The sequence below is a fragment of the Polypterus senegalus genome, chromosome 15, assembly GCF_016835505.1.
Source record: "Polypterus senegalus isolate Bchr_013 chromosome 15, ASM1683550v1, whole genome shotgun sequence".
NCBI classification, from domain to species: Eukaryota; Metazoa; Chordata; class Cladistia; order Polypteriformes; family Polypteridae; genus Polypterus; species Polypterus senegalus.
In genome coordinates, this window is record NC_053168.1 from 70,997,515 (window position 1) to 71,141,693 (window position 144,179).

Here is a 144,179-nt window from a genome sequence, read left to right on the forward strand (position 1 = left end):
GAGGGAGTTTCTGAAGTGCATCCCTGTCTCTTTGCCATAGGTTTACTGTTTAACAGAGAGACAGCTCGAAGTTAAGAGTTTATGAGTGTGCACCTTCTGGCGCAATGTGGTAGGACAATGGAGGAGGGGAGGTACTGAACTGCCCATGACCGATTGTCACTGCCATGATGGGTAGCTAGCTGCAGATGACACCAGTTACAATATATATACATATATTTTAATCCTATTCTGTGTCTTACCTGTTTTGTCACATTACAATTTTTCGGGGGGAGCACCATTCGATTTACACAATACACCTACCACTTTGAAGGTGCAAAATATTTTCATTGTGACATAAACAATAATTAAGACAAAAAAACAGAAATTATGATTGTGCATAAGTCAATTCTTTGTAGATCCACCGTTTGCTGCAATTACAAGTCTCATGGGGAATGTCTCTATTAGCTTACCACTAGTATTTTCACCCATTCCACAAAGCAAAACTGCTCCGTCCCCTTTAAGTTTAGATAGGTTGTATTGGTGTACAGAAATTTTCAAGTCATGCCATTTCTCAATTGGATTGAGATCTGGGCTATGACTAGGTCAAGACATTTAAATGCCCACCATTAAACCATTTCAGCGTAGTTTTAGCAGTATGTTTAGAGACATTTTCCTGCTGAAAGGTGAAAATTCCTCCCAGTCTCAAATTTCTAGCAGACTGAAAAGAGGTTTTCCTCAGAACTATTGTACTTAGTGCCATCCATCTTTCCTTCAATCTTGACTAGTTTTCCTAAACATAAAAATATCTATTTGGACCCGGGACTTCTGTGAGTAAAGTTTTGTGCCCTGCTACGCCCTCTAAAGGTCACTATATACTGGGGTGGTTGATGTTACACTTCCTTAATAGAAAGTTAATATAATCAATGAACCTTGGAGGGCTGCCTGATGGGGAAATATTTTACTCCTTATTGCTCTTGGTTGGACTCCTCCAGGACAGCACTGGAAATGTAGTTGGAGCAGACAGACCTGTCAGAAACATCTAGGGCCAACAAAGCGAGGTAGCTTCCATGCCCTCAACAATATGACTAGGAAGTGCTTTTGAGATGCATTTGTGTTAAACCAAAAATATTCCTAGATCAGACTTTAAAAGAAGCATCTCCGCCTTATTCAGGTGAGTCAGAGTTAGGAGTGTTGTAGCTAACTACTGCATTGGAGGATGAGGAGGAGCAGAAGGAATAATCATTGAGTTATTATGAAGAAATATGTGAAGTTAATCATGAAAAGAAATCTTTTTTGAAGCATAGAATTTGCATGGAATTGTTGTGCACTGGGTTTAGGGCATGAGACATCATTATTAATCACAACGTATTTACAGATTACATATTACTTTGTACATGTCAACTAATGTGTTATGCTACAGAAGTGAACAGAATGTGAGATGAACGAGAAAAGTGAACAGAAAGGCAGATCCCTTTTTTATTGTTTCAGATCAGTGCTCATAATGTAGATAACTGAGCTGATGATGGGACACCACATGTTATGGAAGAATAATTACCATTAAAATGCTGAAGCTCTCCAGCAGCTAAGAGTCCTCTGTGGCTTTATTACACAGGTTGCTGCATTATTTTTACACCATTACTGCTAAATAAAAGAATTACTTCTGGACTGTTGGAAAATTGTACCTTTTTGTTTTGCAGATTTGAATGAATCAGCATCAATGTGTATTCAAAGTCAATTGAATTACATAACTGGTTAAGGTCAAATCAATTTTGCATTTGACTCTTCTATATAGAAAAATGACTGCCAAAATTAATTCAAAGCATCAAAGTTTTAAATAACTCAAACTAAAGGAAAAACCCCATTGTTTCCAATGTACCACTATTTGTAGACTAACCATGGCAAATAATGTTTGGTAGGATATTGAACTTAATGATTATTAGTGGGAAAATGAATATGCACACTTTTAATTCTTAGAAAATATTGTAACTAATTAAAAATATAAACGTAATATGGCTAATAAAAATATAAATGTAATATGGCTAAGTAGATTACACAATAATGGAGTATTATTAGAAAAGCATGCAGTTGCCATTTAGCTGCACAATATAAAGCGTATTTCCTTGTATAGAACTGTACAACAATAAAACTCATTTAGAAGAAATCAGAAATTATTGAATAACATATTCCTGTTTAAAAATTATATTATTATTCTGAAAATATCAATTAGATATAGCAGACAGGTTGGTCTTAGATAAACTGAGTAATATGTAAATGATGGGAGTATAATAATAATAATAATAATACATTTAGTTTACAAGTACCTTTCAAGACAGTCAAGGACTATGTACATAAACAAGTTTAAAATAGAAATATATAATAATAAAACAACTAGATAGGTACAATCAGTACATAAAAGCCTGTTCTAAAAAGAAACATCACTAAATTAGATTTAAAAGATTCACTTATGGAAAACTGCTGAATGTACAGGTGGGGAATTTCAGGACCAGGGAGCTGAAAAACTAAATGCTCAATCACCCTGAGTCTTCTCTTTAGTGTTACTCTCCATTGGAAGACTGTAAATTGCAATGTGGTGTGTATATTGTGAATTTCCACTTGGGATTAATAAAGTATCTATCTATCTATCTATCTATCTATCTATCTATCTATCTATCTATCTATCTATCTATCTATCTATCTATCTATCTATCTATATATGTAACATGTTAAAAAACAGATATAGACTATCCAAGTGAAAGCTTAAAAGGCAAGTGTGCTGGAAAATTGCTCTTTTGGATTCTGAAAAAAAAAAAACAACCAATGGGAAATGTACTGATTAAGAGAATAAATACACAATCAAAGTTTCATTGGATCTAAATTCTTATATTATATTCCATATTCTTATGTTATATTCCTTTACATTCATATTAAATCTTTTCTGCCCAATGAGACATCCTTACATTGTAAATTAGATATTGTATATGTCACAGAGCATTTAGTGCTGCTTCCTCACAGCTCCAGAGTCCTTAGTTTAAATCCCAGCCCAAACAATGACCAATAATCTGAATCCAAAGGAACTACCTATATGGAGTTTTTACATACTTCCTCTATCTGTGTATCTTGTGTGGAAACCAGCTGCCCCAACCCTGACACCAGACAGACACTGACACAAGTCCAGCACTCAGTACACGTTTATTTATAGTGGGGATGCACTTTTCCTTCGCTCCCCACAACAGTACAGTGCAAGCACCAAATACTCAAGTAAACACAGCCCCTTCTTTCTTCTTGTCTCTCTCACTTTCTCTTCTTTGCCCCCCTCCTTCCCACAAACCTTGTCCACTTTTTCCCAACTCGGAATCCTCGAGTAGTGTTGATAGGCTTCTTCTATAGGGCACCCAGAAGTGTTCCAGGTTTTCCATTATTTTCTTGTGGCAGCACTTCTGGGTGTGGCAGAAGCAGTGCCACAAAGGGCTCAGCCATACCTGCAGCTCCCCCTTCTCGTGGACTACCCTCTAGTGTCCCAGGGAAGATAATGCCCCAAACATTCTCTCTCCCTCTGTCCTTCCACCCAGCTTGCATCCTGACCAGGTAATGGCTCTGGCTATCCATCACACTTGGTACTCCCATTTGTGGTCTGCATTACAAAAAAGTAGAAATGTGTTTCTGAGTTTGCCATGGCATGGTTTGTTGGTCTGTCCACAGGTGGTTGTCATACGTTGCCTTGGCTCTCTGTGACCCTGTCTTACTAAGTGAGTTAGAAAGTTAATGGATGAACAAAACTTTTAAGAAGTGTCCACAGTTTAACTTAAGACTATTGTTCGTAGTAACAAGGATGGGCATGTTTTTATGTGTTTAGTAAATATGGTGGGTAGTTATAAGCTTGCAAAGATTAATCCCACCTCAGATCACAGCATAACACCATAGAAATGATGATATAGCAAATAGAAACTTCTTATTTCTTTTTTCAGACATTACTGTAAATAATTTGGAATATAGGGGATGTAATGTACTTTTCATAACTTAAAGAATATTTGTGTGCTTTGTGCACAGTCATTGTTTTCTCTTAATAAAGAAATAGATAGATAGATAGATAGATAGATAGATAGATAGATAGATAGATAGATAGATAGATAGATAGATAGATAGATAGATAGATAGATAGATACAAATAATAACAGCTTCAAAGCACAGACACACTTCAAGAGCAGTCTCTAATATTTAGTAAGCTTAAAATTACAGTTTCAATGACGTTTGATAATGCAGGTGTACCAAACATTCTATCAAAAGTCATAAGCACTAATAAAATTGCAGAACTGAATTTTGCCTTATAGCCAAAAGTATGTGGACACCCCCCAAATTGAGTTTAGGTGTTTTAGGCACACCCATTGTTAACAGGTTCATTACCAAGCAATCTCCATTGACAGAATGGGTCATGCTAATGAGCTCAGTGACTTTAAACATGGTGCTGTCATAGAAAGCCACTAATCAGTACATGAAATTGTAATTCTACTAAATCTGCCTCTGTCCAGTACATAAACTGAAATTGTAGTTCAAATTGGAAAGCTAAATTATTTAGCCTTTTAACATGAACAACACCTGGAAGAAATACTAAAGTTTTAGCTACAATCTTAGAGGTTGCATAACACATGCCACTGGCTGCTTATAAAGCATCACACTTGCTATGTATGAAAAAATTAAATTACAATCCTAAAGAATTCCCTGATGTTCAAAACCAACAGCAAGCCATAATCTCAAAACAGAATAATTGCATTTAAAGCAGAAAAACTTGTATAATGTATTGCATACAATACATTAAGCGTCAACACAATCTATTGGCTCTTTATTCTCAGAAAAATGTCATTGAATGTTGAAGTTGCTGTACTGTATCAAGGCAAACATTATGTCCAAAATTCTACCTGTAACAAATAACATACATTTTTGTAAACAAAATGAGAATTTCAGCAGGTTTTATTCTTGGCTACACAAATGACTGTAGCTAAATGTACAGTCATGTGTGAGGGTATACTATATATTTCTCAGGAACAACAAAAATAATGAGGTAGCAGAAACCCAAGCCATTGGATTCATCCCCCTTGAAATAAACCTTTAAAAAACATGTGTGATTATCTCTGACAACCCTTATAATGAAGTCCTCAGTAACGCAGCTGAAATTTACTCCTATTGCCTTTACACAAACTGAACAAGAATATACCTTATTCTGTTCTTAAATTAGAATAAAGCTTAACTTAAGCAGATGAAACCACCATCTTTAAAAAAAATAATAATAATAATAATACATTTTATTTATTCGTAGGTGCCTTTCTAAACACTCAAGGACACCGAACAATAGATAAAAGGCACACTATAAACAAAACTGAAATACAAAAATTAAAATCAATCATTGTAATCAAAGAGAAAAAGCAGTCTTAAACAAATGAGTTTTAAGTTTAGATTTGAAAAGTGAAAAGGATTCAATATTTCTAAGCTCAGATGGTAGTGAGTTCCAGAGCTGGGGAGCAGAGTAACTGAATGTTCTGCTCCCCATGGTGGTAAGACAGACGAAGGGGACAGTCAAGTGGATGGAGGTACGAGAGGGAATGGCAACATGAAGGAGGTCGGACAGATATGGAGGGGCAAGGTTGTGGATAGCCTTAAAAGTTAACAGAAGATTTTTTAATTGAATGCGGAACTTAACTGGAAGCCAGTTAATTGTTCTTTTACAAAGGACATTGCTGAATTACTACTTCCCTTTGTGCAAATATAGCAGATTGCTATAACATGAAACTTAATGTCCTTTTTGCCTGTAAAAAGAAGGTAGTTGTCATCCCAGCAGAACCTTGGCTTGGATTGTTGAGAACAAATTGTTATTTAATGGAGCAAACTTTCATGTCAAAACACATAGCCCACTCTTGTATGTTGTCCCTTCATTGGGCTGTAGTAGCAATTCAGTCTTCTGTGCCTGCACAGTAATTTCTCCAGATTATTCTTGTACGACTGTAGAGGATGCCGTCAATCATAATGCTTCTTCAGTGCAAGTTCACCAGTAAATCTGTGCAAAACAGTAACACTAATCATTGGCAGCAGTACAGAAAATGAAAATGAAAACAACATATAGCATAAAAAAGCTAAATATTTTCCTATAACAAATTAACCTATATGTAGGGTCTATACATTTTTCAAAAAACATTAACAAATAATTTTTAGTAGAGGGCAGCTCACTGGATTATAACAAAAATAAGGCCTTAAAACATATTGTTGCATCCATGGCAGGCAACGAGTCGATCAGCTCATTCTGGTGTTCATTTTCATGATTTATATATACCAATACATATGCAGGGGAGTGGGAGGAAAGGGGGGAGATAGAGGGAGTTCATGGCAGTCCTGGTGCAATACTAGAGCAAAGTCCCGAAGATAAAAATTGCACTTTTTTTTTTATTTTACATTTCTGTAAGTAATCAATGTAATACCTTGTAAGTGCAAAATCAGTTATTTTTGAGCAACACTGTATTTAACTCGCCAGTCTGTCAGGTAGCTTGCATTGCTGACTGTCCTAAAATAATGTCCAAATTCTACAAGACAGAAATATAATGATTATCCCTACCCATTATTCCAGTTTGCAGTATCTTGGCTAATTTAGGCAAATAACACAACATAGCCACACAAGTAATGGATGGTGTCAGTTTTTTAGGCGAGATAGCTGCTACAGAGGACTCTTCAGAAGGAAAGGTGTACAACAGTGTTTTCCAACCTTTTTTCTGTGGTGGCACACTTTTTGTAGCCTAAAAAGTCCCAAGGCACACCACAATTCTACCAACAATAAAAATATTAAATGTCATACACATGCTAAACTGTCTGAAGGATTTTGACTACCAAAGATGCCATCAAAAAAATCAGTTTGAAGATTGGTGCTCACTGACACAGCACTTAGTGAACACACGTATGCCCACTGACTCTTGGCTCTGTGAGAATCACTGGCAAACACTCACCCTGGAAGCTGGACCCCCGACACATCTCCTGGCTGCTGCAGTGCACTCTAAGTTCTGTGTCTGCAAAACAGTGATCACAGAGCTGTTTTTATGATGGTTGTCCCATCCTTCTCAGACAGGTCTTGACCACCTGAGGAGAGTGTCTCTCTCTGGTCAGAATCCAGGGGCACTGCACTGTTATTTGTCCGGCGCACCAGTTGAAAAACACTTGCACATAAAAAATATAATTATCACGTTGTTGATGATGATAAACAATTGGGGATGGTATTTGCACAGTTTTAACACAATGTTAATGTATGCCCATTCAGGACATGCTTATACATTCAATTAAATTGAGTCTTTAGCAGTGCATTCAAAATCTACATTCCTTTCAATCATTTAGTTTTACTTTAACATGTCTGTGTTTTACACATCATTCCAATTTGAGAATTAACATAAGATATTTTTTGTTGTTATTTTTGTAGGTGCTTATAATACGTTGGCCTTGTTTTCTTATTGCCATCTTCTCAACTTACATTTTAAGAAGGCATTCAAATTCAGGTTCTAATTGCTCAAGTAGTATTTTGTTAAAAGTTCAGGTTTAAGGTCATTGTTAAGGTTTAAGCTACGCCATTATTTTTTTATTAATTCCTTTGTGTTGATTCTACATTATTTTATATTTATTTACTTCATTATTTAAGTACTTATTTTATGATTACATGTTTTAATGTTAGATGTGATTAACAGCAATTAATTACATACAATGAAGCGATTAATTCATTAATTTTTTTTATCTATTTCCAGCTCACATTTTTTTTTCTTAAGGATTCACTTCTGTCCTTTTCCAAATTATGCCAGAGTTTTTAATCATTTAAACAATTACTTTAATAAACATCCTGCTCTTGATAAGTTTCAGTCAGGTTTTAGAGAAATACTAATATCTGTTCTCATTCTATAAGACTTGAGCGCAGCTTTCAGCACCATAGAATTCTTATTAATCGTCTTATCCAGTGGGTGGATCTCTCTGGTAATGTCCTGACCTGATTTCAGTCCTATTTAACACGCAGGAAATTTTTTGTTAGATATAGTGATTGTAGCCCAAGGATCCATGATATTTTATATGGGATACCACAAGGATCTATTCAGGGCTGTCTATTATTTTCAATTTACATGGTCCCACTAAAGCTGGGATATCGCAAAACAAAAGGTGAACTACCACAGTTTTGCAGATGACACATAGATTTACTTATCTGTAGCACACAATGACCCTGTAACTCCTGATCCAATGTCTGTCATGTATTACTGAATGGATGAATAGTAATTTTCTTAAACCAAATAAGGAAGACACAGAAATTTTAGTATGGCACTAAAAGTCAAGGTAGAAGATAAGAGCTTAAGCTTGGTCATGGACTCTGGTCTAAACTTTAAATCACACATTAACTGTGTTACTAGGACTGCATTTTTTCATTTAAGGAGTACTGAAAAAGGTAGGCCACTTATAACATTGCAAGTCGCTGAAAAATTGATTCACGTTTTTGTTTTTAGTCGTCTAGAGTACTGTAATGCTCTCCTAACAGGACTACTTAGGAAAGACATCAAGTTTAAAATGCAGCAGCTAGAATCTTAGCCAGAAAAAGAAAATCTGAGCACACCTCACTGGTTTTAGCTTTGTTACATTGGTTACCTGTTTCCATTAGATTCGTTTAAATGCTAATGATATATAAAGCTCTGAATAATCTTGCTCCCTCATATATTTTGGAGAGCCTGTCCCCTTACATTCCCAGACCATCTAACACTTGTTTGCTTATTATACTGAGAGCTAATCATAAATGAAGTGGTAAGATGGCCTTTTCCTGTTATGTACCAAAACTTTGGATCAATTTAGAACCGTTAAAAATCAATTTTTTCAGTTTGGCCTTTTCTTAGTTGCATTTCTGTTCTAGCCCTGCAGTGAGCTGGTGTCCTGCCCGGGGTTTGTTTCCTGCCTTGCGCCCTGTGTTGGCTGGGATTGGATCCAGCAGACCCCCGTGAGCCTGTAGTTAGGATAATGGATGGATGGATGGATTTCTGTTCTACTTCCAATAGATTATGTATGCATTGCAATATCATATACTTTATGGATGTGCTATCATTATTAATCCCTACTTTTCTCTGTATTATCTGTGGTGGTCTTTTATGCCACCACCATGGGATCAAAGTATTGTGCAGCCGCTTGTGATGATGGAATGTATGTAGATACTCTAACTGTATACAAGACAGTCTGCATTGAATTGTCTAAAATGATGAATAAAAAATAATAACAATGACTTTAGCACCTTTATGTTAAGTGAATGCCCAGTGTGGGCTGAGTGGTCTTTTGGCCTGGAAACCCTGCAGATTTTGTTTTTTTCACCAGCACCTTGATCCTGCAGTTTTTTTTTATGTCTTTCCTGGCTATGTGACTATAAGATCAGACTTATCTTAATGGACTTAAAAAACGTATCTTCAGATTAGGATTCTACTACATGTATATCTGTGTTATGTAATCACGTATTGATTCTTTACATATTTTTTTATATATTTTTTCTTTAGTTAAATATAACTATCTATCCCTACCTTGTTGTTTTGTTTTTCTTTTATAACTCTTCTTTTGTACCATATAAAGTACTTTGAGCTACATTCCTCGTATGAAAATGTGCTACAGAAACAAATGTGGTTGTTAATGAAGAGGTCAAAACCGAAATCTGTGTTGTAGCATCCTCTTTGAATGGCACTTTAGAAAAATTTTGATGAAAAAATAATTACCTAACAGGTCACATCATGAGCATTATTTAAAATAATTTTCTGATTCTAGATTATTGTAATCATATTTAAAAAGCCAGGGTAGGTGAAACACTTAAGTGGATGAGGGAGTGGGGCTACGGCGCTGCAGCTGCATGAGAGCACAGACCCCAAACATGAGGAACCTGCAGGGAAAGAACATTTTATTAAAGTGCTGGCCTGGATCAATGCTGTAAATGTTGAAGAGAGCCCTGGGTATAAAGGTTTACCTCATCATTTACCCGACAGAGCAAAGCTGGGAGAAACTTATAGTTGAGTGGATGCACGGATGATTGAGAGCGCAAAGGTCTTTAGATAGAGTGCAATGTAGAGTTCCAGATGTCAGGGTTTGTAGCCTGTGTCGGTGTGTGCATCCCAATTGGTGGGGACTCAATGGTCAGAGAAAGAGGATTGGGTGTGAAATTCCTGCTAGGTTTAGAAGACGTGAATAACCTTGAGTTTGTCTTTTGGCCAACCAGCTGGCAAAAGAGCATGAGAAGCAGAAAGCCTTTGGAGAAAAGTAGGGAGCAGAGAAAGAATCACGATAAGAATCAAAACCCTAGTGTGATAATGTATGGTGAGCTCTGGGAACTGTATTTTTTTTCTTGGATTCTTTTTTCTTGTTTTTCTTGAATGGATAAAGAGTGACCTGTCTTTCTTTTTGTACATTTATTTTTGATAAGAACCATGAAAATAAACAACTCATAATTTTTTTCACTTTATGAATGTGTCTCAGTTTCTTCATCAGTGATTAGTCTCTGTTCATGAATTCCATGACTGTCTTAGTGTGAGCAGACCTGGGGTGTCACATAAGAAAATAAAGAAAAAGCAAGTTTAGTTTTTTCCATGATTGGTGTTCTGTTTTTTTACAAGTTCTGCTGTTCTTTATAAGCAGGTATAGGTTTTTTGGGCCACAGAATTCCATTTTGACATTGTTTAATTTTCTATCATTTTTTTTTTAAGTTATGGCTTTTTTGCTTTCTTTTCCAAAAGCATTTTGATTTTCATGTGTGCACCCATTTAGCAAGCCCCACTGCTAGGATGTGATCTTAGTTACCAGGAGTGTGGCTTCAGAGGTCACGGGTCCTGGCATCATTAATGCAAAAATGTAAAAGAGCGCCTGTGATGACTTATCCTTATTCAAGTCTGTAGATACTCAAATAAAGCATTAGTGTTGATGTTTAGCCTCCATTGTTCTTGATCTTTGATTTGATTTTTTGCTCTACAATTCTTGGTTAACTATTTGGTTAGAAAGACAGGACTGCTTTTCTGCTTTCTGCTCTCTGCTTGTCTTACTGTTATGGAGTATGAGGCCTCTAAAAGGCTGTAATTGTGAGGCCAGGTCTCCTTTTGCATGCCTGGAAAAGGCCACAACCTAATGGGTGAAGTCCAAACTCTAGTGGCTTGCCTCAGACTTTGCAGACCCAAATAGGATTTAAATTTCAAAAATACGAACTGACATGAACTGAATCTCAAGTGAAGGTGGGTCATGCAGCAAGACAACGACCCAAAGCACACAAGTCGTTCTACCAAAGAATGGTTAAAGAAGAATAAAGTTAATGTTTTGGCCAAGTCAAAGTCCTGACCTTAATCCAATCGAAATGTTTTGGAAGGACCTGAAGCAAGCGGTTAATGTGAGGAAACCCACCAACATCCCAGGGTTGAAGCTGTTCTATATGGAGGAATGGGCTAAAATTCCTCCAAGGCGGTGTGCAGGAATGATAAAAAGTTATTGGAAACGTTTAGTTGCAGTTATTGCTGCAAAGGGGGGTCACACCAGATACTGAAAGCAAAGATTCACATACTTTTGCCACTTACAAATATGTAATACTAGCAAAATACCTGCGCTTCGCAGCTGAGAAGTAGTGTGTTAAAGTTATGAAAAAGAAAAGGAAACATTTTAAAAATAACATAACATGATTGTCAATGTAATTGTTTTGTCACTGTTATGAGTGTTGCTGTCATATATATATACTGTATATATATACACACAGACACACACATATATAAACATATATACATATACATATCTACATATACACATATTTACACATACACATATCTATATATATATATACATATACACATCTACATATATATACATATATATACACATATCAACATATATATACATATCTACATATATACACACATATATATACATATCTACATATATATATACACATACATACATACATACATATATATATATATATATATATATATATATATAAACTGCTCAAAAAAATTAAAGGAACACTTTGAAAACACATCAGATCTCAATGGGAAAAAGAAATTCTCCTGGATATCTATACTGATATAGACTGGGTAATGTGTTAGGAACAAAAGAATGCCACATCGTTTGTTGGAAATGAAAATGATCAACCTACAGAGCCCTGAATTCAAAGACGCCCCAAAAATCTGAGTGCTAAAATTATGTGGCAGGCTAGTCCATTTTGCCAAAATTTAATTGCAGCAACTCAAAATGTACGCAGTACTTTTATGGCCCTGTGTTCTTGTATACATGCCTGACAACATCGGTGCATGCTTCTAATGAGATGACAGATGGTGTTGTGGGGGATCTCCTCCCAGATCTGGACCAGGGCATCACTGAGTTCCTGGACAGTCTGAGGTGCAACCTGGTGGCATTGAATGGACAAAACATAATGTCCCAGAGGTGTTCTATTGGATTTAGGTCAGGAAAGTGTGGTGGCCAGTCAATGGTATCAATTCCTTCATCCTCCAGGAACTGCCTGCATACTCTCACCACATGAGGCCAGGAATTGTCGTGCACCAGGAGCCACTGTACCAGCATAGGGTCTGACAATGGGTCCAAGGATTTCATCCTGATACCTAATGGCAGCCAAGGTGCCTTTGTCAAGCCTGTAGCGGTCTGTGTGACCCTCCATGGATATGCCTCCCCAGACAATCATTAACCCACCACCAACCTGTTCATGCTGAATGATGTTACAGGCAGCATAATGTTCTCCATGGCTTCTCCAGACCCTTTCACTTCTGTCACGTGCTCAGGGTGAACCTGCTCTCATCTGTAAAAAGCACAGGGCACCAGTGGTGCATCTGCCAATTCTGGTATTCTATGGCGAATGCCAATCGAGCTGCATGCTGCTGGGCAGTGAGCTCAGGGCCCATTAGAGGACATGGGGCCCTTGGGTCACCCTCATGAAGTCTTTCTGGTTGTTTGGTCAGAGACATTCACACCAGTGGCCTGCTGGAGGTCATTTTGTAGGGCTCTGGCAGTGCTCATCCTGTTCCTCCTTGCCCAAAGGAGCAGATACTGGTCCTGCTGATGGGTTATGGACCTTCTATGGCCCTCTCCAGCTCTCCTAGAGTAACTGCTTGTCTCCCAGAATCTCCTCCTTGCCCTTGAGACTGTGCAGGGAGACACAGCAAACCTTCTGGCAATGACACGTATTGATGTGCCATCCTGGAGAAGTTGGACTACCTGTGCAACCTCTGTAGGGTCCAGGTATCGCCTCATGCTACCAGTAGTGACACTGACTGTAGCCAAATGCAAAACTAGTGAATAAACAGTCAGAAAAGATGAGGAGGGAAAGATGTCAGTGGCCTCCACCTGTTAAACCATTCCTGTTTTGGGGGTCATCTCATTGTTGCCCCTCTAGTGCATCTGTTGTTAATTTCATTAACACCACAGCAGCTGAAACTGATTAACAACCCCTCTGCTACTTAACTGACCAGATTAATATCCCATAAGTTTCATTGACTTTATGCTATACTCTGATTAAAAAGTGTTCCTTTAATTCTTTTGAGCAGTATATATATATATATATATATTTGCAGACGAAATACTGCTTTTAAATTTTATTAAGAACAAAAGAAAACCTTTTTAAACTGAGGGAAAATATACCAATAATTATCTGTTAAGGATCTCTTTAATAATAATAATAATACATTTTATTTATATAGAGCCTTTCCCATGCTCAAGGCACTTACAGAATATAAGAAAGAATGGCAGGGTATACAGTATATAGCATAGTTCAAAGCAAATAAATAAATAAAGAAGACTAAGACAGTAAATTCAGAGAAAGCCTAACAGACAACAGAATTGATGGTCTAGCACACACACACATACAGGTTACATGAGCATCTTGACAGAGAGGTAAACTGAGAGAAGGGGAATAAAGTCAAGTAGAGCTAAAAGCCTTCCTGAACAGATGAGTTTTAAGTTGTTTTTTAAAAGAATTCATGGAATCAGCTGACCTGATTAATTTCGGTAGGTCATTCCAGAGTCTGGGCGCTATACAGCTGAAGGCCCTGTCACCCATGGAGTGAAGATTAGTGTGGGGCACAACAAGATTGCCAGAATCAGAGGACCTTAGTGAGCGAGCAGGCACATAGTGATGGAGAAGGTCACTGATGTAGTTTGGCGCGAGGTTATTTAAGGCTTTGTAGGTTATTAGTAGGATTTTATATTCGATTCTGTAAGACACAGGGAGCCCATGAAGACAGAGCAGGATGGGTGTGATGTGCTGCTGCTGCTGGTTCGAGTAAGGACTCTTGCAGCTGAGTTTTGAATAAGCTGGAGCTGTGATATAAGATTAGAAGGGGCACCTGCCAACAGCGAGTTACAATAATCTATGCGGGATGTGATAAAAGCATGGACAAGTTTCTCAGCATTAGAAAAGGAGAGGAAGGAGCGAACATGGGATATGTTACGGAGGTGAAAGTAAGAAAGTTTCTTAATGTGATTTATGTGGGTGGAGTAAGAAAGGGAGGAATCAAAAATGACACTAAGATTCTTTGCAGTAGAGGCAGGTCTGATGAGATCACCATCAAGATGACTGGGAAGGAGCTCATTTTATTAAGTTGCATTTTAGTCCCAATTTGCAGGAGTTCAGTTTTGTTGCAGTTTAATTTTAAAGAGTTCTGCTCCATCCAGGTTTTAATTTCACTAAGGCAGGTTGTGAGCTGAGAAAGCTCTGATGAAGTTCCACTTTTAACATTGAAGTAGAGTTGAGTATCATCTGCATAAAATGATAGCCCAGTCCATAGCTACGAATAATATGGCCAAGGGGAAGCATATAAATACAGAAGAGAAGAGGGCCAAGGACAGAGCCCTGAGGAACTCCTTGTGTGACTGGCTGAGCTGGATCTGCTGTTGCCAAGACTAACAAACTCTTGCCTATCAGTCAGATAGGACTTGAACCACTGGAGGGCAGTGCCAGAGATACCCAGCATGTTCTCCATTCTAGACAGTAGAATGTCATGTCTGACAGTGTCAAATGCTGCACTGAGGTCTAACAGAATTAATATGCTGGTTTGTCCAGAGTCTGCTGCCATAAGCAAATCATTGGTTACCCGTAGCAGAGCAGTTTCACAGCTGTGCTGCACCCTGAAACCAGACTGAAAGGGTTCCATCAAATTATTAGACATTAAGTAATTGGTGAGCTGGGAAGCTACAACACGCTCAAAAACTTTTGACAGGAAAGGTAAGTGGGAAATAGGCCAGAAATTGTTAAGATTGTCAGCATCAAGACCAGACTTTTTTAACATTGGGGTTACAGAAGCGATTTTAAAAGTGAGCGGCACAGAGCCAGTGTCAAGGGATGAGTTTATTATTGTTGTAACAGTCGGGATTATGGCATGAAGGCAGGATTTAAGTAGTGTGCTGGGGATGGGGTCCAGTACACAAGTAGTCGGCCTCATCTTACAAAGCAGGTTATTAACAAATGCAGATGTGACTGGTGAGAACTTAGGGAAGGAGCTGGATGGAGTGGGAAAACAGGGAGAGATATAAACAGATGATGTATTTATGTTAGTTGAATTATTTAGATCTTTAATTTTGCTACGGAAAAAGTGGAAGAAATCCTCACAGACTTCAGTAGAAGAGGTAGTTGGGCCAGATGCAGGTTCGAGTAGTTTATTAACTACAGAAAACAAAACCCTTGGGTTATTGTGGCCACTTTCTATTATTCTGCCATAGTGGGTGTTCTTAGCAGCAGTTAGTGCTTCTCTGTAAGCTCTTTGGTGGTCAGAGAAAGCCTGGATGTGCATGGTGAGGCCAGTCTTACGTGACATTCTCTCAAGGCGTCGGCCAGCTGCTTTCATAGATCGCAATTCTGAGTTATACCAAGGAGCTGAACGTTTAAAGGAAACCTCCTTATGTTTTAAAGGAGCTGTTTTATCTAATGCTGAATGAACAGCTGAGTTATAGTGGTCAACAAGACTATCTAGTGTTGACGGAATAGGTGCAGACAGTAAAAGATCAGAAATGGATCCAGAAAGGATAGAGGGACAGATATTTTTAAGGTTTCTGTAAGAAATTTGTCGTTTACAGGTAAGAGGAGGTAAAGGCAGTGAGACAGTAAAAAATACTGCTTTATGGTCAGAGAGTCCCAAATCAGTGCTGTAAATATTGGCAACAGATAGTCCAGAAGTGCAGATCAGATCCAATATATGACCACCAGAGTGGGTGGAAAAATCAACATGTTGTGTCAAGTCAAAACAGTCCAGTAAGGATAGGAATTCATTTCTCAGTTTAGATGTAGTAATGTCAATATGGATGTTGAAATCACCAAGAAGGATAATTCTCTGAGAGTAAGAGCTTAGGTGGGTTAAAAGTTCAATCAGATCAGATAAGAAGGATGCATTGTATTTGGGCGGTCGATAAAGAACAATGAGTGAGACAGGACCTGTTTCCGTTATTAGTTTAAGAGCCAGGCACTCAAAAGACAGTGGACAGTCAATTGGGATTCGTTTGATATTTAAGTCTGCTCTGATAATTACCGCTAGCCCACCTCCTTGTCTAGAGCTGCGAGGTTCTGTATGGAAAGTGAAACCAGGTGGAGTCGCCTCCATGAGAGACGTCAATTCGTTTGGTTTTTGCCAAGTCCCCATTAAACACAGTATATCAAGTTTGGTGTCAGGGATGAGTTCTGACAGCACCAATGCTGACATTAAGAGATCATTTGTATATGTATACCACTTTGTATACCACGTTGTCAGTTCAGCACTCGGTTGTAATATGACCAAGCTGTGCACTGAGCTTACTTTTGAAGAATGCAATGTATAGTTGTCCAGGAGAAAAGTAATGTTGCCTCAAATCAATGGCAACCTTTTGTAGGGTCTGTCCCTGAGACTTATTAATTATCATCGAAGCAGGGCCTTACTGGAAATTTGAGGCATTTGAATTGAAAGGGGAGATCAGAGGGTATAACGGTGATCACGAGGAATACATTCAGAGTGTGGCACTCTGCTGTTTTTTGTAGCTGCCTTCACACAGCTTCTCTGCTGCTTTATAAGCGAGCATACATATAAGGCCGTCATTTCTCCTTGCTTTGCGGTTCTGTACTGTTTTATTGTTTGTTTATTACGATTGCTATAGTTATTGAGTAGCTATTCGAGACTTACTTTACTGTTCAGGAACCCATTTCCTTTATTTAATCCATGGCTTGTACGCTATTTTTTGTTTGTTTATTACGATTATAGATATTTATTGATTCCTTCTTTAGCTGACTGCCTGCTCATATAAAAGGCGCTCTGCTGGTTTTTGTAAGGCAGCCTTTACACAGCTTCTCCGCTGTTTTATAAGCGAGCGACATATAAGGCCATCCTTTTTCCTTGCTTCGCCAAGGAAGCTTCCTTTTTATTTAATCCACGGGTTCTCCGCTGTTTTATTGTTCGTTTATTACAGTTGTTATAGTTCTCTTTATATAGCACATTGTCAGTTCAGCACTCCGGTTGTAATATGACGAAGCTGTGTGAGCTCACTCTTGAGAATGCAACGTATAGTTGTCCAGGAGAAAAGCAATCTTGCCTGAAATCAATGGCAACCTTTTCTAGGGTCTGTCCCTGAGACTTATTACTTGTCATCGCGCAGCAGAGCCTTACTGAAAATTGGAGGCATCTGAATTGAAATGGGAGATCAGAGGGTATAGCGTGGATGTGATGAATACATTGAGTGTGGAGAAACTCTAGAGACAGCGTGTGTATTAACTTGTGGATTTTTCTGTGAGTATTTGGTGGCAGCGTGGACGTTGCTTCCGCAAGACCGCATTAGCTGTGGAGCTCAGCTCGGAGCATATTCTTTTCCTACCTTGTCAATTGTGTAATGCATTTTTTGAACAGGTTTGAGGGATGGTAGTCCATTTTGCCAAAATTTAATTGCAGCAACTCAAAATTATGCAGTACTTTTATGGCCCTGTGTTCTTGTATACATGCCTGACAACATCGGTGCATGCTTCTAATGAGATGACAGATGGTGTTGTGGGGGATCTCCTCCCAGATCTGGACCAGGGCATCACTGAGTTCCTGGACAGTCTGAGGTGCAACCTGGTGGCATTGAATGGACAAAACATAATGTCCCAGAGGTGTTCTATTGGATTTAGGTCAGGAAAGTGTGGTGGCCAGTCAATGGTATCAATTCCTTCATCCTCCAGGAACTGCCTGCATACTCTCACCACATGAGGCCAGGAATTGTCGTGCACCAGGAGCCACTGTACCAGCATAGGGTCTGACAATGGGTCCAAGGATTTCATCCTGATACCTAATGGCAGCCAAGGTGCCTTTGTCAAGCCTGTAGCGGTCTGTGTGACCCTCCATGGATATGCCTCCCCAGACAATCATTAACCCACCACCAACCTGTTCATGCTGAATGATGTTACAGGCAGCATAATGTTCTCCATGGCTTCTCCAGACCCTTTCACTTCTGTCACGTGCTCAGGGTGAACCTGCTCTCATCTGTAAAAAGCACAGGGCACCAGTGGTGCATCTGCCAATTCTGGTATTCTATGGCGAATGCCAATCGAGCTGCATGCTGCTGGGCAGTGAGCTCAGGGCCCATTAGAGGACATGGGGCCCTTGGGTCACCCTCATGAAGTCTTTCTGGTTGTTTGGTCAGAGACATTCACACCAGTGGCCTGCTGGAGGTCATTTTGTAGGGCTCTGGCAGTGCTCATCCTGTTCCTCCTTGCCCAAAGGAGCAGATACTGGTCCTGCTGATGGGTTATGGACCTTCTATGGCCCTCTCCAGCTCTCCTAGAGTAACTGCTTGTCTCCCAGAATCTCCTCCTTGCCCTTGAGACTGTGCAGGGAGACACAGCAAACCTTCTGGCAATGACACGTATTGATGTGCCATCCTGGAGAAGTTGGACTACCTGTGCAACCTCTGTAGGGTCCAGGTATCGCCTCATGCTACCAGTAGTGACACTGACTGTAGCCAAATGCAAAACTAGTGAAGAAACAGTCAGAAAAGATGAGGAGGGAAAGATGTCAGTGGCCTCCACCTGTTAAACCATTCCTGTTTTGGGGGTCATCTCATTGTTGCCCCTCTAGTGCATCTGTTGTTAATTTCATTAACACCACAGCAGCTGAAACTGATTAACAACCCCTCTGCTACTTAACTGACCAGATTAATATCCCATAAGTTTCATTGACTTTATGCTATACTCTGATTAAAAAGTGTTCCTTTAATTCTTTTGAGCAGTATATATATATATATATATATATTTGCAGCGACGAAATACTGCTTTTAAATTTTTATTAAGAACAAAAGAAAACCTTTTTAAACTGAGGGAAAATATACCAATAATTATCTGTTAAGGATCTCTTTAATAATAATAATAATACATTTTATTTATATAGAGCCTTTCCCATGCTCAAGGCACTTACAGAATATAAGAAAGAATGGCAGGGTATACAGTATATAGCATAGTACAAAGCAAATAAATAAATAAAGAAGATTAAGACAGTAAATTCAGAGAAAGCCTAACAGACAACAGAATTGATGGTCTAGCACACACACACATACAGGTTACATGAGCATCTTGACAGAGAGGTAAACTGAGAGAAGGGGAATAAAGTCAAGTAGAGCTAAAAGCCTTCCTGAACAGATGAGTTTTAAGTTGTTTTTTAAAAGAATTCATGGAATCAGCTGACCTGATTAATTTCGGTAGGTCATTCCAGAGTCTGGGCGCTATACAGCTGAAGGCCCTGTCACCCATGGAGTGAAGATTAGTGTGGGGCACAACAAGATTGCCAGAATCAGAGGACCTTAGTGGCGGCAGGCACATAGTGATGGAGAAGGTCACTAATGTAGTTTGGCCGAGGTTATTTAAGGCTTTGTAGGTTATTAGTAGGATTTTATATTCGATTCTGTAAGACACAGGGAGCCAGTGAAGACAGAGCAGGATGGGTGTGATGTGCTCGCTGCTGCTGGTTCGAGTAAGGACTCTTGCAGCTGAGTTTTGAATAAGCTGGAGCTGTGATATAAGATTAGAAGGGGCACCTGCCAACAGCGAGTTAAAATAATCTATATGGGATGTGATAAAAGCATGGACAAGTTTCTCAGCATTAGAAAAGGAGAGGAAGGAGCGAACATGGGATATGTTACGGAGGTGAAAGTAAGAAAGTTTCTTAATGTGATTTATGTGGGTGGAGTAAGAAAGGGAGGAATCAAAAATGACACCAAGATTCTTTGCAGTAGAGGCAGGTCTGATGAGATCACCATCAAGATTGACTGGGAAGGAGCTCATTTTATTAAGTTGCATTTTAGTCCCAATTTGCAGGAGTTCAGTTTTGTTGCAGTTTAATTTTAAAGAGTTCTGCTCCATCCAGGTTTTAATTTCACTAAGGCAGGTTGTGAGCTGAGAAAGCTCTGATGAAGTTCCACTTTTAACATTGAAGTAGAGTTGAGTATCATCTGCATAAAAATGATAGCCCAGTCCATAGCTACGAATAATATGGCCAAGGGGAAGCATGTAAATACAGAAGAGAAGAGGGCCAAGGACAAAGCCCTGAGGAACTCTTTGTGTGACTAGTGCTGAGCTGGATCTGCTGTTGCCAAGACTAACAAACTCTTGCCTATCAGTCAGATAGGACTTGAACCACTGGAGGGCAGTGCCAGAGATACCCAGCATGTTCTCCATTCTAGACAGTAGAATGTCATGTCTGACAGTGTCAAATGCTGCACTGAGGTCTAACAGAATTAATATGCTGGTTTGTCCAGAGTCTGCTGCCATAAGCAAATCATTGGTTACCCGTAGCAGAGCAGTTTCACAGCTGTGCTGCACCCTGAAACCAGACTGAAAGGGTTCCATCAAATTATTAGACATTAAGTAATTGGTGAGCTGGGAAGCTACAACACACTCAAAACTTTTGACAGGAAAGGTAAGTGGGAAATAGGCCAGAAATTGTTAAGATTGTCAGCATCAAGACCAGACTTTTTAACATTGGGGTTACAGAAGCGATTTTAAAAGTGAGCGCACAGAGCCAGTGTCAAGGGATGAGTTTATTATTGTTGTAACAGTCGGGATTATGGCATGAAGGCAGGATTTAAGTAGTGTGCTGGGGATGGGGTCCAGTACACAAGTAGTCGGCCTCATCTTACAAAGCAGGTTATTAACAAATGCAGATGTGACTGGTGAGAACTTAGAGAAGGAGCTGGATGGAGTGGGAAAACAGGGAGAGATATAAACAGATGATGTATTTATGTTAGTTGAATTATTTAGATCTTTAATTTTGTTACGGAAAAAGTGGAGGAAATCCTCACAGACTTCAGTAGAAGAGGTAGTTGGGCCAGATGCAGGTTCGAGTAGTTTATTAACTACAGAAAACAAAACCCTTGGGTTATGTGGCCACTTTCTATTATTCTGCCATAGTGGGTGTTCTTAGCAGCAGTTAGTGCTTCTCTGTAAGCTCTTTGGTGGTCAGAGAAAGCCTGGATGTGCATGGTGAGGCCAGTCTTACGTGACATTCTCTCAAGGCGTCGGCCAGCTGCTTTCATAGATCGCAATTCTGAGTTATACCAAGGAGCTGAACGTTTAAAGGAAACCTCCTTATGTTTTAAAGGAGCTGTTTTATCTAATGCTGAATGAACAGCTGAGTTATAGTGGTCAACGAGACTATCTAGTGTTGACGGAATAGGTGCAGACAGTAAAAGATCAGAAATGGATCCAGAAAGGATAGAGGGACAAATATTTTTAAGGTTTCTGTAAAAAATTTGTCGTTTACAGGTAAGAGGAGGTAAAGGCAGTGAGACAGTGAAAAATACTGCTTTATGGTTCGAGAGTCCCCAATCAGTGCTGTAAATATTGGCAACAGATAGCTTAGAAGTGCAGATCAGATCCAATATATGACCACCAGAGTGGGTGGAAAAATCAAAATGTTGTGTCAAGTCAAAACAGTCCAGTAAGGATAGGAATTCATTTCTCAGTTTAGATGTAGTAATGTCAATATGGATGTTGAAATCACCAAGAAGGATTATTCTCTGAGAGTAAGAGCTTAGGTGGGTTAAAAGTTCAATCAGATCAGATAAGAAGGATGCATTGTATTTGGGCGGTCGATAAAGAACAATGAGTGAGACAGGACCTGTTTCCGTTATTAGTTTAAGAGCCAGGCACTCAAAAGACAGTGGATAGTCAATTGGGATTCATTTGATATTTAAGTCTGCTCTGATAATTACCGCTAGCCCACCTCCTTGTCTAGAGCTGCGAGGTTCTGTATGGAAAGTGAAACCAGGTGGAGTCGCCTCCATGAGAGACGTCAATTCGTTTGGTTTTTGCCAAGTCCCCATTAAACACAGTATATCAAGTTTGGTGTCAGGGATGAGTTCTGACAGCACCAATGCTTTGACATTAAGAGATCATTTGTATATGTATACCACTTTGTATACCACGTTGTCAGTTCAGCACTCCGGTTGTAATATGACCAAGCTGTGCACTGAGCTTACTTTTGAAGAATGCAATGTATAGTTGTCCAGGAGAAAAGTAATGTTGCCTCAAATCAATGGCAACCTTTTGTAGGGTCTGTCCCTGAGACTTATTAATTATCATCGCGAAGCAGGGCCTTACTGGAAATTTGAGGCATTTGAATTGAAAGGGGAGATCAGAGGGTATAACGGTGATGCGAGGAATACATTCAGAGTGTGGCACTCTGCTGTTTTTTTGTGTAGCTGCCTTCACACAGCTTCTCTGCTGCTTTATAAACGAACGCCATATAAGGCCGTCATTTCTCCTTGCTTTGCGGTTCTGTACTGTTTTATTGTTTGTTTATTACGATTGCTATAGTTATTGAGTAGCTATTCGAGACTTACTTTACTGTTCAGGAACCCATTTCCTTTATTTAATCCATGGCTTGTACGCTATTTTTTGTTTGTTTATTACGATTATAGATATTTATTGATTCCCTTCTTTAGCTGACTGCCTGCTCATATAAGGCGCTCTGCTGGTTTTTTGTAAGGCAGCCTTTACACAGCTTCTCCGCTGTTTTATAAACGAACGACATATAAGGCCATCCTTTTTCCTTGCTTCGCCAAGGAAGCTTCCTTTTTATTTAATCCACGGGTTCTCCGCTGTTTTATTGTTCGTTTATTACAGTTGTTATAGTTCTCTTTATATAGCACATTGTCAGTTCAGCACTCCGGTTGTAATATGACGAAGCTGTGTGAGCTCACTCTTGAGAATGCAACGTATAGTTGTCCAGGAGAAAAGCAATCTTGCCTGAAATCAATGGCAACCTTTTCTAGGGTCTGTCCCTGAGACTTATTACTTGTCATCGCGCAGCAGAGCCTTACTGAAAATTGGAGGCATCTGAATTGAAATGGGAGATCAGAGGGTATAACGTGGATGTGATGAATACATTGAGTGTGGAGAAACTCTAGAGACAGCGTGTGTATTAACTTGTGGATTTTTCTGTGAGTATTTGGTGGCAGCGTGACGAAGTTGCTTCCACAAGACCGCATTAGCTGTGGAGCTCAGCTCGGAGCATATTCTTTTCCTACCTTGTCAATTGTGTAATGCATTTTTTGAACAGGTTTGAGGGATGGAAGTGATCACTCGTACTGCGTTCAGTCAGTTCACGTGAGCTGCTCTCTTGTGTGATCTCGCGATGTCCACGGTTTTATTTAATGTTAGCTAAGACCCGGCACTTAAAAGTTTCTCGCTACAGCAATTTTAACTCCGTTACAAAGTGATCCAAAGTCTCGTTTATACCTTGTGTCTTCTCATTAAACTTGTATCTCACGAATAAAGTATTCGACGAAGGCATGACAAACGGCAGCGGGAGCGTGTCCATAAACTTAATTTAAACTTACGGTTTACTCCGTGCTTTGTTTCCACAGTAGCTGCACTTATGAATAAGCTTGTATGCATTTTTTTTTTTCTACGTACTGCATTCACAGTCAGTTCACGTGATTATGTGGGCGGCGTGATGATGTCACACACAGCTCCGCCCTGCACGGCCATCAAGCTAAAGTCCATTACAGCATATGGAGAAAAATAGGTTCCAGTTATGACCATCACGCGTAGAATTTCTAAACCTGCCCAACTTTTGTAAGTAAGCTGTAAGGAATGAGCCTGCCAAATTTCAGCCTTCTACCTACACGGGAAGTTGGAGAATTAGTGATGAGTGAGTGAGTGAGTGAGTGAGTCAGTTAGGGCATTGCCTTTTATTAGTATAGATTCGATCATTTTCCTTAATAAATAAATGGCCAACTTTAATATTTTTGTCTCATTTGTTTAACTGGTTTCTCATTATCTACTTTTAGGACTTGAGTGAAAATCTGATGATATCTTAGGTCATATTTATGCAGAAATACAGAAAATTCTAAAGGGTTCACAAACTTTCAAGCACAACTGTAAAAAAGGGAAACAAGGAATCTTTATACGTACATGACTTATTTAACCAAAACAGAAAAATTAAATGAAAAAACTCAACATGGAAAAAACTATCAAAAGGATTGGCCTAGAAAGGCAAGCCACAACAAGACATGGCCCAATAACTTAATCCAAAAACAAATCCAAGCACATTGCAGAAAAACAATCGGAAAAAAAATACATCACAAGGAATCTTTATACGTACATGATTTATTTAACCAAAACAGAAAAATTAAATGAAAAAACTCAACATGGAAAAAACTGTCAAAAGGATTGGCCTAGAAAGGCAAGCCACAACAAGACATTGCCCAATAACTTAATCCAAAAACAAATCCAAGCACATTGTAGAAAAACAATCGGAAAAAAATACATCAAATCCAAATAGAAAGCAATACTTCAAAACAATCCACAATAAATGAATAATCTATGAATCGTGAGTTATCCCAGCAGAAGTATATAGCCAGAGGGTGGACTCAGGAGTCAACGTGTCAGTGTGGGCTGCTGGGGAACAACCCACAAAGCACATACAACATTAAGAAATTTAAAGGGGCAGTACACAATTACAGAAAAATAAATTAGACCTACAGAAATAACACAAAACCTGAAATATAATAAGTCAAAATTAACAAAAACAACAATAAAACAACTAAAAGCAACTAAATTCCCACTGATACATAACAATTTGTATTTCTTCTTCTAGTCATCCCTTTAAACCCTGGTGATCTTCTCTGTGAGACTTAAAAAGTTTTAGTATCTTGCTTTTTGGCAAATGGTTCATTTTACTGATGTATTCCCAACCTTTGTGTGAATTTTTGTGTTTTATTCCCATGTTAAATACTCATTTGGTGGGCTTTGTATTTTCCCCCTTTGAATTAGCTTTGAAATGATAAGTATTTGAAAGCAAAAACATGGAATAACTAGCGGAGGCACATTGTCCTGCTAGCAGACATACCAGAGGTACAGTGTGGTTCATTTGACATGGAGTGCTCAGCAGAATTTTCAAAAATGTACAGAAATTTAAAGCTGTTAATTTGTGCTGCCTCATTTTGACATCAAACACTGAACTCCATGTAAGTGTCTACATATTTCTGATTCTTTCCTTGAAACATCTACCACATATCTTGTTTGGATTTTAACATATTTAATTGACACAACAGCTCACTACAGATGACAGTTGCAGTCATATGGTCATTAAGGAGTTTTAGGATATCAATGTATCTGCTTGAACCTCTGAGTCTATAAAGGATCTTACAAAGAGCTTTCCAGGAGGTGAAATCAAATGCAACCTGACATTTTAATGAAATCCATTAAAATGAACTAATGTGGAAGTCTAAAGTTTCCATCTCATGCTGATTTCTCCATTCTGCTTGCAGGGCATATGGGCAAAAGAGGAAAGGATCAGGATATTAAAACTTTTGCCAAAAGACTAGCAAGACACATAACTGGAAAGACAAATAATGTTTAAACAAAGCCTGAGATATTAATGTGCAATAGTGGTTAAAGAACGAAGCAAAGGGTCTGAGGTTTCAGAAGATTTCCTCCTGGTACTCCAGTTACCTCCCGCAGTCCAAAGACATGCAGGTTAGGTGCATTGGTGATTCTAAATTGTCCCTAGTGTGTGTGTGTGTGTGTGTGCACACCCTGTGGTGGGCTGACGCCCTGCCCGGAGTTTGTTTCCTGCCTTTTGCCCTGTGCTGGCTGGGATAGGCTCCTGCAGACCCCCGTGACCCTGTAGTTGGGATATAGACACTGTGGCTCTGTGCTCTCCAACTCAGAGTTTGGTTTTTCCACCCTACCTGAATAAATACACATATAGCCAGCAGGATATTTTATCTATCAGCTTACAGAGCGAGAGTTGTTCGACATCCGAGTTTCTCTGCGTCCACAACATTCTGGACGACATCTCACGAACACCGGGCTCTCCGTGGATTACAATCCCAGTTTCAAGGAGCCAGCAGCGGCACAAAGAACATAAACAAAAGAGGGGGTGCCGAGGCAGCGTGCTAGTGAAGCTAAGAAGCAGCCACACAAACCACCGCTTCCACGCATTTTCTCCTCAAATGTGAGGTCGCTGGCAAACAAACTGGATGAGTAGAAGCTGCGGATCGCAATGGAAAAGATCATCAAGGACTGCTGCATCCTGCTGATCACGGAGACGTTTCTTAATCCACTCATACCGGACACGGCAATCGAGATAGCAGGCTACACAGCACACCGGCAAGACAGGATAGAGAGCTCGAGTAAGAAAAGAGGAGGGGGGCTGTGTATATATGTGAACAATAGCTGGTTCAGAAATTCCACCATAGTCACCAGACACTGCTCTCCAGACGTAGAGTTTATGACAATTAAATGCAGACCCATATACCTCACCCGTGAATTCGACACCATACTGCTAACTGCTGTGTATATAGCACCAGATGCTAATGCTAACTTGGCTCTGGGGCTTTTGCATGACATCATCAGCAGTAAACAGAGCAGAGTATCCTGAGGCCATTCACATCATTTCTGGGGACTTCAGTCATGCAAATCTGAAAGCAGTTCTGCCCAAATTCCATCAACACATAATGTTTGCAACCAGGGGAGTAAAATCACTGGACAAGCTGTACTTAAACATCAGACAGGCCTATAGGGCTAAGCCCCTAGCACCCCTTGGCCAGTCTGATCACACGTCCTTGCTTCTGATCCCTGCATATACCCCCCTCAGGAAACAAGCTCCCACTATGACCAGGACTGTTGCCATATGACCCGGAGAGGCCTCCCAACATTTGCACGACTGCTTCCAGAGAACCGATTGGGAGGTTTTCGATGGGAGGGATGTCCAGAGTCTGCTGAAAGCCAGGAATACTGCTTTCAGGTCTGGGGATGGGACTATTTACAGTGTAGCCAGAGTGAACCTGAAGAGAGGATCCGAGAGGCCAAGGCAACGTACAGAAGGAGGACAGAGGACCATCTGAGGAGCAACAACACCAGACAGGTGTGGCAGGGTGTCCAGCACATCACCGGCTACAAATCCAGCAACTCCTCCGCCGCTGAGGGAGACGCTTCTCTGGCAAAGGAGCTGAACATCTTCTTTGAGGCAACACTAACAGCAGCTCCATCACAGCTGCCTGTTCACAACAGCAACATAATCATGGCGAAAGAGTGTGAGATGAGGTGGGTGATGAGGAAGGTGAACCCAAGGAAGGCTGAAGGACCTGACAGTGTGGCTGAATGGGTGCTGAAAGACTGTGCGGAACAACTGGCCGGAATCTTCACTAGGATTTTCAACCAGTCCCTGTTCCAGGCCACTGTCCCATCCTGCCTCAAGTCCTCAATCATTGTTCCACTGCCGAAAAAATCCACCACGAACAGTCTGAATGATTTCCGCCCAGTGGCACTCACATCTGTCATCATGAGGTGCTTTGAGAAACTGGTGCGGAGTCATAGCATCGCCTGCCTGCCAGCAGACCTGGACCTGTCAGAGTGGTGCAGAGTCAATAACCTGCTCCTCAACACCACAAAAACAAAGGAGCTTGTTATTGACTTTAGAAAAAAACAAAACTGACATCTAGACACTCATCATTGGCGGGGCCTGTGTGGAGAGGGTCCCGGTGTTCAGGTTTCTGGGCATTGAGCTGGAGGATGACCTGACCTGGAGCGCCAATGAGCTGCTGATGAAGGTGCAGCAGAGACTGTATTTTCTGAGAATCCTCAGAAAAAAAAATCTCCCCAAAAATCGAGAATCTTTGGGGAGATAGATAGATAGATAGTGTCAAGGATGCCAGGGGCGACGACCCGGCCGGGACACCTTCAGGGACCGGAAGTGGGCGTGCGCCCAACTGGGATCATGTGGGGGCCGCCATCCTGGTTGCTTTGGGGGACACGGGTAGAGGGCTTGGAAGCCCAACCCTGTAGGGGTCCGTGGTCACCGCCAGGGGGCCCCCAATGCCTTGGGGACCCTGGACCTCAGCACTTCCGCCACACCAGGAAGTGCTGGGGGAAGAAGAAGAGGGGCACCCGGAGAGCTTCCGGGAGAACAGGGGGGAATGCCAGGAAACACCTGGAGCTCATCCGGGACCATATAAAAGGGGCCGTCTCCCTTCATTCGAGGCTGGAGTCGGGTGGAAGCAGGACGAGGCAGGAGAAGAGATTGTGGAAGCAGCCCGAAGAGAAGGCATTGAGTGGCCAGGACTGTGTTGGGGTTTGTGGTGCACGTAAAAACATTGTAAATATTGTATATAATAAACGTGTGGTGGTGATTAACAACATGTCCGCCTGTCTGTGTCCGGGCCGGGTCCACATCTGGCGTAGTCGGCAGGATGCTCCGTCTGGTGCAAGACGGGGACCTGATTTAATTAATCTTGTTGTGGACGGCCCGGCGCAGCAGGGGATCCCACCCACGTGCCGCAGGAGCGGCGTGCACACAGCCCCGTGGGGTAAGAGTACCCCACGGACCGCCAGGGGTCTGCAGGAGAGCCGTTTTCCCTCAGGACGGATTGACGGTGTGTGGAGCCAGACTGCAGCAGGCTCCTGTGGGTGCACCGGTGCTAGAGGCGCCTGGGACAGCATCGCGTCTACGGAGGCCACGCTGAGGACGTTTCCTCGGTCGGACAGGACCCAGGAGGTGAGTTCCCTGCTGGTAGGCAGCCGGCCCTGGAATGTGCTTTATTTTGTTGGCAGGGACAACCCGGATCTGCGTCAGTGGCAGACGCATGCTGGTCGGCGGGGCTTCGACGGCACGGTGGTGCCTGCGGGAGCTGGTAAAAAGGAGCCGCTGGAGCTACAGCAACAGCAAGGCTGCCGGCAAGCACGTCGCCGTCGCAGGAGGGGAGTCAAAATGGCCGCGGACCAGCAGTCCCTCCCCCTGACAGGCACGCGATTGGATGGTGTGTCTTGCAAGCCCGCCAATGACTGTATAGAGGCGGGACCAAGGAATTTCCATCACGTGCAGGGGGGAGACCCGATTGGGCCAGAGGAAGAGGCACACAGGAAGTTGCCGGCATCCGGGGCTGACGGACAGGTAGGCTCCGCGTTGATTAACTTCCTGTTTTTGCCGGCTGCTATGTCGGAGCTGGAGGCGTGCCTTCAGCCCGAGGAGCAGCGTTTGTCGCAGGTGCTGCGTGCCCTCCGGGCGGATTTGCGGTTCCTGGAGATGAAGGCGGTCGTGTCTATTGAAGAGCAATTGATGGCGATTAAACGGCGCGACGCTGGATTCTTCAGTCGGAGGTGTACGGCGGGGAAGGTGAGTACAGCCGTCCCCGTACAGCATGAAGGAGGGTCTGCTGAAAACGGCTGTGAAGCTAATGAGCAGTTTCAAGTAAGCAGCCCTCCGACAGTGGATGCGGCGCAGGGGGCTGTGAGCGCGGTGAGGGCAGAGACAGCGAGGCGGCCGGCAGGACAGGGGCTGTTGAGTGCCCCAGGTCCTAGCGCCCTCCACCCCGAGTTGGCTGCAGTCTCGCGCCGCTCTGCAGGGATGCAGCGGGAAGGAGGCTCTTTCTTTTCAATAAGGAGACTCAGACAGTCAGGGCGTCCCAGAGCAACAGGAGGAATTGGAGGCTGAGTGCCGGTTCCTCCGATATGATGCAACGTGGTGCTGGGTGCACACGTCCGGGTGCTGGCCGCCCTCTGCAGGGGCAGAGGGAACCCTTGAGGTCAGCGGAGAGGAAAGGGGTGGAGGCGGTTCTGTCTATTCCAGCGACAGGAGGGACACGGAACCCGCGGAGAGGGTGCCGAACAGGCAAGTTCCGGGGTGCTGGATGGAGGGGGGGACGCTGCCAGTGGGTGGCACAAAGAGACACCAGGGAAGGGTGTCCAGGCAGTGGTTCTGCCCCTTTCTTTATGTCTGCTTCAGGACCGGACCCCAGACTGGCAGTAGGACCCACTTCGTTGGGAACCTGCCCTCAGGAGACGGGCCGTCTGCGGGAAGGACTCTCCGCTGGCAAGGGGTGCCGCCACGGCTGCCGGAGGCCACAGAGGAGCGAGTGGCTTCTACCAAAGTGGTGCGGAAACCTCGGAGGGGGTGCCGAACGAGTGGGCACCGGGGTGCCAGTAAGAGGGGGGAGCGCAACCTGTGCAAAGCACAGGAGGACACCAACTGGTGGTGTCCAGGTGGCGTCTCCACTCCTATCCCTGTTGGGAGAACAGGGCCGGACCTCGGTGGCCCAGGAGTAGGACCCGCTTCGGGGGTATGCTGCCCTCGCGGGACGTGCCGCTCCTCCCGAGTGGTCTTCGCTGGCTGTGGGGCAGTGTCAAGGATGCCAGGGGTGACGACCCGGCCGGGACACCTTCAGGGACCGGAAGTGGGCGTGCGCCCAACTGGGATCATGTGGGGGCCGCCATCCTGGTTGCTTTGGGGGACACGGGTAGCCTTGGAAGCCCAACCCTGAAGGGACCCATGGTCACCACCAGGGGGTGCCCCAATGCCTTGGGGACCCTGGACCTCAGCACTTCCGCCACACCAGGAAGTGCTGGGGGAAGAAGAAGAGGGGCACCCGGAGAGCTTCCGGGAGAACAGCCGGCATTTCCGACACACTGGGGCGTGTCCAGGGGGGAATGCCAAGAAACATCTGGAGCTCATCCGGGACCATATAAAAGGGGCCGTCTCCCTTCATTCGAGGCTGGAGTCGGGTGGAAGCAGGACGAGGCAGGAGAACAGATTGTGGAAGATGGCCGAAGAGAAGGCATTGAGTGGCCAGGACTGTGTTGGGGTTTGTGGTGCACGTAAAAACATTGTAAATATTGTATATAATAAACCTGTGGTGGTGATTAACAACATGTCCGCCTGTCTGTGTCCGGGCCGGGTCCACAATAGATAGATAGACTTTGTCTTGATAACTGCTGGTTATTGCTGGCACTGGCTTATAGATTGTCACTCCTGTGACTTCTGGGGCCAGATGGTTACATCTCAATGACAGGAACGCTAAAATGCCAGCAAAGACTTAAAACTGAATTGTGCTGTGGCATACCAAAATTCTGAATGATAAAATTAATACTTCTTCTTTCGGCTGCTCCTGTTAGGGGTTGTCACAGTGGATCATTTTCTTCCATATCGTCCTGTCTTCTGCATCTTGCTCTGTTACACCCACCACCTGCATGACATTGATACTGAAAGTATCAAAAGAAAATGAATGTGAATCTGATTACTATAATGTCCAAAATCCATAAAGAAAAATAGAAAAATTAAGAGAATAAAAATATTAAGCAGAATAAAAATTAACTAAGAATAAGGAATCATAACATTGGCTTTTGATTTGGATTTGGAGATACTGCTGTATGTACTACAATCTGATTTGCTACTCCTTTTTAAAAATGACAACAATGATGGTATTTCAGGGATTTGCTGAGATTTTCTTCTTGTTGCCCCATCCTTGAATATCTCAGTGACAGATTCAGAAGAAGAGACAGACAATCTGAGGAAACCCATAACTTTAGAGTGTTCTAATACGGAGATAGTCAGTCAGGTGAAAAGGTATCTGCCTCCGCACTTTTTATTACATTTTACATTTTTGCATCATATTAAGAAATATTATTTATGAGTCACACATGCTTCTTCACAGAGTCCTTCAAACAAAGAAATTATGAGAGCTGCCCAAAAGCATTTCCCAAGACTTTGATTTACTAAAGCCAAATTTAAGAGGGTATGTCCACATGTTCAGGGAGGCAGCAGTGCTAAACACTGAATATAAGGATCAATTTATTGAAAAAATGGAGATCAAAGTGTACAACTTTTGTCTAATGTGTACGTCTACCAGGAAATGTCAATGTTTCCCACAGCAGGCATATTATTGCGAAGAAAGTTCTTTTGATAGTTTTTGTAGTGCACAATCCAGAGATCAAAAGGTTTCATGATAAATTACTCAAAGGCCTCATAAGAGTTCAGTTTGGAAACAACTGCATTAGCACATAGACCCCAGCTGCGTTAAATGACAGAGAAGCACAACCCATTTATCACACATAGGCTTTCACTTGGCATAATATTAGTGGCATACCTTGACAAGCTTTGAAGTTATTAACCAAAATGCAAACCCCAGGAAAAAATGGAGACATGCCATGAAGCTTGAAAAATATGATTTATTTCGGTTGTTCAGTACAAATGAATGCATACATCCATTAAACAATCTTGATCTTGGAAGCAGTTCAGGTAATAGATGTAAAAATAATAACAGATAAACCATTAGCTAATGGTTATTTTAAGCAACTTTTGCTCTAATTCTAATTCTCAGTAATGCTCACTTCCTTAGTTCTGCATTAAAGCTGAAATGCACGGATTTACATTGTCGTAATCACAACATCACTAGCTATAAAAACTAATCAAATGAAGGTTCATTTTTAAATAAACATTATTGGAAAGTATACAGTTTAATCACAACTAAATTGAATATAATAAAAGTGTGGTTATATCAGAATAACATATTTTAATTGATTTTACATTTACATGTATTGGGGTAAGAGATGCTTTTATCCAAAGTGACTTAAAAAATAGGTCAACCATTTTAGATTACATATAAAACTAGTTCACAAAAATGAGGAGCACCCTGGATATTAACCAAAGGTATAATATATGTACACTTTGCTGCCTGTGAACCTGCCATTTATAGAGGATGGGATGCAGATTGTGACCTTTATTAAATTGTGACCTTTATCTAAAGGCTTAGCTCCCACTTTACCACTCACTTTCATCCAATACAATGTCATTACGACAACAAATGCTGCAGCTATTTGGGGATGTACAGAAGCTCCTACTTCACTACCATTGCCCTTCAAAATGCCAGCATTACTGCCACTGCTGTACCAATTTATTAGTCAAGTTCATTATCATCTCTATATTAATTTGTGGATAAGAGGCTCTGTTATTTAAACTCTTTTTTATCTGAGGCAGCTACTATTCCTTCATCAGCAGAGAGTAAACAACTTTTTCCAGGTTGGGAAGCATGGCTGGGGCTGTGGATACCTCAAAGTTTGTTCTTTTTTCTTTTAGCATGGAGATCTTGAAGAACACTCATGCAGACCATGCCCAGAAAGGCCAAGGAGATAACAGGAGCTAGAATCCAGGTTCTGAGATGCCCAAAGAATCACTTCATTGGACACTGAGATGAAAAGGAGATAGACATGAGGTTTCAGAAGTTCATTTCCGGCCATCCTATTACAAAGCAAACTACCAATTAAAATTGATTGATCTGGTTTTGAAGATAGTGGTTGGTTTTGTTGTTTACAAATTGTGCCCAACTGAAGGTGAATAACTTTGTGCTAAGTGCATTCCCTCCCCTTTCTAACCTTCCTTTCTTTTCCTTCTCTAACAAACCAGTTTCTAAGTTTAGTTTATTCTGGGCATGAATGAAAACGTTGACATAAGATCAACAATTTTCCCCATTGCATCAATGTGTCCCTCATTCAGCTTGTATCTAACTTAAATTTGACTGACTCTGTTCAGTTGAACAGTCCTGCTATTAAGGAATTCTCATTTAACTCTGCCCGACACTACCCTGACTCTAGGCTAAATTCAGTTTGTGTTTCTTGTGTACTTGCTTCATTTCTGTCTAATGTCTGGCTGGTCTCAACATCTCTAACTGACCAAAAATGTGCCTTCTCCGATATTTATTTTTCCTGTTTACCACATCATGTAGCTCTCTGTTAGTTTAACAAATTGCTGCTTTATGATCCTGTATTTTGCCAGAAAATACCCTCTGTTCTGCAAGATTTTATTAAAATTATTTGTGGTTCTGTGGTTATTTGTGGTTATGTCTGGTTGTCAGTTAAAGGGGCAATTCATGATTTTCCCATTAGCTATTAGCTGTCCAATCCAGTGGTCCACAGACAAAAGATTTCTGATCTGGAGTCTCATGTAGCTGTGCTTGGGAAATGCTGATTTCTAAATTGAGGGCAGAAGTAAACTTGATTCTGAATTTCCAGTTTATCACACACAAACCAGGCCCAATGTAGCTGGAGTTATGTTTAGTATGCAAATGGCTCTTAAACTGTGCAAATGTTATATATTTGCCAACATATCAATCATTCACAATAAAGCAGGCACCTCACTAGTATCCCAAATAAAATTAAAAAGCGCTTTTTGGAATTTTATTCTCAATTATATTCTCATATCACAATCCATTCCTTGATAAAATTGATTCCTGTGACTGAACTTAAGGAGGTTTTAGATTCTTTAAATTCTGGAAAAGCTCCTGGTCAAGATTGGCTGCATCCAGAGCTTCTCTCCAGATTTTGGAAAATAAACCTATTTCCACCACGTTATCAAATGTTTAAAGTTGCTTTCTCCTCCACTGGATTTGTCAATTCCATTAAAACATCAGTAATCACCTTGTTGTTGAAACAAGGCACAAAGTCCACTGATTGTTCAAGCTATCGCCCAATATCCCTACTGAATTCAGATTCAAATCTGTTGTCCATGCTTCTGATACATTGTCTTCAATTACTAATTTCCAATTTAATTCACCTAGATCAGTCAGACTTCATTAATTCTCATCATTGGCAGATAATGCAAGACATCTCTTGCCCATCTCTTCCTGGGGCCCTGCTCTACTTTTCTAAGGCAGTAGTTCCCAAACTCAATCCTAAGGACCCACTGTGGCTGCAGTTTTTGGTCCAACCAGATTCACAACCGTGATAATAATCGATAACAACTGATCTCATTTAACTAGATGGTCTTTTTTACTCAACAGTATGAATTTTACATTTATAAGACATTTAGAAATATTTCTGTTTTTTTCTAAAGTTATAAATGCTTAACTCTCTTTTGTCATTTTCCTATTATTTTCCCCTTTTCCTGTGTAGTTTGCTATCACAGAAGATATCCGGGATGATGAAAGCAGCAATGGCTTCAGAGTCAGACTTACAAATTAGTGAATAATCAATTAAATAACCAGAACACCTGGAAAAGCAGAATGAAAATTAGGTTGAAAATACTGTTAACAACTTAAAAAAAACTACATATTCCCAATATAATTACAAGTTCCCCATATAACTGCTTATTGTATTTTAATAAAAATCTAACAAACTTAGTTTGTAATTTCTACATCAACTCCAAAAAACAGAAACTGGGAAATAATGACTCACTTAATTAGGCTAAGAGTCCAATGAAAAACAGAAGTTGGTTGGAGCAAAAACCTCCAGCCACAGTGGGTCCCCAGGACCGGGTTTGGGAACCAGTGCTCTAAGGCATTTGATTGTAGTAATTGGAAGTTCCTCTGGAAAGTATGGCATCAGGTGGGTCTTGACACATGTCAAGATGATCAAAAAGCTCTCTTTACATCTGTCTGCAGTCATGTTCACTAATTTGTTGATATAATATAATAGATAGATAGATAGATAGATAGATAGATAGATAGATAGATAGATAGATAGATAGATAGATAGATAGATAGACAGATAGATAGATAGAAATTTACAAAATGACATTTTCAGTTCTTTAAAGGTGTCAGGCATGGCTGTACCTTCTCTCTACTTCTGTTCAATGTGTCCATTGAGCCTCTAGTGGTTGACCTTATTAATACAGATTTAATTTTTCCCATTGTGCACAGTTCCCACTACAAAATCTCCCTTTATGCTGATTACATCTTGCTATTTCTCGGGCATTCTCAGCTTATTTAGTTGCCTCAAAGCCCTGTCTTATAAATTTAATTGTACTAAGTCCATTCTACTTATTTATAAAATATCTCATTATTCCAGGTACTGCAAGCCTGTTTCTGGCTAATAAGGCTATCTCTACCGGCCGTACAGTGTGCAAGGTTTAGCCTTGGTTGTGTACGCATGTGTAACCTGAGCTATCCAGTACAGGCCACAGCCCAAACTTGAACTTTCTAGAGCCTAACGCTAAACTTTCCAGTTGAAGGTTAGAACCACTCATTCTCTGAAGTAAAATGAGGACCGACCTTTTTAAAAAAAATCGTGTGTTTCCATGTCTAGTTTAAACTTTTTCCACTCAAGACTAGTCACCAAAAGCTTGCAACAAAATAAAAAAAGTTTAGTACCATTTGCTCCTTTAAAGGTAGCTAAAGTAATTAAAAGTAAAAGTAAAGTAAAGAAAGCAGATTAATGCAAGAAATGTATCAAGAACAAGAAATAATTCTGGTTAGAAACACCAACCACTGAAATTAACTATTTGATGGCATTAAATTTGAAAAAGTCACCAAGGATACTTACGTGAGCTTCCTACACATGATTCTTCTGTTTCAAAGAAGCACAGAATCCTGGGGCAGAAACAAATTCTTTTTTTGATTAATTACTGGCCTTCCATAAACAACTGCACAATAAACAGCACTGCTATCAGACAGGCCCAGTGTTTTGTGCTCGACTAATGCAGTCTGTGTGGTTTGCATGATCTTTATGTTTTATTGTGGATTGTCCTTTTTCAGCTCAAAACAGTTCAATTTTAAGCTTAATGTGAATCAATTTAGGCAGGTCATAGTCAAAAAATTTTCTCTGCAACAGGTAGTTGCCAGGCTCTTAGTGTGTTAACATTTAAATATATGCTGGTGTATTTTATCAGTTGATGACTGTGTCAGAAGGTATCACAGTAATATCAAATGAGACAGACTAGGTTCCACCATCCTATTGTTTAACTGATTTTTTTGTCATGTTAATGGTGTGTGTAAACTTGCATGCATTGATAGTCATTAGCAAAGAAGGGACACATATGTTAATTAGGTAAAGTAATGTTAACATTAGAGATGTCTGCACACATATAGTAAATGGAAATTCAAGTATAGCCAAAAAAAAAACACGGCATCCATCACATTTTCTAGGATATAAATGTTCACATTCTCATTTACAAAGTGACGAAGCCAAGGTTAACTCCATTCAACACAGGAAATCAACTGCAGCCATTAAACAGTTGCCATGATTACTTGGTTTTGCCAAGTACATGTTCAATGAAAACTTTAGTCCTGGTATTTCTCCTAATATTGTACTTCTCTTACTAAGAAGCGTGCAAAAATATTTGTTTGGCTTTCTGAAGTAAAGGAAACCTTTTCGCTATTGAAAGCATCTTTTATTTCAAATGAATGGTAAATGCATTCTTTATCCATTTTGTCTCAGAAGTTCCTAGATGCTGGAAAACTTCATCCATATGTTATTTAGTGGAGCTGCAAAATCCTAACAAAAGACAAGAACCGAAGTTGAGAAAACAGGTAAAGAGGTCAAACCGAAGGAAACTGACAAGAAGCACAAAACAAAAGGAGCCCCTACCCAACCTTTTATCCTGTTCCACTGATTACCCATGGGTCAAGAACCTTGAATCCACGCCTCTAGAAATATGTGATGTAACACTAATGGCATCTCTCAAATTGGTGGCAATAGAAAGACCTGAAAATAATGGACAAGACATTGGAATTTTCAAAATAAAAACATAAACCTAAGGAACAGAGAATTATGAGCCATCAAATTAGCCCTAAAGAATGATGTCATTGGTTGGGATGGACTGAATGTTACCAGTCTCCACTGCACGTACCGCACTGCTGCGCCACGGCCTTGATACCGGTTAACACTCGAAGCTTCTGCTTTGTGATTTGTATGTTCCATACAAACCGCCATGAAGGAGTAATGTAACCACAATGGATTCTTTTATTTCTCAATGCTTTTTGTATTAACAGACTGAACTGAAACATTAAAACTGAGAGCATAAAAAGAAATGACTGTTACAGCACTGCAATTTCTCCTCCTCTCACAGTAACCCAATGAACACTGGGACTGCGATGCTGAATCACAACATACTGTGGCGGACGGCCGCAGTCCCTTCATTATATATTCGGGGGAGCAGCCATGCAATACCTCCCACTGGACGCTAGATAGCCGCCCCCCTGGGTTGGAGCTGTGCCTCGGATTCCCGCAGGGCTATATGGGAATTGGAGTTGGGTGCAACCCCGCTTCTTATCTTCTTTATTTGGCATCTATTTGCGTTAAAACTGATTAAGTTAGTCTTTGTGTTGCAATTACTTAGTACGCTTTCCTCAATTTTTCACTTAAGCGGGTACTTAAGTCTTCAATCTGCCTCAAGAATGATTTAAGATATGAAGAGGTAGGGGAAGTGACGGCAAAGGTGGTAGGGATGAGAAAGGCACCCGTGCACATGTGCTACACAGCCGTCCTGCTGCCAAATGCCGAGAGTTGATTCTACAATAAAATAAAAAAGAGGAATAACCTTGGAGGTCAATCATCACCCTTAAAGTAGACAGTAGACGTCATGTAGTATATGTATACCAAATTTCAGGTCAATAGTTCCAACGGTTTGTGAGCTACAGGTAATTTAAAATCCTGGACAAACAAACGGACCACCACGGTAGCGTATTATATATAAAGACCAGCTTTAGAAGATCTAAGGTTACAACTTGGAGTGCAGGAGGGCAGGCAGTCTAAAATATAGGAAGGAGCAAAATTATTTAAGGCTTTATAACATTAGCAGTATTTTAAAGACAATTCTGAATGAATTTTTCTAGTTAAGATTCTGGCAACTGCATTCTGTACAAAATGCAACAGATTAATGTCTTTCTTAGGTAGTCCTGTTAAGAGTGCATTACAGTAATCTAGTCAACTAAAAACAAAAGTGTGAACTAATTTTTCAGCATCTTGTAATGTTGTAAAAGATCTAACCTTTGCTAAGTGAAAAAATGCAGTCATAGTAATCTGATTAATTTGCGATTTAAAGTTAAGGTCAGAGTCAATTCTTTACCTCCAAATAGACTTTTAAACCTAAGGAATCAGGTTTATTTCGAAGACCTTCATTATTTCCTTATTTCCCAGTCACTAAGATGTCTGTTTTTTCCTTAGAGGGGACACATGAGAATACTTAGGGTATATTTTCTCAGGAGAAAAATCTGAAAAGCATGAGACAAAGAAAATGTCTCCTTTTTTATTTCTTTGTGATCTCATTGTTGTCTTGTAAAAACCAAAAATGTATTAATAAGATCTTTTTTCATTTTTCATTCCTATGGGTTGATGCACTGCTTTTTTATATAATGCTATGAAGCAGTAAGCCAAGAGGAGTGCTAAACAAAATGTTATTTTCAAATGTATCATTTGGGTATACACAAGTTTAATTAGTGTGTAGGTTAAATGTTTTACTGTTAAGAAAAAAATTAAACACTGCGCACAGTGCATTATATAGAGTGTTTTCCTGTGCATGTTTAATGAGACAATGACTACCATGTCTGTGCCTTTACATTACATGTTGCTTTGTTTTCATATGAATGAATCACTTAAATGCTTAAATCTGATTCTACATAATATGTTTTTTATTCCTCCTAGAGTAACATAAATGAATTGAACCCATTTTTTATGTTTACCTGAAGCTATAATGAGGTTCACAAAAAACAGCAATTTCTGGCTGAGTGTACAGTTTTAAGTAGGCTTTTAGCTGAGTAAAGAGTACCATTTTGGAAAAAAAAGCAGAATACTTTATCAGTATAGTGTGCCAGTTTGGAACATAATGACTCAATTGAAAATATAGCTGCACAAAAAAAAAACTGCAGAAGGACCCTGAACAGGAGCTAACCAATGACTTCAAAGGACACTGAGCAATTCTGTAAAAGTGCTGAATGTTTGCTTTGAATCACATCTATGAATAAATAGGAGAAATATCTGAAGAAATTGCATATGTATGATGCAGACAATTTTGATGACACAAGATTGGACAGCTTACACAGAAAATGTCATTTATTTTATCTCGGCCTGCAGAAGGTACAAAAATATTGACATGATTTCCAAAGGTATGTTTTGCAGAGTCCTGAATGTGATAACACCAAGTCTTGGGGAGTTGCTTTTCCAAAGTAGAAAAAAGAAGCATCCACTCTTTGCTGAGAATTACAGATTTGTTTTTATGCTGTATTATACCAACATGTTATTAGAAAAAAAAAGAGGTTTATTGTCATATGCATGAGCCAACAATGCAAATACAACATAGGAAAGCAGATGGCTTGCAATGTACCTAAATATAAAGTGTAGCATAGCAAGTATAAAAATAACAACTCATATCAATTTAGCACAATTTATTAATTTTATTCAAGTGCCATTATTACTGTTGTAAAGACCCAAACAAACATTGGCCATCTACTCCAAAATGACAAAAACCTTAACTCTTTATAAATAGCCAGCAATATGAAGTGGTACAAAAGTACATTCAAAGCTTGTGTGGACCACTGGGGTACATGCAGCCACCCTAACCCCCGACACAGACAAGCAGCACATGAATTGCCACACAACATACACATTTACAGTATTTACAGCTGGAGAGCGCTTTTATCTGTTCCCCACAACACAGTACATAAAGCACAGACCTTTTCCTTCTTCTCTTTCTCTCTTTTCTTCACCTCCACTCCTCTCCCAGTAAACTTTGTCCACCTCCTCCTGACTCTGGCTCCCCAAATGGAGTGAGGCGCCTCCTTTAATTCAGCTCCTGGGAGTGTTCCAGGCGGCCCATTACTATTACCTGGAATCACTCCCATCTGGGGTGGAAGTCCTCTATAGCGCTCTGCAGTTCACCCTGGTGGCCCCCAGGGAATCCAACAGGGCTGTACCAAACTCCAGCTCCCAGTGTGCCCTGCGGGAATCCATGGTGCCACAGCCACCCAAGGATGGCTGCCCTGTAGTAGCCCAGGGGAGGTATTGCCTCATCAATACTCTCTTCCCCAGTCCTTCCATCCAGCTTGTGTCCCAGTTGAGTGATGTCTGAGGCCGCCTGTCATAATTGTAATGTCAAGCAATTGGGTTGGGTATCACAGCTATGCCTCCGTGATTTGTCTTAACTAATAACAATATGATAACACCCATGAAAACAGCCCAGAAATTAACACTAACCATGAAGCTAAAATGTCAACGCAGCAACAGCACTAATATATTGTTATAAATAAAATTCAAATAATGTAGTAATAAAATAATCAGCAGTCATAAAAGGATGGATATGGTCACCAGCAAAACTCAGGTAGGCTGGGGCATTCAAACGATTCTCAGTTGGTACTAAGGGGCCCAAAATGTGGCAAGAAAATATCCTTCACACCATTAGCACCACCAGCCTGAATTGTTGAAACAAGGCAGGATGGATCCATCCTTTCATGTTATTGGTGCAAATTCTGACCCTGCCATCTGAATGTCATAGTAGAAATTGAAACTTATCAGACAAGGCAATGTTTTTCCAATCTTCTATCATCCAATTTTGGAGACCCTGTGTGAATTGTAGCCTCAGTTGCCTGTTCTTAGCTGACAGGAGTGGCACCCAGTGTGGTCTTCGGCTGCTGTAGCCCATCTACTTAAAGGTTCAGTGTGAATTTACAGATGCTCTTCTTCATGCCTCAGTTGTAACGAGTGGTTATTTGAGTTACTGTTACCCTCATTTCAGCTCAAACCAGTCTGGCCATTTTTCTCTGACCTCTGGCATCAACATGGTATTTTTCCCCAAATAACTGCCGATCACGAGATTTTTTTCCCCTTTTTCGGACCATTCTCTGTAAACCCTAGAGACAGTTGTGTGTGAAAATCTCAGTAGTCAGCAGTTTCTGAAATACTCAGTCCAGCCCGTCTGGCACCAACAACCATAACATGTTAAAAGTCATTTAAGTAACCTTTCTTCCCTATTCTGATGCTTGGTTTGAACTTCGGCAGGTCAGCGTGACAATGTCTATATGCCTAAATGAATTGAGTTGCTACCATGTGATTGGCTGGTTAGATATTTGCGTTAACAAGAAATTGAATGGGTGTACCTAATAAAGTGGCTAGTGAGTGTAAGTTGGTAACATATTTGACTGTTCCCTTGCCTAAGAAACTACCCATATTTTTGTTCAAATCCACTAAAATAAATTTAAATTGACAGAATTACTTGATTAACATCTGTCATAAAAACAAACTTGAATATGACATTGACCTTCAATAAATACTGTAAGAACGGTTTTTAACTAAACTTTCCTAAACATTCACAAGAAAGACCTTTCAATTTTTGTTTTTGGACTATTCTAACTATTTCAAAGTCTTTTTTTAACCCAGAATGTTCCAGATATTGCAACAAGAAGAGAATATGAGAAGTAGAATAAATCACAGCATGTGAAGAAACAAGTACGAGGGGCATTCAAATATAAACAGGAATTTACAAACTACTCTTTATTCATTGAATACAATGAAACAACTTACACACTATTTTCTATATAGTCTCCTGACACTGCAATCCACTTGTTCCAGTGCTCAGGAAGCTCCTAAATCCCAGAAGAGTTGAAGTCTTTTGACTGCATGTTGACCCGTTCCTGCACAGCATCAATAACCTCCGCATTCGACTTGAAATTCTTCCCTCCTAAAATTTCCCTAAGTGAACTGAAGAGATGATAGTCCATCTCTGAACGATTTGCACCAATCATACACTCTAGACTGAGAGAGAGAGGCACTCATCCCCAAACTGTTTTTTAAGTCTCAAATAAATCTGAGATGGAATGACTCCTTCATTTGTCAAAAATTGAATAATAATGCAATATGCACCACTACTGTGTACCTCCTGCTCCGACATGTTGATTACAATAGACAGGATGGGGGGACAAAGCAGCTAGCACTAATAACAACAACTTCAAACATGCATGTGTTTGTCCAAGGAGTCAGGTCAACCTTGTACTATTTATAAGAACAGAGCATGAAAATTCCTGTTTATAATTGAACAACCCTCGTACATCTCAGGTCTGGTCAAGCTTTACTCCATTTGGCAGGCTGTAGTGAGGACAGCATTTGTGAGAATGGCTGGGCCTGATTGCCAACATCCAGCCCTGCCCCAAACATCCAGCCACACTCAGTTTCTCGTGCTGCAGTGACATTTATGTGGAATGACTGTGAAGATGATTGGCTGCTAATACTAATGCAATGCAAACTCATTCCAGACACAGTCTTTGTAACATCCAAAATTCAGCTTTTTTATAGTTCACAAAATGAAAAAGGGTATTAAAAGACTTTCTTTGTATTTAGAAATATTCGTAAAGTGGGTGTTTGTAATTTGGGTGAAGCCTGTATTTGTTAACAATGTAATTTTGGATAATCTCATTCATTCATCTTTGCATTTGCCTCTGTTTAGTCAAGTGTTAAACTCTTAATTTTGTTTAGGTTTGCCAATATGTAAAGATCACGTCTGGAGAAATGGAATTGGGATGGACTGGGAATTTTTTTTTTTCAAAAGGGAATGTTCAAAAGAGTAGAATAAGAGCAAGCTGGGGTCAAAGTATGATAGAAAGATAGGCAATATACCTAAATAAAATAAAACCAAATTACTAAATAGTGAAATAAACCAAAGACGTTCTTTAAGTCTCAAGCCTTAAAGGCCTTTCCTTTAATTTTAAGTGAAAAAGTAGACATCATTGTGTGTTTGCTACCATCTTTTATAATTCTGGCATGATGATATCATGCCGCTTGCCAATGAAAAGTCATTAGCTGTGCCTCTGCGATTCATAACAATTTGTCGTAATTAACAACGATATGAAAACACCCATAAAAACAGCACACAAATTAAAACTAACGATAAAACAAAATGTTAATGGAATGACATCACTAAAATAACGTTATAAATAAAAAGCAAAGTTGTAATAAACTTATCAGCTACAAATAATAATAAAATGAGTTAAGATGTTCTTACAGTTATTGTGGCAAACACCTAAAGAAAAAACATATCAGAAATACAACAGGCCAGTCTGAGAAGTGAAAATTTGATTTAAAAAGTTTAATACAATTTGAATGCATTGACTCAACAATCAATGAGTCAGTGTCCTCTGGATCGAACTCTGCTTTTTACAGATGATGTGAACCTGTTGGCTTCATCGGGTGTTGTCCTTAGGTGCATACTGGGGTAATTTGTGGCCAAGTGTGAAACAGTCAGGATGAAAATGATTCTCTGTAGGAAAAGGTTGGATTGCCCACTCCAAGTTGAGGTGGAGGTATTTCCTCAAGCAGAGGAGTTTAAGTGTCTCAGGGTTTTTTTCATAAACAAAGAAAGAAAGGAGTGAGAGATTGGCAGGTGAATGGGAACGTCATTAGCATTATGCAGACGTTGTACCCCTCAATCGTGGTGAAGACAGAGCTGAACTTAAAGGTCAATTAACCTACGTTCCTATTGTCACCTATGGCACACGAGCTTTGAGTAGGTACTCAAAAAACCAGATCATGAATGAAACAAGCGTCAGAAATGAACTTCCATCGAAGGGTGTCTGGGCTCAGCCTTATAGACAGCTTGAGGAAAGCACATAGTTGAAAGGAGTTCAAAGAGCAGCCAGTTATAGTGGTTTAGACATTTGATTATGATGCCTCCCTTTGGAAGTGTGTTGGGCATGTCCATCCAGGAGGAGGCTTCAGGGCAGACATAGAACATGCTGGAGGGATTATATTTTCCAGTTGGCCTGGGAACGTTTTAATATCTCCCCAAAGGAGTTGGAAGAGTTTTTAATTTTTCTGTTATTTGCCATGATTTTGTTTTGATGACCATGCTCATATTGTTTATGGTTTTTCGGACCCTCTGCTAGTTTGTTGTATTACATTTTGACACCTGATTGAGGTTAATATCCAAGTTTATGAGTCACAACTTCTAAAAAAACAAATGTTGGTTCAAAATTTATATACAGTAAAGAAAGGCTTAGAATGTAGGGGTTTGAAGTGTCCCTCTCTTGTTTTTGACTTTTTCTCTTTTTGATCATTTTTACCTATAGCCTTATTCTCTTTTTGATCATTCCTACTTTGTGTTTTTATCTACTGGTCCTTTTACTGTGACAGTTTTAGCTTAAATTTGCTTTCCTCCAAGACCATGACAGAAATAAAGAACAATACAAAAAAATGTATTTAATTAAAAAATTAAATAACAGTAGTAAAAGAGGACAAGAAAGACACGTTTCAACTTTAAACAACATAGCATCACAAAACATCATTCATTAAAGTGACAAACAATAATTCCTACACTCATAAAACACATATACAAATACTGTATATTAATATTGGGTTTGTATTGAACCACTTGTTAATAATGAAAATAGTCCCAAAATATGCAGGCAAAGGTAAATATAAGCATTTCCCAAAAAAATGAAAAAAGATTTGCCACCAAAATCTTTCAGGCGATATAGATAACTTGTATTAGCCCATGCAGCAAAAAGTATATGGCGTCTTCTTTTTCATGCAGTTGTTATAAGAACCGTCAGTGTCACAGGATTCTTGTGAGATACAAAAGGACCAGGAGTTAATAAACATGGTCCTAATTGTGGTCAGAACAGCAGGAAATTAAAGCAGGGAGATTGAAAATGAAAGGCTAAAAAATAAAACAAACAAGAATCGAATGAGAGTGCTCTTTCCTGTAGGGGGTGATAGCTCCCTAGTTGGAATAAGTTCTTTTTAATTGCGGCCTTTTAAGTAACCCAAAGCTATAAAGATATAATATTAAAAGGCGATACCTCTCCCATAGTAATATGGCGGTAAGAAATCACATAAGAGAAAATAACTTAGCTTTCTTTAATGACAATTTACATGGCATTACAAACGAAGGAAGCCATAGTAAGGAAATTACCCAGATGGGATCTCAGTGTATATAGTCTGACATTTTTGTTGCTGTGATGGAAGAATTTTCAGGACAGATGACATTATCACCCATCCGTTCGTCGGTTTGGCAGCTGTCCAAGTCTTTTATACTGGTTTCTCCACGTGCAGGCCTTTAATTAGGTTCCTAACAAGGGAAAGAGAGAATTCAATTTCATTTCTAACATACAGAAATAGTACAATGCCCATTTTTGTAGTTGTCCCCTTCTCTCTTCAAATGCGTGCCTATCAGTTCTAAATGCTGAAGGCCCCTGTGTGCTAACTGTGACCTGGCCTGTACATGTGAGTGGATTTATAACTTAATTTTTGTACAGAGCACAGTAACATTAAGCTTATATTCTTATTACAAGTGCCAAAAAGAAAGTTGTAACCAAAAACAAGGCCAGACACCAGAGCCTACTTGGAAATAAAGTAAACTGCCCCGGAGATTTCAATATGTTGTATATCTATTGAAGGATAACGGAAACTGAACCTGCCACCCAATTTATACTGTGTGGATGCTGGGGATCACTGTTGTCCCTTTAAACCCAACAGACAGATACACGGTAAAAGCACTGAGAAGTAATTTTAATTCATTCCTTCCCAAAAACACTGCCCTAAGCACCACAGCCACAATAAATAGGCAAATAACACAGTGATCACAATTCTCTTCTTTCTCTCTCTATTTTCTCCTCCACACCCTCCCAGCAAGCTTTGCCCACCTCCACCCAACTCTGGCTTGCTTGCTGGGTTCCCAATAGTCCTTTATATATGGTCCGATCCGGAAGTGCTTCTGTCCTACCGGCCACGTGATCAGATGGACAACTTGAGTTTTCTTCAGCCTGGAAGTACTTCTGGGCTTTCTTCCCCATTACTTGGTAGTACTTTCGGGCTATTGGTGAGACATGACTCCCCAGGTTCTCTTGCAGCGTCCCCTGGCGGCACCCACGGTACCCAGCAGGGTGGTGGTATTAAAATACATGTCCTATGGTGACCTGAGGGAATCCAGGGCACCGCTACACTGCAGGGAAGCTGCCATCTAACGTCTGTGGGGAAGTAGTGTGCCAATGAGGTTGCCTTCCCCAATCCTTCCACTCTGTGGTCGTCCCAACCAGGTTGAACTGCCGGCCGTCTGCTACAACTGTCACTTCCTTAACATCAATATGTGAATTGAAGTCATATGGTACATCTAAACACATTGCATGAACAAGGAATAATAATACAAGAATGACAAAGAGTCAAAATAAATTCAGATTAAAAATAATGATCTGAAAAAGACTTCTAAAAAATAAAAAAATAATCATAAACTACTAAATCACATGTATGGAACGTGTTACTTATCACAGCAGTGGTATTTCAAAACAGCTCAGTGCAAAAAACATACTTTAAAACTTAACTGCTGCAAAATATATGAATTCACTGACCTCAGTTGTCAGAAAATATGCTGATCTACCTGTAATGAAAATAACTGCTGTTGGTTGGTTTTAGTAGTATTTCCTATGTATTTCCTTACTTTTCTTTACCATGCTCTCTGTCTGTATTTGTAATTAAATGGAGTGCAGTTTAAATGATGCCATGCATCACAGTTGCTGATCCACAACAGAAATTCTGTTAGACCAGATATTATTACCTTGAACAGCCTATGCCTTCTTCCATGCAATATATACTGTACCTATAGAAATACAGTTTAATATACAGATGAAATAAATAAACCAATCATTTTGGACTGCTACCATATATCAGATAAATGATAGAACAGTTAATCCAGCTCTCAAAGCTCTATAATGTGCCAAGGAGGTTAAAAACATGCAAAATTGACTAACACAATGCATACACTGAAACTTCCTTTCCTTGCATATACTGTACAAGTGCAAATAACACATTACAGGGGTCACTAATTCATATTGAAAATCCTTGGTGAATAAATATTACCTGAAAATACACAAAATTGAAGTAACAGTAGAAAATTAAGTGTTTTCTTATTTATAAAACAAAGCCTAATGTATTTTGCATATTAAATAGTGTCACGCACGTGTGAGTAGGAGGCAGCTAAAGGACTCAAGTAATTGTAATAAAACATCCGAACAGGGGGCGGTGGAGTGCGCTGACTGTCTTTCTCAGTTCCCTACAGACCTTTCCCGGGAAATCCTGCAAGGTTTCGGCGCCTCTGAAGAAATCACTTCCAAAGCCGGCCCCTTTGATGATGTCACTTCCGAAGCTGGCCCCTTTGATGACGTCACTTCAGAAGCTGGCCCCTTTGATGACATCAGTTCCTCTCAAGACCTTTAAAGCCTCCATCTTAGGCTACTATAGCAGTTCTGTTTTGGACTCTGATATGCACATCGTTTGTTTGATAAAGAAAACCCTTTTGCAGCTGGGAAAACAATATACAGGTGGCTGCCCCAAACCTTTATAATGTCTTGGACTCATTTTTATGACAGTGTCATAGTCGGCAGGATGAAGTCCCAGAAGAGACCGGGAATCGGACAAGTAATGAACCAGGTAGGAAAGTACCGGGGCCGAGTTTCTGGGGGGGGAGTGCGTTTGAGGGTCAGGAAGGACTCAGTACAGGCTCTGCTCCTCAAATACAACCTTGGGCTTATAACTTACCAAATGGAGAATGTGAAGGGGATATACAGGCGTAGGCTGGTTTCTGGGGATGAAACAAAAAGGGCTTATTATGTTCTCTTGGAGGAGAGAGCTGAGCCGCCCTTTGGAACTGAGGTCCCAGATAAATATGGGCTATCCCCAGTCCAGCAGGTAAAAATAATAAAAAACTGGACACTTGATGCAGAGAGATCAGTTCAGGAGCAGGCTATGGCCCTCTGGGAGAAGGTGGCTGTGTGGCTAAGGCCATTTGAATTAACCACCTGCCAAATAGTTCAACAGGTAGCTTGTCTCCTCTTTTTAAAAGGCCTCCCTAAAAACTTTGCCCAGCCGGACTGGGGTGAATTCCATTCTATGGAAGAGCTTATAAAGCTCTTGAAAACACCCGAGCCAGTCTCAAAATCTGGGAGAGCAGAACAGCCCTCTAGTGGATTTCCTAGAGGTCACGTCCTACTGAATAAGTCTTTTGCACATACATCGGAGCCTGTTTCTGAGTTCCCGGGCCACCGGGCATGCAACCTACCCGGGAGCGAGGCGGGATGTAGGTGGAAGGGGGGGAGATAATTTGTGTGGTCTTGCCAACCCTCTGACATGTTCAAATACAGGATTTGTAGTCATTAATGGTTATAAACTCCTTGCCCTGTTTGATTCCGGCAGCAACGTTTCCATTGTAGATTGATTGCAGATATGTTTTACCACGACAGAGAATTAAAAAGAGCAGTATTAAATGTATTCACGGAGACATCTGGATGTACAACACCACCCTGTGTTTCGTGAGTCAGGGAGGATTGCTAAAAAAACATCCCATGGTGATCCACCCTAATCCTCCCTTCTAGGACGGGACTGGTCAGAAAATAAATGCGGTAAACTATTGACTACTCCTGATAAAAACTTAGTGCTCATTGTAAATGGGGATAACTCATCTCAAGCTGTCTCCACAGCCGGCGGAGAGAGATACGGAAGCCCACGAGGAGGACAGGGAGATTCTTGGTCCGTCGCAGGCGAATACGTCATCCACCCGCGCCTCGACGATTCGGGAGGAATCCCCTCCCCTTGAGGTCAGACCGGACCCTCTCTCCAACATTTACTTTCAGTTCAAACAAACACCGGCTTCTTTTAAAAGGGAGCAGTGGAACGATGACTCCCTAAAATTTGCAAAAAATGCAGTAGTCCTTGTCAGCGCCAAGCACGCCAGCCCATGCCACAAGGACCTCATTTTGTAATAGAAAATGATCTATTATATCAGGTCACGGAACATGGGCAGAGGTTCGGAAACTGCTGTTAATTCTGCGAACTTACCGGTGGCAGGTTTGTGAATTAGCTCACACCCACCTCCTTGGAGGCCATTTAGGCTCCGAAAAAACATTTTGCAGCTGGGAAAACAATATACGGGTGGCTGCCCCAAACCTTTATAATGTCTTGGACTCGTTTTTATGACAATAGTCATACATGAAATGTCTGTACTCAAAAGATATCAATTTGTTTTTGGAAAACACAATACAACCTTGTTACTTTTGATTTTATCAGTGTTTCTTTGTGATTACTTGAATGGATTTGATAAGGTGCCACATGAGAGGTTGGGCATCAAGTTAAAAGAAGTGGGAGTTCAGGGTGATGTTTTTAGATGGTTGCAGACCACAAACACAGGAAGCAGAGGGTGATGGTGCGAGGAACCTCATCAGAACTGGCCGATGTTATGAGTGGTGTTCCATAGGGGTCAGTGCTAGGGCCGCTGCTATTTTTAATATATATAAATAATTTAGATAGGAATATAAGTAACAAGCTGGTTAAGTTTGCAGATGATACCAAGATAGGTGGATTAGCAGATAATTTGGAATCCATTATATCATTACAGAAGGACTTGGATAGCATACAGGCTTGGGCAGATTTGTGGCAAATGAAATTTAATGTCAGTAAATGTAAAGTATTACACATAGGAAGTAAAAATATTAGGTTTGAATACACAATGGGCGGTCGGAAAATCGAGAGTACACCTTATGAGAAGGATTTAGGAGTCATAGTGGACTCCAAGCTATCAACTTCCCAACAGTGTTCAGAAGCCATTAAGAAGGCTAACAGAATGTCAGGTTATATAGCACGATCTGTGGAGTACAAGTCCAAGGAGGTTCTGCTCAACCTTTATAATGCACTGGTGAGGCCTCATCTTGAGTACTGTGTGCAGTTTTGGTCTCCAGGCTACAAAAGGACATAGCAGCACTAGAAAAGGTCAGAGAAGAGCGACTAGGCTGATTCCAGGTCTACAGGGGTTGAATTATGAGGAAAGATTAAAAGAGCTGAGCCTTTACAGTTTAAGCAAAAGAAGATTAAGAGGTGACATGATTGAAGTGTTTAAAATTATGAAGGGAATTAGTACACTGGATCAAGACTTGTATTTTAAAATGAGCTCATCAAGAACACGGGGACACAGTTGGAAACTTGTTAAGGGTAAATTTCGCACAAACATTAGGAAGTTTTACTTTACACAAAGAACGATAGACACCTGGAATAAGCTACCAAGTAGTGTGGTAGACAGTAAGACGTTAGGGACTTTCAAAACTCGACTTGATGTTTTCTTGGAGGAAACAAGTGGATAGGACTGGCGAGCTTTGTTGGGCTGAATGGCCTGTTCTCATCTAGATTGTTCTAATTCTAATTCTAATTCTATTCCAAAAAGTTTCAGACCTTTTCACTTTCTGTACACTTTATTCTGTTGTAGATTTAGTTTTATATAGATCTGTTTTTTTCTGTCTATATTCATCCATCCATCCATTATCCAACCCGCTATGATCCTAACTACAGGATCACGGGGGTCTGCTGGAGCCAATCCCAGCCAACACAGGGCACAAGGCAGGAAACAAACCCCGGGCAGGGCGCCAGCCCACCGCAGCAGTCTACATTCAATAATCCATAATGACAAAGTGAAAGCCTGTTTTCAAAAAGGTTTGCAAATGTCTTAAATATCGAAAACTGACATCTCTCATTCATATAAGTATTCAGACCCTTAATTCATTGTAAAAGCTCCTTTGGCAGCAATTGCAACTTTGGTTCTTCTTGGGTAAGTCTCAACAAGCTTTGCACACCTGCATTTGGCTACTTAATCCCATTTTTCCTGATAGTTCCTCTCAAGCACCGTTAGATTGGATGAGAAGTGGCTGTAAAGTACCATCCTCAAGTTGCTCCACAGTTGTTCTATGAGGTTTAAGTATGAGCTTTGGCTGGGTCACTCAAGGAGAGTCAGAGACTTATATCAAAGCCACTCCAGCATTGTCTTGGCTCTATGCTTTGGTTCATTAATGTTGTAAAAGATTAATTCTCACCAGTCTCCCTGTCCCAGATCTAAGAACCACCCCATGGCATGATGCTGCCACCACCATGCTTCATTGTAGAGATGGAATCAGGGAGGCAAGAGCAGCGTTTGGGGGTGGCAAGTGGGGCGACTGCCCCAGGCCCCTTGCCTAAGGGGGTCCCGCTTTTGAGGTCTGTGTGTCCTGTTCGAGTGGATTTGTCAAGTTATATTCTCCAGTTATATTTTGATAAATTCCGTGTGTTATCTTGCAAAAATTTTGCTGAATACTGTAATGAGAAAATCCGGGGTATATTAACATTATTTGTATTAAATGCAAATTTATGCAGTCCATATAAACCGGTAACAGTGTTTGACATAACCAGCCCTGCATGGGATTGGTCAGCACTAGGCCACGCACACCACTAAGGACGCCTCTGAAGGGAGGTGTTGAGCAGCGCCAAGTCTTCTCTAGACATGGTGCTTAGAGTTCTGCCCAAAGAGTTAATTTTTTTATCTCATGAGAGCTCTCAGAGTCCTTTAAACTGTCATATGCTTTTTACTTAAGATTTGCTCCGTTCTAACCACTCTACCACAGACACGTGATTAATGGAGTTTTGCTGAAGTGCTTGAAAGTTTTTTCCAACTCTGCAGAGGACTTCTGACGCTGCACTAGCGTGACCACTAGGTTCTTGATGACCTCCTTGTTCAAGACTCTACTTGCCATGTTATTCAGTTTGGCCAGATGTTCAATTCTAGGGAGAGTCCTGGTGGTTCCAAACTTCTTCTAATTCAGTTTTTGAGGCCACTGTACTAATGGGTTCACTCAGTGCTTTAAAAATGGTTTTACACCCTTACATAATCTATGACTCACCAAAATGTTATCATTGAGAACTACATAAAATTTCCTTGGACTTCATGGCTTAATTTTGTCCTGACATGCAATGTGAGTAGGGGAATAGGTGCTTTCCTTTCTAAACTAACTTAAATCAATCAACTTAAGTTTTTAAGATCTCAACACAATTCAGGGATATTTGCACAAAACAGGATGCACCTGACCACCATCTGGAGTGTCTATGTCATTATGGGTTACTGAATGTACCTTGGTGGCAAAAATGGCAAATGTATCCAGTTAAAATTAAATCACTTTCTGTTCTGTATGAATTTGTAAAGTGCCTCTGATAGTGCCTGCCTGTTTAACTAAAAAATTTTGTACCTTTGTACCTAGCACATTACTAAGGAGTTGAGATAATATATTTGAACTTTTTAACTATGGTATTATACACTGAAGTCCAATTTAACGGTCAGATATTTGCCAAAAAATGTAATCTATTCAACTATTTTGGGACCTTTAGATATACAAAAGATACTGGTGTGCTAAAGATTATACTATTTATCTGTATGATGGTTGGTGTGCTCCTTAATTGTGTATGTAGCATTGTTTCTTTGTTATATTCTTCAGTCTGTACACATGACAAGCTCCTTTAAGCTTGTTGTAATAACGGATGTCCATCTTGGAGACATTTATAATGGTGATCTCTACTATTATTTAACAATCTACAACTAAATAAAGTGTGCAGAAAGTGAAGAGTCCTGAATACTTTCTGAATCCACTGTATTGTCTTCACAAGTCATAAACACTTATTGCCCAGATAACAAGCTTTAAAAATATTTTTTGGTCACTTAAGACTTTTGCACAATGTGGGTATACTGTATAACCTTTTCTCAAAATTTTGTTTGTGTAGTGGGCAACTATGTTGTCTGGAGGAATATTCGTCTATATAGGAGGAGCAAGATAAAGAAGAATTAATTGATATAAATCATAATAGTTTCTGTTAAACCAAAGAAAGCCTTGTCCAGTAGAGGCATACCATGACACTTTGTTGGAGTCAGGCTTGGGAGTGTTGTCTACCAGTAAAAGCCTGATATAGGGCTCAGTCAGTCTAAAAAAATTACATACATCTGTTATGTGGGATCACCACCCGCAAACTAAAGGATGATAGTTGAATAAAAGGTCATTCAGTCAACAGGCAAGAATGGGACAATTCCAGCATATGAATAGAACGAATGCAGGAATAACAGACTTTGGAAATGAAAACTCCCTGTTGGAATATAACTTCACTTGTGGAAGATGGAGCTCATGTAAGAACATGACAATGCTGGATTGATATAGTTGGGCTCATCTATGTGTACAGCATTGGCTATGGAACCAGGCATCTTGATCGCATTATCTCTCCCTCCATTACTCTGGAGCCCCCCTCCCTTGTGAGGTTCCCGATGGAGGAGTACAAGTTGAGGTCTAGTTATGTTTGTCAGCTGACCTCTGATCTTCAAGGGAATTCTCCAGGAGGTGTTTGAAGATGTTGTTTGGGATTAGGTGGTCTGGTCAGCCCAGCTCAGCATGTGCTACCATGACCCTCAACAGAATAAGTATTGTGAGGTGATGCTGATGATGATAATATATGCTTTGAATCTTTTTTTTATCTCATAACATAGATGCTTAGATGGATTTAGAGCTGGTTTAAGAGAGATCCTTGCATTAGATACACATTTACTGCCATGTGCCTTGAAACAATTTCATTACCTTCTATGCAGACACACAAAATTGGAGACCCAGTTGAATTAAATGTCAAGCTTAAAGTGTGCTACCACAATGGCCCCCAGAGGGCATAGAAGCACAAATACTCTAGCCCAGAGAAAGAGTTAGAAAGAAAAGATAATCATTGAGGCATAAACTGAGCCCTCCATCAAATGGATAGCAGCTGTCTATTCATTGATGGTAGCGTGGGACAACTCATTAATCTGGGATGCAGAAAGTTCATATAAAACTTAATTATAAAATGTAGATTTCCTGTGATTAGGAGAATGGGTACTGGTGCTGTCCACTAGAGATCCCAAGAACTAAAGAGTTCCTAAACATGTACTCCAAAAATTGTCCACTAGAGGAAGAAACCATCAAACCCGCTTAGTAACAAGGGCAAACAAGAATCTTCATATATAAAAATATTTATTCTTCACAAGAAAAATGTTCTGTAGCACTGTGAAGCTCTGAAACAGCACAAAAGGCTGTAAAAGTCAAGTCCAAAATCAAACAGTCCCAATATAAAATCCCAAGAAATGTCAAAAAACAGTGCAATAGATCAAATGTCCAGTATATTGTTAAGCACAAGCAAAATACAAGAACTCACCACTGTGAAGCAAAATCACAATGAACCACTTAGAACTATGGCAGACCCTCTGGATTTATAAGGCAGAAGGCAGTACCGAGCAGTGACTGGCAGTTAGCCCTACTGCTTGGGGAACTATCTACAAAATACATAGAACATAAGAAAGGCACCTTTATACATAGACACAACAAAAATAATGAATGAGGCACATAATCAACATAAATAAAAGAATTGAAAATGAACAAATGAGACATAAAATGCGAGTTTGAACCCCAGCCAGGGGTTCTTCCACTTTTCCACTGAGAAACTACTGCAGACTTGTCAGTAAGGTGCTCACAGAAAAAAGCCTTTCTTGGAAAGGTGTGAGAGATTGGGAGAGAGAAGAAAGTTCCAATTGCAAAATAATATGTGTAAAGACAGGCACATGCAATGACAGGAACTTGATAAGAGAGTTACAGACAAAGATGCAGATAGAAAAAAAGGAAGACAGTCCCAAAACAATATGGATGAATCTGCCAGGAGTTTTGAATGAGCACAGATCACACAAAGGATTGGCAGTAACCCCACAGCAAAACATGTCCAAGTTGTAAGATACGATCAATACGAATAATTAACTGTTTTGAATTGAACATCTTGGCAATTACGATTAGGGCAAGCAGATATTTTTAAATAGACAGTTCCATGATAGATGGAGAACAGAGGAAAGCTGACAAGACCAAATAGAGTAATTTGGAAAGGAACAATGAGATGTTTGGTTAGGATTGCTTAAAGTCCAGAAACAATTTTTTATAGCTTGAGAAAAAGTGCATCATATAAGGAAAGGCTGATGGGACCCCACATGACTTTAGGACTGATTATAGCAGAAGATAGAAGAAGAAAGTAATTGTGGAAAAAAAACATGAGACTCACTTTCAACTTCAAATTTGACAGGTAACTAGAAAGAAGAATATGATCTACAAATTATGATTAGTTCAGATAAGCATTAAGCTTTAATCTTGAGTATGACATTATTAATATCCAGTATCTTATGGTTGAATTAATAATTAAAGTGCACCCTAAAATAAAAGCAAAGATGATACGGTCACTTAATACAAATAGACTAAAGCAAATAAAATGCTATAAACTATATAAATTATAAAGTATAAAAATGAAGATAGTCAACAAACAAAAAAATGTTATTATGTGTAACAGATACATGTAAATACCAAAACATCAACATAATCACAGTAGGAAAAGTATGTCTAGTGTCCACTGGTACACTGTTGCAGATTTAGTTAATGTGATACAGTCACCATCACACCCGGACACTGTTCGAGCAGATGTCGAAAGATTTTCTTGTAATATTCCATATGTAATTTGCTTTGCACAATATGTAGAATTTTATATCGAATTGCACCCATTTGTGTGCAATGCACTGTATCCACAACAGCCTTTCCTTTTAACCTACAGTATAAGACTTTTTAGCAATACTTATATCACGATCTGGAACATAAACTTTATGCTTATTTTTGATGATTGCCTGATACATATTCCACAGTTTTTACAAATTTGCTTCATCATAATCATCATTATTAGGAAAATGAAGTATTTCTTAATGAGTGAAAAACAACACTCAGTCATAACATCACTAAAAATGGGCATTTGCAACCATAACATAGCTCTGTTACAGTGACTATCGGGTTACCAGTACCTTCATTGGACTGGTTTAACCTCTATGCCCTGCAGTATCAACAGGTGAAAAACACCCACATGTTGTCAGCAGCGACAGGCTGCCAGTGAATGGCAAATGTTTTACTATTACTGGTATGACACTGCTCAGCATGGCAATTCACTTCAACAACTATTTTCTTTACCAGATTATCATCGACAAATTGTAAATGAAACTGACTGTCTGGACTAACACATATGTTTAGACTGGGATTACCAGGAAATGGGCAGGAAGGAGGTGTGGGATTGTCAGCAGTAGTATGAAGCTGACACTGAATATGAAAATCACTGAAATCTGGCAGGTCGGAATCTACTGAACAGTTTCACTATCCATGTCAAAATCTGATGATCAATTCACATTGTCATCAATAACACTCGATTCAAGCAATGGATCAGTTTCAATTTGTTCTTAAATTGGCTTTATTGGTTTTCATTAGCTGTTTTGTTTTTGGCTGAAGGTTTTGCCCCTGTCATGAATACATGTGTTACCATAGAGTTACCATAACCTGTTAGAATGTATAGAAATAAATACTAATGATTTTTTTGCACATGATGTTATTTCATCCACTGATATCATCTGAGAGTTATTTGGGCTCAGCACCGTAAAGCGAATCATTATATGGTGCCTACTTCTGACCTAACTGTATTTCAATAGAATTACAACCCTGAGTCAAGCTTGAGGTTAATGCCAAGGAAGGTTAAACAGCATTTCAAAGTGAAGAGATCATAATAGGTTACTCACTGAAGAGAACAAACTTTTTTTTATATTCTTAACTGAATTGATTGGAATACAGATAACCCAGGTGTAACTAATACAAAAAGAGCTTTAATTTTTCTTTGTTCAGTATGGCCGGTTAAGAGGTTTTTTGTATTTTTATTGCACTTTTGACTGCAGTTCCCTTATTTACCAAGCATCTCAGAGCTTGAAAACTGTCTTAACTGGATCAAAAATCTCAGAGTGGGGCAAATTTGGTCCTACTCTAGTCTTTGTATTCTACTCAATTTAAAGAAGACCAAAAGCAATCTAATGAGTTTTTGGGTGTATTACAGATACCACAGCTAGAAACTCTCAGGGCAAAGAAACGGATAAACCTCTGACACTCTCAGAATTACTAGATGCTATAAACTCACTTCAGAATGGGAAAGCAGCAGGCCCTGATGACTACTCTGCTGAATTTTATATTGAATTTATATAAAAAAATGAAATTAAGTCAGCTCGCTTATTATTAGTAACATTTATAGAAGCCAGAGACAATAACATTCTACCTCAAACTTTTCACCATGCAGTAATTACCATCGTTCCTAAGAAAAATAAGGACTTATAACAATTTTCATCATACAGACCAATCTTACTTCTGTATAACAATGTCAACATACTCTCCAATGTTCTAGCTATAAGGATTGAGAAAGTGCTTCCTGATATCACAAAATCAAACCAGAATTATTAAAGGTAGACACTTAGCTTCCAATCTTCAACACCTGTTTAATGTAATATATTCAACCAAAAAGTCTTAACACCCCAGAGATCTTAATATCTTTAGGTGCAGAAAAAGTATTTGATATGGTTAAATAGGACTACCTATTCACCACATTGCACAAATTTGGGTTTGGCCCGAACATATGTGCATGGATCAAACTACTGTATACCAGTCCAGAAGCTTCAGTTTTTATTAACAACATTATTTTAGAATACTTCAAACTAGAACGTGGTATTCAACAAGAATGCCCCCTATCACCTCTGCTCTTTGCAATTGAGCCATTGGCTGTTCACTTTTGAAATGCATCTGAGATAAAGGGGATTAACAGAGAAGGACTTGAACAGAAAGTATCACTATATACAGATGATATGGTACTGAATATATCAGACACATAAAATTCCGTGCCAACAGTCCTAACAGCACTAGCAGAATTTCAAAAGATATTTGGACTCAAAATTAATTTTTCCAGTGAATTCTCTAGCACACAATATTCGATTGGACTCCTTCCCATTTATAATCGCAAAACATTTTAAACACCTAGTGGTAAACATCACAAGTAAATATAATGCTCTTTCTCAACAAAAGTTTACTGTCTGCAAGGAAAAACTTAAAAAGGATGTGCATAGATGGTCTACCCTCCACCTCATTTTAGCAGGGACAATAAACACTGTCAAGATGAATTTCCTTCCTAAGCTTCTTTTTCTATTTCAAAGCTTCCCCGTATATATTAACAAATAATTTTTTTTAAGAAATTAGGTTCAATTATAACCTCTTTTATTTGGAATTCGAAACATCCACGCCTTTAAAGGGCGACCCTATAATGACCTAAAGCAGATGGTGGCATGGCATTACCTAACATTCTCTTTTATTACTGAGCTGCAAATATATAAGCTATAAAAACACGGACATTGACACAAATTGATGAACACATACAAGGTTGGTTTGCAAATAGAATTAAAATCCTGCAGTACTTCGTTATATTACTTGCTTTGTACCCTGGTAAATAGAGGTTATCATCAATATATCAAAAATCCAATTGTTCTTTTTTCACTCAGAATAAGCACTTCAAGATAGAGAAGCTTTTATCTGTTGCAACTCTACATGATAACCACCATTTTCCATCCTCTCAAACTTACACAGTTTTTTTATGTTTGGAAAAACTATATATTTAATAAAATCAAAAAAAAAAAGTAGACCTACTCTCAGGAGTAGAATTAAAAGCCTTTTATCAATTTTCCTAATATAGGAAAGAACTCCTAACTTCATCAGGATTTAGGGGAGATTTTGAGCTGTCCTTACTCATTAGGAGTGACCAGATGATGGCATTCAGGCAGAGATCGGGACGCATACCAGGGAAAGATGAAATGTTTTAATAATGGTGGATAATAATTAACTTGTATAATCTGACAGACATAGAATAGTATTCTTAACAAATCTTGTACAGTATGTTACATGATTACTCCATATAGGCAGCAGTGTAGGTAAAGCTGCATTTGTTAACACAGGAAAAATGTATCAATAGCAATGATGTCACAACCAACCATTTATCTAATTTTACACCAAACTTTAACACATATACACAGATTAATACATTTTACTTCCACTCCACAAGAGGTAATGCTAAATCAAGCTGCAATCATGCCAATCACTGGTTTTCCTGGAGTTAAAAAATCATTTCCACAAGTGTGCATGAATATGTACATGTGATTCACAAGCAATATCTCAGCATCAGACTACAGGTGGTCTTAGATGCAGATTGTACTGTAGTAGTCACCATATTAATCTGAACATAGACGGGGCTGAATGGGTGATGACAGTGAAATGTCACACAGGTAAGCTGCGCTTTGTATTCCACGAACCCCTGAAATATTACTCTTTATAAGCCCATAAAGGTCCAAGAAGGCAGGTTCAGACTCAGACATTGGAAAAATACAGCCTTATAGAAGAAAATGGAAGATCACAGAGAGAGGCATGACATGTGACACTGGAAAGACAATTGGGAACACTGGGAAAGTGAATGTGAGTTCAGAAAGAGCATAAGCCATTGCTAGTTTCAGTAACTATATTTTACGAGGCACTTCCCATCGCCATGACAGCAGAAAGAGGATTCTTCTAAAAGTTCAGCTGTGGGTGATTCATTGTAAAATAAACTAGTCTGTTATCGGGATTAACTCTCATTTGCTGTGTGTGTCTTGGTCTTTCCAACTAGGTGCTCATTACTATATTACTTTTGAAATAATATATACATGAATTGTATCATGATTTCCAAGGAAACTACAAAACATCTTAACAAGTGCCAGTTTGCAGCACAGGTTAGAGTAAAATCAGGACATCATTCTTTCTCAAGTGTAAACTCCTACTCCAAACTAGGAGTGGCTTTAGGGCACTTCATAAATACTTCTCATGTCCTACTTTGAGGTTAGACAAATTCTTATTGTAGTTAGACTTTTAGTCCAGATCCTAGGAATAATTCTGATATGCCTGGTAAAAATGGGCCCTGGTAATGGTAGTGCTAAATAAAGGCTGTGGACCACCAAGGCGGGCATCGCCACCCCCAACCCAACACAAATAGATGCAGGAGGCACAAGTGCAAACACAAATTTTTTATTTTTCTTTCTCTGTTGTGGGAAACGTCTTCCCTGTCTCCCACAAGCACAACACAGTCCCAAAAGCACAACACGATATAACACAAGTCTTCTTCTTTCTCTTTCTCTTTCTCTTTTTCCTCCTCCACACTTCCAGGCAAGCTTTGTCTCCTGACTCTGGCTCTTGGAGTAGTGTCTGCTGGCTCCTTTTGTAAGGCACCCAGAAGTGCACCAGGTGTTTATTGGTGCATTTCTGGCAGCACTTCCGGGTGTGGCAGAAGAGCTGCACTCCAGGGCTCAGCAGTAGCTACAGCACCCCTTGGCAGCACCCACAGATCCCAACAGGGCAGTATCCAACTCTATTTCCCATGGCGCCTTGCAGGAATCCAAGGCACCGCTGCAACCCTTGGGGGCTTCCACCTAGCGCTCCAGGGGAGGTGCTGTTTTGGTTATGCTGCCTCCCCAGGTCCATCCAGCATGGAGGCATACCAGCTGGGCAAGGGCCCCAGCTGTATTCCACAAGGCACAGTTCATTTGCCATCAGATTTGCATTTAGAGACTTAACAAATAATGCTCTATTTAAGGACTATGCTTCTTTTCATATATCTATCTTATATACAGTAAGTGTGCATTAGTTTTTGCATAACATTTATTCATTTTTTTTTGTTATCTAATATAAATTTGTTTCTCTTTGGCTGTAGCTATTTCTTTGATATCTTATAAAACACTTTGAACTACATCCCTTGTATGAAAATGTGCTATAGAAATAAATGGCTGTAGTTGTTAAAAGGCAAAACTGAAAAATGCTGAGCCAAAAAGAAAAACTCAACAAGAAAATGAGCAAGTAATGAGAAAAAGAAACCGAGTTAACAAACATGATGGGGATGGCGGAGGCAGAGGTGGTTAAAAAAACATTTCTTAGGTAATTTCCGTTGGTTTCTCATAAGGTTGTTTCATAAATTGTTTTTGTTTATTTATATAGTACTGATAACTACTTTCACTTTATTTTTCTTATCCTCTGGCTTCAATAGAAAGAGTTGCAAGATATGATCAGGCTCATTCCATTTATATACACTGTAGAATTGACCTGGAGCTTTTACTCCAAATAAAAACTCAGAATGCTGGAAAATACAAAATATATTTTGACAGTTAATGTGCATTGCTGCGATTAAATCATTACTTATTTTTCTTTTTTTCTATACAAACACTGTAGATAAGATTGCTGTGTCTATATGCTTACTACATGTATTCTTTCATTTTTGAATCAATGTCTGTTTAAATTAAACAAGTGTTCTAAAACTGTTCAATTTGAACAGCCTTTTGGCTCTCAACTGACTGAAACTGCTAGTTATTTATACTGATAGGAAAGAGAAATGCAATACTCATTAACTGAGTGAAATATCATCCTTAATTAATGAAGTACTATTAAACAAATTGTAAATAATATGTAAACAAAACAGCAAAACAACAACTGCAAATATATAAACCACAAAACAATAAAACTGTGAAAAACAAAAGTAGCCATCCTGTAGTTCTTAAGTATCTTATGTGTCTGCTTATTCCAGCTATTGACACCTCTGGAGCACATAGCCAAAGAGCCTCTGAATGTGCGGTTATTTAATGCAGTAGGGCATAATGAAGTTACTGGCCATTGCCAGGCAGAGATTCATGACTCTGAATAACACAATCCAGGAAAAGCCAACAATGTATGTTGCATTATCAGTGAAGAGGACCTGATGGCACTGCTGACGAGTCCACTGACTCTTAATTCACAGTTTCTTATGACACCGGCACATAAAACTCCTGCCTGCATCATGATAATGACCCCATCCCTTACTTTTGGTAACACTCCAGATAATATGTGATATACAGAAAACTGAGTAAGTGTGGCCTTCTATCGGCCTTGACCTAAGCTTTCAATTAAGACCTTTTTAAAGGTGACCTTTGCAAAGTATTGTTGCAACTGGATCTTCTTGGGTATACGTGCCTCTAACAAACTTCAATGTGTTTTGAAGGTTGAAATGCCTCATTGGCACTCTGCTTTTATAGAGCCCTTATACCAAATTAAAAACTGCTTTTTAAAGTACAAAAGCTGTAACTATAGTCTTCTCAGTCCAGAAAATGTTGTGGTTCTATATTGTATTAGTACATGCTGCTTGCCTGGTACTGATATTATGTTAGTACAATAAGGGGCTTAAAAATGTAAAAGACTGTTTATGTAAGAAAACATATTAATGTCTACACACATGGATGCATGCACATGGATAAATGTGTGTATATCTCTCTATTATATAAAAAAATCCTGGGATGAAATGAGACTTTTTTCAAGAGAGTTTTTACAAGAGATTTTTTCAAGTCCCGCGAGACAAGACTTTGGCCATGAGATTTTTAAAAGTCATGCCCTCCTCTCAACCATACTCAAACATGCACACGGTAATCTCACCTCTCATTTGTGTGAATGCTTTTGACAGACACAGTTCCTTCTTTCTCAGCTCTTATAAATTTTAACATTTTCCTCACTTTAAATTCATAATTAAAGAAGATGTATCATGTCCAGATCTTATTGAAGAATTTCATCATGAAGGGTTATCAGCAGATAAAATAAGTACACAGGCAATCCTAGCACAGAGAAACGATGAAGTCAAACGAATTTATGCACAAAATGTCAATCGGTTACACGGCAAATTGATTAAATGTGTATCAATAGACTATGCTGAAACAGTTGGTGGTGATCATGTGGAAGATGAAAACATCAAATTACACTATCCTGAAGAATATCTACAACCGTTAACACTGTTCAGTCTTCCTCCGCATCAATTACTGTAGAAAGAAGGATGTATTCCAGAAAGGTAATGTAGTACATCTTCTGCAAATAACATTAGACAACAAAGGAGATCTTGATATGTTATTTGTATTCAAACATTAACAGTTTCCTGTTAGAATAGTTTTTGCAAAGAAAATTAACAAAGGTCAGAGCCAAACATTCAAAAAAGTAATTTTATTTAATAGAGAGAAAGAAACAAAATTCAATCACAGGCAGTTATACTTTGCATTGTCACGATGAAATTCCAAACACAGAATCAAAATTCAATGCTATATTGACAAAAAGTTTATTAAAAAAATAGTTTTTACTGAAGTTTTACAGTAAAAGTGTTTGTGTAATTCAAAGCCAAACAGAATGAAATCATATTACGCAACGAATAACGCAAAATAAAACATAATTTACTTTCAAATTATTACATTTTACTATTTTTTAATATGGTTAATTACTTACTGTAATGTAAAATAGTTAGTTCTATTATGCATATGTAACAATTCCCATGAAAATAACAATCTGTTTAAATTTACATCCACATCCCCATACACGAGCAGCTGAACCACAAAGAGGCTAGCGCAAAGTGCAGGTCTGGGGGTTGGCGAGTGAAGCAAGCAGGGGACAAAGCCCCCTATCATTTTTAGATAACAACTGTCTTGCATGGGTATTGCGTTTACTGTAACAATATTACATTTGGACGGCATGGTGGCGCAGTGGTAGTGCATTGAATTGTTGAGTAGGAATGACATTATATAGGGATCTCTAAAGGACCTCTGCATTTGGCTGCATTCATCCTTCCTTCAGTTCTCACCATTCTCCCTGTCCCTGTCATTGAGAAATATGCCCATTGCATGATGTTGCCACTACAATGATTTACCACAGGAATGGTATTAGGATGGTGTTGAGCAGTGCCTAGTGGTTTTTTTGCCAGACGGAGTGCTTGGATTTCTACCCAAAGAGTTTAATTTTTGTCACATCAGGCCTGGGAATCTTTTCTCTCATGCTCTTAGAGCCATTTAGATATAATCATATGCATTTTATTTAAGATAAGATGGAGAGCAGCTGAGATGATTGTCCTTCTGACAGGTTCTCCCATCTCATAAGACAACTACTGAATCTCTGTTATAGTGACTACTGGGTTACCAGTTACTTTCCTGACCAAGGTCCTTCTTGCACAGTTACACAGTTTGGCTGGATGACAAATTCAAGGAGGAGTCCTGGGTGTTTCAAACTGTTTCCATTTCACAATAATGGAGACCACTGTGCTTCTGGGAACACACCAAGCTGTAGAAATGGTTTTATACCCTTGCTCTGATCTATGCCTCGTCACAATTTGATTGCACAGGTCTATAGACTTAACAGTTTGGTTTTTGTCTTGTCGTGCAGTATGAATTATAAAACCTTCTATATGCAGGTGTGTGCCTTTCTAAACAATGTCCCATAAATTCAGTTTTGCACAGTAGGACTCCCATCAAGTTCTAGAAACATCTCAAGGATAATTAAAAGCAAACAGGATACACCTGACCACAATCTGGAGTGCAGTTAGATAGGGATTGAATACTGAAATACGTGACAGAATTTAGTTTTGAATTTTTAAAACATTTGTAAACCTTTCTAAAAATATGTTTTCACTTTGTCATTATGGGTTGTTGAGTGTAGATTGTGGTAAAAATGATCATTAAGCAAAGACAGGCAGGAGGAAATTTAAATCATATGCCACAATCTTTACTGCACAGCAATGCAATGCAATAAAGAGACTTCATCATGGTGCAAGCACTTAAACTAGATGCATCGGTTTATATTACATTACTTATCATCTGTGAAAAATGTTCTCCTGCTTATAGCTCTTCCCACCATTACCTAATTCTATCACTTGAAAGAAATTGGCCATTCTTACTTCATACCCTGTGCAGGTATCTGAAACTTATTTATGGATGAATTTCGACTATTAGAGTTGAGACTAGGAGGACCCACACATGAGATAAGTGTTCTTATATTGCAGTGTCCTTAACGTATCATCCCCTTGAAGCAGGGCCACATAGTATTATTGTTTATTGTGTTGCACCCAGTCGCATCTCGTCTCAACACCCCGTTTTAACTAATGTGTGTCTGTTTAAATGTCGTCCTTGTAATAAGAAACGGGGAAGGGTGTTGTGTTGGAGGCAGTGACCCCTGGACATGTCAGACCAGGATTTTAACAGTTACATCCGGCTCGTCATTTTTTAAACCATCAGGACGGAAAAAAGAGGGAGGAGAGAGACGGAGATTTCAAGTACCGACAACCGACTAACATTATTCTGCTATTATTTACATCGCACCTGGTTCCACTTTGATTCTCATTCCGCCGAAATCACGACAACACCATCATCGGCAGAAACCCTGGGGTTGGACATTATAATCCACCATTCGCCGAGGAAGCATGGTGAGGTCGTTCTGTTTTACTCAGGAGATTCAAACACATCTATTTTTGATCAGTCATCCGTATTCTGGACAGTGATTTACCTGGACTCAATTTCATGTTCATTGTCATTCAGTATTCATACATTGATATTTGTGTTTTGTGTTTGTTATAAGTTTGCAGGGTGTCACACACGTGTGCATGGGAAGCAGCTGAAGGGCTTAGGAAATACTGTTTATACATCTGCCCGGGGGGGGGGTGCACTGACGCTCTTTCTGAGTTCTCTGCAGGTCTTACCCGAAATCCCACCAGGAGCCGCCATTTCCAGGAAGGACACATCACTTCCGGTTCCGGCCCCAAGAATGAGGTCACTTCCGGTTCCGGCCCCAAGGATGAGGTCACTTCCAGTTCCGGCCCAGAGGACGACATCATTTCCGCCCTCTGTGCTATAAAGCTCACTGCCATTGCTTAGGCAGGCAGTTCTGTTTTGGACTCTGTTGTGTAAACAACTGTTACAATGCCTCAAAGACTTTTGCAGCCGGGAAACCGTAATAAACGGGTGGCTGCCCCAAACCCTTTCCACGTCTCTGGTCTCCACTTATTACAGTGGCGTAGCCGGCAGGATGGTGTCCCGATGAACCGGGACACGAACTATCACGGAACCAGGTGGGTGAGTACGGGGCCGAGTTTGGGCGGGAGTGCGCCAGAGGGTCAGGAAGGGCGGTGCAGGCTCTGCTCCATGAGCATAACTCGGTGGGGACCACCCATCTCGTGGAGAAGCGTAGAGGGGACCCACAGGCGTGGGCTGGCTTCTGGGGAACACACACGAGTGGCTCAGTATGCTCTCCTTGGCAGGAAAGCCGAGCTGCCCATCGGGACCAAGGTCCCAGTTAACGATGGGTTGTCCCCAGGCGGCAGGTGAAGGAAATCATAAACTGGGAGTTTAACCCAAGCAAAGGGCTGTCAGAGCAGGCTATGGCTCTCTGGCAACAGGTGGGTGAGTGGCTACGGCCATTGAGTTAACCCCTTACAAATAGTGCAGCAAGTGGCCTGTTTTCTGCTGCTAAAAGACTACCCCAGGAATTTGCCCAGCCGGCCTGGGGGAATTCCATTCTATGGACGAGCTGCTGCAGCTCTTGCAAACCCAGAGGCCGGCTGTGAAACCTGGGAGGGCAGAACAGCCGCTCTGTGGACTACCGGGAGCTATGTCCCACTAAAGCAGTCCCTTCCACGCATTCCAGAGCTTGTTCGAAGTCGCCGGGCCGTCTGGCTTGCGACCTGTCGGGAACAAGGCGGACCGTAGGGGACAATGGCGGGGTTGTTTGTGTGCCCTTAGCAATCCCTGGCGGATAAACATACGGGGGAGCTTCTTATTAATGGACATAAGATAACAGCGCTGTTCGATTCCGGCAGTAACGTGTCTGTCGTTGCTCGCCGTTTTATTCTACCGCAACAGTGGATTAAAAAGAAGACCAGTCTAAAATGTATACACGGAGATATCCGCACATACAATACCGCCCGGTGTTACGTATGTCTCGGAGGAACCCTTCGACAGCTTACCGTGGCGGTGCATCCGGATCCTCCGTTTCCCGTAATCCTCGGCGAGACTGGTCTGATAGTAACGGCGGTAGTTTAGAAAGCATTCCCGAAAACTTATGGCCTCGTTATAGATGACAACGATTCATCTCAAGTGGCTTCCACACCGTGTAATCAGCCGACAGGGAGTGGGGCGGTAGGCCAAGAGAGTGACGAAGACACTCCCGGACCGTCGCGGGCTACTACGTCATCCACTAGCGCCCGGCAGCGAGGAGGAATCTCCGCCCTTGAGGTCAGACCGGACCCGCTCTCTGAGTTGCACTTTCAGTTTAGAGCGACGCGGCTTCTTTCAAGAGAGAACAGTGGAATGGCGACTCTCTGAAACACATAAAGAATGCAGTGGTTCTCGTTAACGGCCAACGCACGCATTTGCCCATGCCACAGGGACCTCACTTTGTCGTTGATAATGATTTGTTGTATCGGGTCGCTGAACATGAGGGAAGGTCCGGAAGTTGTTGCTAATCCAGCGGACCTACGGCGGCAGGTTTGCGAGTTAGCACACTCCCACCTTCTTGGAGGCCATCTCGGCTCCGATAAAACATTAGAGCGAATTAAGCTCCGTTTTTCTGGCGGGATTAATGAGGAGGTTAGCGCTTTTGCATTTCCTGTCCGGAATGTCAACTGCGGCAAATTCCTAGGAGGACCGTGCTCCTCTGGTTCCCCTTCCCCTTATTGGCGTTCCTTTGATAGGATTGGGGTTGACATAGTAGGACCCTAGAACCCTCAGCCGAGGATATAAATATATACTCGTCCTCGTGGATTATGCTACCCGATTCCCTGAAGCCGTTCCGTTGCTCGGCTACCACAAAAATATTGCACGGGAACTAGTAGGAGTCTTTTCGCAGTAGGCATTCCTAGAGAAGTCCTGACGGACCAAGGAGCGCCTTTTACCTCGGAAAGCGTTCAAGGAGACTGCCAAGTTACTGAAAATAAAGCATTTAAAGACCTCGGTGTATCATCCTCAAACCGATGGCCTAGTGGAGAGATTTAATCAAACTCTCAAGCAAATGCTACGTAAGGTAGTCAGCAAGGATGGGAGGGATTGGGACCAACTCCTCCCCCTTGTCCTCTTTGCATATCGGGAAGTTCCTCAAGCCTCTACGGGGTTCTCTCCATTTGAATTACTGTACGGAAGACAACCCCGGGGTTTATTGGATATTTTAAAGAGGGCTGGGAAGGGGAGGCACAGCCCTCCACTAATATTTTGGAATATATAGCCCAATTGCGCGTAGATTTGATGCAATAAGACCGATTCTAAAAGTCATATAGAGGAGGCAATCAGCACAGGCCCGCCTTTATGACCGTGGCACGACTCTCGGGAGTTCCAACCGGGGATCGCGTCATGGTATTGGTACCAACTTCTCACTCTAAACTGCTCGCCCATTGGCTAGGCCCCTCTGAAATTAAGGAAAGGAAGGGATTGGTTGACTATTTGGTGAAACAGCCCAATCGCCGACCAGCTGGCGAATATATCATGTAAACCTGCTGAAACCGTGGAAGGAGAGGGGTCCCGATCCCTCCTCCGGACAGCCCTGCTCTCTCTTCGCGGAAGTAAGTTCCCTTAATTTCGTGAGCAGCTATCCCCCAGGCAGAAACAAGAGCTCGAAGCAGCTATCCGCTCTGTCCCAGAGGTGGTAAGTGAAAAACCCGGTCGGACCTCTCTGATTGCGCACGACATATTGACTGACCCGGGGGTGATCGTCCGTGAGCGACCCTACAGACTCCCGGAGGCAAAGAAAGTAGAAGTGGAACTGGAAATCAAGCGAATGCTGGCACTAGGAGTAATCGAGGAAAGTAGTAGTCCCTGGTCCAGTCCCATCGTCTTGATTGCTAAGCCTGACGGCAGTTGGAGGTTTTGCAATGACTTCCGTCGGCTTAACCAAGTTTCCAGATTCGATGCTTATCCCATGACCTCCTCGAGAGACTGGGACCAGCCAAATTCTTGACTACACTTGACATGACAAAGGGGTACTGGCAGGTTCCTTTAACGGAGTCCGCGAAGGAAAAAACCGCGTTTAGCACTCCTAGCGGACACTGGCAGTATCGTGTCCTTCCATTCGGGTTACACGGGGCGCCTGCGACTTTTCAGCGTCTGGTGGACAAAGTGCTCCGGCCCCATAACTCGTTCTGTGCTGCCTATCTGGATGGCGCGTCATCTATTCCAGCACCTGGAAGGAACACATACAGCAGGTCACAGCAGTATTACGGACACTGGGAGGCGGGCTCGAATCAACCCCAAGAAATGTTTCTTTGGGATTGAGGAAGCCAAATATTTGGGCTACCTAGTGGGCCGGGGTACTGTGAGGCCACAGTGTTCCAAGTTGCAAGCCATAATGGCCTGGCCCGTCCCAAAACCAAGCGGCAAGTCCAATCCTTTCTCGGTTTGGCGGGTACTACCGCCGGTTTGTGCCTCGCTTCTCCGAGAGGCGGCCTTGACCGATTTGACAAAGAAAAGAGCTCCTAATACGGTGGTATGGTCTGATAAAGCGGGGGCTGCATTCAGTGACTTAAAAAGGGCTCTGACTTCAGCACCTATCTTGATCTCCCCTAACTTCTCTCTCCCTTTTATCCTCCAGGCGGACGCCGGACACAGGCTTGGGTGCCGTGTTGAGCCAAAGCGTCGGCGGTGTTGAACACCCGTTATGTACCTGAGCGGAAACTGTTGGACAGGGAGACCAGGTGCGGCGGTGGAGAAAGAGGCTCTGGCGATCAAATGGGCGGTAACTCAGCTGCGGTACTACCTCTTGGGTCGCGTGTTCACTCTGGTGACGGATCATGCACCTCTGAAGTGGATGGCCCTTCACAGGGAGTCGAATCCACGGGTCACGAGGTGGTTTCTTGATCTGCAGCAATACAAGTATACGCTCGTTCATCGACAGGGGTCTCTTCATGCCAACGCCGATGCCCTCTCCCGGGCCCACGACCTCTCGGTGCAGGTCGCCCGACCCGACGGGTCTGGGCAGAGGGGAGTCTTGTCACACTGCGTGTGCATGGGAAGCAGCTGAAGGGCTTAGGAAATACTGTTTATACATCTGCCCAGGGGGGGGGCGGGGTGCACTGACGCTCTTTCTGAGTTCTCTGCAGGTCTTACCCGGGAAATCCCACCAGGAGCCGCCATTTCCAGGAAGGACACATCACTTCCGGTTCCGGCCCCAAGAATGAGGTCACTTCCGGTTCCGGCCCCAAGGATGAGGTCACTTCCAGTTCCGGCCCAGAGGACGACATCATTTCCGCCCTCTGTGCTATAAAGCTCACTGCCATTGCTTAGGCAGGCAGTTCTGTTTTGGACTCTGTTGTGTAAACAACTGTTACAATGCCTCAAAGACTTTTGCAGCCGGGAAACCGTAATAAACGGGTGGCTGCCCCAAACCTTTCCACATCTCTGGTCTCCACTAGGGTCAAGGGAGGTTTTGTTATTGTACAGGTGTTGTTTTCACTTAGCCACTTTGGTGGAGGGATATATACTGCATATACTGTAGATATATTTTACATTGTGGATTTGTTTTCTTGTATCTGTCATTGTATTATATTTGACATAATCCTATACTCATTTTACATATTTGCTTTTGTTTGCAAGTCTTTAACCATCGATTGAGGAGGAGGAAAAATTATTATTTGTTAGAGGTATGGCTTGGTATTGATAGGTTTTCTCAGTAATTCATCCAGGCCACAGGTCCTGGTAGTGTGACTGCCGGCTGGGTAAGGAGTCGGCCGTTACAACCTCATGTTCAAACAAGCCGGCAAACAAGTCTTTTATAATGAAGTCTTACATGACCTAAAGCTTGCTAATACAACACATTCTGCTTTAATTTAAGAGTGCATTGATATATATGTTTAAATTCTCAAAACAAGCAGCTTTTGCAATACTAATACATTCTAATCATCAGTACCAAAGGTTAATCAATTAGGCTAATTCCACCAGATTGATAGACAAAAATGGAAAATGTATCCATTTAAAATCAAATCTACAATAAAATAGAGTACAAATAAAGTGACGGGGTCTGAATACTTTCAGAATCCATTGTGAATATCCTCAAGTCTACTTAAACCAGCAATCAGACATGGGACTGAACCAAGGATATTGGGACTTTGAGGCATCAGTTTCCGTCTCCCTCAATCTCTTTCTCTCATATATGTATGCAAACAATCAGTATCCATACTTTCTTTATTTCACTTTATTCTGATTACCTCTATTTCATAACATTTTTAAATTATTCTTTTAGAATATTAACGTCTATGCTGTGTAAACAAGGCGCTATATAGCGCCCGACCCGGCACAGACTTACACAGAGGCACGTGTTCACACTCAAAGGTTTTTATTTCTTTTTTCTTCAGCCGTGTGACACGTCTTCCCCGTGCCACACAGCCCAAACACAGTCCCAAGCACCAAACCAACACAAAACCAAACTTTCCTGCTCCACCACTCCTCCCAGGCAACCTCGTCCTCTTCCTCCCGATTCTGGCCTCGATTGCTGGGAGGCAGGCCCTTTTATGCCCCACCCGGGAGTGATCCAGGTGCCTGACCAGCTGGTCTTAATTGCACCTCCGGGTGGGGCTGATAAACCGTCCAGTGTGGTGGCTGGATCTCTGCAACACCCCCTAGCGGCCACCCCATCTCCCAACCGGGCTGTTGTGGTGGACTCCATGTCCCATGGAGCCACGGGGGAGATTGAGGAGGAATCCACTGCCAGGGAGACTGCCCCCAAGCGCCCCGGGGGAGGTATTGCAAAGTCCATGATGGCTCCCCCGGGACGTATGCATCAGAGGCGTCCCGGCCGGGCATGGGACCCGGCTGTCCGTCACAGCTGTTATGACATATGTTTAATAAATTGTTCCTGTGTCCTTTTAAGAACATTTTATAACATGTAATTATAGTATTAGTTTAATTTTATAGTAGATTTTCCTGCAAAGGAATTATTGTTTTGTAAGGTCATTACCATTTTTTAAGTGCCTGCTTGTGGTTACCACCGCATTTCTATGCATGGTCTACTGTAGTTGTGCACCATGCAAGTCATCATTACATGCTACATTAACATTCCTCAAAATTCAGTATTAGGAACATTTATGTTTCTATGTGACCAAAAGGCCTCATATGATCCATTTTACAGTACATACTGTATGTACTGATAATGCTCAGCATTACTTAGAATTTATAATACTTGTTATTAATGCCACTTTGAGTTGTTGTATTCGGTAAATAAATGATAGCATAATTACAAGAAAAACAAGGAGGTGTAAATAGCCAAAGAGTTGAAACTGACAAAATAGCAAACGTCAGAACCAGGAAGATTACTTTAGTTGTGCACCATAATCCTTTCCTACAGTTGAAGTAAAATACAAATGGTGCAAAATGCTTATTCAGACTTGCTTATATTGTCCTTAAGTAGCTCTAGAAAGTATTGCTGTTTGTGTGTGTGTTTAATAACATTTGATGCATACTCAGATAACTAAAGCATATGCACCATTTTCTTCAAAAGCACAGAGCAATAACACAGTGTGTTTGTAGGAAGCACACAGCAACCATTGCAAAAACAGTTACAAAAAAGTAGTGACTGACTAATGAAAAAATAACTAACAAAAAATAGTCACATACATATTCCAAAAATTAACTATTGATAGTGAGGGGGCCAAAATGGGAATTAATCATACTTATGCTGTTGTTTTTAAAATGGGATGAGTTATGACTAATTCTAATTTTCTTTATACTTAGAACAGGGGATGAGTTATCTGTGAGTACTGTAGCTATTCTTCCAACAATAGTATAATATTGATAGCTTTAAACCGTTTGTTGTTTTTTGTTTATTCTTTTTCTGTTCACTTCTATAGTTCCTATAATGTCACACAGTTTTAGGAGCACACATCTAGTGAATTTCTGACCATCATTAGACAATTTTAGCCTTTTAAATAACGGAAGGTTTTTTGGTGTTTCTTTGTTTTTAGTTGCACGGCAGTGAAAAAGGGACAGGTTTTTGTTTCAGTATTTCATGACTGTGAACGCAATCCCATTGGTGGTCTCTTTGTTTCTTCTTTGCCGTCAGCAGTTCCTCAGCCATTTAACATTTGACATGTCCTACATTTTTTTCTGTACAGATGCTGACTCTAACAAAAAACAGTGACTGTTCTTTTTTCTTTGTTAGTTTTTGCAGCCGGCACATCCTACTTAGTACCTGCTTGCTTCTCCTGTCACAGTGGACAGTGGATTTCCACAGGTCATTCAGCCTAACAGCTCTACTGTGTTTTGATATAGGAGATTTCTTGACTTGACTATGACAAGTCTCTGATGAAACATTTGTGTTTTTCCTTTGTGTATAAATAATGTTAGTTTTTGTGACCTGTCTATTAACAACTCCTGCTTTAAGTGTTGCTGACAAGTCTGTTTAGTGTGTTAAGTTAACTCTCTGCTTGAAAAAATAATAGCAGTGATCCATTTGGAATTTCAAGAAAACTGTATTTTTATCATCTTATAACAATAATAAAAGTATTGAAATTCTTTTTTGATCCTACTACTATATTCAAGGAAATGAGACATTCTTAGGTGCATTTTCATAGTTATCTGAAAAATAACTAATGCGATTGCCACATCTGCCTGTCTCTCTTTCACATTTTTCCTTGAGAGAGATCATTTCATCATATACAATTAAGTCCATAAATATTTGGACAGAGGCAACTTTTTTCTAATTTTGGTTCTGTACATTACCACAATGAATTTTAAATGAAACAACTCAGATGCAATTGAAGTGCAGACTTTTAGCTTTAATTCAGTGAGTTGAACAAAACAATTTCATAAAAATGTGAGCCAACTATAGCATTTCTTAACACAATCCCTTCATTTCAGGGGCTCAAAAGTAATTGGACAAATTAAATAACTGGAAATAAAATGTTCATTTCTAATACTTGGTTGAAAACCCTTTGCTGGCAATGACAGCCTGAAGTCTTGAACTCATGGCCATCACCAGATGCTGGATTTCCTCCCTTTTAATGCTCTGCCAGGCCTTTACTGCAGTGGCTTTCAGTTGCTGTTTGTTTGTGGGCCTTTCTGTCCGAAGTTTAGTCTTCAACAAGTGAAATGCATGCTCAATTGAGTTAAGATCAGGTGACTGACTTGGCCATTCAAGAATTTTCCACTTTGCTTTAATAAACTCCTGGGTTGCTTTGGCTGTATATTTTGGGTCATTGTCCATCTGTATCATGAAATGCCACCCAATCAATTTGACTGCATTTAGCTGGATGTGAGCAGACAGTATGTCTCTGAACACCTCAGAATTAATTCGGCTGCTTCTGTCCTGTGTCACATCATCAATAAACACTACTGTCTCAGTGCCACTGGCAGCCATGCATGCCCAAGCCATCACAATGCCTCCACCGTGTTTTACAGATGATGTGGTAAGCTTTGGATAATGAGCTGTTCCACGCCTTCTCCATACTTTTTTCTGCCATCATTCTGGTAGAGGTTGATCTTGGTTTCATCTGTCCAAAGGATGTTTTTCCAGAACTGTGCTGGCTTTTTTAGATGTTCTTTAGCAAAGTCAATCTAGCCTTTCTATTCTTGAGGCTTATGAGTGGCTTGCACCTTGCAGTGCACCCTCTGTATTTACTTTCATGCAGTCTTCTCTTTATGGTAGACTTGGATATCGATGTGCCTACCCGCTGGAGAGTGTTGTTCACTTGGTTGGCTGTTGTGAAGGGGTTTCTCTTCACCATGGAAATGATTCTGCGATCAACGACCACTGTTGTCTTCTGTGGACGTCCAGGTCTTTTTGCGTTGCTGAGTTCACCAGTACTTGCTTTCTTTCTCAGGATGTACCAAACTGTAGATTTTGCCACTCATAATATTGCAGCAATTTCTCGGATGGGTTTTTTCTGTTTTCGCAGCTTAAGGATGGCTTCTTTCACCTGCATGGAGAGCTCCTTTGACCGCATGTTGTCTGTTCACAGCAAAATCTTCCACATGCAAGCACCACACCTCAAATCAACTCCAGGCCTTTTATCTGCTTAATTGATAATAACATAACGACGGACTTGCCCACACCAGCCCATGAAATAGCCTTTGAGTCAATTGTCCAGTTACTTTTGAGCCCCTGAAATGAAGGGATTGTGTTAAAAAATGCTTTAGATGCCTCACATTTTATGCAATCTTTTGTTCAACCACTGAATTAAAGCTGAAAGTCTGCACTTCAACTGCATCTGAGTTGTTTCATTTAAAATTCATTGTGGTAATGTACAGAACCAAAATTAGAAAAAAGTTGTCTCTGTCCAAATATTTATGGACCAAATATAGTATATTGTATATTTTCCCCTTTTACTCATCCAAGAGTCATTGTTGATGGCAGAATGGACTCCAAGTATATTTTAGTTAAACCCTGGACATACATATGCGTGCAAGCCGCTGCTCCAGCAACTTGCATCTCCTCAGTAAATAAGAACAAATGTCAGTTATACAGAAATGGGTATAAGAGGAATGGAATTATGTAAGCACAGAGTGAACAAATATGTACCTAGTATTTATGTTACACAACAAGCAATCTCATGACTGCATTATCTGCACATTATAATGATTCTATATATTTCTGTGGCGCCATAACTGATCAGCAAAGTTCCAGATCTGCTCTCCATCATAGTCTTAAGCAGACAACATGTTTTACCTTGAGACCCCAGCAAAGATTTTAAGTATCAATTGGGTATGTCTTACAAAATTGTTATGTTTAAGAAATCAGAACTACCATAACTCACAGACCCTAACAACAAACAACTAAAAATAAGACATCAATTGATGCTATTTGTACATCACTAAAACGAAATCTGCTGTCTATGAAAGTTGTTGAGCCAGTATAAACCTAACTGGACTATGTTTTTAACTACAGGTATACGACATTGTAAAGTGCTATACCACACAGAAACACTTATCAGTCACGTGGGGCCAAGTACCTGCAATGTTTCTGCAGGGGGACGGAGCTTAGAGGCAATACAGACCCACCTGATTTACAGGAAACTCTCTAGAAGCATCCTGTCTGTTGCACTGCATTTTAGGGAGAACTGTCCAGAGGCTGGTTATCCCACAGAGCAGGTTATTTAAACAGGGGCTCTGGGAGGGTCAAGATGTCTGACAATTCCAGTGACAGAAGGTGACAGTGAAGAGACAGACTTTGGTGTTGATGACATGACCTGAATGGAGTGGCCAAAGTATTGCATGTGGCACAGCAGAACATTTAAATGTACATAGCTCATCTCAGATTGTCAAAATGCAGTGAATGAACACTTTCTACAACAAAGCACCAAATAACCTAATCTAAAACTGAAGTGACAACCGAGCCGATGATGTAATTGAAACAAGTTTTGTTAAAAACTAGATATCTCTTCACATAAACTAAGCAAAGATTCCTGGCTTACTATCCACCACCAAAGCAGCTAGAAATTTTACAGTTTCTCAAAACGCAGGCTAAGCAACATGTTCTAAGGTCCAGCATTGGCTTTCAGCTCTCCCAGAGCACACTGCACTCCTGTTCAGTATGACAGTTCTTTTAGGTCTTGGCAATTACCTGAAATCTGTCAGATGAAAAGGTTAAAGCATCTTCCATACACTTAGGACCTTTTAATGGCAGATTCGTTGAGATACTTTTATATGTTGTTAAATTGCTGTCTGAATCTTCATCAAGACTAACCAGTATTGCCTCTGTCACAGATATGGGTGTGAGATGTGAAAAGCTGTTTAATTTTGTACTGCTACCCTGGAAGAACAATTAAGCCCAGAGCAGCCACACAATCAGAACACCGCTATACTAATTGCAGCAGTACTTAATATACTTTACAGAAATCTTTCATGGTTCTGTGATCAATACTTGTCCTATTTAACCCACTCGCCATAAGTCCCAAATCAGTATATAATGAAAAGTATTAATAAAAATGGAAAAAAGGCATCTTTACAATATTAATTGTAATTGTATCTTTACATATTAACAGACAAGACAGTTTAAACATGCCCCTCATAACAAGAAGTACATAATAGGAATAAAGACAGAAATTCACAAATTAGGTTGCGAGATGCTATCGCTAAAGTTAAAACGTTTGCCCCTAATTCTCATAGTTTGATTTACTGTCCTTAAAGTTCAAGAGGACAACGAAATGTCAGAAACACAACAGAGTACACAGCCAGCCGATGACAATAGCATAAATGTTCTGTCCTACCAGTCCATAGGTTGATTATTCCAGAGAACTACAAAAAAGATTGTCTTTAGAGACGCATCTCATTTGTAACCCTGGGCAACAGAAATTTTCTTCCAGCATGCATTATCTTCAGTTTTTGAAAGATTTCTTTGGGTATCATGTAAAGGATGGACTTTGAAATAGATGTCAGCTACTTCTGTTGTTATAATGTATTTGTCCTTCCATTATCAAATGTAGTTAATATACAGATAGTCTATGTTTTAGATGGCTTTTCCCTAAAAATAAATAAAACAGAAAGAAAGAAAGAAATAAGTAATTTTCTGAGTCATAGTAAAGAAAAATGACAGTATTCTACTTTCACTATGCCAGAATTGCTGGAAATAAAATGAGATAATTGTAGACTCTACCTGATTTAACCTGAATACTGGCCAAAATATGAAGGCCAATGCACAGCTGTCTTCTTTCATTTAATTTTTAAGTAATTAAACAAGGGATCACAGGTGGTGCAGAGTTAGTGCTGCTGCCTCACAGTAAGGAGACCTTGGTTTACACCCAGGGTCCTCCCTGTGTGAAGTTTGCATGCTCTCCCTGTGTCTGCTTTGGTTTCCTCCCACAGGCCAAATATATGCAAATTTGGTGAACTGTTGACGGTAAACTGGCCCTAGTCTGGGTTTAGTGTGTGTATGCGTGTGTGTGTGTGTGTTCACAGGGCGATGGACTGGTGATCTGTCCATGTTTTTTCCTGCTTTGCATCCTATGGTAGATGGGCTAGTCTTCAGGCCTCCACAAACCTGGTCTGGATTGAGCGGGTTAAATAATGACATGTCAAGTAAATAAACAAATGAATTGGCCTATATTTTGCCTTTTCAGAGGCCAGAAGGCCACAATAATAAAAGATAATCTGTACTGCATTTTTGGGTTTATGCTCCAAACATGGGGGGACCCAAAGAAGTCAAAGGGGTTTACCTAGGCCCTAACCTGGTGGACAATCCATACTTGCGAGTTCAAAAAAATGAACAAAGCATTCTTAAACTTTCATCAAAGGATATTACAATACAATAAAGTTTATTTTTGTATAGCCCAAAATCACACAGGAAGTGCCGCAATGGGCTTTAACAGGCCCTGCCTTTTGACAGCCCCCCAGCCTTGACTCTCTGAGAAGACAAGTAAAAACTCTCAAAAAACCTTGTAGGGAAAATGGAAGAAACCTTGGGAAAGGCAGTTCAAAGAGAGACCCCTTTCCAGGTAGGTTGGGCGTGCAGTGGGTGTCAAAAGAAGGGGGTCAATACAACACAATACACAGAACAGAACAAATCCTTAATACAGCATAATAATAAAAATTTTAGAAGTAACGGAGCAGAATTTAACAGTAGATGATATCACATAATAAGATTTGGATATTTTTAGAGTCCTGGAGACCTCATCCATCAAGCTGCCTCCCCATTTGGCCATTCCACGGCTGAAACGTTGCTCCGATGAAAGGACCCCTCTTTCCTATGATTCCTGTGATCCTGCATCAGGGATGACTTTACCATAGGCAGGCAAACAACTTGGCAGGTGGGCCGTGGCACCAATTGCCACATTTGGGTACCGAGAAAAGAAACAGAATAGGTGAGGGTTAGTATTCAATTCTAACTATCATGTTACTTATGTTTTAGTGCTAATAACTAACAACAGAGATGCAGTATGTACAGTTAATCAGCAGCTCTAGTCAGGATATGCTAAACTGAAGTAGTGAGTCTTCAGCTGGGATTTAAAGGCTGAGACCGAAGGGGCATCTCTTATAAAAGCAGGAAGACCATTCCACAGTTTAGGGGCCCTGTAACTAAAAGCTCGACCTCCCACTGTTATTTTATTAATCCTTGGAATCCTAAGCAGACTGGCATCTTGAGATCTTAATGTGCGCTCAGGTTTGTAAGTCATGATAAGTTCAGACAAGTAAGCCGGACCTTGGCCATTTAATGCTTCATATGTTAAAAGGAGGATTTTGAAATCAGCCCTAAACTTAACCGGGAGCCAGTGTAAGGATTTAAGAACTGGAGTTATGTGTTCGTATTTTCTTGTTCTTGTAATAATTCTTGCAGCCGCATTTTGGATTAACTGGAGGCTGTATAAAGAACAGTTTGAACAGCCAGTGAACACCGCATTGCAGTAGTCAATCCTACTAGAGATAAATGCATGAATTAATTTCTCCGAATCCTGTTTATTTAGAAAGCACCTTAATTTCCTAACATTTTTAAGATGGAAGAAACATGTTTTGGACAACTTTGTAATATGTGCTTTAAATGACATGCTAGAATCAAAGATAACTCCTAGATTGCGGGCTGATTCAGTAAAATTAATTGGGATTCCAACTGAGTTAAATGACAACAAAATATTGCTGTGATCAGCGTCATTCCCTCCAACAATTAACATCTCTGTTTATCTGTACCTATTCTGTGCATCATAATATCACTTATTTCAGGAGCTAACTTGTGGTTGCTTTACAAAAGTTAAAAGATAAAAAGTTTGTGTTAGAAACAGCTTTAAACCTCCTCAATAACTACAGTTGTCACTCAGTCATTGTCCAACCTGCTATATCCTAACACAGGGTCATGGGGGTCTGCTGGAGCCAATCCCAGCCAGAAAAGGGTGCAAGGCAGGAATAAACCCCGGGCAGGGTGCCAGCCCACCATAGGGCACACCCACACACACACACCAAGCACACACTAGGGACACTTTAGGATCACCAATGCACCTAACCTGCTTGGTGCCACCATGCCACCCATAACTATAGTTGTTCCCTAGCAAAATCAATAGTAACAGAAGCATATATTTAATGATCTAATATTATACAAATCTTCACTATTTGACATGCAACTCATGTGTAAGTCTAAGCAAATCAAGGAAAATGAGTGGAATAGCCCTAAAATGAGTTAGCAGAGCATATGATTCAAAACAGCAACAGAAATATTCATAAATGTTTTACAGTGGGTGCTTAAAATAGGTACAACTAAGTTACCTTAGTTAACAACTTAATTACAGCCAACAACAATTACACTTTTAATCTAAAGGACAAGTGCCTGTGTATCTTCGTGTCCTTTCAGTGCTTACGTATCTTTCATTCCAACAAATGGTGCATCACAAACATTATCTGCTAGGCCTGGTTTTTAATTACAAAACTGTTTGGAATGAAAAGCTGCAGCCACTGCAGACCTCCAGGATTGTGACTAAGTGTTCCTTCTATACAGTATATTAAATTGTGTTGATTCTCCTATACTGTACATGCAAAATGTCATGAATATCACTCAAATAATTTTGAATAATGCATGGAGCCTGTATTTTAATTTGCACAAACAATAATGTAAATGCAAAATTTCATGAAAGTAGATATAGCCGCCTAAAGTGGTGCATGGTATTTGTGTTGGTCCCACATCACACCACGCCCATGCAACCCTGCCATAATTTCCCTTGAATTATTGATGTGGATCATAGTCTTCAATGCAAGTAGAGCCAAACCTATAAAATAGGTTAAATTTATTACTATGGTTATGTAATGTGGTTTTGGGTTTACCCTCCTTTCACTCTTATAACACTATTTCTCGCTGGAACTTTTCAAAGGCCTTAAAATCTAGATATTAAGTTGTATCAGCAGTAATATATATGCAAAATGTAATGAATTTCAACTTGCCATATTGGAGTGATACATTCCCCCTAAAGCTCCCATTACAACCATTCTTCCCAATGAAGGTTTTGACAGTTTTATATAGAAAAAAAAAACACAGTGCCACACCATTCAATAATTTAAATGCATTCTATACAATTAAATTCCATACTATGACTTTTGACTTGACCCTGTCTAAGTCTGCCTTACAAGACTTGCTATAAGCCGTGTAATATTTCCTTAAAAGAGGAATATAAGAAAATGCATAGATTTACTATTAAATGAATTCTGACAAAATAACTGAGGGAAAATTTAACTTTCTGTTATAATTAGTGATGTGACCTTTATATCATAATCAAGCAAGCCCCATATTTCACACTAATAATTGTGGTTTGGCACATATTCTTTGAATGTGTCTGGCCATTTTACAGAAAACAAAATTTATTAGTATGCTCTGTTCAGACAAACACCATATTGTTACAGACTTAATGAACTTCATTTGAATGGTTGGCTCATCCACCACAGAAAGATTAGATGGCAAAGGTCATTTATACTCTCCTGCCATGTTTAGTGTAGATGTCTGAGCCGGTGATATCTCAGCAGGTTTTGAGGCTCAATGATAATAAAGTGGCTTTTGCTCAGGATACACATTAAACCTTTCTTCTTTGAAACAGGTTTTCTTGTTGGAGTATTTCCACAAGCTTTTCTTCTTGATAACAAAGCCACAAATCTCTAAACAAGGAGAAAGTTGTATCAAAGGTAATACCGTAACTGACAAACGTAATGTCAAAGGAGAGATCATGATACAATGCAAGCAGCAAGATCAAGTTAATTTTATGGGTTTTTTTTTAATTTTTCCTATGGGTTTTCAGGACTCCCTTTGAAAATAATAGCAATATCTAATGACATAAGAAGATACAAAAATATCCATCATGATTAAGTGGGTCCAGACCCATCCTTACCCATCTGAAGTTCCATTTCTGGTGCCAAAATGCCAGTCTTGATCAGATATTAGCCCCCTAACATCTTTAAGATTCTCTAACAGTATAAATTTCAAACAGGCAGCCTTTTGTTGGCCCTGGAAGTGAATGTTTGTCCAGTCTGTAGAAGAAGATACCACTTTCATTTAAAGATGTGTGTGATCTCGATACTCTAAATGTATTCCTCCTCCAATTAGTCCTCCTTTGGCTTAGCAATGTGTGGGTTGGGTTAGTTTGTATGCTTTGTCTGCTTATTGATATATCCTATTAATTTGTCTTTACTTAATAAAAAGTTGATCCCAAAAAAAAGAGCCAGCTACAGTGTTCACAGTAATAGTCGTCAATCTGTCATAATGATTTTTACTTAGGCTGAGACAAATTTAAATTCCTGAAATAGCCCTCCCATTTTTCCCACATATTTTTACCAGGTTTAACTGATACTATACTGCAAACATTAGAACTAATGTGTCAGAAGCTGTTTCCAGCTTCAGGAGACCTCTAGCTCTGTTGGCTTTATTAAGAGTATCTACCATCTGTTTACTATTATTGCAAAGGCTGAATCTCTATAATATCATTAAATGGCTGTACTGTTCATCATCTTACTGCCTGTGCATATTAAGCAAGAAGGTAATGTCTTCTCTGTTTTGGAGGGTTAAATATAAAAAAGGAGCATGGAGCTAGACACTCTTAGCTGTGTAGCTTCTTTCAGTGGTGTTTACCACTTGATGAATGTATGTTTTAAGCTCCTGTGATAAACTTCCTGCAAGGAGTTGATGATGGATTGCCACTTGCCATTTCAGATGTATATTTATCATAATAGCTAATGAAAGAAATAAGAGACTATTATTACTGTTGGTATCATTAACATTATTGCAGTATTGCTTCCATTCACTTCTACAGTTCTTTTCAGTTTTGCAAAATATCATATGATTAAAAAAACAAAGAATGATGAACCTTATTTGTGAATAACCAGTTTGCTTGCCAACAGACTTTTCCTTTGCTAAATCGCAGTATATCGCACCTTTTTCGTTTTTCCATTGAGCTTAAGTGCTAGTACCCAGGGGTACTGGAAGGTTATTTCAGGCTGTTTCATCATTTTCCTTATGATGTTTCTTTGTAGTTTACTTCTCTTTTTGACAAGTTACATGTAAAAATATATATATATATATATATATATATATATATATATATATATATATATATATATATATATATATATATATATATATAATGAGATAAGAATCACAGCTTTCCATTAGGTCTTTATTTAGTACCACAGGAAAAATTGCCAGTTTGAAGTCAGATTTTTAAGGAAATAAATGCAAAAAGTTAATGTTACAAATACAGTAATTGTAAAGTAAACACCAAAGCAAAATATCTATTTTTTTTTCTTTGAGTTTTGCTTGAGGAAAAGCTTGATAGGATCTAAGGGGTGGATCACTCCTACGCTGGACAAAAGACATAGCTAAAAGTCAGCAGTACTTTAATTTAAGGATTATTGCTTTACATTTTTAACTTTGTGTGATCCCGATCATTAGCTTAGTTCTCCTTCTTTAACAGTAGCCTTAGTTTTGATAGACATTTCTGACTTTCTGCTGTCATTTTTTTTTAGCAATTAGTTTAGAGGACAGAATACTTAACCTTTTTATTCAATTATATCTCTTGTTCAGTTTTATTAGCTCTATATCCAGTAATTAAACTTGGATGTTTCATTAAAGATGACTGAAATAATAAATTCCTAATTAGATCTACTGTACTTTATAATCTTTAAGTATTTTTGGGATTCACAGTTTCTTTATTTCTGCATAAAGCCAAATCACAGCAGTTGACAATCTAGGAAGCTCTCGACTAGCTGTTTTGTAATAGTGAATGAGAAGACAGATCATGTAAGTTGCAATAAAGAAGAAAATTATACATGATTCTCTGTAACTCTAATTAGTGATTTTTATAAAAAAAAATGTGAAATAACCATACACTAAAATAATATGATTTTCACTTTAATTTAAACTAGCAAGCATTAAATGAACACTTTCTTATATATTATTTTCATATAATGTGTTGTGATTCATGTATTATTTAATTTAATGTGAAGTCTATATTCCAGGGTCTACCATGCACCAGATAACACAGATTTATCTAATAATGTATTCAAGGCACATATTGCACTAAAGAATAAGAATATTTGTTCTTTGGAAAATAATCTCCTTTACTACCTTGTTGTACTGTATAATTAGATTCAATTAATGACTATGATTGATGATTATTAAAAAAGGCAAGTTTAAAACATTCCGATTTGGAAGAAGTAATTGGGTTATAGCGTAGGCACTGTATGTAAACATCAGCTTGGTTAGTAAAAATGTCTTTATTTGCAACTGCTCTGCCAGCATCCCACATTTATTCTTATTCAGTATCTGGCTGCCAATTTCACAGTCATTTTTCTTTAGGCAATTTGATTGTTGTTTTTTTTTTTCCAAAACCTCATAAGGATCTTTTAATTCTATTTTTATAAGCAACTTACATTATATAAAATAGATTATTTAGCCTGTATTGGATTACATACTTGTAAAATTTCAAGTAAAATTGGATAATTTTATACTGTAGGATTTACCAATGAATTAATTTCTTCTTTCAAAAATGTATCAACTTTTATTTGTCATTTGAAGTTTCTCTGAGTACAATGTATAATCTATAAATACTAAACTCATTAATAAACCGACTAGCTATATTTTAATGCGTTCAGGGTAAGATTAAATTATAAAAAAGATTACATTTTTAATACATAGTGATTATGCAGGGATATTCTCTTTTACATTATTGAATCTTAAAATGGATAATGAATTTGCTTAAATTTGTTTAGAGTTTCCAACTAGTGGGATTACATGAGGAAACATTAAAGGGGAAATAAAACAATGAGAACAAATCCATTTTTTTCTGAATGTGAATGATTCAACCCCTACACTTGAGAAAATACAGCAGAATACAAAATGACAAGTTTGCTTTTTCGACTCTAGAAGATGAAGGGGAAAATTATTTAAGAAAAGTAAGGAGATATATAGAGTGCAAAATCCACATGGCCTCTAGCATATTTTTCAATAACAAAACCACAACTGGAATTTTGCAGAACATTGTATTACCATGTCCTCCTTCTGTCACTTACCACAATAGTCTTCATCTACTCAACTGTTATGCGTCTCTGGGTTTTCTAATCTCCTCTTCTTCATCTCAGATTCTCACTGTCAGATTCTCTTCCCACTCCCTTCTCTTTGTCTTTTTCTTGCACATACAGGAACATCTCAGTGTGCACTTCAAACAGCCGAAACACCTCCTCAATTTGTCTGGCCCTACAACAGAGCAGACGGCTCTCTGTGTTCATTTCTTCCATTACAATTATCACCCAATTAATGTGTTGCATGTCATAATATTTTGATTAAGACTTTGTCCCTTCTACCTAACCTATCAATACTGATGGAGAGGTAGTTTAACTGCCATTTTTGTCCGCTTTCTACTACTTTGATTTAACTGGCTATAACCTCTTCATCCTTCACTCAGTATTCATGTTTTATTCCTCAGAGTAAAAGTATGTTATAGACATGTTATAGTTGCAAAATTCAGTAACATTTTAACCAAAAAATGCAGTTTAAATATTATTTTTAATTCTATAGATGTTGGAATAAGCTTCTAAACACTATGAAAGTGTCAATGAATGTGTCAGGAACACCCAGAAAAACATTGTCATTAATTATTTGCAAGTAATATGTCTTGCTTTACTGCTTTGAATCAATACAAAAGTTTAACTCTGCTTTTACTACTTTCAAAAAGCTATTCATAGCATACATATCCATTATTGAAGACCCATGGCCTATGCATCATTGTAAAGGGCAGATCTTTTACAGTGGAAAAAGAAATTATATTGTGCATCCAAATTACAAAACCTATATTTGCAAGATTCAAGAACATCTTCACAAAAAAAAAAATACATCAGAAATCTAGAAAGTGGAATCTGGTAACATTTGAATGTTGAATCACCCCTCTCATTTAGCACATAACAGTCTGCCCGTCAAATTGTACACAATTGAATTTAGGATTTTCAAGAAAGCCACTGGGTGTTGGTGTTGCCGTCATGCTACAATTTGGCTATCTTTGAGGGAAGAAAGAAAAATTTTGCTTGGTTTGGGGTATGCAATACAATGTGTATTTTAATTAGAGCAATGAGGAAAAGATGATTTTATGCAGTTTAACGTTTTCAATGTCAGGGCCAAAAAAATGGGGCTGAGCTTAAAGGGTTAACGAATCAGAGGTCATTTATTTGGTCCACTTGGGCCTGATCAAGGCCATTCCTAGCCAGATGATCAACGTTGACTTACTAGAGGAAGTGAAAGTGCTAATAAGGTTCCTTTAGTTCAGCTCACTGAACCAAAATTATTAATTTGGCTCTCAACCTTGCCAAAGCAGGCACATTTTAAAACACGCCTTGTTTTGAATGATATGCACCCCACTTTACAACAGTTTTCTAGGTTAATCAGTACATGACTTCATATGGTAAAGCAAACTGTCTACCTCAGCTTATCAGGAGACAAGAATGCTGTTTGAGATCTACATTATTAAGGCAGTAGGACCTGATGGCATCAGTCGAAGGTTTCCTGTGGCATATGCTAGATGGTTATGCGATATTCTTCAGTTTCTATTCACTTTTTGCCTGAGCCTCTAGAGCAGGGGTAGGCATTGTCGGTCCTGGATGGCCACAGTGAATGCAGGCTTTTATTCCAACCCAAATGCTTAATTAGAAACCAACGATTGCCTCTCAGATCTCAGACCTTATTGAATTTTATGGCGTGTTCGTCTGCAAAGTAATGTTCTTATATTGTAGTTTTTTTTTCCTTTCCAATGAAGCATAAGTTGGATAATATTCAGTCTGTCACAATTTTCTGTCTGTGGTGGGTTGGCACCCTGCCCAGGATTGGTTCCTGCCTTGTGCCCTGTGTTGGCTGGGATTGGCTCCAGCAGACCCCCGTGACCCTGTGTTCGGATTCAGTGGGTTGGAAAATGGATGGATGGATGGACAATTTTCTCTTAAGTGTTTTATGAAACCAAATAGTGCATGATGAATCCACACAGGTGTAAAGGGAAACTACTAAGATGGAGAACTACTGGCTCATTGTCATTTGCATCTTATTGCTAATAAGAAGCCATTAAAATGGCTGTTTAAGACCAAAATAAGCAATGAAGGGTGGGGAACCTTAACAAGTGAGATCACTAAAATGAACCAGAAAAATGTCACTTGAACAATAAGTTCTTCATTAGCAATATTTAACATCTCATTAAGAAACAAGGTTGGAACAAAAACCTGCAGCCACTGTAGCCCTCCAGGACCAATGTTGTCTACCTATGTGAAGGTGTCACAATTGCATACAACTCCCTAAAATTTGGTACACTTAAAGACTATAAACTTGTAGATTTACTATCACACATCATGAAGACATTTCAGAGGCTGGTCCTGAAACAAGAGGGTACATCTGGTTACTCTGCAGGCTACCTACCAGGTAAAAATAGGGATGGATGACTGGTTGATCTACAGTGCCTTCTATAATGTTTGACACAAAGACACATTTTTCCTTGATTTACCCCTCTGCTTCACAGTTTAAAATTACAAATCAAACAATACAGACGTGACTAAAGTGCACATGGCTGACTTTAATTTAAAGGTATTTGCATACATTTTGGTCTCATGTAGAAATTACAACACTTTTAATACATGGCCCCCTCATTTCTGGGCACCATAATGTTCAGGACACCTATATAAAGCCGGCACTATACTCAAGATTGTGTTCTTTGCTTTGCTTTCCAGTGCCTTTAACAATTGACAGCCTCTCCTGTTGGGTAAGAAGATCAAGGTGGTATAGAAAAATGCCCAACCATGTTGAATTATGAATTGTGAGAATAACAGCAGACACTTTTTTGAGGCTTCACTACTATGCACCAGAGATGATTATTTGGATCAAAGAGAAATCTTCTGGAACCATCTTTCCTCCCTCAATCTGCATCCTTTACAAAATCGATTTCTGCCAACTATAGAATATTTTAGATTATTCCTCCATTGTAGGCTACATCAGCAAAAAAGATGGAGAGAAATATAGAAAGATGATGTGGTACTAGGTAATGATAATCATTTTTGACATTTATGTAGCATGTTTATCACTACTCAAATCTCTCTTCACACAGGGAGGACCCAGGAAGAGAACCCACAATCTCCTTACAGCAAAGCAGCAGCTCTACCATTGCACCACTTGTAGTCTTCTTCCAAATCAATTTGTTTCAATAATCCAAGACCAAGATTTAACAGCTATGATTACGTAACAGCTATGTAATGAAAACAAAATTCAACAGCAGAAGAAAAATAGCAAAATCTCAAGGAAATAAGCTTGTAAATGTGATTGTAGTGCTACTCAAACCTGCAATAGGGATAGTTACTGCAACCCCTATAACAATTTGTTACACTAATGTGGCCAGTGAGCATATTTATCTTTATTACTGTTATGATACAATCATTTTTCTTACATCTGCTAAATTAATAGGTTTTCTAATGGTAGACAGAGTAAATTGTTTTGAGATTTTTAGGTAAGCAAGACAGAAGTTTTGAGGTAAAGTTGTTATACAAAATGTGTTGTTTTCCTAATGAAAATATACATAATTAATGAGATTAACTGAAGGACAACCTAAGAAGGTGGACACTCAGAAAGGAATAAAATTACTTAATACAGTAAATACTGCAGTTAAACAACACAAGAAAGAGATTGTGAAGTAAGGAAAACACAATTCATGAGATTTAAACTTCCTAGTACATACTAAGAAGGTCATGAAAGGCGTTTTATGAATGTTCTACCAGACATTAGTGGTAAAACACTTTGGTGGTAAGTCCACAGACAAAACTGTTGATTTACTGGTCAGTTTACATCACTGGTCCTATTAAACTTCCAGTGGAGTGACAAGGTGACCTAAAACAGTAAATAGCAGCAAAATACTCAATAAAAACTGAAGTAGGGGTATCAAGCTTAACTTTATCAGCATTATTTTTACCCTAAAAAAACTATGTAAAGTACAATAGATCACCACCATTTAGCTGTTGTTAGAATGAGAACAGGTTGCTCATAATAATCCAATAAGAAAAAGTAAAAAGAAGGTAATGAACGATATTTATCGAACCAGCAATTGGCAGACGTTTGTGGGAATTGACTGCAAAAGAAAGGGGTGTCTTCACCATGGGACTGTGATTAGGTCTGAGTAATGCAGGTGCTGAATGGAATATAGGAGTACAGGAGGAGAGCTGGAATCAAGAAAGAGAGACAGCTGGATTAGGAGAAAGAGTGCAGAGCGAGCCTGGACAATAAAGGGTCCTGAAGGGTAATGAGGAGACTGAGTCTTACGATTTCAACTGTGTCTGAACAGCCACTAGTGCAGAACTCTTAGCTAAACGTGGGGGTTCCCTAGACTGGCAGGTAGAGAATGTGAAATGGTGGCGATTTGACCCAGAACCTTACAAGTTTTTGCTTGTTCATTGCCAAGGTTCTCTTTACGCCAACACCGATGTTCTTTCTCAGGTTCACGACCTCTCAGGTAGGGGGCCTTGTCACACATATGCGCTTGGGAGGCAGCTAAAAGGACCAAATGAAGGTAATTCCACGTCAGGCCAGTGGGTGGCAGGGTTCACTAATCCTTTCTCTTTTATCCCTACAGATCAAACATGTGAAATTCTGCCTGATTCTGGACACAAAGATGCCACTTCCGGTTCTGGCCATATCACTTCCGGTTTCTGCCAAGAAGACATCACATCATGAAAGACACCTTAAATCCCAGACCACTTCCTGTTTTTAGTCAGTCAATGTTGGACTCAATACCATTCATTACTCTTGCAACTTATTTTGCCTTTTGCAGCCAGGGCTCAAGATACGGGTGGCTGCCCCAAACCTTTTTCTGTGTGTCAAGGCTATTTATTTCATGTAATAAGAACAGAAGAGCCACTTGATTGAGCCTATGGGCAGCAGACAGACACAGTGCTCTGGAAAGACAATTGCTCTTTTGTGGCGGCTTGTAGGACTTGCAAGCAATCAGTTAAAATAATAGCACTCTTTGGTTTCCCTGTTGAAGCACAATGAATCAAGCTCATTTCATATTTTTATTTTATTTGGGTTGTTTTAAATAAACTTGGGGTTTTATTTTATTTTCTGTTTTAGCTGGGGAAATTACTACAGTTATAGCCTTCTACCTTTTGAATGGGTTGTTAAATATTTTGTTCACATCATGTTATTTTTTGTTTTTTGCAGTTTTATGCTAATATTATGATTAGTAGGTTGCACAGGACATTTAGAACAAGGGGTGATATAATATCTAGCATTGAATACCTGCTGAAGATATTTTAACAGTGCCTAAATAAAAGACTGTTATTACGGAATGTCAGTGTTTCGGCATGATGCCAAAGATGTGACAGTTGTAAGAAGGAAATGATAGCTGGTTTTACACACGCCACTGCTGCCACTGAGCTTAGGTTATGGGTTACCCGACTACTGCCACAACTCTACACGGCACTTTTGTCTTTTCCACTTACTTGAGTGATATATGTGGGGTGAAAATGAATTTACATTTACACTTGCGTTGAAACTGGCTATTGCTGATTGAAATGCTCCATTGCTAAATTCTGAGGAGAGCAAAGCAGCATCTGTAATTAAATTATGGAAAATGTCTGCAGCAACTAATCGTGTATTTAAAAATTTACTTTTAATTTTTATTTTCAGAAATACCTAATCATTCTATGTTTAATTTAAAATTTAATACTCAAGTCTTGTCAGTAGTGAGCAGCTTTATATATTTATAAAATATTTACAGTGACAGATTCCTTATTTTGGTAGTTACTGGTTAATATCCCTAAAAACGGCAACAGATTTTATAACTTGATTAAGAAATTCAGACACTAGTAAAAATAACTTTTATTTAATAAAAATATAGAGGCTCTGTCTGAAATGGTCTATTAAAAGTCTGTCTGTGTAGGAGGGTCCTCACATATTCTCGAGGTACAGTACAGGCCAAAAGTTTGGACACACCTCCTCATTCAATGTGTTTTCTTTATTTTCATGACCATTTACATTGGTAGATTCTCACTGAAGGCATCAAAACTATGAATGAACACATGTGGAGTTATGTACTAAACAAAAAAAGGTGAAATAACTGAAAACATGTTTGATATTCTAGTTTCTTCAAAATAGCCACCCTTTGCTCTGATTATTGCTTTGCACACTCTTGGCATTCTCTCGATGAGCTTCAACAGGTAGTCACCTGAAATGAATGTGTTCATTCATAGTTTTGATGCCTTCAGTGAGAATCTACCAATGTAAATGGTCATGAAAATAAAGAAAACACATTGAATGAGGAGGTGTGTTCAAACTTTTGGCATGTACTGTACATTGGGGGGACCTTGTGGACATAAAGGTTGAGAACCACTGGCTTACATTCTCATCCTCTCATCAAAGGCCAATGTTTTGGATAGAGACTGAAAGAAATCACAAATGATAGTGGTCAAAATGGGGTTCGTTCTCAGGCTTTTCGGGCTCACTCATCATGATGGGATTAAGGAGATGAGCAATTTGAGAGTAACTAGTAGTAGAACTGCTACAACTCAGAATGAAAAAGAGTCAGCTGATTGAGTTTATGCATGCATTTATGATGCCCACTGGTTGCTTCCCAGAGGAGACATACAAGGCCCGACTCACTGGGCAAACACCAAAAGAAGATTCAGCACAAACTGAGGGATTATATCTCAACTGCCCTGGGAGGACCTGTATATTTCACAACAACTTGAGGGTGTCATTTTCCACCCAGTCTTCTGGCCAGAATCTTTATAACTAAGGATGTGATAAACCAGAGAGAGATGTTACTTAAGCCATAAAAGATCAGCAGTGTAGAGAATAGTATTATAATGTACATTGAGATGGACACTTAATGGGAGAAAAAAGAAAGTCATATATTTGAAAGATAATTCTACTCTTAAGAAAGTAATTATTGTACATTTTAAAAGGATAATGTTTATTACAAAAAACTGTATGAGTACAGGTTGTAAAAATGAGGCTAGACTCACAACCAATGTCATGAAAGGAAAAGTGTCTGATGGAAAACATCACATTTTTATATTTAGGTGATGCTCTTGTCCAAGATGAGATCAGAATATGACACAATGGTTGACATATTTTGACATCTGGCACAGGCAGGACAACTGTCGAGGTCATATAATGTGGCAGAGAGCTAGTAGTGACCTTGTGGTTTAGAGCTTTGGCATGCTGGCTGCTCAGTGGCTGACAAGAATGATCTTCAGAGAGTCATCATATCAGCACAAAAAAAATACCAACACCCAATTACCTTCACTAGAGGACATACTGTATGCAAAATATAAAGGGCCAAAATCATTAGGGATCCATCTCACCCAGGTCACCACCTTTTTACTCTGCTGCCTTCTGGAAGGTGTTGTAGTTCTATTACACTTCCAGACTACTCTATCTGAGCGCTATTGGAAAAATAAATTTTGTTAAATAACTGTTTACTGTATCTGTAAAGTGCTTTCGATCATATGTCTTTCACTGTCACTCATGGCATCAATGGGATAAAAGTGCAACATTTCAGAGACTCACTGCAATCACTCTAAAATGGCATTACACCACTATTTGCTATTCATATTTTTCCACTTTTGGGTGGCACGGTGGCACAGTGGCAGTGCTGCTGCCTCGCAGTAAGGAGACCTGGGTTTGCTTCCCGGGTCTTCCCTGCGTGGAGTTTGCATGTTCTCCCCGTGTCTGCATGAGTTTCCTCCGGGTGCTCCAGTTTCCTCCCACAGTCCAAAGACATGCAGGTTAGGTGCATTGGTGATCCTAAATTGTCCCTAGTGTGTGCTTGGTGTTTGTGTGTGCCCTACGGTGGGATGGCACCATGCCCGGGATTTGTTCCTGCCTTGCACCCTGTGTTGGCTGGGGTTGGCTCCAGCAGTTCCCCATTACCCTGTGTTAGGATATAGTGGGTTGGATAATGGATGGATGGACAGTTTTCCACTTTCAACATTTTATTGTTTTTTTTTGTTTTATTGGTTTATGTTAATGCATGTGTGTAGTTTAAAATGCAGAACATATGTTGAATCTATTTAAGATTCTGTTTTTTATTATAGTATATGTTCTATTCAGTGAACACACTACAATTTCATTGTACATCTGTGCAATGACAATAAAAGACATTTTATTCTATTCTGTTTATTTATTTTTCTATTTTAATCACAGAGGAAAAACCTATTCTCATTTCTCCCACTTTATAACTTACATTCTAAAACTTATATACTGCTTATCTACATGTACTGTAATTGTCCATTACATTTGGAGACCCTGACATACTATATATATATATATATATATATATATATATTGCCTGCATTTACACTTGCACAGAGAGTGGTTGTATATGTACGTTTCAGTCATTTATCACCCATAAAGAGTGCTATAGCATCTGTTTATTAATGATAGCACCCATCCCTGATAATATGTTGCCTACGTTGTGGAGACAAAACCTCTTGTAGCTGTTTAATGATTGTTCAGAACAAAGTATGCAAAGAATCTACCTGATGAGGAAGTTTTAATGTGTTTTTCCACTTTTGAGCAAATATAATTGGAAGTGTCAATTAAAACAACATATATTTAATCAGGATTATTGGACACCGTGTGTTTATAAAATGCAGGTTTTTCACAAAATTCATTTATTATGATTGTTCCCCTTTTCTCTATATTTCTCAACTCTTTATTTGGACATATCTGTCAGATAATGGCAAGAAGAAAGCATGTGGTTAAGATACCAAAGTTTAATATGCATAGAAAAATTAGAAAATGACATACCGTCAGTGCTAGAAGGTTACTATTTTGTCTTTTCCCATAAACAAATCATTTTTTGTGATGTGCCATAGCACTGCACAGATGGCGATGGCACCTGCTGCTCTCTCAAGTTCGCCAAGAAGATTATAATCAATGTCACATTTTCACTTGTGAACATACTTCACAAATTCACTGCAACAGCATATTATTGTTTTAATTAAGAAGCAGCTTTAACTGTAGCTCTCACTGCAATGAAGATAAGGCCAGGGACATTTTAAACTGTGTCATCTTGGGTACACAGTATTTCTTTTTCTCCTTGAAGCAAAAACATTAAAACACTTACAGGTAACAGCAAATTATAATGTCCTTGTCATATTCCCTGAGATGACTGAGTGATGTGTTACACAACATTATGCTCTATTAAAAGACTTGTCAACTTAGAAATAACTGCTGAATGCTATGTGTGTTTTATAATAAAAGTGATTTGTTTCTCATTTTCTTATGATGAACATCTTCATTGCACACAAATATTTAATAAATATTCAAAATCAGAACATGATTACATTTTTTTCTTTGTTTTAATTGGGGCTATAGGTGGAAGAGTAATCTCCAGAGATAGTAATAAAATGAAAAGTAGGGTAGACTGACTGAGGCACTGCCATTCCTATCTGTTTTTTCCCTGTACAAAAGGCAATGCCTGAATGATTAAAACAAATAAATAAACCTCTACCCTAGACAATCATGTGCTGACTGAAAAGGTGGAAAGCAACCTTCTGTATGGAGATTAATGGCATAGGATGGAAGGACTCCTGTGTTGAAGCTCACAGGAGTGCCATGTTGTAGGTTACTCCTTGGCAAGGAAAGAGAAAAATGCAAGAGTCAACAGGGTGGCAGGGAACAGGGGAATCACCAGCACAGATTACTGAGGTAGGTAATGTTTCTTAGTGGTCTTTAAATGCCTTTGTGAGAAAGGTAGTAACAAGAGGCTGTTGATCCTGAATAAGCATAGAAAGCACTGTGCATTAAAAAAATCTCCAAGGGTACCATAAGGAGAGAAAGAGACAGAGAGACTCAAGGGGACCAACCTGAGGGCAGTGCATCACTTCCAAGAAAATGAAACGTGCCAGCTTTCTGTCTTAAACAGGAATGGTGCATTAAATGGTTCCTGGAGCTGCAGAGACATATAACAAGAAGAAGAACATTTATTCCTATAGCACATTTTTTATACAAGATATGTAGCTCAAAATGCTTGACAAGAATATAAGCATCAAAACATGATTACAAAGGATAAATCATTAAATAAAATTAAATACAAAAAATCTACCATATAACAAAACGCTAAGATCTATGTGGGTGTGTCCAGTTCCTCCTAGCAATCTGAGTTTGGTTTTGGTGACAAAATCAAAAGTGGAAGTGCAAATGTGAGACACACAAGTAGGAGTTGAGGCATAGGAAGCACACTGAGAGTCACCTTCAAAGATGGGAAGTGCGAAAGCAGACAGAAGGTGAGCAAAGCATCTCAATATGACAGAGTGTGGTAATATGGGTGAGGGAATGCCGGTCAGACACATAAGGATGCTAATGAAATGCGCTGAAGGTGCATGTAGGGCAAGTAATTTTTTTAATTTATTTTATTATGTGTCTTCCACAGGAAACATGGCTAGTAATAAATAAATAAATAAATGCAAACTTACATAAAATGAAAAAACAAATAAATATTAAAAACCCTTCATTATGGATTAAACTGCTAAACTAATATTTTAAGTCTCTAATGGTTACACAGTAATAGTCTTGCAACAGGAAAGTAAAAACTCCAGAAGATGAGATGCTGGAGAAGATAAACAGCCAACCATCACTGAGCATTCTACAAAATGTAAATATGCTAAAGCAGTTGATTATTGATGATGCACTGTCCTAGAAGATTGTCGTGTCAATGTTCCTTCCAGCATCACAGGTGGCTACAGAGCACTTTTATCAGACAGCAGTGGCACAAAATACCAACTCAGACAACTGGAAAAAAAACAGAGAGTAGCAGAAGTTAGTAATAATTGGAAATCTATAGAGTGTGTAAGATTTAAATGCATATTATAATCTACTAGCTGTTTAAGCCCATGCTGTAAAAAGCCCAGGCTCCTAGAAACTATTGAAATTGTCAGAAAAAAATGGAAATGCAGAATCTGTGGTTTCATTTTGTGGATTTGCTCGCCCCCCTTGTCTATTAGCAGCTAAGTGAGCTTCTCTCTCGTTTTTCTTTCCTTGGCAGTTTCACTTTGGAGACTGAGTCGCTTTCTTTCAGCTTCTTGCTGTAGCCTTGTATTTCTTTCTTCTTCCGACTCGTTAACTGTTGCCATCTTGCCAGCTCTTTGAGCTTTAGCCTTCCGGGCCAGATAGACAGACACACACACTTCCATGTGTAGACGTTTATATATAAGATTAGAGCTAACACAAAAGAAAAAAAAATACAGCTATGAAAAGGCCAACTTAAAAAAGTAGGTTTTTAGGAGTTTAAGAAAATGTTCCACATGTATTAAACTGTTGTATCTCCATTGGTAAAGCATTCCAGATTTTTGGTGCATAACAGTAAAAGACTGCTTTCCAAGTACTTTAATGCTTAGCTCCTGGTATTCTATAGATTAAAAAACACAATTCTGAGGCACAGCCTGTAAAAATAGAGCTAGTGCTTGTTATAAAAGTTTCCATGAAGTAACATGGGAGTGGCAGAGGCAGTAAGTAGCCGCTCTGTACACAGTTATAAAAAAACATCTTAATGGAAGGAAGAGCAAGCAAGGCGAAACCATTCCAATGCTGACTAACCCTTGTATGCATACCTTGGGTCACTAGCGACCCATGACATCATGTTTACAGCTCTCACAGGGTTCAATGATACAGTGTGGACTCAGTTCTCCAGGTATGCCTCATTCATTTTATCTGTAACAATTTACTGTTAAAATATGCTAAAACAGTTTGAGTAAAAGTTAGCTAAAGAAAGTTTTAAGGAGATGGAGGAGCAAAGTCAAAGGAAATTCAAAACTAATCTTTCATCAAACACACAAAGGCAAGTGAAAAAACAAAAAAAAAATATTGTAAGATGTTAGTTACACAAGGATCTATAGAAAGACACTAAGAAGCTTTGTAATTGAAGGCTACAATCTTGCACAAAATGTTGTCTACAGCAGTGTTTGCCAACCTCAGTCCTGGGGGCACAGGAGGAGCTGGTATTTTTCTTTTTATTCAACTTTCAGAAAAGCACAGCAGCATGATTTTTACATTTATAAGACATTTAGAAATATTTCTGCTTTTGCTATAGATTTAAATGCTTAACTCTGTTTTGTTTTCATTATATTTTGCCATTTCTCTGTGCAGCTTTTCCCCTTCCCTTTGTTGTATATTATTAATGACAATTAAAAATGAGCAGAGCAGACACGCTGGCAAACAACACTGAATAATCAAAGGCTGCAACTACCATAGCATCAGACCCACTAATTAGTAAATAATGGATTAATTAAACAATTAGAATACCTAGAAAAATAGAATGAAAATCAAGATGAAAATATTGTTAAAAAGGAAAAAATACATTATTCCCCTATAACTGCTTGATACATTTTAATATATATATATATATATTTTTTTACCAAACTTAGTTTTCTAATTTCTATATTGTTCCCAAAACACAGAACTTGGGAAATATCAGTTCACTTAATTGGCCCAGGAGTCCAATTAAAAACAGAAGTTGGTTGGAACAAAAATCTGCAGCCACAGTGGGCCCCCAGGACTGAGGTTGGGAAACACTGGCCTTTATCACCTTTATATGGTTGTGCTGATGATGTCATTACAGTTGACTTCAATGACCACGCACAGTAGCTACAGGTCATAGCATCAAGTAAAGGCTTAATGAAATGGAGATACCAACTAAAAATAAAATGGCAGCAAGGAATGTGTATAAATTAACTTGAAATAAAATTAAAAACCTTTAAAATAAAACTTAAAAATAATAATTCCGTAAGATTCCCTAAAATTCAAAGCCTCAGAGAAGATTTATTGTTGATATCATATGTTCTGATAGCTCCTGATGTACATTTTGAGCATACAAATTTTGAACCATCCATGAATGTTCTGCCAGCCCCTGTGGGTTTTGCACTTTCTGTTATGGAGGCTTGAGTTAGAACAGCTTTTCAATACAAAATTGCCTAAAATGCTCGCCCTGATGATATCCCTGACTAGATGGATGCTGTGTTGGGTGACATCTTTATCCTTTCCCTGCACCAGTTTGTTATTGAAGAGGATGCAATACTAATAATCAGTTCATTATAATAGGACAACAACTATCAGTACAGTGTGAAAGTGGGACTGGAGAGTCAAGTTAAAAATATAAAAGCATTAAAATGAATGCTGTTCTGATTTCAAAAAGTGATACTGTAGAGTAAGATATTTTATGGTTTAAAACTTTATGACCATAAAAATGCAAACGAGAAGTCATAATACCACTGAAGTCAACTCATGCAAAGACATGGCCTTAGCAATGACTGAAAAAAAGTTAATAAATTGCTTAAATAATCAAGTAGATCAAAACAAATTAGGTGCAAAAGCAAACTCACTGGAAAGAACTTGGATATTCCCTTGTGGGAACTGAACCAGAGTTAAAATTGTGGTGGGAACACCACTATCCACTGGATCACCATTCTCCCCTTGCACTGTTTTATGTATACAATGTGATTTTGCTAGTATCTTTGTACTGGAAAAATGATCACTATTGTGATTTAATGAATCCCTTAGATTTCTCTTACAGCCACTCACCTTTTGTTGTATATTAATCTACAAAACGTTTTAATTAATATGGATAACAGTACCTGGCAAATCTCATAATTCAAAGGGAACAGAAAACTCCTGAGACATCTTGAAAATATACAAGTATGACTTATCTATTGGCTCCTAATGTTAAAAGTATAATGAAACTCTTTACACAATGCATAGAAATGGAGTGAGACATCTAAAAAAATACTAAAAATGAATCTTTTAAGCAGGTCTAAGGACTTAATATTATATAAAACCTTCCAGAAAATCACAATTGTTATTTATGTAAACCATGCATCTAATTCTGCCATCTCAGTCATTGCACAGCCAGTAAGAATCAGCAGACCACAAACGCTACATTAAAAGTAAATGATGGAAAAATAATCAAAAAATGTTGACTAACTAACTTTGAGGAGCAGGTGCCGCCATGTTTTATAATAAGGATAGATAGATAGATAGATAGATAGATAGATAGATAGATAGATAGATAGATAGATAGATAGATAGATAGATAGATAGATTAGGCAGCCATTCTAATAACCATAAGACTAAACCTGACTGTATTTTGCTAAACACAAGAGTCTCAGCCAGGACTTTAGCCTTATGCCTTATGATCCCAGTATAGGCTAAAGCAGCCCATGTTCTTGTCATGAAATAAGCAGCTTCAGAAAACAAGTTGTCAGTTTAACCAGAATTTTAAAAATTTCAATACTTTTCCTACTATCAGGAATGTCAGTAGGTGACAGACATAGTAATGGTTTGCAGTTCTTTTTTTTCCAGAAGCGTACTACTTTAGCACACTCTAAATAGAAATCTCCACACAAAAACTCTCAATAAGAACATTAAATAAAGAAAATGTGTGCAGCTTAATTATCTAACAGTATATTAATAGTCAATATTAATTTTAAATATAACTAGTTTTCTATGTCGGAACAGTGATACAATTGATTCAATATATTTTTATACAAGACAATGCCAGATTCTGTTCTGTTCATTTCAGTTTTATTTTAACTCCATTTTCAAATATACAGTCCATCACTTTCACAACCCATATTGCAATGTGAAATTGCTGGTGAAGTCCCCTCTGGTAGACTGAAACAATTGATCCAGCCTCTAAGGTAGTTTTTTGTAATTGTAAAATTGCTGTCAAAAACAGCATCCACACTACAGGCTACGCCAGGTCACCAGCCGTCTGAGGTTTCTAATGCTATTTGATTTCTTAGAAAGAAACCCAATCATCTAAAATAGAGCATATGAAAGTCACCAGCACCAAGTGCACTGCACAGTAAAACAAGTTCTGTGTTTAATAAGAAGCATTAAGTAGCTTTAATTTATATAATTCATGTATTGTATTATATGTCTGCAAAGCTGTAAACATGGGAATTCAGGGCAAAAGAACCTTTTTACAAAAAAGGAGCCAAGTAGTTCTAATTCCTAAAATCAACCAAATATGAAATAAAATGATGCTGGTGTGCATATACTAAATGAAATGTGAAATACAGAGTAAATTGATCTCTTACGCTATTGACCAGTCTAGGTACCTGTGTTTCCACAAGGCACAAATGAAAACCAACTCTATTCTGCTACCATCTGGGAAGAAGGACATTCTACTGTGAATGAATAGGGTAAACGGGTTTAAAAGAGTTCTACTCAGGAAATAGATTTATAGGGTCATTATGGCATGTGTTAATCAGCAGAAGTTAACATTCAAACTTAAGCCCAAAATTATACCTGTGTGGCTTTCTGAGAAAAGATGGAGATCCATAACACTTGCACTTTAGAAGAGGTCAGTCCACTGAAGCTAAGCATGGTCAGGCCTGGCCAGTACTTGGAATGGAGACTGTCCAGGCAAAGCTAGGTTTGCTGCTGGAAGAGGTGTTGATGAGGCCAACAGGGGTGCATAACATGTGGCTGTGTGTGGATCCCAGGGCCCTAGTGTAGTGATGTCAGTTGTGCCATCCTTTGGATGAGATGTAAAAGCAAGGTCCTGAATCTATGTGGTCATTAAAACTTCCCAGGTATCTTTTGAAAAGAGTAGGGTTTATGTCCTGGCTAAATTACCCATCATGGCCTCATCCATTCTAGCCTCCTAATCATGCCATGTCTCTGGCTATTACTCTCACCCCTTCACCACTTAATAGTGAATATGTGGTGAGTGTACTGGCACAGTAATGGCTGCTGTTACATCATCCAGGTGGTTACCTACACATTGGTGGTGGTTGAAGTGGTTCCTCTCTGTCTATGTAAAGTGCTTTGAGTAGTAATAAAAGCGCTATATAAATGTAAACTATTATTATTATTATTATTATCCCTGATGGTGGTAAAATCTACTAAAAAAATGGGAGTTCTTTTGCTTCTATATGGCAAAAAATCAGTCAATATGGTAAGCAAAAGTTACTTAACAATATTTCTTAAAATAAGCTAAATAATCCTAAATACAAATTTCTTTATAAGTCAATAAATCAAGATCGAATGGCTTTATATCAAAGCTTTTCACTTACTTGAATTTCATTTTTTTGCAAAGTGTGCAACCTGGGTTCTGATTGTCAAATTGCCAGGCAGGATTCATAGTAGTAGCCTAAAGAAAGAGTAAAAGAAATAGAGCTGAAGTTATGAGCCAATTAGAGGCAGAATTGTTATCTTTGGAGATGCTTAAAAGACAATGTAAACTCAGTTTAGTAATCCAATCATAACAGTTGGAGGCATCAAAATGTCTGATTTTAACACTCTATTATGCTTTATTGCTCTATTGTATTTTTTGTCCTATAGGCCTATTTCCAACATATAAAATAAAATAAATTCTTAAAAATCCAAAATAAAAGGTAAAACAAATGAATTGCATCACAATGAAAAAAAATGTTCTAATGTATAGGCTCAAGTGACAAAAAATATATGATACTGTCTAGGGTTTTCCTTAGAAGCTTTTTGCTCTCATCTGTACCATGCTTTGAAGCCATGGGCTTTCTTTATTTCAGTGTATTGATTTCCGTCCAAGCTTGAAAAATATCAATTTACCTAAAGAGATACTTTACTCGTTTTCAGACCAAAGCTCTAAAGAATATGTACGGAGCCAGAGCAGACAGTTTCTTACTGCTGTTATCCTGTGTGTTTAAAAATTGTTCCTGAGGTTTAATTTTTGTAAGCCCTGTTCCCCATTTTTAATTTTACTGCAGTATTTACTGATACTTTGTTCCTCAGACTATGAAGCTTTAATTTAATAAAATTGTTAGCTCAGAAAACTATTTTCCTACTACTAAATTTCTTCTGCCATAAACCAAATTATTTTGCATAACTGCATTTTCTTGTTGTTAGCCCAAAATGGAAGCAATACTATTTTTTGGATTATTTGCCTAATGAGACGCATTACATTTTTTACATAATTAATGGCTTTACATTATATTAATAACAGTGCTTTAGGTTGTGGTGGGAGGTTATTATTAAACATTGCACTCTTAATAAGTACTGTTTAAGTGATTGTTAAGAGTAAACAAGACATTCAAAATGACTCACAAAGCACACAGTACTTGACTATATATTCTAATTGAGGTGTACATTGGTAAGATATTTAGACTGAGACTGAATAAAGTGCCCCTTTGATTTTGTAATGTGCTGTTACCAGAACTGAATACCACAACTGGTCACTTCGTGATAAATGCATAATTCGTAATGTCTTAAATTAGACCCCTAGATTAGAATGCTGTCAGGCAGAAGAAAAGTGTGTAGGAAAATGCAATATTGTATTTAATTCGCATGGAGCATCCCTGCAGTACCAGCAGCTAGAGAGCATCCTTATGTAAGCCTTGCCATCATCCAGCTCCTCCTTAAAAATCATTAACTAACATACCCATATTCCATAGCAAAAGTTTTATATTTTTTTTTTTACCAACCTGAAGATTAAACTTCAGGATACATGTAGGTAAGTGACGTTTTGCTTGAAAAAATTAGATGTACCAAAAGAGAATATGGTTACTCACATAAGGCTTCATTACACCAGCAGTATGTGGATTCACTGCTAAACAATGGACTAACCAGCCAAGTGAAGTGAAAAATAGCAGTAGACTTTCAAAACCATTTCATGTCTAGGAATTTAGGAGATGTACTTTGTGGTCCCCGGCCGGGGCTGGAGCCCAGCCGGGACGCCCAGGAGGACGTGAGGAGGGCGTGTGCCTCCTCCAGACCGAGAGGGGGTGTCCGTCCTGGTTATGCAGGGGGCCTCGGGTAGGGGGCTTTGAAGCCCAGCCCTGTAGGGACCCGGGGCCACCGCCAGGCGGCGCCCCAGTGCCTGTTTATCCCAGGAGCCCGGCACTTCCGCCACACCAGGAAGTGCCGGGGGGAAGACGACCGGGGAGACACGGGCGGCTTCCGGTGCGCAGCCAGCACTTCCGCCACACAGGGGTGTGGCCACCGTTAAGTGCCGGGAAGCAGCTGGAGCCCATCCAGCTTCCCATAAAAGGGGCCGCCTCCCTCCAGTCAGCGGTGGAAGTCAGGAGGCAGTACGACGGAGCTGGAGAGAGGACAGGAGGCGGCCAGGAAGAAAGGCACTAGAGACTGTGGGCCCTGGACTTTGGGGGATTCAGTGCCAAGGGCACTGGGGTTTGTGAGTGCACGTGTTTTGGACTACTTTGTAAATAGTGTAAATAAAGAGTGTGTTGGGTGCAAAAATGTTGTCCGTCTGTCTGTGCCGGGGCCAGCGTTCACAACTTAGAAGTGTAAAAGTTCAGAGTCAAATCGAGAAAGTGTTGGGAATTGTTTGCCGAGTTAACAGGGTAACAACAATGCATGTTTGTGAATATATTAAGTATTTAATTTAGGGACTTCACTTCCCGGGTCCTCCATGCGTGGAGTTTGCATGTTCTCCCCGTGTCTGCGTGGGTTTCCTCCCACAGTCCAAAGACATGCAGGTTAGGTGCACTGGCGATTCTAAATTGTCCCTAGAGTGTGCTTGGTGTGTGGGTGTGTGTGTGCATGACCTGTGGTGGGCTGGCGCCCTACCCGGGGTTTGTTTCCTGCCTTGTACCCTGTATGGGCTGGGACTGGCTCCAGCAGACCCCCATGACCCTGTAGTTAGGATATAGCAGGTTGCATAATGGATGGATGGATGGATTTAGGGACTGACAGATCATAAACTAGCATTTTAATCAAAGTGTACAGTAATAAATATTAATCTTCTTTTTTTTATTTCTCCTTGGATATCTTAATTTGTGTGCAGCCACTGAAAGCAATCACTGCTCCAAAGAACAAAACACAAATAAAAATGAAAGTGCAAACCTAAATGAACCCACTGTAGAAAGGTCAAAAATGAATACTGATTAGGGATATTTACATAACAGGGGTACAATAGAAATTACTTTCATAGTTCTTCTCATAACATCAATAAGAAGAGACCTTACAGTCAATAGTGTTTAAATTATAAAGTAGGATTATATATTTTTTTTGCTTGATCATATTCACCTTTCTGATGTGTTACTTACATCTCCTGTTCTGGGACCACCCATGACGTTTATCCTTTCAGCATGGATTTTGTTTAGATTTGCGCTTCTAACCAACCGTTTTTGGATTCCTTTAACATTCATTAATTATTCAATTATAAACCTTGAATTACATATTTGTCAAGTTACTTGTTTCACCTCTCCTCTGCTGTCTGCTTGCCTATTGAGCTATAGCACATCAGATGTTCAAATATTGTTGTGGGGTCTAATACAGAAGATCACTGAACAGCAGAGAATACCAGAGGAGTGGAGGAACAGTGTGATTGTACTCATTTATGAAGGATGATACTCAGTATTGTGGAAGCTATAATGGGATCAGGCTGATGTCACACACAATGAAAATTTGGGAAAGGATTAGAGAGAGAAGGCTAAGTGGAAAGACAACCATAAGGGAGGAGAAATTTGGTTTTATGCCAGGGAGAGGAACAATTGATGTAGTTTTTGCTTTGAGATGGATCATTGAGAAGCATTGAGAAAAACAAAAATGATTGCATATGATGTTTATTGATTTTTTAACAGCTTCTGATAACTTAAGTGCCATGTCAAGAGACTTGGAGGCACAAGAGGGAGAAAGGAGTACCAGAAAAGGATACTTGAGGATTGTCCAGGATATGTATGACTGAGATCTTGAGAAAAAAGCAGTGTTGAAGTAACTGATAAGATTCTTGTTAGAGTAGGTCTGCACCAGGGTTCTTCTTTAAGTCCTTACTGCTTCGGTTTTTTTATGGATGTGTTGAGTCATGGGATAAAAGACCAGTCTCCCTAGTGCATGCTTTTTGCTGATGACATTGTGTTGTGTAGCACCAGAAAATGGGAAGTGGAGAGGAAGTTGGAAGAATGGAGAAGGTCTTAAGAAGATAGCTGAAGATAAATAGAAAGAAGACAGAATATATGATGTTTAATGATGATCAGGATTCAGCTATTAGCCTGCAGGGACAGTTATTGAAACCAGTGGATACATTTAAATATCTAGACTCAGTAATGGAAAATTAGATGCAGAGATAGTCCATAGAGAGCAGTCTGGATGAAACATTTGGGAGAAAGTTTTAGGAGTATTGTGTGATTGAAAAATTAGTGTGAAGATTAAAGGTAAGTTATTTTAAGACAGTGGTAAGACCAGCATTGATGATGCAGAAGAAATTAGCTGTGGCAGAAATGAGGTTGAGATAAAGGTGTGGCGTTACAAAAAAATGACAGAATAAGACATGAGACTATCAGAGGTAAAACAAAAGTGGTAGAGATATCCAAGAAAGTACATGAAAGTAGATTGAAGTAGTATGGAAATGTAATAAGGAGAGACAATTAATATGTGAGCCAAAAATGATGGGAATGAAAGTACAAGGGAAGAATAAATGAGTGAGGCCAATGAAGAGATGGATTAATAAAGTAAAAGTAGATCTGAAGGAAAAGAGTCTGACTGAGGGGTGATGCATGGCCAAGCTTTGCGGAGAAGACTGATCAAGCACATCAACACCACATAGAAGATGGAAAAGATGAAGAGGAAGATGAAGAAGAAGATCTTAGTTTACACAAATATAAAATTAATAATGTACCATTTTCTAAGCCTAATTCTGAGCAGAGTTGCTGGAGGCTGGAGCCTTTCCCAGCAAGCATAGGGCATAAAACAGGGATAACTCCCTGGGCAGTCCATCGCAGGATTAACACACTTATACACACATTAGCACCAGTTTATTGTGGCCTATCCACCTCCTTGTCTTTGGACTGTGGGAGGAAACCAGGACACTTGGTCGAAACCGACGTTTATACAGAGAGAACTTGCAAAGTCTGGGTAGGGAGGACCTGAGGTTTAAACTCTGATCTCATTGATGCAATGCTACCACTGTACCACCTCTAAAATGAATACTTCAGGAAAAAAGCACAATATTTAATATTATACATTTATCTAGTATATATAATTATTATGTTTCCTTAAGGTATTTACAAATGATGACATAATATGGCATTCTTGCTTACTCCAGCCCACAGACCCCAAGGGCAGCACTGGCATGAGACAGTAGCCAATTCAGGTGATTGCAGGGCAATGTATGAAAAAGTCCAAAACTGAGAAATATGCACAAAATGAAAATGCTAGCGCAACTGATATTAGCCCCTAAAAACTGCTAAGTTATTTTATGTTGAATTCTCACCAAATCTTACTGATAAGCAGAAGAAACACATCAATTCAGTGGTCCTTCTAGATCACAGCTTTTTATCAAAAGGCATCTTTCTATTTAAAAATAAACACTGAAACAAACAACAAACCTAATTAAGGACCCGATTGGGAGAAGGTACAGGCCCAAGCTTTTTGGAGAAGACTGACCAAGCACATCAACTCCACACATAAGAGAAAAGATGAATAGGAAGACGAAGAAGAAAATCTTAGTTTATTTCAAATTTCTCAGAAACAGAGTTACTGCTCTGGAAGATGGAAGCAGAAGGGATACAATTGAAATCGAAGGTTTACCTGAGAATCGTGAAAGTCCAAACCCAGTGAAATTCGCAGCTGAACTATTCTCGAAAATAATTGGAGAGGACTTTAAAACAGATTCTGAGATAGCAGCGGCTTATTGCATACGCGGATCAAATACCATTAGACGTAGGTCTTTTATTATTTGCTTCGAGAGATTACTATTTAAACTAAAGGTGATGGCACTTGTTGAATGGAAGTTAAAATCTATTGCTAGCTTCTGTATGAAAATCTGTATGTTCTCTGTATGGCTAGGTATTATTATAACAGATAAATAAGCGTGCTTACATAGAGTAGGGCTGCCATTGTGGGATGCAGTTTTTGGCTACTTCCCGGCTTGCCTCAGCAGTGTCTAGGTTATCGTCCAATTAAGATGCCAAACATATGACAAGTTTTGTGATAAGCTTAATTAAAAATATAAGAAAAGACTAGAATTTCTGCTTTCCGTTGTAATCAACAAATTGTGTAAGAATGTTCTGTGATCTTTGGATGAAACTGAGCTTATTTTTTCTAACCGCTTCATTGAAGATCTCTGTTATAAAAATGCAACTCACCCCCCTATGAGGGGGCTTTTTGCACTTAGTCTCTGTAAGGCAAAGACCCTCTACTCACCAAGTATAAAGAAATAAAAGAATTCTGCTTGTTTGAATAGGTGTCTGCCTGCTGTTGTCTCGACTTCGTCCACACACTCCTCAGACACAAGCAAGAGATTATATATGAAAATAACCACATTCGTATTTTCCCTGATTTCTCCCCCGCAACTGCTGCTAAACTTGCAGCCTTCTACAACATTAAACAGCGGTTATGGCGAGCCGATATCAAATACAGCCTCTTGTATCCTGCCAAACTGAAAATGGAAGTGCAAGGCCAATTCTATGTCTTCGCCAGCAAGGAAGATGCAGAAAAGGAATTAAGCTGATCCCGACACTATTCTGAAACACAATGTGAGTCATAGCCTGTCATGACATGGTAAGGATATATAACCTACTGTCTGAGCTATTTGTAATGATACGGGTATTATCATTATACATCCTTTTTATTACTCGGAAGCTATCTATTTATGTTTTAATTACAGTTATAGACATGTGTGTTTATTTTTTATTTATTATTATTATTTTTTTTAATACCCTAAAGGAGACTGTTTAACCTCATACCCTTGGTTTATTGTTATTGTTATTATTCATCAAGACTTACTTTCTAACACCATTCCCCGGGTTTATCTTAATACTTTACGATTGCTGAAGATTATATTTTAAGTTTATAGTTTGTTAATGATTATATTTTAGGCATTATAGTATTTAGACTATATTGGCAATAGATATCTCTATTTTTTAATCCTAAAACGCTGTTGCGTGGGGGCTTGTTTTGCTTTGGACGTGCTCTGTCTCTAGGTATCTCAGAGGACCGGGACTGCGTGAAGTAGGATCCAGCCTCACGTGGGGAGGCAAAATATGAGGGTAGGGGGATAAGGGGGGGGAGAGAAAGAGAGCAGTCTATATCTATATCTAATCTATCCTTTTAATCCTTTTAATTATAACTACCAATGTAACAATAGACTACATGGCAATAACTCTTGGGGAAATAGGAAATTAAGTTTAAAGCTCTCATACTTCCAGTTAAGACTACAAAATGACATCAAAAATTCAGAATCAATGCCTCCATGATGGGACAGTTAACTTTGTAAGCTGGAATGTTAAAGGCCTGAATCATGAATTAAAGAGAAAGAAAGTATTTTCTCACCTATCAGGTTTAAATAATGACATTAAGATACTCTCAAAAATCATAGCTAGAAGGATGGAGAAAGTGCTCTCCTCGGTAATATCACAAGATCAAACTGGATTTATCAAGGGTCGACACTTATCTTCTAATCTACAACGCCTGTTTAATGTAATATACTCACCAACATAGTCAAACACCCCAGAAATATTATTATTATTGGATGCAGAAAAAGCATTTGACAAGATTAAATGGAAATACCTTTTCACTACATTAGAGAAATTTGGGTTTGGCCCGAACATTTGTGCATGGATCAAACTACTGTACACCAATCCAGAAGCTTCAGTTTGTATCAACAACATTTGTTCAGAGTACTTTAAACTAGAACGAGGTACCAGACAGGGATGCCCTTTGTCACCGCTGCTATTTGCAATCGCCATTGAACCACTGGCAGTTCACTGTCGAAATGCTGATCAGATAAAGGGGATTATCAGAGAAGCACTGGAACAGAAAATTTCTCTATATGCAGATGGTATGGTCCTGTATATATCAGACCCACAAAATTCTGTGCCTGCAGTCTTAACAGCACTTATAGAATTTTAAAAGAGCTCTGGTCTCAGAATTAATCTGAATAAAAGTATACTCTTTCCAGTTAATTCTATAGCATATAATTTAGATTAGACCCCCTTCCTTTTATCATTGCAGAACAGTTTATATACCTAGGGGTAAACATCACAAATAAACATAAAGCTCTTTATCAACATAATTTTGCCGTTTGCATGGAAATAAATTAAGCAAGACTTGCATAGATGGTCAACCCTTCATCTCACTCTAGCTGGAAGAATTAACATTGTTAAGATGAATATTCTTCCTAAGCTTCTTTTTTATTTCAAAACATTCCAATATACATCAATAAATAATTTTTTAAGCAATTAGATTCAACAATAACCTAATCCAAAGAGCAAATCCTACAAAGACCAAAGGCAGAAGGTGGCATGGCTCTACCTAACTTTCAGTTTTATTACTGGGCAGCAAACATACAAGCTATAAAAACCAGGACACAAATAGATGAACATACACAGGCCTGATCTGCAATAGAAGTAAAATCCTGCAGTATTTATTTACTGTATATTCCCTGCTTTGTGTCCCAATAAATGCAAGTTATCGGCAGTATACTGATAACCCAATTGTGCTTCAATCACTCAGAATATGGAACCAATGTAGAAAGCATTTTAAGATGGAGAAGCTTTTATCTGTGGCACCTCTGCATGAGAATCACCGCTTTCAACCTTTGCAAACATATGTAGTTTTTAATATCTGGAAAAAATTTGGGATTAACTTGCTTAGAGATCTCTATATAGACAACATCTTTGCATCCTATGAACAATTACATTCCAAATTTAACATTCCAGCTACACATTTCTTTCACTATCTTTAAATTAGGAACTTTATTAAACAGAACCAGCCCGATTTTCCTCATCTTGCACCCTCATCCATGCTGTAAAAAATATTGCTCAATTTCAAGGACTTAGACACCATCTCTCCAATATATAAAATTATTTTACAGTCCCTCCCTTTCAAAGATCCAAGAGGACACTGGGAAAAAGATATTTTAATCAATATATCAGAAAAGGAGTGGAAAATAGCAATGCAGAGAATTCACTCGAGCTTCACATGCTCAAAGCATACAATTATTCAACTCAAAATTATATATATAAGGACCGGAGGGTGTGTTCCCACTACAGAGGGATCACACTCCTCAGCCTCCCTGGAAAAGTCTATTCGGGGGTTCTGGAGAGGAGGGTCCGTCGGATAGTCGAACCTCGGATTCAGGAAGAACAGTGTGGTTTTGATCCTGGTTGCGGAACAGTGGACCAGCTTTACACCCTTAGCAGAATCCTGGGGGGTGCATGGGAGTTTGCCCAACCAGTCTACATGTGTTTTGTGGACTTGGAAAAGGCGTTCGACCGTGTCCCTCAGGGAATCCTGTGGGGGATGCTCCGGGAGTATGGGGTACTGTACCCCGTGATAAGAACTGTTCGGTCCCTGTACAACCGGTGTCAGAGCTTGGTCCGCATTGCCGGCAGTAAGTCGAGCCCGTTTCCAGTGAGAGTTGGACTCTGCCAGGGCTGCCCTTTGTCACTGATTCTGTTCATAACAGGGTGTTGAAGGGGTCCAGTTTGGTGGACTCAGGATTGGGTCACTGCTTTTTGCAGATGATGTTGTCCTGTTTGCTTCATCAGGCCATGATCTTCAGCTCTTTCTAGAGTGGTTCGCAGCTGAGTGTGAAGTGGCTGGGATGAGAATCAGCACCTCCAAATCCGAGACCATGGTCCTCAGCTGGAAAAGGGTGGAGTGCCCGCTCAGGTTTGGGGGAGAGATCCTGCCCCAATTGGAGGAGTTCAAGCATCTCTGGGTCTTCTTCATGAGTAAGGGAAGAATGGACCATGAGATCGACAGGCGGATCAGTGCGGCATCTGCAGTGATGCGGGCTCTTCATCGGTCTGTCGTGGTGAAAAAAGAGCTGAGCCGTAAGGCAAAGCTCTCAATTTACCACTCGATCTACATTCCTACCCTCACCTATGGTCATGAGCTATGGGTAGTGACCGAAAGAACAAGATCGCGAATACAAGCGGCTGAAATGATTTTCCTCAGCAGGGTGTCTGGGTTTTCCCTTAAAGATAGGGTGAGAAACTCAGTAATCCGGGAGGGGCTCAGAGTAGAGCCGCTACTCCTCTGCATTGAGAGAAGTCAGATGAGGTAGCTCGGGCATCTGATCAGGATGCCTCCTGGACGCCTCCCTGGTGAGGTGTTCCGGGCACGTCCAACCGGGAGGAGGCCCCAGGTAAGACCCAGGACACGCTGGAGGGACTATGTCTCCCAGCTGGCCTGGGAATGCCTTGGGATTCTCCCGGAAGAGCTGGAAGAAGTGGCCGGGGAGAGGGAAGTATGGGCCTCTCTGCTTAAGCTACTGCCCCTGTGACCCGACCCCGGATAAGCGGAAGAGGATGGATGGATGGATGGATGGATGGATGGAAGAATCCTAACTCTCCTCTTTTAAGTCAGTGGGAAACCAACATTTTATACTATCTGAAATAAAAAATCAAATACTCAGTTAGAGGATCTGTACAGATTTTTTTCAAAACATGGCAGGATCTAATCAATAATATTTTAGAATAAGCTTTTAAATCCCAGTGGAAGCAACTATTTCCGCATTTCTTTTTCTTCTCCTTTCATCTGTATTGCTTATCAAACTCATCAATTTAGGTATGTTTACAAGCCTTAAGTTTTACCACATTGGCCATACTCTCTCTCTCAGGGGTGGGGGTCGACTTGTTCTCAATCCTACTTTCTGTAAAAAATGATTGATTTGCATGGAATGATTACAATAAAATTAATAAAATAAAAAAGGCAGTATCCAGATGTGTAAAGCTTTTACAGAAAGGAACCTGACAACAAAGGCTCACAGCTGGAACTGCTGCCATGTAGTAAATACTGACCTGAAGGGGTGAATACTCAGGCAATCAATAATTGTGTTTTTTCTATTTGTAATTAATTATTATCACTTTACAGTGGTCTGTTTTCACTTTGACAACTTTTTTTTTCTATTGATAGTGGAAAAAAAATAAACCATTGATTTAAAGTTGCATAATAATAAAATGTGAAAACTTCCAAAGGGGGTAAATACTTTAGATATATCTAGCGTAGAATATTGTTTCAGTAATGTGTATTTTACAAACATTTGTAATTTAATCTGTATAATAAGCAATTAAATTAGATCCCTGTTAAAATTTCTTTATAAAATTATATAGACATCATTTTTTGTTACACTTTATTATTGTAATCTTTAAATCAAATTTAATTTAGACACTTACAAATTCTGGTTTTCACAAAGGTGTCTTTGTGGTAGAGGTCATTTATGATATTGATGCTGATTAGTTAAAAGCTTTAAAAGATCTAGGATTAAACTTTAATTTTATTAAAGCAGCTTTACAAGATAACCTGTATGGGCTAATTCCATTTTTAATAATTATTTCAAAGCATTGTTAAAGAAGAGATACTGTAAAAACATCAATCCACTAAGCAGTTGGGGGTTATCTTACACATTAATAAAGGTCCCTTGCCAATTATTTAAATATTGATAATCTTTCAATAAATCAGCTTTTCGTCATTAATTGTATTTTTAGGAAATTGTGTAATTCAGAAATAACTAATAAATAATAACTAACAGAAATGTGATGGCTTTCAAGAAAAGTAGCCGTTCTTTTAAGTGAGATATAAGTGTTAAAACACCTAAGAAAGGAATGCAGCAACAACTGCTCTGATTCTAAGCAAATGGAAGTTGATGCCTTAGACCAATGAGTATAAATTTAAATCTTCTAACTATTCAAAAATTAAATATGACTTTCATTTACTTCACTGATTGATTTCTATGAAAGAGCAGAAATTACATCAATCTCCTAATGCTAAATCTAAAAATACTTTAACTAACCATGTTTAAAGATACAGTTACTGCTGTTAAATGTACTGGCATAAATGCAGTAAGGTACCAAAGTTTTATTTTTGCTCAATATGAATATTTAATTACATAAATATAAGGTACAGTTAAAAGAAAATGAGCTTTGATTACTGCACAGCAGAAACAGAATTGACAGCAGTTTTTTTCCAAAGATACAAGAAGAACTATTCACCAAAGTAAGTGTATAATGTGAATGTCAAAAATAAGACCCATATTATCGTTTACAATGATAGAGAGGCTTTGTTGAAACAGTACTTAAGAAGAACACAGGTTATGGTGTCATTTGGTGTAGTACTTTTAACTTTAACTTTATTTAAATCGAATACTCTTCCTTAATGAATACAAGTCATTTAGTTTGTTATTATAGTCTTTGCTATGACTAACCAAGTTAGTTACTGCCAATTCATTTTTTTGTTTATGAGTATTTTTACAATTATTTTTTACATTTCTGTGAATCATTTTGTGGTCTCACAATTGCTGTCATTTTATTATTCCTCTCTTCTGGTGCCATGTTGATGTATGTCGTATATCACATAAAATAAGCATGAAATGGCGGCACCCAAGATAAAATGCTCCAAAGCGACATTGATTCTCGGGACTTCCAACAGGTCATAACTGGACCAATGATGTCATGTCAGCTGTTCTTCGGCAATGTATATGAAAACATCTGCATTACCTGAACTTTGGCGGAGGAAAGACATTTTTCTATCATAAGGCAGTTACTCTATCAATTTAGTTTTAAGGGAGACTTTTTGCTTTATTTCTAACTTCAAACTCATCTTTTCTTGCTGATTTGGTAGCTGATCCTTTTGTTCTTTGGACAAAACACCCAAGGCTTGTTGATCAGTTAATGTATAAGTTTGGTATTTTTCAAGTCAAAGATGTTTTCTTCATAATCATGGTATACATTCATTTGCAACAAAAAAACTATTCTTAAGTGAAACCATTTTTATATATTTTAAAGAATACTGACCTTAAGGTTTAAAATGGTGCCTAAGGGGCGCCATCCTAATGTGGAAATAAAAGCCTTAAACAATACTGAACAATTCTACTTTGAAAATCAAACTCATATTAAAAATGTGGTTCACTTCAGTTTCCAGAATGAGATATAGAGATCAGGCATTGCATTTTGAGTCTGAAGTTGACACCTCAGATGTAGGCAGAGTGGTGGCTCTCTGGCTAAGGATCTGCACTGGTATCTGGAAGTTTGTGAAGGAGTCCTACTCCATTGGGTTCTTGAGCAAGGGCCTGAACCTGAAAATTGCTCCGGGGAACAGTAGCTGAACCCCAGAGGTCATGTGAAAAGTTAATTTACCCTTGTGGATTAATAAAGTAAATCAAAATATGTAGGTGCTATTTTGTCTCACTGCTCTATTGACATAAGAACATTAAAACATCAGTTGATCAGGAACCTAGTATGGGAAATTACTATTGCTGTTACACATCAAGTGCTCATGTAAAAGCTGATACTTTGTAATGTTACCAAATATAAAAAAATGATAATGCAGATTACATCCAGATTGATATAATCTCTCCTGAGAGATTTTAAGCATCACTGCGTATGAAATGAACAACCCGTTCTTGATGAAAACAGAATTTTGGCACCTCTTTAGCTGGTTTAATCCAATTATATGTCAATGTTTCTAACCTTCTTCAACACTTCCAGAGGGCATTTTCTGGATGATCTTTGGTCAGTCATGGTCACAATTCTTTAGCTCAGCTAGCTAAGACCAATGTACCTGGCACTCTGAGCGCAGTGGCTACTGTAAGGATGTGCAACTGAGACAGACATATTAACCTAACCAGTAAATGCATGCTAAGTAAGCGTTGGTTATGAAGGACTTCTTTTATTTCAAGTGCAGTGCAGGGTTATAACATATTTTCATATCAGAAATTTGATAACTGACAGTTGCCTCATAGCTGTATAGCTGATTCTTCCTAGCTTTTTTCCCTGGTCAGCCTGTCACACATTTTAAATCCTGTTTTAATATCTAATTACTATTTACACCTTTCTCTATGAATAAATGGAAGACAAGAAAAGAACATTGTAGTATGTAGCAATGCAGTGTGCACACAGTTTTTGTATCATGTTTATTTTTTCATGCTATTCTTATTGCTCTTTCATGATTTTGTGTATTTGCATAAGTGTGTCATGTTTTGCACTGATGTCCCGTCCAGAATTGTTTGTTTCCTTGCATCCGATGCTGCCTTGGATAAGCCTGAGCTCACCGTTACCCTGAATTTGTAAAAACCTGCTTCAGGAAATGGAGGGACTGTAATATAGGAATGCCTAGTAAACATTACATCAAATGGTAATGTGTTGCAATGGTTATACAATTTTCGCTTTTACTGAGCCCTAACTGGTAGTTCATAAATTGTCAACTACAAATTGAAAAGAATGCAAGTTGCAAGCAGAGAGAAAACACAAAATAATCAGACTACATATCAATGACAAGCTTTTTTTTATTATTGTACAATTAAATTGTGACTGCTAGAAAAAGATAACTACTACTGCATGTGAGAAAGTATGATTTCTCATTTATTTTTATAATACAGCCCAACTGACAAATTATAGACATATAACCATTTGTCTTAGCTTCCACTTATTGCTAGGATCTCTATGTTCTTCAGCATAGATCACAAACACCTTTTTTCCTGGTGCCTCTGTATTTCTTGAAAAATTGATCTAATTTATCTCATTGTATTTTGTCATGTGAACATGCAATAACTACTCTAACAAAACTGAGATGGATAAGCGTTAACAATCAGCAGGTTATAAGATTAAAGCCTGTTATTATTATTTATTTCAGTCTATTCCAGCAGTAGCTGGGCTTCATGACAAATGGCGGGGTTGTAGACAAAACTCACATTTATTTGGGTATAGCTTTAGAAGATTGTGGATTTCATCTTTTTTTTACTGATTTTAATTAAAAGCAAATAACAATCCATGCAATCAAATCAAACGTAACAAACCAAAATTCAAACCCCACCCAAAAGAAGGAGAGGAGAGCCAACCAACAAAATAAATCTTTAAAAGCAGCAAGGAAGGAAGAGTATCCTTTTTCCTGATATAGAAGATGAGAAGTCCATTGCATCTTGCCTGAAGAAGGGGCCTGAGTTGCCTTGAAAGCTTGCATTTTGTAATCTTTTTAGTTAGCCAATTAAAGGTGTCATTTTGCTTGACATCTCACTACTTTCATAGGGGCTAACATGGTACAACACCGTAGTACTCCAGATAGAAGCTAATTTTAAAATGTTACTGATTATATCCTGCCATATTTTAAAAAAAGTTTTAAACAGATTCTCTGACTCAGAAATAGATTTTGTACAATTTCAAATAGTACAGGACATCATTTACACACTGAAAAGGGGATTTGTTGTATAGGGATTCTTCCAGTTGAGCAAGATAAGTCTGCATGCTAGTAGTGAAATAAAGGCAATTACAGTTTGTTTTTCCTTCTCTGATTTAAACCCTTCTGGGAGTCCACCAAACTGCTCTTAATGGATTAGGAGTGATTGTGACACTAAAGCTGTCTGTTATGCATTCAGATTTTTGTCCAAAATGATTAATTCAGTGTATGCCCAAAACATGTGGCCTAGTGTGGCTAGAGCTAGACTGCAACATTCACAGGTTGAATCTTGCCCTGGAAACATTTTGGATAGTTTTAAACAAGATAAATGCACTCGACAGAAAATTTTAAGTTGAATGATTGAGTGCTTTGAGCATATAGAGCTAGAGTGTTTTCTGTGATTGGCTGCCTTCCATTACTTTTCTGAAATATTAAGTGAAAGATCCTTCTCCCATTGTACCCTGGGATCTTTGATAGGAAGGGACAATAAAATGTTTTTATATATTATTGAGGTGCTGTCTGAGTCTTCAAGACTGATCAGTATTTCTTCTGGAATAGAAATAGGTGGAAGCTAAGGAAAATTGGGCAGGTTCCATTTAGCAAAGTTTCTACCTTGAAAGTAGTGGAAAAATTGCGTTGATGAGAAGTTAAATTTGAAGTTTAATTGCTCGTAGGATGCAAAAACATGATCTATGTTGTGATATGAAAGACACAGGAACATCAAAAAATGGCTGGGGCAGCCAGCCATATATTGCACCCTGGCTGCAAAAGGTTAATTTTTATGAGTTGTTTTCAGGTTGAAGTCCAAAACAGAACTGATTTTGGTTTGATAAATGTAGAGGTGCAACAGATGAGAGTTTGTCTATCTTAAAGTGCTTCCAACATTAGTTCCATTTTCTGAATGAATGAACAACAATTAGATTATTAGTGTATTGATGACAATTTGTATTTACTGGAGCACAAAATAAGGAATATAAAGAAGTACTGCAAGATGTTAATTCTATTGCAGACCAGGCTTCTGTATGTTCATCAATTTGTAACAATGTCCAAATCTTTATGGCTTATATATTTGCCGTCCAGTAATGAAACTGAAAGGTAGGTAGTGCCATGTCCCTTTCTGCTTTAGGTCATTGAAGAGTCGCCCTTTGGATGGGTGGATGTTTCATATTCCAAATAAATGAGGTTATGGTTGAATCTAAGTTCTTAAAAAAGATTTGTTAAGGTATATGGGGATACTTTGAAATAGAAAAATAAGCTTGGGAAGGATCTTAACAGTGTTGATTCTCCCTTCTAATGTGAGATGGAGGGTGGACCATCTATTCACGTCTTGTTTAATTTTTTTCCATGTAGAAAGCAAAAATTTGTTGAAAACGAGCTTTATATTTACTTGTTATATTTACCCCTTGATATTTAAACTAATCAGCAGAGATAAATGGGGAGGTATCCAGTCTAATATTATGTGCTAGAGATTTCACTGGAAAAAACACACTTTTATTCAAATTGATTTTGAGTCCAGATATATTTTGAAAATCTACTAGTGCTTTTAGAACTGCTGGGACAGAATTTTGAGTGTCTGATATATATAGTACCATATCATTTGCATATAGTGATATTTTCTTTTCAAGCCCTTCTCTGAAAATCCCCTTTACTCTGATGCATTTCGAAAGTAAGCAGCCAATGGCTCAATGATGATTGCAAAGAGCAGTGGTGATAGAGGAAACCCTTGTTGAGTACAGTTTTATACTTTGAATTTGTCTGAAATAATGTTGTTAAAGCAAACTGTGTCTTCTGGACTAGTATACAGTAAAGTAGTTTGATTCATGCACCTATGTTTAAGCCAAACCCAAATTTGCGCACTGTGGTGAATAAATAGTTCCATTCAAACATATGAAATGATTTTTCAATATTTTTTAATACAATTTTATTGGGTAGTCATCAGCAGCCTCGTGCATAACGCCGTGCATAGAATTCTCACTATAACATGACGTAAGCAGAAAAGCCGAAATGTGCTTATGCACAGAAAACTCCAGATGCAGGAATCTGTGTGTTCGCCCACTTCCGTGTTCTTCCTCTACATAAATCCCGATCAGCGTGAAAAGTAATGCTTGTGCACGCGCTTGCTGTCCCGCCCCGTCTCCTCCCAGAATTACTGTACGCCTCTTTGAATATGCAAATCAATATAAATAACCCTTAAGCTCAGTGTTCTGTGAAAAGACAATGGAAAAAGCAAGAGGAAAAATGGAAGAATTTCAGCAAATACCAAGTGGAGACAAGGAAAAACGTACTATTTGTTGGTTTAAACAGTGGTATAAACAACAAAAGGAAGCTGATTGAGTGACATAGCGTGTCGGAGAAACTCAAAAGCTCAAGTTCACAAAGTCGCACAGTGCCCAAAATAAAAAAGAAGTTGCCACGTATAAAAGTAACCGTGAAAACGCCAGTTGTATCCCACCATCTGAGTGTCATATGAAAGCTTATTAGGGTACAGAGAAAAAAAGGCATGCAGTAGGAAAAAAGCACAAAATGTCAACTTAAATCTCAAAATTTCCACTTTAATTATGTAGTTTATTTTGTCATTAAAGTAGAACATCATAAACTTAAAATCGTTTAATTAACCAGTTTCTCAAATCACATCGTAATTAAAGTAGCACGTTAAATGCTTTGTTTTGTATATGATCTTTTGCTGTATGTGTGTGAATCACTATGTGCTTCCGCTTTCTCTTTCTCCCACAGGACACAGAATCCATTACATTCGTGATATTACAGCTCTCTGAATAATTAAAATACTGAGATGTATGCATGATATCTTTTTCATGATGATAGGAGTTAAAGCATGTTATTAAACAGGGGAACACGGTGCGTGATTGTGCGTGACCTTCAATTAAATTATTGTAGCAGTACTGTCTCTTTCAAACATACTAACCTCCAATTCCTGTGCTTCCTTTTCTCTCTCCACATACCCAATCGCCACACAATCAGCTCTGTAATAGACGTTAAGCCATCTGTAAGCTTACAATGACGATTCTTGAAAACTTTTAAGGAATATTGAAATATCTTTGTAGTATATGTTTAATTATTCTATCCATCTATCCTTCCAGTGTCACGTCAGCCCCAGAAAGAATACAGCACAAGGTAGGATCAATCCGTGAACTAGCTAGCGCAGCGGAACCGTGTCCTCACATGTTTAGTTATTAACAATACAGATTATTTAAATGAAGTTAAAGTTTTATCTATATAATATAATCAACATATTTTGCTGCATTTCATTTTAAAAATGATATCGTCATCATATGTAAATACATGCTTTATAAAGTGGCGCAGGTTGTGCAATATTATAACTGTAGTGCAAGTTTAAAGTGAGGTGATTGTACTTATAAGTACAAACAGTTCTACAAGGAGCATTTGATGGACTGATTGACTGTTTAAATTTCTTGGGATGAAACTGTTTCTGAACCGCGAGGTCCGTAGGAAAGGCTTTGAAACATTTTGCCGTGGCTGAGGCAGGGTGTGCTTGATGCTGTATACCGATAATTCTCTTTCCAATCAGCTGCTGCTGTGATTCCCCACTCAGATACAGTGATATAAATATTCCAAGTGGTGCAGTGAGAGTAATATGGAAACAGATGATCCGCTGTGGCAACCCTTAACAGAAGCAGCTGAAAGAAGGAAAAAAAGGTGCAGTGAGAGTAAAAACGCTAAAGCAGTTACGGTATTTGGAATACTATGGCTATTCCCTGGACCATTATATTGTTACAAGTTAATTACAGTCAAATGCATTACACTAATAAACAATATTCAGTTAGTTTCAGTGTATTTATAAAGCCGCGGCAGGAATGTGGTTCTAAGAAATAAAGAGTAACCACACAGGAACAGTAGCACTGCTTTGACGCTGGGTGCCGCCAGTCTGCAAAACCGAGTGGAGAACTTGCGTACGACAGGGTATGAGGTACCGTGGAAAAGTGCGTGGCTTTACCCAAGTGTAGGTTTTATACATCGCGATTTGAACAAGTAAACGTTCTTACTCAACATTTCTGTGCGGACACACCGTTTATGCATGAGGCCCCCCGGGCTGGCTGTTCCCACTTTGAAGTGAGTTTATAGCATCTAGTAATTTTGAGTGTGTCAGAGATTTATCCAGTTCCAGTTCCACAGCACTAAGAGTTCAGCTTGTAAAATGTGATCTTTGGTTTTCTCTGTACTTCGTAGGCGCAGTTATGAATCCAGTTGGATTTGATGCTGCTGACTCATGGGGGTTTTAGTTTAAGTTGACAGCAAGGATAAATGGGCCATGCTCAGTTCCAATAATCCTCCTGAAATCGACGAATTCTCCATGCCGGCCTCGATCGCAGTTTCACTCCCACTTTTGCTTTTGGCTGGAGTCAATGGTGCAGTGTCAGGTCTTAGCCAATCTGTTCCTTCACCTGTCTGTTACAGGTCAGTCTATTGTAGGCCAACAGAGTCCAGCTGCAGTCAGGACAGTTTTAGGCCTCAGACAGATTCAGCGACCTGAGACATTCTGAGGCCCATAAGATGTCACCCCTGTCAGTTAAATCTCTTTTGACAATACCCATTTTCCACACCCTACCCCCGTGTTAATGGTACACTTTTCTGCTTAATGTACTATTATAGAAATGGTGGCAAACTGAACGTGTGTGCAAAAAAGTATTCATTATAAATAAAAAAAAAGCTTCACCAGGGTAAACTGTTGTGCTAATGTAATAAACAACTCTTCATATGAACTGCAAGGTCGTGAGCCATCCTCAATGGGTGTGCAAAGCCACTAGGCTAACAGAGAAGGTCTTAGCTGGGCGACTCAAATGACTACTTTACGCCTTTATGCTTCTGAGGGTGAGTGCGTCATTCCTTTGGAGCATAACCTCCGCCAAAAGTAATGCATCTTGAATATAAATATTAAAATTTTGTACACAAGTAATAATACAGTACTAATGATATTACACAGAGAGGACCACAAAGACAGTACTCTAAAGCGCTTCTAAACGTCAGGTGCGTAGTTTTGCATAGTTTGTTTACACAGATTATATGCTTTATTCGATTTAGAGTCTATAAGAAGATGTAGTGTTAATCATAGCTGAGTGCAACATATAATTTATTCTTGTTCATCTTGTTCCTTAGCATTTCCCATTTTTACATGAGGTCAACCTTCTAATTATCAGTGTAGATCCTTAGCCACAGAGCCACTATTCCATTGAATGCAGCATGTGACTAATATATTAAAAAGTGCAGTCTCATGAATGAGACTTGGCAAACGCAGCTGTAAAACATATACTATAAAATACAAAATGTTACAATTTTTTGTTCAATTTGTTTCTAATATATGACACCAAAACAACTGCTTCGGATGTAGAACTGAGAAACCTTGATTGTTTAGAAGTTTAATAAATGCTGAAGATTTGAGTGCAGGAAAATAGGGGGAATGGCTCCAGAAGGGGGCATCAATTTATGGACCTCATAGTGTCTGAAGTGCTTGGATCTGTCCGAGGCCTTAAACTGCCCTGACTGCAGCTGGACACTTCTCTATTAGGCCATACCATGTACTTGATGAAATATTAGCTGCCTTATCCTTTTCTTTCTGAACCCTTTGCTTTCTGCTCATGCTTATTTATATTAGCATATATTATAAATGTAGGATACCTCAGAATGATACTAAAAAAAGGTAAAATAACACCGCTGCTAACGGAGTTCAGCTCTAGAAGTCCATCTCACACAACGGACAAGACTATTTTGTGGATTTTCTTGAACTGAAGAATTAGGCCAAACACTTTTTTATCATGTTTTCACAAAAAAAGTAGTCCAAAACAACATGTCGCTCTTTTTAGTTTTTTTTTTTTTTTATATATATTTGTATTGATTTCAGTTAGAAACAGATAACATTCCATACAGTCAAGTCAAAATTTAACAAATCAAAGCAAAGCAAAATTCAACCCCCCACCAACAACATGTCACTCTGTCAGTCAACATAAACGGAAGATCAGGGAAGAATTCCCATAGGTATGAGAAAAAAAACCTCCTTAATATCTTTTTGGTTTCTCCAAGACAACAATGAGATCAGAAAGAAGTAAAATGGAGATATTTTTTATTGTCTCACGCTTCTCACATTTTTCTCCTGAGGAAAAATACCCCAGTATTCCCACAAGTGTCACTTCTTGGGTTTCAGCAGAAATCTCAGCAAAGTCATACAGTGGGCTCAGATTTTCCAAAAAGTGTCTTTGCTTCTACCACTTCTTCGACTTGCCTCAGCTTGTTATTAATATGTGCTCCATTGTATTCCCTTTTCAGTTGATGGTTAATAAATATTTCACTCAGTAATGTAGTACTAAAATTACAGGTATAAATCTGGGGAATTTCCACATTCTTCTTTGCAAAATTGCTCAGGCTCTATCAAATTAATCAGATTTTTTTTTAACAGAAGTATGGTTGAAGGACATTAGCATGGATATTTGGCTGATTTCTGCCTTTTGGATTATAATTTTAATTGTAAACCTTAATAGAATTAGTGGTATAAGGGGTGTACTGCAGTATTTTTTTTAATAATATTTAAATGTAGTAATATTACTCTTGCCGAATTCTCTTTATTTAGAGTAATAATTCTTAGTTGCCTGTGTATTTATCACCATTTAAAATCACTGACTGGTTTAATGCAAGCTTTCAAAGTAATTATCATGTTGTTTTAAATTACAACAAAGGTATTCTGGGGATTTTAATCTCCATGTAGATGTTGTTGCTGACCCTAAAGGAGAATGTGTTTTATAAAATTAGCTATTTATAAAACACATTCTTGCTCAATATGTGACTAGCATGCCATAATTTAGTTTAAAATTGTTCATCGTTCACATACTTGTGTATCTCTTCTACTATTGTCTGAAATACACCTAAGGCATGTTTCAACCTCTGTGCAATGTCAACAACTGTACACATCATTAGGCCACGTGTTCTGGGAATATCCTACACTTGCACCACTTTGGGCAAAAAATATTTATATTTCTCATATAGCTTTTGATTTAAAATAACTTCTAAAACATAAACAGCAAAGTTAGAGTAAAACCAGAAGGGATAAAAGTGTGCTTTGAAAAATCAGTTATCAAATCCCATACCATACTACTAGCACAGACTTATTGTGCTTAACTGAAAGAATCGCAATCCACCATCTGTAACTCACTGGGAAAACCATATTATCTTAAATTGGAAAAAATCACATAAGGAGCTGTTCAGAATTTCTTTTTCAACTGTGAAAGAAGTCACTACTATATTTTTAAAGTAAATGTGCTGGTCTCATGTTTAACTTTTTTATCTCATTTGCTGTTTTAGTTTACAGTATATAAAGAATAATTTTAGATGTAAGTCTGTAAACATGTGCAAGGCCAGCTCTACCATTTTTAATGCCCTAGGCGAAGTTGTCAAAGAACAACTTAGGAGTGTTTTAAAATAACTTTTTCCTTTTTCATGCTAACATTAGAAATGCACTCAGAATTTTTCTAGCACAGTTTTTGAGTTATGTCTTTTTTAGGTTGTACATTTAGTAGATAAACCCTTATTAAGGTGTATGTATTTTTGAAGTTAAATTTCTGATTAAAATGTTTTTATTACTCTTTGTGAATGTTTTGTAACTTTCCAGAAAGGCATAAAATAAGTCTATTTTACCACACTTCATGGGCTGAAAAAAATTTGGATATGTTAAGACAGGAGTCTGACCCGTGTCTAAGACTCAGCTCCATGCCAGGTGGTGATCAGTGCTCATATTTATCAAGCATCTGTTATGTTTCAGCCAGGGTTCCTCCTCTGACTGGGGTTCAAATTCCTCTTTTATGGTTTTGTTCATTTTTGATTCTTTTAGTCATGTTGATGTGTTGATTTAGTTTCAATATGTCCATGTGTCTTTTATTATATGCCTTATGTTTTGTAGGTGTTACACCCAAAAGGCAGAGCCATCTGCCTAGCACCGTCAAGGGATTACCCTAAGCCCTATAAAGGCTGAGGAAAAGCCATGGTTCCTTGCAGTTCATTGAATGCGCTAGGTGGTTGGTGAGTTCTCTTGTGCTATTTTTCATTATTACTAGTTTTCTGCAATTGTTTAAACTCTTTTGCTGTTTTTTGACTATTCTCTTAGATATTATATTGTTTTTGTTTGTGGGATTGCCTATTTTGAAGGCATTGCCTTTATTGTCCTTTGTATTCTTCAGAGCTTCTTTTAACATAGCATTTTTGTTTATAATAAATTAGCATTTTTTGTGTGCCCTTGAGTGACTAGCTGGTTTTTGACTGTCTTTACCTCTTCTATTGGGCATTTGGATACTTTTTGGGACATTTTTTGTGACATCAAGCCAATTCAGGTGTCTGTTGCTGAAAACACAACAGTCTCGGGATTACACCTAGGAAATGTATTAAAAGTCTGATTAGGATAGGAATTTGTCCTATCTCAGTGTAGGACATGAGAAGTAATTATGAAACATTCTAAAACCCATTCCCAGCAAGGAGTAGAAGTTCACGTTTCAGAATGAATGACGTCATAATTTTACTGCACCCCAAGCTGCAAATGATGTCATTTTGTCTGATAAGGCTTCATCACAAAGATAATAATAATAATACTCAAAGTAGTAGTACAAGAAGAAGAAAGAAAACATAATCAGGAATGATATATCATTAAGCTACACATAGTTGTTGTCACTTCATAACAACTTAAAGAATAATGCTAACAAGCACCGAGATGGTCCGAGACAACACACTAAATGAAAGTAAAGGCCAACAACAGGCATGTTTATTTAACATTGAATGATCCGTGCTTTCAGAAGAGTCACCGTCCTGCTGTTATGGCCACAGAAAATGCCTTGTAAAATAACAGTTACTGAAACTCTTCCAGTGCTCCAGATTGTTTTCCGCAGTCATATGTTGTGCCTCTCTTCATGATCTATCCTTATCTTCTGCGAGGCTCCACCTGCCTACTAGAACCTTCCTGAATTTCTGAAGTGTAACGTGAAAGTTCTAGGAGTTTGTGCAATGCAAAGCTCAGCATACCTGTATGACATCTTGCTGTCAATTGCCTATCCAGCCCTGTCTATCATAAGGGTAATTTTCTGGGTACTACAATAAAGTCTGCATCCATGAACACTGTTTCTCGATACTGTAATAGCGTTTGCAATTCAAATATGCATGCTCATCCATACTTGGGACAATGATCTTGTTGTGCATGCTGTCAGCCACACCAACAAGTCCAGGAAAAAGAGTGATTTGCATAAATGCAGCTTGTTTTAACACTATATCACGAGGAGTGGTTTGGAAAATGTATAAATTTGTGTACTACGTCATACGTTGTAAGGGCGTTCAAAGGTTGGTACAAAAATTCAAGTAACAGTTGGCTGTGACATAACCAAATATTTGCTGTTGCAAAGCTGTATTTTCCCTGTGACCAAAAAAAACATAGCATCACCAACACTATTATTTTGATTATATGACCTACAAGATTTATTATGAATATTATTCCATCGCTGTCAAATCGATATCTTCTTACAAGTTCATTGCTTCCAAAATATCCTGCTTTCTGGAAACGTGCCTGCAGGTTTCTGCCTGAATGTCATTTTCTTGTAGCTCCTAGTAAGTTATGACAGCTCACCACCTCTCCTAAATCTGTGGTGAAATTTGGAAACTTGTTAAAATGCTATTACTCCTACTCTCAAGAGTAGGGCCAAATGAGTTTCAGTGTTTTTTGAGACAATTAGAACAATTTTCCTGCTGTGAAACGCTTGGTAAACTTGGGCACAGATATCAAAGAGTAAACATCTATGGGTTTACATTGTTAAAAATGTATGTCTTGGATCCTCATCTGGACCTTTTCCTTGGAAATCTCAGGAGTGGTCAGCAGCAAGCATAGTGAATGCTTTCATCAGGAGATTTTTGAAATGGAAAAGTGATGACAAAGCAAATGGAGTCTCAGTATGACTACTGCTGGACCCGTAAGAGTGATATTTTTGAGGCAAAGTACAGCAGAAAATTGTACACTTCTGCCTTTCAGGTAAGATAAACCTAACATTTATACACAGTGCAAATATATGTTTATTAAAAATTTTAATCACATGGCAATTAAAATCCTTGAGTGATAGAGATAGTCTGATTAGATATTTTAATTTACCACAAAAGCATTGTAAAGTTCACCTGTGTTGATTCATGTGAGAAAAAAAGGTTTCATTTTGTTACCCAGTGTTATATAACATTTTACTGATTTACATATTCAAATTTATTTATTCATTTTATATGGACTACAGGTATGTTTTAATGATTTTTACAATTATTAGAAAATGATGCCAAAGAAAACTAAGAGTTTGCTGCAGATTATACAGTGCCTCTACATCTTATTCACCTCTTTGGAAGTTCTCACATTTTATTTATATATAACATTAAATCACAGGGACCTCCCTGCGTGGAGTTTGCATGTTCTCCATGTGTTTCGTGGGTTTCCTCCGGGTACTCCGATTTCCTCCCACAGTCCAAAGACATGTAGGTTAGGTGCATTGGCGATCCTAAATTGTCCCTCGTGTGTGCTTGGTGTGTGTGTGTGTGTGTGTGCCCTGTGGTGGCCTGGCACCGTGCCCAGGGTTTGTTTCCTGCCTTGCACCCTGTGTTGGCTGGGATTGGCTCCAGCAGACCCCTGTGACCCTGTAGTTAGGATATAGTGGGTTGGATAATAGATAGATGAATAAGTATTCACCCTCTACAAGTTAGTATTTAGCAAATGCATTTTTGTGAGCCACAACCGCCTTCAGTCTGTGTGCACAGGTTTTGATCAGCTTCGCACATCTGGATGCTGTACTTTTCCCCTCCATTCTACTTTGCAAAACTACTCAAGTTCTGTCAGGTTGCACGGGGATTATAAGTAAACAACTTTCGTCAAGACTACTGCAACCATTATTATAGTAATATAAAGCAGGCCTAATATACATAGTATTAAATATGAAATTCAAGAAATGCGAAGGCTGTAAAGTGCATGCTGATTAGATTCATAACAGGCACATAATTGTTAATTGTAAAACTGCTTGTGATAGCAATGCACTTTGCTTGTAAAGTAAAGGAAGAAAATGAAAAAAATACTTATGTATTGTAAGAGAAAGACAGGACCATGTTAACGATTTGGGGTACCATCCTTGAAACCCCATATGATTAAATGACTGGAAGTCAAAAGAAAACATGCAACACTTACGGAGACGCCTTCACAGATGTGAGTTCATAACAGAACTGATTCAATATGGCTGATCATCCAGTTTTAAGGCCTTCCAGCAGGAAGAGGCAGGTCAAAGTGGACAGGCACCAGAAGTGATGTCAATGGTGTTACAGCTATTAATCTTCCAGTCTGCAGAGATAGAAAAACAAAGGCTTTAGAACACACGCATGACAGTACCTGTCTAAATCTACAACAAACCAATGTCTAAATAATGAAAATACAGATAAAATTCAGTTACAATGAATATCTTTACAACTAAATTTTCATTACAATAAAGTATTTTAATGGTCCCGACAGTTTCCCCATATGACGCAAGTCTATAGAAATCTTGTTAAATATGAAATACATTCAGCAGATACTTTCATTACAATGAAGTGCCCAAAAGACCTTGAAATGCCTGAATGAATCATCCACCAAGCAGTTAGTTCTGTGGTCGCAGCTCAGTTGTGCACAATGATCCCCAAAAAGAAACATTGTAAATTTTTTTTTCTTTCTTAGAACTTTCCTTATACTGTTTTTTGCTGTGTTTCTTTATTGTGGTTCTCAGTGATACCTTTTGCTTATTGCTCGTCAGCATTTGAAAAACATTCATTAGAATTTAACTCATTCTCAGACATGAAGAAACGGCAACAGTTCACATTAGAAAATAAAAACTTTACATTTTTGCAGCTCACAATTCCGGAAAATGAAAAAGACGTTGCCAGTGAATTTGGAATTTCGCAATTGACACTGTCAACTTTCTTGAAAGACTGAGCAAAAACAAAAAAAAAAAATCTCGGGTTGCAAACGTATGTGAACTACTGCATTTGATGACGTCAAAAAAGCAGTTTTTATGTGGTTCAGTGATGCTCGTTCAAGAAACATTCCTATTAATGCACCACTCATTCAAGAAAAAGCAAAGTTACTGTTGTGAGGTTTCTAAACTATCTTGGGACCTCCCCCAACTAAACAACATGCCAAAGAGCATCCCGAAGTGCGATCACCTTGTCTGTGGAAGACTGTTTATCCATTGCCGGAGCAACAGCAGTCTCACAGCTCTGCGGCTGCTCGCTGCCAAAGCAAACAGAAAAGATCTCGATGGGTGTTGCAAGGAAAATTGTAAATGCAGGGAACAGTATTACTAGACCACTAACTTAGCCACAACCCTGCCTGACTACTGTGTCTGTGTATAGGAAAGTGGTAGATCCTACTGCAATAAATAACCGTGCTTTTCCTCACACTTAGATAATGTTCACATTGAATTCCTCCCACCCAATTGCACGCCGGTGCTTCAGCCATTGGATTTACGCATCATTTGCACCCTGAAATTGTATTATCGCAAGAAAATACTGAGAAAAATTCTTGTCAGCATAACTTGTAGACAGGAGAAGATTCAAATTAATGCAAAGGAAGCTATTGAAATGATTGCAAATGGACCCAAGTTAAAGAAAGCACTGCAGTGACAAATACAGAATCTCATTACTATGAAATTTTCATTACAACGAAATATCTATTAGGACCCCGGCACTAAGTTGTAACGAAATTTTACCTATATGATAAAGAAGATATTTACTGAAATGAAGGCAGGCAAAAAAAAAAAAGTAAAATTACAAACTTTCACCTGAAGAACATAAAAAAACAAGAACATTCATCATAAAGAGAGTCTCTGTAAACCTGAGTGTGGTGTAACATGGGATTTGGAACACCATCCGTAAAGGGCTTGTGTAGGTCATCTGACATTAGGACCGAAAATCACCAGTATATGAAAAGAATCTAAAACAGTATAATGGGGTTAAGAGAAGCTGGACAGTTGTAATGAGTTTGTAAATTAGTGTCAGTATTGTTAAAAAAACAAACTTTGCCCCCCAGATTTGGCCACCACATCCTGTCCTAAATGGTAGTGCCAATGTAATCATATGGCTCTCTTTGTTTTGGGGGTAGCTTGATTTGTTGATTATCATAAAGTATTTTATGTATATATATATATATTGTTATACTTAGTCTGTTGCTTGTACTTGATTGAGTTTTTGTTTTTTTAAATTATCAAAAAATGTTAAAATAATACGTAAAGTTGCATTATACCATCAACTGCAACAGTAAGATTGCTGTGTTGAAAATTAATTTTCAAGCTTAATTAGTTAATGTGCTCTAATACTGGCAGGCAGAACAATCTAGAGTTTTAGGTGCAAATAGTTAAGTCCTTGGCTTCTTCAGTAGTGTTACTTATTTGGAGAATATTATGAAAAGCGTTTATGATTGTGATTTAGGTAATCACGACAGAAACTAAACTTATACAATGGTTCCAAATTACTCCTTGTAACAGAAAATACTTAAGAAGAAATTAAAAATAATTCCTTTCTGAAAGAAACCACATGTAATTACAGACAGGAAAGCAGCTATTGTCACCAGTCTTCTGTGTGTATTGAATGTAAATTAATACTTGTGAAGTAAAGTTTTTAAGAACAGATCTTGGCAGTGCAACTAAATTCTCAGACCTATGTAGATGAATGTTACGGCCAACAGTATGAATTCATGAATAAAAATTACATTTACAAAATGTTCAGGCGGATTGTGTTCTCCAATGTCCTATTTAAGCGAATGACTGCTCATTAGCCAGTATTCAGATCAAAGTTGCTGGGAAAGCACCTGTGTCAGTATTTCTTGTTTTATAAGGAAAACGGCCACCATGGGTTACACATGAACGAGTATTTCATTGCTTTTCTTTTTAGCATTGTCTTTTGTGATTTACTGCATGCAGTTCTAATTTAATTTTACCTTAACTATTTTGTTAAATGCACTCTGGGCTTGGAAACAGACATTTACTATATAAAGATTAATTAAATTGAGTTGAAAGTTACCATCACCTCTACACATGGAAGAGTTTCTGGCAACCCATAACACCTCCTTCTGAAACTGCTTCAAAATACACAGAACCAGATCCTGCCAGTTAAATTTGCTTGAAAAAAAAAAAGATTCTTTCGGAATACATTGCCACTTATCACAATTAGAAAATAAAGTTACTTTGCTTTCTTGTTAGATTTTGCCACTTGCTTCACTGTATTTTAAAAACACATTCTTATATCATGAGGCATAAGTAAAAAGAAATCAATCTTTTGTTAGCTCTCTACGTCTGCACTGAGTACTTTGGCAATCTGTCATTCCAGCTCTCAGATGCCACCTGGTAATTAAGGCAGGCTGGCAAATTAAAAAAAGTGCAGTGGTTACAACATTAAGCTTGCTGTGCTGTGTGACTGACTGGTCATTTAAAAGACTCCATCTGTTTGCTGCATTCTGACTGTAAGTCATACAGTAGTATCTGAGAATACAAATCCAAAAAGTTGCTTGCAGATTCTAATCTGTAATATGACCTTTTCATATTTTAAATAACAACTTTATGACACAATACTACATTTTAAGAAGTGTAATATTAGTCCACCAGTGATCCTGTAATGGAATAAGCAAGTTTTGTGAAATGTGTAATGAAGTGAACAGCCATATTCTCCTTTGTTTATAGAACTTTTAATACATCTAAGATCAAAAATCTTTCAAAGAATGTGATTTGAAACACTAGGTGATTTTAAAATGTTATATATTACTAGCCATGGTACCTATCAATGACAGGTTACAGTAAATAAGGTACTCAAAAATAATCTCTTGCCCTTTGTGTACCTTCAGTGCCTTTTCTCTGTATTTGCATTTGTGAACCGGTGCTCCCTCTCCCAAGTGTGTTCCCATAGCTTGTTCTCAGGCTCTGTCATTATTTTTGAAGTACTTTTTCACCTCCTGTCTGCCATCTTTGAAGGCGACTCTCTCAGCAGGCCTCATATGCCTTTACTTCTCCTCTTGCACCTCAAACTCGCACTTCCTCTTTCATCAAGTCACCAAATCAAACTGACTGATCAGATTGCTCAGAGGGACTACGGTGGCACTGATCAAAAACAAGAGACAGAGCTGGAGGTGGCATTGGGTGTGATGAGGATGGCCACAAGTACAATAGAGGATCAGCTCAGGTTGGACAGTTTGGGACAAAGTTAGAGATTGCATTGGCTTGGACATGTGCAGAGGAGAGATGCTGGGTATTATTGGCAAAAGAATGTTAAAGATAGAGCTGCCAGGAAAGATTAAAAGAGGAGGGCCTAAGAGGAGGTTTATGGATGTGATGAGAGAAGACATGCAGGTGATGGGTAGATGAAGAGGACAGGAAGATATGGAAAAGATGAGCAACCCCTAATGGGAGCAGCTGATAGAATAATAAGAAGAAGAAGACTCTACTTTGAAAAGCGTAATTATATTTTTAAATAAATCAACCGTGAATAGGATTTGATGCAAAACACTGACAAGGAGTGCCACTTTATGATCCTGTTGTGTATAAATCTGAAGCTCATAAGGTTGCAGGCTGACCTAATCATCTTTCTTAGATGAACTCTCTTATTAGTATAAAATGGCTCTAAGACACGGACCATGCAGCACCAAATTTGACTTTCTTGCAAACGATAAAATCGCTTACTTACACAATTCATCTTCCTTTTCTAATCCTGTACTCTAACCCAACGTGGTAGCTCATAGAGCAGCAATATGAAAATTACCCAGAAACACAGAAAGAGACTGAGAAGCAGTGCAACTTTGATAGAGTTCTGTTCATGCCGGGCTTTTGTTGCTTATCTTAGGGCACTTTCCAAAAGCAAACAGCAAAAGTAACATGGGCAATTAAATTAAGGAGGTGTTTTCTAATAAAGACTATTGCTTCAGGCTGGCTTACTAACTCAGTATTTGAAATTGTGTGCCAATTTTTCTTCTTTGCACATCAGTTTGTCATATTTATTTTTACATGTTGTCAACGGCACCCGGGCACAGACAGGCAGACATCTTGTTTTGCACAAACCACCACACGTTTATTTACACTATTTACAAATTATGGTCACAAAGACCCAGAACAATGGTCACAAAGACCCAATCCACACCGTGCACAGTACCCCAATCAGTCAATATTCCTGGCCACAATGCCTTTCTTGGGCCGCCTCCACTCTCCACTGCTTCGTCCTCCTTCCACCCGACTCCAGCCCCGAATGAATGGAGACGGCCCCTTTTATAGATGACCCGGATGAGCACCTGGTGTTCCCGGCATTCCTTCTCTGACCACGCCCCAGCGTGGCGGAAGTGTCGGCTGTCCTCCCGGCTGCTCTCCGGGCATCCTCCAAAGTCTTCCCCAGCACTTCCTGGTGTGGCGGGAGTGCTGGGGAAACAAGTCCCAAGGCATTGGGGCGCCTCCTGGCGGTGACCACGGGCTCCTACAGTAAATAAGGTACTGTCAGTCGAAACTTCCGTAGAGGATAGCCGGGTCCGGCCCGGTAGCAGGGACAGGGGCAGAGACACAATCCGAGCACCAGCCTTCTTCTCCAGATCCCGCACTGCAGCTTCCGGAGCGCACCAGCAGAGATTATTCCGCAGGCGGCCCGACATCAACTGTAACACACTCTGCTCTGCAGGCTGAAGGCACGCCCCAGCTATATTCCGCTTAATCCTCCCTTCAGTGCAGCCGGCAAGGACAGAAAGTCAACCGTCCATTCTGCGTCCTCTCGCGAGCCTACCTGCTTACCGAAACGCTCATCGTTATCACAGCCAGCCTCCAGTTGCTGAGTCGGCTGTACTCACCAAATCCGCCATCTTCCTGTGGGCCCTCTCCTCTGCGCCTTCTTCTCCAGATCCCGCACTGGCTCTGCAGGCTGAAGGCACGCCCCAGCTCCCGCAGCCGGCAAGGACAGAAAGTGAGCCTACCTGCACGCCAGCCTCCGACGCCGGCCACTTCCTGTGGGCCCTCTCCTCTGGCCCAATGGTCTCGAACGTTCCTTGGTCCCGCCTCTCTTCGGTCATTGGCGGGCACCCAAGACACACCGTCCAACCGCGTGCCTGTCAGGGGGAGGGACATCCGGTCCGCGGCCATCTTGCCTCCCTTTTCTCGGCGTCGATATGCCTGCCGGCAGCTCTGTTGTTGCCAGCACTCTTCGAGACGCAGCGTCTCCTTCTCCGCAGCCTTCGCGGCTGCCGCCGTGCTGCCAGCGCCCTGCAGACCGGCATGCGCCCGCCACCGACGTGAATCCGGGAAGTCCCTGCCTGAGAAAGAAAAAACACGTCCGGCCCTCCCGGGCCGGCTGCCACTAGGCAGGGGACTCACCTTCCCGGACCCGTCCAACCGAGGACACCTCCTCGGCGAGGCTTCTTCCGACGCCATGCCGTCTCGGCCTGCAGCAACGGCACGATCCCTGGAGACCGCTGCTCTCCAGCTAGGCATACCGCCCGCCCGTGTCAGGGAAGTATGGCCATCAAACGGACCCCTGGCGGTCCGTGGGGGTTCTTCTCTCCGCGGGTCTGTGTGCACGCAGCCACCGCGGAACGTGGTGGTGTCCCCTGCTGCGCCCGGCCGTCCACAACAAATTTATTTGTTGCAGGTCCCCGCCTTGCAACAGGCGGAGCATCCTGCCGACTACGCCAGATGTCAACGGCACCCGGGCACAGACAGGCAGACATCTTGTTTTGCACAAACCACCACACGTTTATTTACACTATTTACAAATTATGGTCACAAAGACCCAGAACAATGGTCACAAAGACCCAATCCACACCATGCACAGTACCCCAATCAGTCAATATTCCTGGCCACAATGCCTTTCTTCGGGCCGCCTCCACTCTCCACTGCTTCGTCCTCCTTCCACCCGACTCCAGCCCCGAATGAATGGAGACGGCCCCTTTTATAGATGACCCGGATGAGCACCTGGTGTTCCCGGCATTCCTTCTCTGACCACGCCCCAGCGTGGCGGAAGTGTCGGCTGTCCTCCCGGCTGCTCTCCGGGCATCCTCCAAAGTCTTCCCCCCAGCACTTCCTGGTGTGGCGGGAGTGCTGGGGAAACAAGTCCCCAAGGCATTGGGGCGCCTCCTGGCGGTGACCACGGGCTCCTACAGGGAAGGGCTTCCATGCCCTTGACCCGTGGCCCCCAAAGCAACCCGGAAGGCAAACCCCACGTGATCCAGGCAGGGCTCTGACCCTCTTCCGGTCCCTCCTGGCGTCCCGGCCGGGTCATGGCCCCTGGCATCCCTGACAATGTGTACATGCAGAAAAAAATCTTTATATATAATACGCTACCATGGCTGTTTGTTTGTCAGTCCAAGATTTTAAATCACCTGTAGCTTGCAAACCGTTTGAACTATTGACCTGAAATTTGATACACGTACTGTATACTACGTGACATCTACTATCCAATTTCGGGTTGATGATTGACCTCCAAAGTTATTCCTCTTTTTATTATTATCTTATTTTAATATAGAATCAACTCTCGGCCAGCAGGGAGGCCATGAGGTGCATGCATACAGGCGCCGTTCTCATCTCTACCTCCTTCGCTGTCACATCCCCTACATCTTCATATCTTAAATCATTCTTGAGGCAGATTGAAGATTTAAGTGCCAGCTTAAGTGAAAAATTAAGGAAAACATGAAGTAATTGCAACACAAACACTGACTTAATCAGTTTTACAGCAAAAAGATGCCAATGAAAGAAGAGAAGAAGCAGGCCGAAAGATGAGACAAAGCTGTACCCTTTGGGCAGAATTTCAAGCACAAGAACGGGCACTGCTTATCATCTGCCTAATACCATCCCTATAGTGAAGCATGGTGGTAGTAGCATTATGGTATGGGGGTGCTCCTTAGCAGCAGAGACACGGAGACTGGTCAGTATTGAGAGAAGGATAGATGCAATCAAATGCAGAGAGAACCTCGATTGGCCCAGCCAAGGCCCAGACTTAATCCCCATAGAATATGTATGGAGAGACCTAAAGGTTGTAGCTTATAGATACTAGCCATTGTGACAGACAGGGGGTGCTATCACTCCCTTGAACCCTCAGACAATACATCAGACACCAGGTAAAAGTCCAATAAGTTGACTTTGTATTATTACACAGTGCACAAAGCACCCTCCTCTCCACAATACTCATACAATTCTCCAATAATAACAATAATCAATAAACCAATCCTCCACTCCCAGACACGTTGCCAACCTTCCATCCAGCTCAGCTCAACGTCTGGGATCTTTCCCAGTCTTCTATAGTCCATGACCCGGAAGTGCTTCTGAATCCCTGTCCATGTGACTTCCTAGCACTTCCAGGTCAGATGAAAACTCTTCTTTTCATCCCGGAAGTACGTCGTTCCTCCTGTCGCTGCGACTAAGACGTACTTCTGGGTTATAGGGCACATAAGAGTCTCTGGGCCTCCCTGCAGCATCCTCTGTTGACTCCTGTAGTATCCAGCAGGGCTGTGGATGAAAACTCCATTGTCCATAATTCCCTGCTGGCATTCGGGGCACCTCCATGCCGCAGGGAGGGCACCACCTGGCGGCCTGGGGGTATTGGCCAGGAAGACTGGCCGGCCATAGTCCACAGCATCCAATCTAACGGAGGTTGAAGTGATATACTAGGAAAAATGGGCTCAATTGTCCAAATGCAGGTGTACAAAGCTTGTTAAGATAAATAAATAGTAAGAATACTCAAAGCTATTTAATTGTAATTGCTGACAAAGGGGCTTCTACAAAGTTTTGAATTAAGGGGCTGAATCAGAAATTTTAGTTTTTCATTTTTAATAAATTTGAAAACCCTTTTGAAACCATGTTTTTTTTCTTTCCCATTATAGGTTGTTGAGTATAGACTGATGGCAAAAATGGCAAATTTTTCAATTTAATTTAATTGTACAACATGAAAAATATGCAGAAAGTGAAGGGGTCTGAATATTTTCTGAATTATCTGTAAATATTTGTATATTTTAAATTTTCCATTTGTTTATCAGCTGAATATTCCGGAAGATTTCCTATCCCAAATCAGAAGTGGTATCGGTGTTTCCATTAGATTTATTTTGGATGTAAACTCATTTCTTTATTCATAACTGGCCTTGTACACAATTGTCTGTGGAGGTCTATTGTAATTGGCTGTTTTTCTTAATTTCTCTTCTACCTTTAATCAATCAAGGTATCAAACACTATGGTGAATTCATTTTAACGGTAGTCCCTAACAGTATTGAATTTGAACTTAAAGAGTAAATCGCTCCGCAATATAAGTTTGAAGCGACTTTCCATTGAAAATATCAATTGCTGCATTACAAACAGATTGAAATTACATAATAGTTCTCTGATCTTGATAGTGTTTTTAAAAATCTCTTTGATCATTTGAATGAAGGCAACTGGTCAAAAGAAGAAAAAAGGCAAACATTCAGCATCACCATAATGTTGCATTTATGTAATCCACACATGTCTGCACTTCAAAATAAATGTAAAACATGATCTGACAGTGTCAAATACATGCATAAGAGAAAATAGAAAGCTATTTTGAGTTGTTATTAGTTCAATACAGATGCTAGAAAAATTTCCAGAGAAGAAACATTTCTGAATTGATTTTAGTGATCTTTAGGCATAAAAATTCAGGACAGGACACATGCTGTACTTTCAGACACGCCACACTTAGTTAGGTAGTTAGTTTTTATAAATTTTCTTCTGATGCTGAAATCAAATCTAAATGGATTGTTGCTATTTGCAAAGAGAGCTTTACAGTTAGTCCCCATTTGTAGGCGTTATTAACAAAAAGAGGATTTTCGCAACCCAGGATCTGAGACAAGGTGGCCACTGTTGAATTAGGGAGTGGTTCCTGCGTTATTTGAATGGAACAATTTCTCCATTCCATTTTCAAAACTGTGAGTTTGGGAAAGTGACCGATGGAGAATGACACACCGGGTGAGGAGGAGGGTGATAAAATCCTTGAGGACCATGACTACGCTTCAGCTCCTGATCCAGCAGTTGTCAACCTAGCGTTGGATGAATACGTGTCTCTTAGAAAGGAGGTCCTCCAGCTGAGAAAAAAAATTGAGATCCTTAAAATGAAGCAGTGGTTTGGCATTCATCAAACAGAGACTTTCGCTTTTTTACAAGGTACGATGTCCAGCAGACTCATGTTTATATATTAAGCTTACATACATATTCACCTGTCTCTGAATAAAATTTAATGACTAATTATTGAAATTCTGTTTTTTTGAAAGAAGCCTAATGTAATCACATATTTGTTATATGTATGTTCATAGTAGTCACACGTTTTTAATACATCCGAATCTTACCTTTGTAATTGTGGACGTAGCTTGAAACATACAGTTTGAAGCCTTCTCCTTTTTAGCCCCTGATGTTTGGTACATTTGAATAATAAGTCTTAAGCTATTTACTGTAAATCTGGGCATGTCTTGAAGTGATTGGGTGAAACACGTCATAGCTTGTCCATTTTGATATCTGCATTGGAGGTGCAAGAGCTGGGTGACGTGAAATCCGGAAGAGAGTGTGTGTATAACCTATTGGTACCTGTTTCACGGCTACTTGTAGATAGAATGCGGGTGTTTGCACCATAATTTTATTTTTAAGGAAATTAATATTAATGAAATTCAGATGTTGATAGTATTCTGCATGGTTTCAGATAATAAGGTTTTCAACTGTGTGTGTAGGCAAATTCAGCACTGAAATTACTTCATTAGCATTGTGTACATAGATTTTTAAAAACTAAAAATTTCTTCCTAAAATTTGAAGAGTTCGAAAGATAATCCATGAGAAAAGTAACATCAAAAATCTCCTTGGATTCTTCTTCCCTGCTGCCTCTCTTTATATCTCATATAGGTATGCCTGTTGATTTTCCTTGTGGGGATAGCATCCACTATACCTTATGCAGTCCTCCTAATGACATCAGTTCTCTGAAAAAGAAAAATAAAGAACTTTATTTTTGTTGGTTTGGAGATTTGCTGCAGGACTGCCATCTAAGGGCTTGTTTATACTTCACACTCAGAATGCGTATGCGCACGCATCATGGCTACCACGCGTTCCCAGTGTTCATTTGACATGTCCTCTGAGCGGGTCCTCAGAAATTAACACAACTGCGTGAATTGCAGTACCAGCAACAAGTCAGGAGGCGCAGTGTGATTAAACTCGGAATGTGACGTCAGAGTCTCTGTTTACTATCTACATGTGACAGAAAGACGCTTTGAGGATCCTACGGGATTGATGTGCACGCTTCGATGTTTAATGAATGGTTTGATGTGGTGAAACAAAATGCAGACATACAGCTGGATTCGTGGTACTTTTATATTCAAGCGTTGCATATTGCCGATCGTAATGACACACAATACATTTTAAAAGTCTCACATACCGTCTCACATACCACCTTCTGTATCGTCTTTTTTTTCTGGGGCTTCCTCCTGACCTGACAGCAGCGGCAAACAGAAATAGATCACCACACAGAACACATTAAATGTATGATATTCTAACTCTCTGCACATTTAGAATCCTTTAGATTTATACTTGATATCACTTTCATGATGAAATGCATTAATGTATGTATGTTATATTATCCAGATAAATTGGTAATTTCATTTAAATAATGAATACTGTTAATAATTACACACATGGGGGTGACACAGTGTCACATCGCTGGTATTCCTGCTTGGTTTCCATAGTGTGCTCTGGTTTACTTCCAAAGATACACAGATTTGGTGACGCTAAAATGACACTGTGTGTATGTGTTGTTATTCACCTTGCGATGAGCTGATGCCCCACCTTCGTGCCCAATGCTAGCTGGAATGGGCACATCCCTGGATTGATGGATTTAATCATTAAACATCCTTTTCATAGATATTGCGGTAAGGTGTCATCAGAATTTAATGGGTGTTCCAAGCATTTCAGAACTCAGCAAAGCCGAACCTGTTTTCACAGTGATAATAACTCGCACTGCCACCTGTTGGATTCTTCCAGATTTGCGTAAAGAATACGTGCAAGTATAAATAGTAAAACGCTTGTGTAGCAGGAGCGTCCGCTGGAGCATGCATCGCGTCGCGATGTGTGAAGTATAAATCTGGCCTAAGGTTACCCTTGCCCCTAACAATCACTAGTTGCCATTTGGGCACACCTTTCAATATATATATTTGGGTCTACACTTCTTAGAAGAAAACAGTAAGTCCAGTGATCAATTGTAAACAAAATTTTTTTCCAAATTATACTTCTGGTTTTCATGCTGCAAGTCATCTCTTTTCTCACTATGTATACTACTTGACAATCATGCTTTTTTTTATAGATTTGTACAACTTAGACCAGTGGCATATGCATCTCATATCATGAAGACCTTTGAGAGACTGGTCCCAGAAGAGATGGCAGTTTGCCTATTAGAAAAAGATTGGACTGGAGGATGCAATGACCTATCTGCTCCACAAGGCCTTTTCTCACCTGGACAAAGCTGACAGCGCTGTGATGATTAGGTTTTTTAATTTCTCCAGTGCCTTCAATACCAACCAGCTATCTCTGTTAAAGGATACGCTCTGAGATAACAGGTGGATGAGTCTATGGTGTCCTGTATAATGGACTATCTGTTGGGCAGAACGCAGTTTGTAAGTCTCAAAGACTGTCTCTGATACTGACTATGAGCAACAAGGAAGCACAGCAAGGAACAGTCCTATCTCTTCTTCTCTTCAGTCTGCACACCTCCGACTATAAATACACCAGGTCATGTCACTTGCAGAAATTCTCAGGCGATTCTTCACAGGTGTATTGATAAGGAGGATAAGACAGAGGAGAGGAGTCAGGTAGAGAACTCTATTTCTTGGTGCAAAGAGAATTATCTACCACTTAACATCAGCAAAACAAGGAAGTGGTTATTGACTTTCACTACATCAAAGAGCCTCTATGTCCAGTCACTATCCAGGAAGTGAATGCAGTGGTGGTGCACTCTTACAAATATTTAGGGGTCCACATCAATGACAGGTTGGACTTGTCTCAGAACACAGAGGAACTATAAAAGAAAGGGTAGAGCAGGCTCTTTCTCCTAAGGAGACTGCATTCCTTTAATGTGGGTGGTGACATCCTTCAAATCTTCTACAACTCTGTGATGGCCAGTGAAGTCTTCTACACTGTAGTAAGCTGGGCTGGTAATATCACTTCAAAAGAGGCCCACCTAATCAACAAGCTAAGTAAAAAATAAAGCTCAGTTATAAGACACACTCAGGAACCCTTGGAGAAGGTACTGAAAGAGACAATTAAAACAAAACTGAGCGCCATTTTGAACAATGCTGCACATCCTGTCTGTGAAACTCTAAGACTGAGAACTTTCAGCCAACAACTTATTCAGCATTAGTGTGTCAAGGAATGCAACTGGGGGCTCCTTTATACCAGCACCAATATAACTGCATAATGCCTCACTGGGACTGGCAATGCCAAGTCCGAAGTTTTCTTTCTTTTTAAATATTTTTCCTTTTAAGTCATTCTGATGTGTGTTGAGACCAAAGTGTGTGTTAATATATTTTATTTATCTATCTGTTTATGTATTTATTTATTAAAAGATGCAAATTCTGCAAAAAGTCAAATTTCCGCCTGGGGACAAATAAAGTTCTATCTATCTATCTATCTATCTATCTATCTATCTATCTATCTATCTATCTATCTATCAAGACGTTAAGTTATGAGTATCCTCAACACAAGCCGTCAGCCTGTTTTATAATCAGTTGCATTAATTAGTGCATTAACGATAAAAAAAAATCTATTCAGAATTCTTTAAATTGTATTTCATATATAAGTACCTTAAACATGTCACAGTCCAACTTGCTTTAGCTTTTACCAATGCTATACACACCAATTAGGGAGTCTAAATTGGTTTGTGTATTCTTTAAATGATGTACTATAATTTCTACTTTGCATGGAATCATTCACTGACTGCAATTTGTTTTGCTGTAACCTTAATGAAAAATGTGTATTTGAACAAGTATGAAATATTTTTAAAAACATTACTCAGTCCATGCTGAATAAAAAAAAAAAATTGTAAAAAGCATATACATTTTACATTATGTGGGTTATTATCATTTTTCTGTATCATTTTGCTTCTAAGCACCTTACAGAGATTCCTTCAGCTGTCTCTGTTTTAAATAATGCTGACATTTAATTAATACCACAACCTTGACTGCAGAATGTTTCCTTCATGCTTTTTGTATTTCTTTCTAGGGCTGAAAGTGTTTATAAATGCTATATACATCCTGTACATCCAATTTCAGGGTTGCCTTCTGTATGTCTACTGCATTTTAATACACATAAACCGCCTTGTTAATTCATACGTTTCTTTAAAATATATTGAACTTTTAATTGCTAGTGTGGAGAAGTCACGATGAATTTTACTTTCATGGGATTTTCTCTTTTATATGGCACTAACACAGATTGCATTAAGAAAATGTCATTTATGAAATATGGATGTTTGGAGTACCAGATTTTTTTCTAACTATATTAGAAAGTAAGGTACTGCACTGAATCAAGGTGGAAAGAAAAAAAGCTGTCAAACTGTAGAACCAGTAGAGCAAGGTTCCTGAAGCCAGAATTAGAAAATCACCCTTTTGAACTGACCTTTCCTCTGTTTTCCGTAATTGTGTTCTTTTACACCTTTCACATTAGTCTGCCTTTTATTAAGATCAACTTTATTCAGTTTTATGGTCTCTGAATAACTATGATTTTGTTAATGTTATGTTTTAGAATATATTTATTTTTAATTCTTACCATGTTTTATATACTCAGAGGACACAATTAATATAGTTTCAGAATTTTTCAGAGTGTTATATTATTTGCATTTTATATTGCTTTGATGGATCAACCTTAAGAAATATTCTTATATTGGTCTAAAATTAGATTATTTCATGTGTAATAATTTGGATTGCTGGCACTGCATTATGCATACTGTATAATTTTTCTCTATAAGGAAAATTAATACTTTAAATATATTCTTACTTTCTGCATTTAAAGTCAAATTCAATAGTATACATACACAAACATATTTATTATATTGTATTGTATTGCAGGCAATCATCAACTTTCACGGAGGTAAAGCGAAACTTGAAGATGTGAATGTTAATGCATTGAACCTATGGAAAATAGGGGCTCAGATTCCACCAAAAATGGTAACCTTTTGCTAGAGATTGCTTAAAATACACTTTTCTTCATGGAATTCTTTATAACAGAACAATCTTTTTTGATAATGTGCACTTTTCATAACACAGTGAACACGAAATAACCCATAACATACAGTACACAAAATACAGCTAAAAAAAAGAAAGAACTTTACTTGCTGCTGTCAGAAGACATAGAGACTGGCAAGGTCTCAATACCACCTCAAACACTTTGTCTTGTCCGGTTGGAAAGTGGTGTTGGAGATGGAGAAGAACACACTGGCTTGAAATAATCAATCAGCAACATCTGCTTTGTGTGCCTCTTGAGATCGTAAAGCTGGGGCGGGCAACTATTTTTTATAGGAGGCCACATGAAAAAACCAGCTGGGCCAAACACATTCTGTCAACTGTTACATTACAGTAAACATATTACACCAGTAACGGCGCACTGTACGATAACATGCAGGGAATACACTTGACTTGAGCATTCCTAGTTTTCATCCTCTTTCTCTGTACGTTTAGCATTCGTTTGCTCAGAGGTTGATACGCTTGCTGCTTCCTGAGCGGCTCTTCTTTTCACCACCCTAGCGGCCCGCTTCTTTTCTTCTTTCGCCAGCATCTTTTTGCGTTAAAACTGATTAAGTTTTTGTGTTGCAATTACTTAGTACATTTCCCTTAATTTTTCACTTAAGCTGGCACTTTCCAGCTTCAATCTGCCTCAAGAATGATTTATGATATGAAGAGGTAGGGGAAGTGATGGCAAAGGTGGTAGGGATAAGAACGGAGCCTGTACACATGCGCTGCACAGCCATCCTGCTGGATGCTGCTGACAGTTGATTCTAAAATAAAATACAGTAATCCCTCACTATATCGCGCTTCGACTTTCGCGGCTTCACTCTATCGCGGATTTTATATGAAAGCATAAATAAATATATAACGCGGATTTTTCGCGGGTTCTACGGACAATGTGTCTTTTTTACTTGCTGTACGTGCTTCCTCAGTTGGTTTGCCCAGTTGATTTCATACAAGGGACGCTATTGGTAGATGACTGAGAAGCTAACCAATCAGAGCACGCAGTTAAGTTCTCCTGACTGAGAAGCTAACCAATCAGAGCACGCAGTTAAGTTCTCCTGACTGAGAAATTAACCAATCAGAGCATGCAGTTAAGTTCCTGCTTGCTGAATGCAGTGTTAACCAGGAAATCTCGTCTCGCTCATTCAGCATCAACACGTTTCGCTGTGTAAAGAGTTGTGCTCTTTTGTGTTTATCTTTGTGCATAGTCAAGCCCTTCATTATGGCTCCAAATCGATCTGCTACTGCTTCAGGGGCCGTGCCCAAGCGCAAACGGAAGATGTTAACGATTGCCGAAAAGGTAAACGTTTTGGATTTATTGAAGGCTACGATTCTTTTTATTTAAAAAGTAGGAAAGGAATATAAGATCTATTGCCGCAGTGTCCTTTTAACCAGGGTGCAAAACGAGTTGTAAGTGGATGTA